The sequence below is a fragment of the Lampetra planeri genome, chromosome 82 (assembly GCF_965212315.1).
Source record: "Lampetra planeri chromosome 82, kcLamPlan1.2.h2, whole genome shotgun sequence".
NCBI classification, from domain to species: Eukaryota; Metazoa; Chordata; class Hyperoartia; order Petromyzontiformes; family Petromyzontidae; genus Lampetra; species Lampetra planeri.
In genome coordinates this window covers 3,205,505-3,336,157 of record NC_136186.1, presented here as the reverse complement: position 1 = coordinate 3,336,157, position 130,653 = coordinate 3,205,505, and the positions used below count along the sequence as shown (strand labels likewise).

The following is a 130,653-nucleotide window of genomic DNA, read 5'->3' as shown; positions in this document are numbered from 1 at the left end:
ACTACTTATGCCCGTGCATTATACAGGATTAGCAGCATCCAAGGGAGGGGGTATGGGAAATGCAGGTATGTGATTAGTACTACTTATGTCCGTGCATTATGCAGGATTAGCAGCATCCAAGGGAGGGGATATGGGAAATGCAGGTACTGTATGTGATTAGTGCTACTTTGCCCGTGCATTATGCAGGATTAGCAGCATCACAGGGAGGGGATAGGGGTAGCATTAATGAAGGGAAGAAGTGTTAATAGTATGTCGCTGCAGTAACTAAAACCACCACGTAAACAACTAAAGTATAAACTACATAGTATCATCATTATACTAGATATACTCTACAATAAGCTGAGTTACTAACAGTAAGTAATACATTACAATTGTACGTCGTAAAAATATAATATGCTTTCATCTAAACTTTATTCTCTTACATCACACGAGTCTACACCGTACTATATACTGCCATAGACAACAAAAAAACGTGTTGCCTCCAGAGAAGCCTCTCTCTCTCCATTTGTACCCACTACAGTAGTATCACTGAGTCTACAGTAGTATGTACTGACTGTAGTTGTATCTACCGACTCTACAGTAGCATCTATCGATTTTACAGTAGCATCTACCGACTCTACAGTAGTATCTACTGACTCTTTAGTAGTATCTACCGACTATAATAGTATCAACTTTATAGTAGTGTAGAGGGGAATTGTGAGTAACCAATGAGGCGGGAACAGAAGGAGGTGCGAGCGGGTTGACAGTCAAGGATGACGTAACGTCACGGGTTGCGTAAGGGTCTTTGGAGAGCACCGTCGGGAACATGGGCGGAGCCGAGCTGGGGGGAGGAGCCGCCCAAGGGGTTCTTAAGGGAGACCCCGTGACGAAGGCGGGGACGTCGTGAGGGGCCAGGGTAAGGATTGGCTGAAGAGGGTCTCTCTCCTCGTCGCGGAGCGGTGTTGGCTGAACCCCTGCTCCGGGTAGCCGAGGGTAGGACCCAAATAGTATTCAGTGTCCAGGGTAAAGGACCGAGAGAGTGCAACTACACTGGTGTGAGTATAGGATGTCGAGTATGACAGTGTTTTAATAAACGGCAAAAGCCCTTATAGTATTTATCATCTCCGCGTGGGTCTAATGCACAACAGTAATATCTACTGACTACATTAGTATATTTTGACGCTATAGTAGTATCTACTGACTCTACAGTAGAATCTACTGACTCTATAATAGGATCTACCGACTCTATAGTAGTATCTATTGACTCTACAGTAGAATCTACAGACTCTATAATAGTAACTGCACACATTGAGGTGGGGGGAGACGAGGACATCAACTCTGTTCAGGATTCACCTCGGTGTAGTGCCTCTGTGTGGGCTTCCTCTTCGCCTTTTTAACGCGAATGAGAACCTCTCTCCCGTTGCCGCTGAGCTCGCGCGCGTGTGTTGCTAGGGGCAACCGCGAGTCGGCGTTACCGCGCATGCGTAAATGCGTGCTTTGGGGCCACAATCAGCGTAATAGTTATAAAGTGAGATTTTAGTAGTTTACATTTGACGGAGGAGAAAAACAAATAGTGCTTTTTCGTCTGGGGGCTTATTGTGTTGTATCTGTGTACTTGGTTGAAACGTAAACACAACAGTTTGCCAGCTCAAAGCAGTGCAAGGCGTGTGCAGACAGACACACAGAGAGAGAGACAGCGAGACAGACACACAGACAGAGAACATTTTATTTTATAGGTAAGATATACATATATATTATATACATACATCGAATGTATTACATGTGTTACGGGTTCCGGAGACACTTGTAGAGGTAACTTCTTTATTACAATCCAACAGCACTCCAACAGTCCTGATACTCTGTTACAGCCTAGGTACACAGCCTAGGTACACAGCCTAGATACGCTACTCTGGCTACGCTCTGGAACTCGCCCTCACAAGGACGTAGAGCCGGGAGTTCCAGAGTCCCACCACTGGCTCTCATAGCATCCCAGGGTCCTCAGATGGCTGGTCTTGGGTCTTGGGTCTTGAGCTACAACTGGCCCCGATCGTCCAGGGAGCTCCCCTTTTATGCCTAGTCCCCAACGAGGGGTGGGGCCGTGTGCACCCCCAGATATCCCACAGAGCACACACAGCCCCCCCCCCCCATTGGTGGCGCCAAGGGGCTTAAGCGTCTGGGCCGCCTGGGAACCCAGCGCCCGGCACCAAGGGGCCCAAGCGCCTGGGCCGCCCAGGGTCCCAGAGCCCCCCAGCAGCCCCTCCCATGTCACTACATTACCCTCCTCTATGTAGCCTCCAGCCATCCCGGCTGTCAATAATTAGAAAGTTTAAATTAACGAAAGGGAGAGAAAAAAAATATGCGAGCCTCAACAGGAAAAGAAAAGAGAACAAGAACGCTACCATTAATACCCTAACCAACCTGTACACTTTACACTATATACAAGCGTCAATCAACAAAAAGGTGAAGCAATGACACGTGAACAAACGACCCGCGGCACACCTAGCCCTCCTCAGGATCCGCATAGTAAACGGGGAATTAACAACAACAAATATACAGATTCCGACGCGTTGGATGCACAACCACTTCATGGATGGCAGGGTTCCACACCATCCTGCCAGCCTCCCATCCGTCAGGTGGAGAGAAGGCGAAGACCAACATGTCTAGCATCCCTCTACACACACTAATCCGGACGTCTGTCTACGTCCCGGGTCGAGAAGTCGTACTTCAGGGCCGACCCATGTACTGGGCAAAGAAGTCGCACTTCAGGGCTGCTCCAGTATCTACATTTTGAAATATATATATAAATTTGACATGACACAAACAAAATAAATCTGCCTGCTCCTGCCCAGAAATGGCGGACGCACGCGCGAACCGCATCTCCAAGGCATCCCATGCTTGGGTCCCAGCAGTCCTCACTGAGGACCACCACCGACATTACATGTCACTCGTTAGTACCCCCCGCCTTTCCGACGTGGCGTCTCCATCCTAAAACCGCGCACGTCGGCCATATCGGGGGAGAATTTCCATGTTACCACCCCACCGCCTTTCCGACGCGGCGTCACAACCAGTAGCACGCGTCGGCCATATCAGGGGGGACTTCAACCCAGTCTCTCTCCAAGACTCGCATCGCAGCATATAGCTGTACCGAACGAGCTGAGACCCAGTCTCTCTCCAAGACTCGCATCGCAGCATATAACTGTACCGACCGAGCTGAGACGACCCATCGTTCACTCACTGCACAACATGCACCCTAACAACTGAGGGATACAGTCCCAACGTAACGGGACAACTACACCCGAACACTACGAATCTCCAGCCCACTGTTTCAACGCGCCTCGGAGTGTTTCAATCTCCGGGCCGTCAGGGCGAGCCTACAGCTCCAGACGCACCACGGAAGGTCTCAACCTCCGGGCCGTCAGGTCAAGCCGTCAGCCATTGCATGACGGGACCACACTCTCCGAGCCATGTGAGCGCACAGCCCACTAGGCTAGACATGCCACGGAGTGTTTCAATCTCTGGGCTGTCAGGTCAAGCCGTCAGCCATAGCATGACGGGACAACACTTTCCGAGCCATGTGAGCAGACAGCCCACTAGGCTAGACATGCCATGGAGTGTCTCTATCTCCGGGCTGTCAGGTCAAGCCGTCAGCCATAGCATGACGGGACCACAACTTTCGTGTTAGACACGCAACACCCACTGGGCCATCCTGGTTAGGATCTGCACCCCAAGATATTTGCGAGCCAGCACGACAATTCCAAATCCTTGGCAGCATGTCACCATCTCAAGATAAATGCCCCATACAGTCTATACATCGTTAATAATGACAGCACAAGCTATACATTAACTATCACAAACAAAGCTCAATACAAACCATACATTGTTAACAATCACAAGCAAAGTTTCGCACACACATTGACAACACTCACGAGCGAAGCTCCACACAGTTTACCCAACAACAATCACGACTCCCCGACGACAATGAAGAAAATGTCAACAAAAATCATTAATCCGGAGCGCGTAAATTGACGAAGTGTCAGGGGCCTGGTCTCCCGACCTCCAACCTTTGGCCAGAGCAAAGGCGACGACCAGCGTGTAAGAATGGCGCCCTCACTGTCCGGTCGCAGCGCTGATGACGCGGTATGCTAGGTTGAAGCCAGCTGTCGTCCGGCGGTGAAGGTCGCAACGCTGATGATGCGGCGTTGTTTGGTTGGACCACGCTGGGCCCGGAAGTGACGTTGCTCCCAGCGGTCATTGCTCCCCCGGCGGAAGTGACGACACACCCGGAAGCATCCCCCACATTTGTGGCGGGAATGCCGGTGGCGAAGCAGCGCCTCCTCTATCCCTGCTCCCGACGCTGGAGAGGGGACGGTCGGCAGAGCAGACAGCTGCTCAGCCGGCGGTGCGGCGTCGTCGTCGGACGGCGGTGCAGCGTCGCAGTCGGCCGGCGGTGCGGCGTCGTTGTCGGCCGGCGTTGGCCGCCCCATCGCTGCTTGCTCCTCGACATCGCCGTCAGGACTGAAGGTACGTGGCTTACAACTTGTCTCCATGGCCACTTCTGACTCCAAATGTAACGGGTTCCGGAGACACTTGTAGAGGTTACTTCTTTATTACAATCCAACAGCACTCCAACAGTCCTGATAATCTGTTACAGCCTAGGTACATAGCCTAGGTGCAGAGCCTAGATACGCTACTCTGGCTACGCTCTGGAACTCACCCTCACAAGGACGTAGAGCCGGGAGTTCCAGAGTCCCACCAATGGCTCTCACAGCATCCCAGGGTCCTGAGATGGCTGGTCTTGGGTTTTGGGTCTTGAGTTACAACTGGCCCCGATCGTCCAGGGAGCTCCCCTTTTATGCCTAGTCCCCAACGAGGGGTGGGGCCGTGTGCACCCCCAGATATCCCACAGAGCACACACAGCCCCCCCCCCGCCCCGTTGGTGGCGCCAAGGGGCTTAAGTGCCTGGGCTGCCTGGGAACCTAGCGCCTGGCGCCAAGGGGCTTAAGCGTCTGGGCCACCTGGGAACCCAGCGCCCGGCGCCAAGGGGCCCAAGCGCCTGGGCTGCCCAGGGTCCCAGAGCCCCCCAGCAGCCCCTCCCCTCCCATATCACTACACATGTACATAGGAACCTTATGGCTGGACCACGGGGTCCCGAATAAACGGAAGTCAAAAATCGTAATTAATTCATGTATTGTTGGCAACTCCATCCGACCACGCACATAAACGCTGCGACTGACCTGGCGCGGATCATTCTGTTGTCATGTCGTGTCCAAGCGCAGCAGCGAGGACGAATGCGCAGAAGAGCTGAACAAGCGAATGCACTCCATGCTTGGGTGTGTGTAATAAAGGACTCGTTCACTGGGTCTGTCTCCGTTGTCCTTTATTTGGGTTCTTTACACTTGTCCCACACGGCCCTCGCTCAGAGCCTTCCCCCCGCTTGGCAGCTCGACCTCTGCCTTCGCTCCCGTAGCCTTTCTCGCTCTGGTGCAGCTCCGCTGCAGGTTCCCCTTGTGCAGTCCTCCGGCTGCTCTCACAGCAGCTCCACCACTGCTCCCCATTCCTCCGTGCTCGGTCACCGCTGGCCGACGGTGCCGAGTCTTACTGTGTGTGGCGATCTCGCCACACTCCAACCTCCGCCCTGCGTGGCCTTTCCTTGTCTCTATCCCCAACTCTCTCCCGTCTCTTCCAGTTCTTGATGAACTCCGACTTGGCGGGGTGGACGGAGGCAGGAGACACTGAGAGCACTGCCCGCCGCCCTTGATGACGATGCCCTGGCGGCGTTTCTTATCATCTCGTCGTCGGAGAGGGCAACACTGACTCAAGCCTTTGACCAAATGGCGGCAATTCACGAGCCGCCGTCGAACGTGCACTGCAAGTTTGCTACGTGAAAGAGAGGGGAAACCGAGATACTCCTCGCCTTCCGTAGCGCACTTTTGGCGCTAGCAAAGGCTGCCTTTCCAAGGATGGACCACGACGGACTCGACTTGTTGGTCCTCGAGAAAATTCTGGCTTTGGCTAAGGACCTTAACATTGTCCTGCCAGCTGTAGACGACGATCTTTCATCCATCAAGGTTGCAAGATGCATTCAAGCTCAACAGCTCTTGCAACGGCACAAGGGGTTGGCGGCGTGTACTGCGCCCCGTGAGGATTTGATTCGGGTCGTTTGACCACAGTGTGTACAGATACGCTTAGGGCGGAGTTGGTTTGTACATCCCTCGCGCCTTAAGCCTTTCATCGCTCCACGCGAGTTTGTTCCATCTCCACACCGCAGGGGCAAAGGGTCAGATGTGTCCGGTGAGCCGGGGTGTGTGCCCGCTGAAGTTGGTCCTCAGCGGAGTCGTGTGATCCCATCCTCACCTCAGGTGCTGCGCGCCTGACGCCCCAGTGCCGCCACCTGCGTCATCTACACTGGATTCGGGAGAGGAGAACCCGTCGACCCGTTCTACTGCATTTTGCGAGGAGCCGGGTTCGACGGGACATTTGCATATTCCCCCCAGGACCTCCAGGGAGAGCAAGTCCACCTCCCCTGGAGGCCCTGCCACGAGGACTCGATCAAAAACTCTTCGGGTTTCGTGATCCCCACGCACACACACTCCAATACACCGTTGGTTGTCGCACTCAGTAAGCCGTATCGGCTATTGGCTGAACCTCGCCCTTATTGTACTTGTGGGTGTTGTTACACGGTGAGGGTGACAGGTGTTGGTAATGAAGGGGATTGAGCGTTCGCGGTTCACTGCATTTTTTTTTCCTGTTTTTGTTCTGTACTCATACCCTTTTCCCCATTGTTAATGTACATTTGTAAGTAGTGTATATATTGTATAGGTGGGCTTGGGTATTTAATTGAAAAATTGTATTGTTACTTGTTGAGGCACACAGTGACATCCGCGATGTCACTACATCACCTCCCCCCCCTTCGTAGCACTCAAGTCATTTACAGTGAGGGAAAAAAGTATTTGATCCCCTACTGATGTTGTACGTTTGCCCACTGACAAAGAAATGATCAGTCTATAATTTTAATGGTAGGTTTATTTGAACAGTGAGAGACAGAATAACAACAACAAAATCCAGAAAAACGCATGCCAAAAATGTTATAAATTGATTTGCATTTTAATGAGGGAAAACACGTTCCTTCGGAGTGGGCAGGTAGGAACTTGGTTGGACAGCACATTCGTGCACGACAGAAAGCTCGCGGTCACGTGATGCACTTCAACCAATCCCGGAACGTACATGTTCGGGAGGGGCGATGCACGACAGACAAATAATCCCTGGTGGGCAGTGTGAAACTGTTGCTCCTACCTGTATAATTCCACTCGTTGAGTTATCCTTCAGCGATGATGACTCCAGACCGATTTTCTTCTCACCCACTCCGTTCGACCACCACTCAGCAGGTCACAACACTTATCTCTCGGCTTCCTCCACGCACTGTTCAAATTTGGAAGTCCATCTTACGGTTTCAATTCTAATTATCTTGCTAATTTCTATAAATATTTTGATTTCACACTTGATGATGCTTGCTTGTGTAATGCAGTCGAAACGTCGTGATCATTTTGTTTGATATTTTTATTATTTTATGATTTCCCTTCTACGTAACTTGACCGAAAAAAACAATAATATGAATGCCATAAACATGTTAATTCTTATGTACTACAACTTTGATTGTCGTGCTGTTCATTGCTTACCGTATGACATGTTGGTCTTCTGGATCTATGCTCAGCAACCATAACGAATGAAAACAAGCAGGCGTTTTGTGCAGGCCACGCATATTTCTTCGAGTAAAATTGTCCACTGGCAAAATATCACCTCGTGGAGATGCCGGGGATTGAACCCGGGGCCTCACACATGCGAAGCGTGCGCTCTACCACCGAGCTACATCCCCATGGTTATTCTACCTGGGCGCACTTCCACCTCGATACGGGGTGAAACGTCGTCATCAGCTTCTTCCTCTCCCTCGTCACCCCACTCACTCTCCTGTTGGCCCTGGGCCCTGTACACATCGAGTCTGCACAGAGTCCAAGCAAAATGTATTTCTTTGAAAGAAATAGAAATAACAAGCATACATGTGGATCGATACTATGATGCTTTCCCAATTTATTTATTATTGGAAATATTTAATTCGGAAATAAAAAAGTGTTTTGGATACTTTTAAGCACTGGGTTTCAGCTCCGAAATTTTAAGTAAACCATTTGATCACTGTGTGCATCGCTAGTTATACAAATAGCAAGTTCCTGAAATCAACACAAATTCACCCTCAGGTATCGTTCATATAGGGTTATACTGGTAGGAAGCACCTGGTTCCACCAGCCCACAGGGGATTATTGTGTTGAGAGGGGAGGGTGGTGAGGGGCTGGGTGGGGGAGGGTGGGGGGGGAAGGGCTGGTCACCCCGTGGTGCCCTTATAAAACTCAATGTTTAACCGACTCACGCCGGCTTGTGCCCAACCTCACTGTTGGCCATATTTGCGAAATACACCACGCCGCCGTTGACCCTGGCCATTGACCGAGCAAACCAACGTTCCTTCCAGCTCCCTCCGCAGGAATCTGTTTACGAGAGTTCATGTGCACCCCGATTACAGGGACATGGACACAGCCAATTGATTTTGAAAATCAACCTTTGTTGGAAACATAAATAAATAAATAAACTTCCAACATGGATTCCAGATCCAACATGGAGATGCCGGGGATTGACCCCAGGGCCTCACACATGCAAAGTGTGCGCTCTCCCACTGCGCTACATCCCCACCACGCTGGCAGCCAGCCAGGTAGCCAGCCCCCTGAACTATCGGCTCCTCCCCTTACCCCCCCTTCCTTAGGCCCCTCCCCTGACCCTCCTCCCTTAGGCACCTCCCCTCTCCGTACCCGGCAGTAGGTCTCCACCAATCAAAGAGCTGTTTATGTTATATATTTATTTATGCACGACAGACAGACAGTCAGACAGACAATAAATCCCTGGTGGGCAGTGTGGAACATTGTTCCTACCTGTATAAGTATTTGACCCCCTCTCAATCAGAAAGATTTCTGGCTCCAAGGTGTATTTTATACAGGTAACGAGCTGAGACTAGAAGCACACTCTTAAAGGGAGTGCTCCTAATCTCAGCTTGTTACCTGTGTAGTGACATAGAACGGTCACTACTGTGTCGGCCCGTACGAGGGCTGGGGGCCCCAAGGGGGTGCCTGGGGGGTCACGTGGTGGAGGGACCCGGACCTTCCCAGAGGTGGGGGAAGGGAGGCGTGGCCTGGGAAGGGAGGTGTGGCCTTGGCAGTGCCAGCCACGCCTGGGCGGAGCCGGCCATGCCGGAGCGGATATAAGCGGGGTGTGAACGCAGAGCGGGGCTGTTAAACTCCGAAGTGAAGACGACATCATCGATCCTCAAGTCCCGGGTCGTCGTCCTGGACCAGGCAGCCCGTTGCCTGCCTGGTCCACTCTGTGTAGTGTTCCAGAGTGTGAGTTGAGGAAGGTGGTCACCACTTCATGTACAGTGTTATATTACTTACCGTTTAATAAATAGTGTTGCCTCCAAGCTGTGTGTGTGTGCACCTAATTCAAACCCACTACACCTGTATAAAAGACACCTGTTCACAGAAACAATCAATCAGATTCTAAACTCTCCACCATGACCAAGACCAAAGAGCTCTCCAAGGATGTCAGGGACAACATTGTAGACCTGCACAAGGCTGGAATGGGCTACAAGACCATCGCCAAGCAGCTTGGTGAGAAGGTGACAACAGTTGGTGCGATTATTCGCAAATGGAAGAAACACAAAAGAACTATCAATCTCCCTCTGCCTGGGGCTCCATGCAAGATCTCACCTCGTGGAGTTGCAATGGTCATGAGAACGGTGAGAAATCAGCCCATACACGGGAGGATCTTGTCAATGATCTGAAGACAGCTGGGACCATAGTCACCAAGAAAACAGTGGGTAACACACTACCCCATGAAGGGCTGAAATCCTGCAGCGCCCGCAAGGTCCCCCTGCTCAAGAAAGCACATATACATGCCCGTCTGAAGTTTGCCAATGAACATCTGAATGATTCAGAGGACAACTGGGTGAAAGTGTTGTGGTCAGATGAGACCAAAATGGAGCTCTTTGGCATCAACTCAACTCGCCGTGTTTGGAGGAATGCTGCCTATGACCCCAAGAACACCATCCCCACCGTCAAACATGGAGGTGGAAACATTATGCTTTGGGGGTGTTTTTCTGCTAAGGGGACAGGACAAATTCACCACATCAAAGGGACGATGGGCGGGGCCATGTACCGTCAAATCTTGGGTGAGAACCTCCTTCCCTCAGCCAGGGCATTAAAAATGGGTCGTGGATGGGTATTCCAGTATGACAATGACCCAAAACACATGGCCAAGGCAACAAAGGAGTGGCTCAAGAAGAAGCACATTAAGGTCCTGGAGTGGCCTAGCCAGTCTCCAGACCTCAATCCCATAGAAAATCTGTGGAGGGAACTGAAGGTTCGAGCTGCCAAAGGTCAGCCTCGAAACCTTAATGACTTGGAGAAAATCTGCAAAGAGGAGTGGGACAAAATCCCTCCTGAGATGTGTGCAAACCTGGTGGCCAACTACAAGAAACGTCTGACCTCTGTGATTGCCAACAAGGGTTTTGCCACTAAGTACTAAGTCATGTTTTGCAGAGGGGTCAAATACTTATTTCCCTCATTAAAATGCAAATCAATTTATAACATTTTTGACATGCGTGTTTCTGGATTTTGTTGTTGTTATTCTGTCTCTCGCTGTTTAAATAAACCTACCATTAAAATTATAGACTGATCATTTCTTTGTCAGTGGGCAAACGTACAACATCAGCAGGGGATCAAATACTTTTTTCCCTCACTGTAAATGACTTGAGTGCTACGAAGGGGGGGTAGGTGATGTAGTGACATCGCGGATGTCACTGTGTGGTGCTGGCCTGAGGCACGGCGTGCGATGCACTTACATCGCAGACATCATGCATGTAGCGACATCGTGGATGTCACTGGGTAATGCCGGCTCTAGCGAGGCACGGCGTGCGATGTATTAACATCATGGACACCCCGTACATGTGGGTGTAGTACCAGCCCTAGAGGGGCTCGGTGAGCGCTGGGTCATAGCGCTAAGTGGCACCACGCGTGGCGTGCAGTGCTGACTCCTACAGGATAGCGTGTGAGAAAGGGCTATTTTAATAAACACAATAGACAGGAAGTTCAAAAGGCTCGCATAATGCACATGCATAATGTACGTTGCCTCAGTAATCTCACCCCCCCCCCCCCCACATTGTGCAAGAGTGCAGAAGAGTGGTCAACACATATATGCCTCTATATAAGGAACTAAACAGGAAGACTTCTCCACAAATCTGGCTGCCGCCTGATGAAGCTAGTTGTAATTACTGGCGAACGTCGTACTCAGTTTGACAAATGTTCTTTGGTTCTTTCGGTGAAGTCACGTATAAAGATAAAATAATAAATTAAATAATAGCATACGACGTTTCGATTAAATTTCGATTTAAAGCTTTCGTGACTGCATTTCCCATATCCCCTCCCTTTGATGCTGCTAATCCTGCATAATGCACGGGCATAATTAGTACTAATCACATACTTGCATTTCCCATATCCCTTCCCTTTGATGCTGCTAATCCTGCATAATGCATGGGCATAAGTAGAACTCATCACATACCTGCATTTCCCATAAATATGCTAAATTCCTCTTGATATGCATATTTTTCTGTCAAGGCGCCCTTTTCCCCCCTTCCAACCCAGCTTATATATATGCTCCAAGCACGTGTGCTGTTTCATTCAGACGCTGTCGCCTCGACAGACCTGGTATTCACCTGAGGATGGCTGCTTGCGTTGTGGCCGAAACGTCGTGAGAATTGTTTTATGTTTTATTTTTATTATTTTATTACTTCCCTTCTACGTGACTTTACCGAAAGAACCAAGAAGACGTTTCGATTGCAACACAAGCAATCATCATCAGGTATAAATGAAATAGAAAAAAAATCTAACCAGAAACATATAGACAGACATATAAGTAGACAGATATCACAGAGATACATAGAGAGAGAACAAACATAGGCACAAAGAGAAAGAACGTCTCTGTGACGAGGCCTTAAATAGAGGGGGCGGGGGCGGAGAGAGAGGGAGGGGTAAGAGAAAATTAGCATGTCAATGAGTAGCAAGACGAGTGGTAAGGTGAAAAAGTACACTAAATCAAATAAAACCTAGCAAAATTTCGAAGCTTAATGCAATGCAACACAGAGGGTCGGTCAACACACAATTAACGCATAGCCTGGTTGATTACGATCTTCCAAAAATTGCTGAATTAGAAGTTAGGTGTGAAATTTGAAAGACACAAACACGAAGATTGATACACAAGCAGAGAGAGAAAACAAAAAAACCCAGAGAGAATAAGACAAACTTAAAACTTCCCTGTAGAAGTGGTTCAATCTTAATTTGGAGCTTTCGTGACTGCAGGAATTACTCTTTGGTTCTTTCGGTAAAGTCACGTATAAAAACCACTTCTACGGGGAAGTTTTAAGTTTGTCTTTTTCTCTCTCTCTGGGTTTTTTGTTTTCTCTCTCTGCTTGTGTATCGATCTTCGTGTTTGTGTCTTTCAAATTTCACACTTAACTTCTAATTCAGCAATTTTTGGAAGATCGTAATCAACCAGGCTATGCGTTAATTGTGTGTTGACCGACCCTCTGTGTTGCATTGCATTAAGCTTCGAAATTTTGCTAGGTTTTATTTGATTTAGTGTACTTTTTCACCTTACCACTCGTCTTGCTACTCATTGACATGCTAATTTTCTCTAACCCCTCCCTCTCTCTCCGCCCCCTCTCTCTCCGCCCCCTCTCTCTATTTACGGCCTCGTCACAGAGACGTTCTCTCTCTATGTATCTCTGTGATATCTGTCTGCTTATATGTCTGTCTATATGTTTCTGATGATTGCTTGTGTTGCAATCGAAACGTCGTATGCTATTATTTAATTTATTATTTTATCTTTATACGTGACTTTACCGAAAGAACCAAAGAGTAATTCCTGCAGTCACGGAAGCTCCAAATTAAGATTGACAAATGTCGCTTGGCTCTCCAACACACCGGTGTGCTGTACTAGGGACGAATTGGCATGTTCTGTTTATGTGTAGGTAGGGGTGATACGCGCTGGCAGTAGGGATCGTGGGGCAGCGCGTGGTGATTGGCTGTGTAGTGGTGACGCGCGCTGACAGTGATGGATCGTGTGGCAGCGCGTGGTGATTGGTTGTGTGCGCTGACACAAGCTGGGAAAAGGGATCGTGTGGCAGCGCGTGGTGATTGATCAACTAGGGTGGGTGCTCACATCGCGGTCCGCATAGGCTCCGTCTCCTCGGGAGCGGAGGACTATAAAAGGCGGTGCGCGCGGGCGCTAGGGGAGTTGGTTACCAGTGAAGACGGAAGACGGAGGAGGAAGAGATAGGGCCCTGAGACCCCTAGTCCCGCTGTCCTTGTAAGGACCAGGACCCTGTGTGGCTCAGAGGCGGGACCTTGGGACCCAGGGCCGGACGTCCGTGTGAGGGCCGGGCCGCGGGACCCAGTGGTCGTGACCCATACCCAAGCTGGGGTGGATCTGTAGGTTCCCCTGGAAGCTACGGGGCTGGAGAGCCCGTGTGTGTGTAGCCGGGTGGAACGTGTAGCGTGAGCTGTAGTGACCACACGTGTTATTGTGGCAAAGACAAGTGTTAATAAAGTGTGCTACCCGTCAAGTGGTCTCCAGCCGTAATTTACAATATTACAACTGGCGTCAGAAGTGAAACAGTCTTCCAGCCATGGATACCAGGAAGACTCATCGGACTCACGAGCGTGACCGGGAGGAAAACCACGACTACTCGGGCCAGCAGGCATCGGGGGAAGAAGAGGAGGAGATGCCGGCGCCACAGGACCCCTCATGGGTGCCCAACGAGCGGCTGGGGTCTGATGCCGGACCCTGCTACGCGCACTCCCGCCTGGCAGAGCTGCTACTCGCCGCGGCGTCCATCCTAGCGGAGATCACCACGTCTGGAGGAGCGAGAACGTCGACGGACATTGAAAGGGGTCGCGTTGCAGATTCCAATCAAAATGACTTTGAAATTCCCGCCATTTCTGACGAGCGGCCATCTATTGGCGGGAATCGCGAGCAACACGTGGCGGGGGTCCTCCAATCTCTGCCGCTCACGTCATCAGCGTGCACTACGGGCCGCCATCAGCCACCCGCCATAGGGGCCGCCATTTCGCATGTCGACGGTGCGGCGTGGGAGAATCACGAGGCGGAGGACGACATTATTTTCCAGCAGCGTCTTCCCGCGTTGACAGCCTTCAAGGCGGAAGGGGGTGACTGGGGCGCATTCCAGCGAAGATTTCTCGCCCATTAAAAGATGTCGGCCTGGTCCGACGCTACGGTGCTGCGGGCACTGCCTGCCATGTTGGACGACAACGCGCTCGCGGCCTTCAGGTCCGCACCGAGATCGGCCCGCTCCACGCTCAAGGCTGCGCTGGGCCTCATGGCCAAGGTGTACGGACCACCTTCGTCCTGCCGCCACCAATTTTACGAGCGACGGAAGGCGGACACGGAGACCGCGCTCGCCTACCGCACGGCGTTGTTGGCTCTCGCGGACGCCGCGTTCCCTCGTATGGACGAGGAGGGGCAGGACGCTATGGTTTTGGAACAACTGCTGAAGTTGGCGCAGGACCTGGGGGTCCCCATCAACACAGCCGACGAAGTGGACATATGTTCGTTGCGTGTTGCGACGAGCATCCAGGCGCACGAGGTCCTGAAGCGGAAACAAGTGGTCGTCTGTGCTTCTGCCGCGGTCCCAGCTCCGGCCCCGGTGGACGCCGAGCCCCAAGTCATTCGCCCACGGGAGGAGGCGTTCGCTGCAGCACGACCAGGGGATTGGAGGTCGGGGGGTCGTTCGCCTCTGCGATCGACCCGCAAGCTGGAGCAACCGAGACCTCCGACATCCCTCGTCACGTGCTACAACTGCGGCCTTCGGGGCCACGTGGCGTCCGGGTGCTGCGCTCCACGTCAGCGCGCCACGGGACCTCGGCTGGACGATGACCAAGGCCCCAAGTCATCCCAACTACCCCCGGCAAGTCGCGGCACTTCACATGCTCGGCCTACATACGCGACACACATGGGCCGCCGCTTTGCGGCGGAGGAGGTGCTATTGGGGGCCGGGGATTCGGTTCGGAAAGGGGGGTTCGTACGGGGCCCGGGGGAAATTAAATGGTCTGAGTTGGGCCACAGAATAGTGGGTGCGTCGGCCGGCTCGTCTGTCATTACGGGATTCATAGACGGCATCGAGGTCAGGGTGTTGGTGGACACGGGTGCGTCGGCGACTATCATTTCAGATCTCATTTATAACATTCTCCCCGTCCAATGTCGACCTCTGCTCCCAGTGGACGTGCCATGTTACGCCGCAAATGGGGGCTCGTTGGGCATTGTTGGTCAGATTCGGGCGAGCATTTGCATAGGGGATATTAAATTGGCGGGACCTGTTTTGGTCTCCTCTTCCCTAGCGGTTCCTTGTCTGTTGGGTACAGACTTTGTGGCTAAGATGCCCATTAAAATTCTGGTTGATCAAGGTTGAATTGAGCTGCCATCGGGTCGCCGTATTTCCTTTTTGTCTAACCCTACTGGAATACGGACGGCTTGTGCAACGATCCAAGCGCTAGCGTCCCATACGGTGCACGTGCCCCCGGGTTCACAGATGTTGGTACCCCTCCGGTTGCGGAAGCCGTTGGGTTGGGAGACTGTGGGACAAGGCGTGCTTTTGAGTCCGTCGAATAGAGCTGTCGGGGGTCTGGATTTGGCGGTGGCTCAAACCTTGGTTCGGGCCTACGGCGACCCGTTCGTTATGGTTTTAAACGCTGGTTCGCGGCCGGCCGTTATTCCGCAGGGCACCGTGCTTGCTCACGCGGCACGGGTCCCTGCGGAAGAGCGGCTTATTGCACATGTTGATCCCGTCCCGGCGCAGAAAATTCAATTGGGTGAGGACCTTGAATGGGTCGATTCGCTGTGTGCGGACTCCAGTGATTTGTCAAGGGTGCAATTGGGTGCGCTGCGCGCTCTGCTGATCGAATTCTCCGATGTGTTCAGCAAGCACAAATATTATATTGGATGCACGGACCTGTTACGCCACCACATTGAAACAGGTGATGCGGCACCAGTCCGAGAAAATCCCTTCCGGCTGAGTCCTGCCGAGAAGGAACACGTTCAATCGGCCGTCAATGACATGCTGACGGCCGACATCATTTCGCCCTCATCCAGTCCGTGGGGAGCACCTATCGTTCTGGTTAAGAAGCAAGACGGGTCCTTGCGTTTTTGTGTAGATTTCTGTCGCCTAAATAAGATCTCCGTGGCTGACGCGTATCCGCTCCCCAGAATGGATGAGTCCCTGGACGCATTATCCGGGGCGCAGTATTTTTCTACACTTGACTTACTGTCGGGATTCTGGCAGCTGCCACTCGACGATGAGTCTAAACCTAAGACAGCATTCTGGACCCCAGGGGGCCTTTTCCAGTTTAATTGCTTGCCCATGGGACTCCATTCCGCTCCCGTGACGTTTCAGCGCCTAATGGAATTGGTTTTGTCGGGTCTGCAATGGGATACTTGCTTAATTTACCTTGACGATGTCATTGTTTTCAGTAGAACTTTCGAGGAACACCTCCAGCGATTAAGGGGGGTGTTCTTGCGGATGCGATCGGCTAAGTTGAAGTTTAAACCGGCTAAATGCCACCTTCTTCAGAAATCCGTAAGGTACTTGGGCCACATTGTCGATTCTTCGGGGATCTCCACCGATCCCGCGAAGACGAACTGTGTCAGTTCATGGCCAACGCCCACTTCGGTTTCTGAGGTCCGCAGTTTCATTGGATTTGCTTCCTACTACCGCCTATTCGTTGAGCATTTCGCCACCATTGCCAAACCCTTGCACGCTCTAACAGCCAAAGGGGTCAGGTTTCGATGGGGGCCAGAGGAGGAGGCCGCGTTCTGCTCCCTCCGGGACGCCTTGGTGGGTGCCCCGCCCTTATGTTACCCTGACTTTACGAGACTCTTCTTGCTGGATACGGATGCTAGTAACACGGGCATTGGGGGGGTGCTCTCACAGGTCGTTGGGGGAGTTGAACGGGTGGTCGCCTATGGTAGCAGGGTTTTATCGCCAGCGGAACAGCGCTACTGCGTGACCCGTCGCGAGTTGCTGGCTATTGTTTTTTTTATACAGCAATTTAGACCTTATCTCTATGGCCGTCATTTTACGGTCCGGACGGACCACGTGGCGCTTCAGTATGCATTAAGGGTCGCCCAACCCTCGGGCCAATTATCACGGTGGTTGGAGGTCCTCCAGGACTATCAATTTACGACCACTTACCGTAAGGGGTTGCGCCACACCAACGCGGATGCCCTGTCGCGGTTGTCGCCTCGTCCCGAATGTGCGTGCTTGATGGGGTCGGCGCGCTGTAAACCGCCAGGTGCTGTACCCGAGAGTGAGTTGGTCGCGGCCGCGAATGCGCCGTTGGTTGACGTTCCCGCTACTCCTGCGGGCGGGGACTCGCTACTCTCACTGTCTCTCGTTGAGTGGGGCCGACTCCAGATGGCTGACAGCTCCATGCTCGCGTTGCGTCGCAGGGCGGGGGGTGCCGAGGAAGGTCAAAAGTGAGCTGGCTCCTGGCTGCTCAAGCAGGGCCTGCTAATGAGATGGGACAATATGTCCCGGCGGCACACACTCGTCGTGCCTTCCGCTATGCGGGGCGAAGTTGTTCTGGCCGCACACGAACGCCTCTTGCATCTGCGAGTAAACAAAACGCTCGCTCTGCTCCAGCGTGACTATTATTGGCCAGGGATGGGGAGCGAAGTGGTCAATATACTGAAGGGGTGTGTGGATTGCGCCAAACGGAAACCACCGCCCATTGCGCCAAATCCACCGCTGCAGTCCAATCAGGTCTCGCGCACTAACGAGCTCATTGCGCTGGATATTTTGGGGCATTTTCCTGTCACGCCTAGGGGTAACAAGTACCTGTTGGTTGGTGTGGAATACTTTACCCAATGGCCTATGGCGTGGCCACTCGCCAACCAGTCGGCGGCGGCCGTGGCGGACGCCTTTGTCTAGGGCTACGTCTTGGACAAGGGGGCTCCCGAACGCTTGCTGACCGACCAGGGAAAGAATTTTTCGAGCAAATTGCTGCAGGAGGTGTGCGACCTTTTGGGTACAAAAAAGGTGCGTACCTCCCCGTACCACCCACAGACTGACGGGATGGTAGAGCGACTCCACAGGACTTTAACTTCCATGTTGTGCCAGCAGGTGTGCGAGGCACAGGTTGACTGGGACTTGCAGGTCCCGGGGGTCCTCGCCGCGTATAGAATGGCCCCCCATGCAGCTACGGGATTTTCCCCATTTTATTTGATGTACGGTCGGGAGGCCGATCCGCCCATGGAGACTCAGCTGGGACTTTCCGTGCCACGGCCTAATTCCAAGTTGGCCGACCATATTAAATTTAACATTGCAAAACTGGCCGAGGCACGGGAGGCCGCACGGCTTAATTCGAGGTCTCGCCAAATCGCCAACGAGCGCTTGCGTGCACGGAAGGTGTCCGTGCACTATTGGAAACCGGGCGATAGGGCCTGGCTGCACTGCCCTCATGCACCTTTGGCTACGTCGCCTAAATTATTGAGGCCATGGCGGGGACCCGTGGAGGTCGTGCGGGTTGCACGCCCCCAGTGTGTTCAGATAAAATGGGGAAAGCGCCGTTGGTACGTTCACCCCTCCCGGCTGAAACCGTTCTCGCCACCATATGGCCTTCCTTTATGTCGTGAGGACCAAGCATGTGATGTGACCGACGACCCGGGGAGGGAAATGTCTCCGCCTGATCCTCACATGTTTTCGCCTGATCCGCTCCCAGGTGTCTCGGAACTGACGGCTGCCGACCACCGGCGACCGGATCCCCGCGGCACGGCCGGTTCTTCCAGGCCCGAACCGTGCCTTCCTGGGCTGCCGGAGCCACCGGACGGTCGACAGCATCCCGTCCCGTACGACGGACCGGCCAGGCGGACTCGCGCTAGGTCGCGCAACTTTTCCTGACCAAATAAATGAGGTGGGGGTGCGGGACGACGCGGCCGGATCGTCTCGTCACAACGTTCCCCGTCCGTTCGACCGCTCTATCGTTCCGTTCAAGGAGTGAGCGGAAGGGCGATCGGTAGTCAAGGAGACACTGGACACGTCGGTTTTTTTCGAAATAACTTTTATTGTGTTGCTCGTCTGTTTGTATATAGGTCATTGTTGTGTTGTGTTGTTGTGTTGCGTTGTGGTTATGTTACGGGGCACACTTGGGGAGTGGGGTTTTTTGTTTTTGTTTTAGCAGCCGGGCCGGCTGCGAGCTATGTGGGAGGGGGTGATGTAGGGGTGATACGCGCTGGCAGTAGGGATCGTGGGGCAGCGCGCGGTGATTGGCTGTGTAGTGGTGACGCGCGCTGACAGTGATGGATCGTGTGGCAGCGCGTGGTGATTGGTTGTGTGCGCTGACACAAGCTGGGAAAAGGGATCGTGTGGCAGCGCATGGTGATTGGTCAACTAGGGTGGGTGCTCACATCGTGGTCCGCATAGGCTCCGTCTCCTCGGGAGCGGAGGACTATAAAAGGCGGTGCGCGCAGGCGCTCGGGGAGTTGGTGACCAGTGAAGACGGAAGACGGAGGAGGAAGAGATAGGGCCCTGAGACCCCTAGTCCCGCTGCCCTTGTAAGTGTAGTGGTGGTGTTGACGTGCGCCGACAGTGATGGATCACGGGGCGGCGCGAGGTGCGGGGTTGGGCACGCCATGTGGGCGTGGTGTGGACGCGCGCGCCGGGAGTGAGGGATGACGGGCGGCGCGGCGTGGGTGTTGAGGCGCGCTGACACGATGTGGGGAAAAGAGGATCGTAGCCAGCGCCCGGTGATTGGTCGAATGAGATAGGTGCTCTCAGCGACGTCCGCAGGAGGGGTATAAAGGGTGACGCGCGAGAGCACTCGTGGTTGTTTAACCAGTTGAAGATTGAAGACGGAGTGGAAGGAGTAGGGCCCGAGACCCCTAGTCCCGCCGTCCTTATCGGGACCGGGGCCCTGTGTGGCTCGAAGGCGAGACTGTGGGACCCGTGGTCCGACGCCCATGTGGGTCGGGACTGTGGGACCCAGGGTCGAGACGGACACCCCGGCTGGGTGTGTTCCGAGAGGCTACGGGGCGTAAGAGCCCGTGTCGGTGTAGCCCGGAGAACTGTGTAGGGTTAGGCTGGTGTTAGCCACCCGAGTAGCTAAGTGGGTGTTGGTCACCCGTGTAGCTAAGTGGGCGTTAGTCGCCCGAGTAGCTAAGTGGGTGTTGGTCACCCGAGTAGCTAAGTGGGCGTTAGTCGCCCGAGTAGCTAAGTGGGTGTTGGTCACCCGAGTAACCCAGTGGGTGTTGGTCACCCGAGTAGCTAAGTGGGTGTTGGTCACCCGTGTAGCTAAGTGGGTGTTGGTCACCCGTGTAAATACAGTTGGTTCAATAAAAGAGTGTGCTACCCGTGAAGTCGTCTCCCGCCGAGTTACTACATTACAACTGGCGTCAGAAGTAAACCTGTCTTCAAGAAGAATGGACACTAGGAAGACTACCCGTACCCACGAGCGAGGTCGGGAAGACGACGGCGTACCGGGGACACCAACCTCGGGAGGAGAGGACGAGGAGTTGCCGCCGATGCAGCACTTCGCAGTGATGGCCGACGCTCCGCTCGCCTCCGACACCAGCCTACAGGACGCACACTCCCGTTTGGCAGAGTTGCTACTCGCCGCCGCTGCAATCTTGGCGGAAATCTCCGTTCCAGCGGGCAAAAAAACGGCTGCGGGGTTGGAGGAGGGAGCGAGGCTGGAGGGATCCCGCCAAAAGGCGCTTCGCGCCAAAAGTTTTGAAGTTGGCGCCGTTTTTGAGGGTCCGCCATCGATTGGCGGGAAGCACGGACACCACGTGGCCGGAAACCTCCACTCAGCGCAGCCCGCGTCATCAGCGCGCGCCGGAGCTCTCCATTTTGCGCCTGCAGACGGAGCCGACATTTTCTACAACCACAGCGGGGCGCGGGAAAATCTCTCCGACATCGACGACGATCGGGTCCTCCAGCAAAGATTGCCCGCGCTGTCGGCGTTCAAGGCGGATGGGGGCGACTGGGGAGCCTTCCAACGAAGGTTCCTCGCACATCAGGAAATGTCGGGGTGGTCCGACACCACTGCCCTGCGTGCGCTGCCGGCGATGCTCGACGACGACGCGCTTGCAGCCTTCACATCTGCTGCAAGGTCGTCCCGCTCAACGCTCCCGGCCGCACTACACCTAATGGCAAAGGTGTTCGGGCCGCCCTCCACCTGTCGCCACCAGTTCTACGATTGGCGAAAGGCGGTTGGAGAAACAACGCTCGCCTATCGTACGGCGCTGCTCGCCCTGGCGGACGCAGCTTTTCCCCGCATGGACAAGGAGGGGAAGGACGCCATGGTGACGGAGCAGCTGCTGGCGTTGGCTCACAATTTGGGAGTCCCCATTAATGTGGCGGACGAGATGGACATTTGTTCCCTGGGGATCGCCACGAGCATTCACGCCTACGAGGTCCTCAAGCGAAAGTCGACGGTCATCTGTGCATCGGCGGGGAACGCGGCACCGGCCGCCACGGTCGCCGAGCCTCAGCCTGCTGCGGCTCGGGAGGAGGCTTTCACCGTATCGAGACCAGGGGAGTGGAGAACGGGAGGTCGTTCGCCCACACGCTCATCCCGCAAGCTGGAGCAACCGAAACCTACGACGTCCCTCGTCGTCTGCTACAACTGCGGCCTTCGGGGTCACGTCGCGTCCGGGTGCCGGGCTCGGCGTCAGCGCGCCGCGGGACCACGTCCGGACGATGACCAGGGCCACAAGCCGTCCCAACTAAACCCGGCAAGTCGCGGCACCTCACACGCTCGGTCCACGTACGGGGCACGTTCGGGTCGCTGCTTGGGGGTGGGGGACCCGCGTATGGGCACCGGGGGTTCGGTCCGGCGAGGGGGGTTCGTACACGGCCCGAATGCAGTTCAATGGTCCGAATTGGCCCATAGGATGGTGGCTGCGTCGGCCGGGTCGTCCGTGGTAACGGGGTTTATTGACGGGGTTGAGGTCCGGGTGCTTGTGGATACGGGTGCGTCGGCCACTATCATTTCGGACCTTATTTATAACATTCTTCCCGTCCAATGTCGACCCCTTCTGCCAGTAGACGTGCCATTTTACGCGGCGAACGGGGGTTCCTTGGGAATCATCGGCCAGATTCGGGCGTCTATTTGTATTGGCGATATCAAATTGGCGGGTCCTATTTTTGTATCATCATCGCTGGCCGTTCCTTGTTTGCTAGGCACGGACTTTCTGTCTAAACTGCCCATCAAAATTCTCATAGATCAGGCCTGCATCGAGCTTCCATCGGGTCGGCGGGTTGCGTTTTTGACGAGTCCTACTAAGATACGCACGATTTGTGCGACGGTGCAGGCGTTGGCGACTCGGACTGTACGGGTGCCCCAGGGATCGCAAATGTTGGTACCTTCGGTTGAGGAAACCCCTCGGGGTGGATGCGGGGGCACAGGGAGTTCTGTTGGGGCCGTCTAATAGGGCACAAGGGGGTCTCGGTTTGGCGGTAGCTCAGACCATGGTGAGGGGGGACAGTGAGCCGTTCGTTATGGTCCTGAATACGGGGTCGCGGCCGGCCGTGATTACACAGGGAACGGTGCTGGCTCACGCCGCGCCGCTACCCGGCGAGGAACAGCTCGTTGCTCACGCGGATTCGGGTACCGATACGCATCCTCAAAGCGAGGAGGGGACTGAGTGGTTGGACTCGTTGTGTGCCGGGTCTGGTAACTTGTCCAGTGTGCAGTTGGGAGCATTGCGGGGCTTGCTACTTGAGTTCGCTGACGTGTTTAGCAGACACAAGTATGATATTGGCTGCACAGACCTTTTGCGCCACCACATAGCTACGGGGGACGTGGCCCCCATTCGACAGAATCCCTTTCGGCTCAGCCCAGCCGAAAAGGAGCATGTGCAATCGGCGGTTAATGACATGTTGGCGGCAGACATCATTTCGCCCTCCTCCAGTCCGTGGGGTGCTCCCATCGTCCTTGTTAAAAAACAGGATGGGTCCTTGCGCTTCTGTGTCGATTTCCGCCGCCTAAACAAAATCTCGATGGCCGATGCGTATCCGCTCCCCAGAATGAATGAGTCGCTGGATGCCTTGGCGGGAGCACAGTTTTTTTCGACGCTCGATTTGCTTTCGGGTTTTTGGCAATTGCCCCTCGATAACGAATCTAAACCAAAAACCGCTTTCCGGACACCGGGTGGCCTATTTGAATTCAATCGATTGCCCATGGGCTTACATTCCGCTCCCGCCACGTTCCAGAGGCTCATGGAATTGGTTTTGTCAGGTCTCCAATGGGACACCTGTTTGATCTATCTCGATGATATCATCGTTTTCAGCCGGACTTTTGAGGAACACCTCCAGCGGTTAAGAGGGGTGTTCCTCAGGATGCGTTCCGTCAAGCTTAAATTTAAACCGGCTAAATGTTTCCTGCTTCGGGAATCGGTCAGGTACTTGGGCCATATAGTTAGTCGGACAGGGATATCGACAGACCCTGCTAAGACGAAATGCGTCAGCTCATGGCCAACGCCAACCTCGGTCACTGAAGTCCGCAGCTTCATAAGATTCGCCTCCTATTACCGACGTTTTGTTAAGCAGTTTGCCACCATAGCCAGGCCTCTGCACGCTTTGACGGCTAAAGGTGTGCGGTTTCACTGGGGGCCCGAGGAGGAGGCTGCGTTCTGCTCCCTTCGTGACGCCTTGGTGCAGGCTCCCCCCCTGTGTTACCCCGATTTTACGCAGCCGTTTTTGCTCGACACGGATGCCAGTGACACGGGTATCGGGGGAGTGCTCTCACAGGTGGTCGGGGGAGTCGAACGGGTGATCGCCTACGGTAGCAGAGTCCTGTCCCCTGCGGAACAACACTACTGCGTGACACGTCGTGAATTGCTGGCGATTGTATTTTTCATACAGCAATTCAGGCCGTATCTTTACGGGCGTCATTTTACGGTTCGTACGGACCATGCGGCTCTCCAATACGCAATGCGGGTGGCGAAGCCGTCCGGCCAATTGTCCCGATGGCTGGAGGTCCTTCAGGACTACCAATTCACGACGATTTACCGCAGGGGATTGCGCCACTCGAATGCGGATGCCTTGTCGCGGTTGCCACCGCGCACGGAATGCGCATGTCTGCTGGGATCGGCGCGGTGTAAACCTCCTGTCGCCGTTCCCGGGGAAGTTGTGCTCGCCGCCACTCACACTACGGGAGTCGACGCTCCCACGGGGAGGGACTCGCTGTTAGCGTTACCTCTCATCGAGTGGGGCCGTCTTCAAATGGCCGACAGCTCCCTACTCACGCTACGTCGGAAGGTTGACGCTTCCGAAGGGGGGGAGACGCGGGTCGGTTCCTGGGTGTGCAGGCAGGGCCTCTTGATGAAGTGGGACAACATGTCCCGGCGTCACGCGCTCGTTGTGCCTTTTGCCATGCGGGGTAGGGTCGTCCTGGCTGCCCATGAACGACTCATGCATCTGGGTTTTCACAAAACGCTCGCCTTAGTCCAGCGAGACTATTATTGGCCGGGGATGGGCAACGACGTGGCGAACATTCTTTAGGGTTGTGTAGGGTGCAACCAGAGAAAACCGCCACCGATAGCGGCTAATCCGCCACTGCAATCCATTCAGGTTTCGCGCATAAACGAATTGGTTGCGTTAGACATCTTGGGGCCTTTTCCCGCTACACCCAGGGGAAATAAGTTCCTGCTGGTTGGCGTTGAGTATTTCACACGCTGGCCCATGGCATGGCCACTCGCCAACCAGTCGGCTGCGGCGGTGGCGGACGCCTTTGTCCAAGGTTATGTCATGGACAAGGGCGCCCCCGAACGCTTGCTGACGGACCAAGGGAAGAATTTTGTTAGCGTTTTGTTGCGCGAGGTGTGCGACCTGTTGGGTACAAAGAAGGTGCGTACCTCCCCGTACCACCCGCAGACTGACGGAATGGTTGAACGTCTGAACAGGACGATTACGTCTATGCTGTGCCAACAGGTCTGCGACGATCAGGTGGATTGGGACTTACAGGTACCGGGGGTACTCGCGGCCTATCGAATGGCCCCTCATGCGGCGACGGGGTTTTCCACATTTTTTCTTATGGACGTCCAGCTGGGGATTTCCCAGCCACGTGCAAAATCAAAATTGGCAGACCACATCAAGTTTAATATCGTCAGATTGGCTGAAGCGCGAGAGGCTGCGAGATTGAATTCGCGGTCTCGGCAGATCGCGAACGAGAGATTGCATGCACGGAGGGTGCATACGCACGATTGGAAACCAGGCGATAAGGCCTGGCTGCATTGTCCACATGCACCGTTGGCTACGTCCCCCAAATTGTTGAGACCATGGAGGGGACCGGTGGAAATTGTGCGGGTTGCACGACCCCAGAGTGTACTGATTAAATGGGAAAAACGCCGTTGGTACGTGCACGCCTCCCGACTGAAACCCTACGCGGCACCGCGTGACCCCGCTTTGTGCCGTAGCGACCGGGCGTGTGACGTGACCGTCGACTCGGGGGGGGATGTGTCGCAGGCTGATCCTCACGTGTCTCCACCTGACCCACCCCCAGGTGTCTCGGGCTTGACGGCTGCTGACCGTCGGGAGCCGGAACCCCGCGGCACGCGCGGATCCCCGATGCCTGGCCCATGCCTTCCTGAACTGCCGGCACCACCGGGCGGTCAACCACGTCTAGTGCCGTACGACGGACCGGCTAGGCGGACTCGGGCTAGGACACGACACTTTTTGTGAAAAAAAAAAAAAAAAAAAATTCTTCTTCAAACCTGAGCTCGCCGCCGTGTTCCCCCTCTCCCGGGGAAATGTCCCGTTCAAGGGACGCTCGGAAGGAAGGGGACGCTGCACGAGTCGAAGAAACACATTTTTTTTTCCGCATACACATTTATTGTTGTCACTCGCCGGATTGTACATATTGTTCTTGTTGTTGTAGTGGCATTTGCCGATCTTTGCGGACTGCGGTGTTCGTGTTGTGTTGTGTGGTTATGGTTGTTGTTGTGTTACGGGGCACACATGGGGGATAAGGGAGTGTTGTTATTTTTATAGCAGCCGGGTCGGCTGCGAGCTATGTGGTAGGGGGTGATGTAGTGGTGGTGTTGACGTGCGCCGACAGTGATGGATCACGGGGCGGCGCGAGGTGCGGGGTTGGGCACGCCATGTGGGCGTGGTGTGGACGCGCGCGCCGGGAGTGAGGGATGACGGGCGGCGCGGCGTGGGTGTTGAGGCGCGCTGACACGAGGTGGGGAAAAGAGGATCGTAGCCAGCGCCCGGTGATTGGTCGAATGGGATAGGTGCTCTCAGCGACGTCCGCAGGAGGGGTATAAAGGGTGACGCGCGAGAGCACTCGTGGTTGTTTAACCAGTTGAAGATTGAAGACGGAGTGGAAGGAGTAGGGCCCGAGACCCCTAGTCCCGCCGTCCTTATCGGGACCGGGGCCCTGTGTGGCTCGAAGGCGAGACTGTGGGACCCGTGGTCCGACGCCCATGTGGGTCGGGACTGTGGGACCCAGGGTCGAGACGGACACCCCGGCTGGGTGTGTTCCGAGAGGCTACGGGGCGTAAGAGCCCGTGTCGGTGTAGCCCGGAGAACTGTGTAGGGTTAGGCTGGTGTTAGCCACCCGAGTAGCTAAGTGGGTGTTGGTCACCCGTGTAGCTAAGTGGGCGTTAGTCGCCCGAGTAGCTAAGTGGGTGTTGGTCACCCGAGTAGCTAAGTGGGCGTTAGTCGCCCGAGTAGCTAAGTGGGTGTTGGTCACCCGAGTAACCCAGTGGGTGTTGGTCACCCGAGTAGCTAAGTGGGTGTTGGTCACCCGTGTAGCTAAGTGGGTGTTGGTCACCCGTGTAAATACAGTTGGTTCAATAAAAGAGTGTGCTACCCGTGAAGTCGTCTCCCGCCGAGTTACTACATTACAACTGGCGTCAGAAGTAAACCTGTCTTCAAGAAGAATGGACACTAGGAAGACTACCCGTACCCACGAGCGAGGTCGGGAAGACGACGGCGTACCGGGGACACCAACCTCGGGAGGAGAGGACGAGGAGTTGCCGCCGATGCAGCACTTCGCAGTGATGGCCGACGCTCCGCTCGCCTCCGACACCAGCCTACAGGACGCACACTCCCGTTTGGCAGAGTTGCTACTCGCCGCCGCTGCAATCTTGGCGGAAATCTCCGTTCCAGCGGGCAAAAAAACGGCTGCGGGGTTGGAGGAGGGAGCGAGGCTGGAGGGATCCCGCCAAAAGGCGCTTCGCGCCAAAAGTTTTGAAGTTGGCGCCGTTTTTGAGGGTCCGCCATCGATTGGCGGGAAGCACGGACACCACGTGGCCGGAGACCTCCACTCAGCGCAGCCCGCGTCATCAGCGCGCGCCGGAGCTCTCCATTTTGCGCCTGCAGACGGAGCCGACATTTTCTACAACCACAGCGGGGCGCGGGAAAATCTCTCCGACATCGACGACGATCGGGTCCTCCAGCAAAGATTGCCCGCGCTGTCGGCGTTCAAGGCGGATGGGGGCGACTGGGGAGCCTTCCAACGAAGGTTCCTCGCACATCAGGAAATGTCGGGGTGGTCCGACACCACTGCCCTGCGTGCGCTGCCGGCGATGCTCGACGACGACGCGCTTGCAGCCTTCACATCTGCTGCAAGGTCGTCCCGCTCAACGCTCCCGGCCGCACTACACCTAATGGCAAAGGTGTTCGGGCCGCCCTCCACCTGTCGCCACCAGTTCTACGATTGGCGAAAGGCGGTTGGAGAAACAACGCTCGCCTATCGTACGGCGCTGCTCGCCCTGGCGGACGCAGCTTTTCCCCGCATGGACAAGGAGGGGAAGGACGCCATGGTGACGGAGCAGCTGCTGGCGTTGGCTCACAATTTGGGAGTCCCCATTAATGTGGCGGACGAGATGGACATTTGTTCCCTGGGGATCGCCACGAGCATTCACGCCTACGAGGTCCTCAAGCGAAAGTCGACGGTCATCTGTGCATCGGCGGGGAACGCGGCACCGGCCGCCACGGTCGCCGAGCCTCAGCCTGCTGCGGCTCGGGAGGAGGCTTTCACCGTATCGAGACCAGGGGAGTGGAGAACGGGAGGTCGTTCGCCCACACGCTCATCCCGCAAGCTGGAGCAACCGAAACCTACGACGTCCCTCGTCGTCTGCTACAACTGCGGCCTTCGGGGTCACGTCGCGTCCGGGTGCCGGGCTCGGCGTCAGCGTGCCGCGGGACCACGTCCGGACGATGACCAGGGCCACAAGCCGTCCCAACTAAACCCGGCAAGTCGCGGCACCTCACACGCTCGGTCCACGTACGGGGCACGTTCGGGTCGCTGCTTGGGGGTGGGGGACCCGCGTATGGGCACCGGGGGTTCGGTCCGGCGAGGGGGGTTCGTACACGGCCCGAATGCAGTTCAATGGTCCGAATTGGCCCATAGGATGGTGGCTGCGTCGGCCGGGTCGTCCGTGGTAACGGGGTTTATTGACGGGGTTGAGGTCCGGGTGCTTGTGGATACGGGTGCGTCGGCCACTATCATTTCGGACCTTATTTATAACATTCTTCCCGTCCAATGTCGACCCCTTCTGCCAGTAGACGTGCCATTTTACGCGGCGAACGGGGGTTCCTTGGGAATCATCGGCCAGATTCGGGCGTCTATTTGTATTGGCGATATCAAATTGGCGGGTCCTATTTTTGTATCATCATCGCTGGCCGTTCCTTGTTTGCTAGGCACGGACTTTCTGTCTAAAATGCCCATCAAAATTCTCATAGATCAGGCCTGCATCGAGCTTCCATCGGGTCGGCGGGTTGCGTTTTTGACGAGTCCTACTAAGATACGCACGATTTGTGCGTATCTTAGTAGCCGCCGTGTTCCCCCTCTCCCGGGGAAATGTCCCGTTCAAGGGACGCTCGGAAGGAAGGGGACGCTGCACGAGTCGAAGAAACACATTTTTTTTTCCGCATACACATTTATTGTTGTCACTCGCCGGATTGTACATATTGTTCTTGTTGTTGTAGTGGCATTTGCCGATCTTTGCGGACTGCGGTGTTCGTGTTGTGTTGTGTGGTTATGGTTGTTGTTGTGTTACGGGGCACACATGGGGGATAAGGGAGTGTTGTTATTTTTATAGCAGCCGGGTCGGCTGCGAGCTATGTGGTAGGGGGTGATGTAGTGGTGGTGTTGACGTGCGCCGACAGTGATGGATCACGGGGCGGCGCGAGGTGCGGGGTTGGGCACGCCATGTGGGCGTGGTGTGGACGCGCGCGCCGGGAGTGAGGGATGACGGGCGGCGCGGCGTGGGTGTTGAGGCGCGCTGACACGAGGTGGGGAAAAGGGGAAAAGAGGATCGTAGCCAGCGCCCGGTGATTGGTCGAATGGGATAGGTGCTCTCAGCGACGTCCGCAGGAGGGGTATAAAGGGTGACGCGCGAGAGCACTCGTGGTTGTTTAACCAGTTGAAGATTGAAGACGGAGTGGAAGGAGTAGGGCCCGAGACCCCTAGTCCCGCCGTCCTTATCGGGACCGGGGCCCTGTGTGGCTCGAAGGCGAGACTGTGGGACCCGTGGTCCGACGCCCATGTGGGTCGGGACTGTGGGACCCAGGGTCGAGACGGACACCCCGGCTGGGTGTGTTCCGAGAGGCTACGGGCGTAAGAGCCCGTGTCGGTGTAGCCCGGAGAACTGTGTAGGGTTAGGCTGGTGTTAGCCACCCGAGTAGCTAAGTGGGTGTTGGTCACCCGTGTAGCTAAGTGGGCGTTAGTCGCCCGAGTAGCTAAGTGGGTGTTGGTCACCCGAGTAGCTAAGTGGGCGTTAGTCGCCCGAGTAGCTAAGTGGGTGTTGGTCACCCGAGTAACCCAGTGGGTGTTGGTCACCCGAGTAGCTGAGTGGGTGTTGGTCACCCGTGTAGCTAAGTGGGTGTTGGTCACCCGTGTAAATACAGTTGGTTCAATAAAAGAGTGTGCTACCCGTGAAGTCGTCTCCCGCCGAGTTACTACATTACATAAGGACCGGGACCCTGTGTGGCTCAGAGGCGGGACCTTGGGACCCAGGGCCGGACGTCCGTGTGAGGGCCGGGCCGCGGGACCCAGTGGTCGTGACCCATACCCAAGCTGGGGTGGGTCTGTAGGTTCCCCTGGAAGCTACGGGGCTGGAGAGCCCGTGTGTGTGTAGCCGGGTGGAACGTGTCGCGTGAGCTGTAGTGACCACACGTGTTATTGTGGCAAAGACAAGTGTTAATAAAGTGTGCTACCCGTCAAATGGTCTCCCGCCGTAATTTACAATATTACATGTGACAACCCTTACTCGTTGGCTGTCGGGTGGGGGCAGGTTTTAACGACATTTATATATTTACGCAATCTAACCCAAAAACCTCTATTATGGATGTTTTATTATCTACTAACTCTATAGTAGTATCTACCAACTCGATAGCAGCATCTACTATCACAACAGCAGTGCATACCGACTTTGTGGTACCTTTCACTGCAGCAGTGCATACTGTGGTAGTACCTGCTACCACTACAGCAGTGCATCCCGACTATGGTGGTACCTTTCACTACAGCAGTGCATATCGATTGTGGTAGTACCTGCTATCACTACAGCAGTACATACCGACTGTGGTGGTATCCTGCTATGACAGCAGTGCATGCTGACTCTATAGCACAATCTACGAACCTGACAGAGTGCTGTCCTGAGACCTAGTCCCGTGCAGAGCCCCCGTCCTCGCCTCGATTGCCCAGCCAGCCGAGGTGGCAGGCAGGGGACTGGGCCGCGACCCCCCCCCCCCACCATCCCCCCGCCCGCTCTACAATAGTATCTAAATGCTATATTAGCATCTACCGACCCTATAGTAGTAAGTGCACATATTGGGGCGGGGGGGGGGCATGACACTTTGAAGAGATTACCTCAGCGTTGTGTTCATTTTTAACGCGAATGAGAATTCCCCCCCCCCTTCCACCAATGGCGTGTGTGCCCCCCAGTTAGCTTTGGCGTTCGCGGAGCAACGAAAGGAAATTCATAAATAATAATGAATAGCCCGAAATTGTTAATTTAACTACGTTAAAGTTGATGGATGGGAAAATGGAATAGCGCTGGCTCACCACGGGGCTCATGCCTATCTAAACCCTATGGTTTGCAAGCCAAATCCTTCGCAAGTTGCATCCACACACAGACAGACTGACAAAAAATTACGTTTATAGGCAAGATGTATATAACGTCAGAATCAACGTCTGGCAGAATCGATGTCAGAATCTTTATTGATACCCAAGAGAGGGAGGGGAAATCTGAAGATCTACAAGGCTCTTGTGCACAGATTGTGGTGAGTCTATGGGTCCCTGCGTGGTGAGTGTAGTTTGTGTGTGTGTATGTGTCGTGAGTCTAGTGAGTGTGATTCTAGTGTGTGCGAGTGTGTGTCTAGTGTGTGTGTGTGTGAGTCTAGTGTGTGTAAGTCTACTGTGTGTGAGTGTGCCGCAGGATCCGCTTCTCCTCCTCCACGAAGCTGGCGTCGCGGTTGGCCTGTCCCCGCTCTCGCTTCTTCCGCTCCCTCTCCTGGAAACTCTCGGCAGGCCGGGACGACGACAGCGATGAAGACGAGGAGGCGAGGAACCCAGGAGGAGGTGGAGCCGGCGTTTGATGCGACGAGGTGGAGGCGGCGGTGGAAGCCTCAACGTGGTCACCATCGGCGTCTCCCTTCACCACGACTTTGGCAGGCGCAGAGATGGGCGGGGAGAGAGTGGGGGAATTGATGTATTAGAGCACAAAAACATTCCCCGTGTGGCCTGTAATGGCCTGTAATGGACTGTTGGGGCCAGCGCTGTTCGCGAGGAGTAGCGCCCTATGAAGGCCGGCACTGTGGCACATGACAGGTGTGGGTGGCCAGCCCCACGCCTACTGCGCCAGTGGCGATGTTTACTAGACACACCAGGTACACTCATTTTGTGGCTGAGTTGACCTATGGGGGAGGCCCAGGACTGGTTCAGATGATTGTCACTGATGTTGGGCGCGAGCGGGAATCGAATTCGGGTCACCGGGTTCATAGTGCAGCGTTAGCGCTAACCGCTGCGCCGCCGCTCCCCACACAGACGCACACACGCACACACCTACTCACACACACTCAGTCTACATCACTATAGTACACCACACAGTGCAGTATACAGTACGCTATGGAGTACATAATACAGTACACTACACTCCTATATACTACACTATACGTACACTACTATACACTACTATATACACTACACTACTATATACACTACACTATACACTACTGTACACTACACTATACACGACACTACTGTACACTCACGTTGTCATCTCGTACCGTCAGGTCGAGTACTACCTCTGGTGACATCCACGACCATCCACACTGCCGGTCTCTCGCTGCCCCTCGTAGCTGGGTGAGCGAGCAGAGCCAGTGGTGATCTTGAGGTCGTCAATCCACCTCCTCCCGGGGTCGACCTCTGCGCCCCCCCATACTACCCTCACCGTTCCCGAGCAGGACCGATGATTCCTCTTGTCCAGGTCCTCGCAACGTTGCCCAAAGTTTGTCCAGGTTCTGCTTCGCCAGTAAGAAGGGGGGGACCCCGATCTCCCTCAGGACGGATGGTGTTTGATATTTTAAGGTCCGTGGTATCGGCAGCATCGCTCGGCGTCCACGGCTCGCATCCATAAAGGGTAACAGGGGAGCTTTGAGAAGCCTCTTCTTGGCATTCATGGTAATGCCCCCTTGTCTCTCCATATCCGTATCCGATTGAGCTGTGGACGTGGCCATTCTACGGAGATCTGGCCGCCTTCCTCATCTCGTGGCTACACTCCCCATCTTTGGCAATCAGCGAGCCCGGGAGTACAAAGTTCTTCACGGCTTCGGTTGATTCATTGCCCAGGCCGGATAAGTCAAGCTGTTCTGTCGCCGTCACCTTCGCCTTTTGGCGTCGACCCTCAAGCCGTCGTCTGGTGGACTCTCTTCACACGTAATCCACGTCACTTCACGGGCCACACAAATAAAAAAAAAGCTTTGCTGTGGTCAATGCAGCAGAGGCACGGCTGCTGCCGGTATATTTTGTCTGACCTTTTGCATTGTCCGTCTGATGCTCGCAATGCGCCCCCCCCCTTGCATCCAGTAGTACTCATGCTCCACAGCCTCTCCATGATATGTTGAATCGTCAGCAAAACCTTTTTGGGTATGGGCTACGGCGGGAGTCATAGTGGGGTTGTTAGAACGTTATCTGGGGGTCGCCTGTCTTAAGTATAGGTGTACTAAATTTCGATTTAAAGCTTTCATGACTGCAGGGATTAATCTTCTTGGTTCTTTCGGTAAAGTCACGTAGAATGGAAATAATAAAATAATAAAAATAAAACATAATAAAATAATTCTCACGACGTTTCGGCCACAACGCAAGCAGCCGTCCTCAGGTGAAGAACAGGTCTGTCAGAAAGACAGGTCTGTCAGAAAGACAGCGTCTGAATGAACACCACCAGGCTTGCCAGCGTATATTTAAGCTGGGTTGGAGGGGGAAGAGCGCCTTGACAAAGGAATTTGCATATCCAGCTGAAATATACGCTGCCAAGCCTGGTGGTGTTCATTCAGACGCTGTCTTTCTGACAGACCTGTTCTTCACCTGATGGCTGCTTGCGTTGTGGCCGAAACGTCGTGAGAATTATCTTTTCATGTTTTATTTTTATTATTTTATTATTTCCATTCTACGTGACTTTACCGAAAGAACCAAGAAGATATAGGTGTACTAGTTCATAAACATCTGTCTGTCTTCGCCAGGCGAAATTTTTCAATGAATATAATAATTAACCTGATCATGATTTTGTTTGCAATGTTTATCAACGATCAGACACTAACATCTACGACATTGACGACTTGATTCGACTTCGTATAATTATTTAAAGTTGTGCCCATCGAAAGCCGCTCGATTTAAAGATTCAGTTCGTTTTGTTATTTGAGAAATAACAAAATGAATGAACGTAAACTACTCTATGAGGGAAAGCTCTCCTATATTTTACCATTATTGAATTATTTGAACATCATAAAATGCTGATTTTTTTCCATAAAAAAACGCTTGAATACGAAATCTCAAATACAATATAAAATATGGAACAATGGTTCTCGCTTTCATTTTAATTGCTGTTTAACGCTCTGTTAAACAAAACAAAACCCGTAATCTTATATTTTGAATGGTTTCTGAATGATACACACAGACGTGTTTATGGGGCACTTCAAATTGAGATTTGGGGACCTTAAATTAAAAAAAAAATCTCGGATTTTCAAAAATATCCTGTTGTTTAATCTTAATTTTGGAGCTTTCGTGACTGCAGGAATTATTCTTTGGTTCTTTCGGAAAGTCACGTATAAAGATAAAATAATAAATTAAATAATAGCATACGACGTTTCGATTGCAACACAAGCAATTATCATCAGGTATAATGAAATAGCAACATAAAATCTAACCAGAAAACTATAGACAGACATATAAGCAGACAGATATCACCAAGATACATAGAGAGAGCAACACAGGTACAGAGAGGGGGGATCGTCTCTGTGGGGTGGCCTTAAATAGACAGAGGGGGGCGGAGGCAGAGAAAGGGAGGGGTTAGAGAAAAAATTTACATGTCAATGAGTACGAAGAGACGCGTAGTAAAGTACACAGGCTTGAACATTAGGAGAGAGGGAGAAAGAACACACTAAATTAAATACCAAATGTCAGCGTTCTACTTTGTTGGGAAAGTATGCTACAGCTTTTTCGAGACTACGTATGGACCGAGGTCTTTATTTTACACATGACGCTAAACACGTCCGGCCTCTGGGCCACTTGCCACTGGACCGAAATCTGTTGGCACTAAACTGTGGGCTGCATCTTAAAATAGCCTCATCTCCTGCCCCCTCCCCTCGATGAGCTCAATGGGGTCTGCCACTGACCCCCCCCCCCCCCCGGGGGCTCTGTTGTTCGTTGGCTGCTCCTTCGGGGCTCAGCCAGCACACTTCATGCTCAGTCGCAGGAGGTTCTCTTTCGTACTTTCCCGCACCACATTGTTTCGTTAATCCTTTTGTCTACCGCATACCGCATCCCTGTCTATTCTCTCTTCTTCATATTCTTCTTCGTCTTCTCCTTCGTCTTCTCCTTCTCCATCTTCTTATTTTCCCTTCTTCATCTTCTCGTTCTTCTCCTTCTGGTTCTATTTCTCCTTCTGGTTCTACTTCTCCTTCTGGTTCTACTTCTCCTTCTGGTTCTACTTCTCCTTCTCGTTCTTCTCCTCCTCATTCTCCTCCTTCTCGTTCTTCGTCTTCTTCTCCTTCGTCTCCTTCTCCATCTTCTTATTTTCCCTTCTTCATCTTCTCGTTCTACTCCTTCTGGTTCTACTTCTCGTTCTACTCCTTCTGGTTCTACTTCTCCTTCTAGTTCTTCTCCTTCTCGTTCTTCTCCTTCTACTTCTCCTTCTCGTTCTTCTCCTCCTCGTTCTCCTCCTTCTCGTTCGTCTTCTTCTCCATCTTATTATTTTCCCTTCTTCTTCGTATTCTCCCTTCTCCTTCATATTTGTCGTGTTCTTCTTCTCCTTAACAATTCTCCCTTCATCTTCATCTTCTTCTTTGTCTTCGTATTCTTCCAGAATATCCTCCCAATGGCATTCTTAAGGCCACCTACTCCTGGGGTAAGACCTTCCAGCGACCTCTCTAAATTTCTTGAAGGAGTCCTCTCATCTCTTCCCGCTCCGCTGTCGTCTTCAGGCGTGAAGGTGGCTCCTCCGACGCGTTCTTCTTCCTCACCTCTCCGTTGCTCGGTCGCCGCAATTCCATGTTCAATTACTCAACTTGATCGAGGGGCTCTGCGCTCGCCCGTGGCCATTGTCTTCCCTGTTCTGTCGGCCATCACCGCTGCGTCTCGCGACAGACTTTTTTTTGCTCTCTTTCTCTCGGCTTTTTTAGCCGATGCATTGCGGAAACTTTGAACACGCCCCGGTTCCCTTCTGTGTCTTACGTTTCCGGGTCGCGAATATTTTGCTGGCGAGTGGAACAGAAGTCGATTTGCCGTTGCCAGCGTCTGCGCGAACCTCCACCTCGTCGTGGGTTGACTCCGCCGGGTGGATGGAGCACACAAGCCCCTCCACTGCCACTACACTACTATACACTACACTATAAACTACACTACTATCCACTACACCACACTACTATACAATACACTACACTATAAACTACACTAATATACACTACACCACTATGCACTACACTATTAAACACTACACTGAACACTACACCACACACTAGACCAATATATACTTACACACTACACCACAAACGACACCACTATACACTTACACACTACACTATACACTTACACACTATGCCACACACTACACCACTATACACTTACACACTACACGGTACACTACGCCAAATGCCATTCCGAGACCAACCGACCCACCGACCGACCACCACCACCACCCCGCCCCGGTGCTCACCACCATCGTATCCATCCGTGCGGGTGCAGGAGGCGGCCTCCTTGGCCTTCTCTTCCTCGTCGTCGCGGTACATCTGGGACCAGCGCACGGCCAGGTCGGGCCCAGTGGGGGCTGCCCGCTTCACCGAGGCCGCGGCAGGGGAAGTCGCCGCCGGAGCACGGGCGGCGGTGGAGAGCCACGGCTTGAACTCTCGGGGGGGCTAGTAGGGGGGAGGGAGGGGTGGGTGAGTGGGTGGGTGAATGAGTGAGTGGGTGGGTGAGTGAATGAGTGAGTGGGTAGGTGGGTGAGTGTGTGGGTGAGTGAATGAGTGAGTGGGTGGGTGAGTGAATGAGTGAGTAGGTGGGTGAGTGTGTGGATGAGTGAGTGGGTGAGTGGGTAGGTGGGTGAGTGTTTGGGTGAGTGTCTACACTACACTATACACTATACTAAGCACTATACTAAAAAACTACTGCACTACACACTACACTATACCCTGGTACCAGGCTAGGTGCACCACCCCACCTCCTCAGGCCCTTTGACGGCCCGCCGCTCCCAGTCGATGTGTCCCCTGTAGGGGTTCTGCAAGAAGCTCGGCTCCAGCACGCGGCTCAACAGCACAGCGGGTGACGGGAGGCGGCCTAGACACACACGGTGACACACACACATACAGTGACACATACAACAACAACCGCCATTCGCCACTAAGTGGCGGTGACATCACCACGATGCTTGTGCCAGGCTATGTGCACCTTGAAGCCACGTGAAGTGTCGAACGCCCGCTGGTAGGAGGTCACGGGGCAGACCCAGATGCCACAGGTCGACTGACTGAGACGACTGGCTGACGCACCACATGTGCCCGCTACTGTGCCAACTTGCTGTGCTTTAGCCACCTGGCACTCCGCTCGTTGTTGTGAGCATTGCTCCTCCGCCCTCCGTTGTTGTTGGAGGGCGACTGCCTCCAACTCCCCAGTAGCGTCCTTCACGAGCCTCCTCCACAGAGGCCGATCTTGACACCGCTGGTACTAGTCATTAGCAAGTCCACTCAGCTCCACATCCTCCTGTACCACATCACTCCATCAGTCACGAAAACTTCAGATCTAGATTATGACTCCATCTCTTCTCCAGCCCGTGCCGCGCCCATTTCGCCCTCTCGATCCGGCTGAACAAAATCTGCTTAGACATGCGGTGGCTGGGCATGCGGGCTACATGGCCCAGCCAACGCAGCCTTGCCTGCTGGAGCTCACCGATGGGATTTTGTCCAGATCTTTCAAGGATTTGTGAGCTCCTCATGAGATCCACCCTGGTTAAACCCAGGATGGATCGTAGGCAGGCCAGCCTAAATATTTCTAACCGGCGGGGTCTAAGTTTCGCAAGAGTAGAGAAGGGAGGGCATGACCGTGGTCGAGAAGACATGAAGCTTCGTGCGGAGCGACAGACCAGGTAGCTTCCACACAGCATTATGCAACCGATGAAAAGATAATGCCGCTCGACTGATTCGGAGTGAGACCTCTGTTGTTAAACCTATGCCGGTCATGAGCACACTGCCCAGGTATGGGAAACTCTCCACTCTCTTCACAACTGCCTTATCACCAATTGGGAGTTGTGGGGGTGGAGTGTCCAATGGTACAAAATACCCAGGCAGGTGCTTAGTTTTGGTCGGGCTGTTGCTAAGGCATCGCCTCTTAGTGACAAGCTCCAGGTTCAGCAGCAGCACCTCCAACTACTCCTCTGAGTGAGCAGCAATTACCAGATCATGGGCATACATAACATGGCTGAGCAATAGAGAGCCATTCCTTGACCGCACCCGGGCATCGATCAGCCTCCCATTGTACTGTACCAGATGGAAATTCCTCCGGTACAGCTATTGAAGGCTTTACGAACTACGCGGTCGAAATAGATGTTAAATAATGTGGGAGCCAGAGGACACCCCTGTCGCACCCCAAGTTGTACAGGGAATGGCTCCGACTCCCAGCCACGTAGTTTTACCTGGGCCCGGAAACCATCATGAAGGTCCTTAATGATCGTGAGCAGAGGGTCAGGGACTCTAAAAGCATGAAGAACAACCCAGAGCCCAGGCCTACTGATGGTATCAAAGGCCTTGACCAGGTCAATAAAGCAGAGATGTAGGTCTTGTTGGAATTCCCTACACCTCTGCTGTAGCAGACGGACAGAAAATATGGCATTTGTGCAGGACCGCCCTTTCCTGAAACCGCATTGGGGCTCCGCAAGCCTCTCCTCAGCGTGCCTAGCAAGGTGATGTTGAATAATCATTGCCAGGACCTTTCCCGGCACACTGAGTGAGATGCCCTTGTAGTTGTTACAGTCTGTGCAGTCCCCCTTCTTGAAGAGGGGGACCACAAGGGCATCCTTCCAGTCCTGCGGAACCCATCCAGTAGTCCAGACTGTTGTTATGTCATGTAGGGCAGTCTGTGCACAAACGCCACGTCATCTCTGCCCGGTGCTTTTCCTGGTCTCAGACTCTGGATCGCCTTCAGTACTTCCTCAACAGATGGCACCTTAGCCAGCCACTCACAGGGGGTGACTTCCTCCAATGTTTGAGGCAACGCAGCCTCGGCAGGGTCATCCCCACTTTTTCCCACATTGTTATCCAGGCTGAGGGATGTCCCCTCCCCCAGGACCTCACATAAATGCTCAGCAAATCTGCAAACCTGTTCCTGGGGGTCAGAGATTGGATCACTGTTCTTTCCCCTAATTATGGTAATAGGTGTGGCGCTGCAGGTAACCTTTTTGATGGAATTAAAGAGCGATTTGTGATCGCGGGCCATTGAGGCAGACTCCATCTCCTCAGCAACCAGTGACCACTACCCATCCTTGCAACGCCTCATGGCTCTCCGAACCTCAGAACGAAGGCTGCGATCCTCATTCTCCGACGTGGGATGCTGTAGCCGATGAGAGTGGGCCTGTCGCTTTTTCTCAGCCAGCTAGTACACCTCATGTCAGCCAGAGTCTCTGGGGAGGTCTGATTCGTGTACCCAAAGCAGCCATTGCAGCTGCATGAGCCACAGTCCTAAACCTCGCCCATTTACCCTCGGCATCAGGAGGAGTGAGGGACGATGCCAATCCCAGCTGCAAGCTATTATGAAATTCCCGCTTGCAACTTTCATCAGCTAGCTGAGACCAGGCCACTAAGGGTTTGAATGGGGCCCTGGGTGTACACCCACAACCGGAGTGGAAGAATGGCAGGTGCATCTTACAGATGACAAGCCGATGATCAGTGGGCAGATCAGCTCCACCGTAGGTCCTGGTGTCAAGGACATGGGCCCGCATCTGCTGTTCCATCAGTACCTAGTCCAATAAATGTTATTTGCTTGGACCCAGCATGCATCCATAATGTTGCGTGGATGCACCGATGCCAGAAAAGCATGTTGGTAATTACAAGCCCATGGGCCGCACCAAAGTCTAGTAGCCTCCTACAGTTGTTATTGAGCTGGTCTGGCCTATGCCTTCCAATCATTCCCGACCAGGTGCCAGCATCATGATCAACTCGGGCATTGAAGTCAAGATGACTCTATCCCGAGGGGCCACTTTAGCTTGCACCTGTGACAGGAGGTCATAGAAGGCATCTGACTCATTGGTCTTGCGTGCATCCGTGTTCATCTTCGGTGGGGGCATAAGCAACCACCACCACCATTCCTAACCTCGTAGACACAGACAGACACAAACAGACAGACACACACAAATAGACACACATACATAGGAGCAATTGCTGTTAGTAGCACATACACAGTGCGCTCACCACTGCACCACCACTCCCCACTCACACACACACACAGTGCGCTAACCACTGCACCACCGCTCCTCACTCACACACACAGTGCGCTAACCACTGCACCACCACTTCCCACTCACACACACACAGTGTGCTAACCACTGCACCACCACTCCCCACACACACACACAGTGCTCTAACCACTGCACCACCACTCCCCACTCATATGCAGTGCGCTAACCACTGCACCACCACTCCCCACACACACACAGTGCGCTAATCACTGCACCACCACTCCCCACTCACACAGTGCGCTAACCACTGCACCACCACTCCCCACTCACACAGTGCGCTAACCACTGCACCACCGCTCCCCACTCACACACACAAAGTGCGCTAACCACTGCACCACCACTCCCCACTCACACAGTGCGCTAACCACTGCGCCACCACTCTCCACTCACACACAAACAGTGCGCTAACCACTGCACCACTACTCCCCACTCACACACAGTGCGCTAACCACTGCACCACTACTCCCCACTCACACACAGTGCGCTAACCACTGCGCCACCACTCTCCACTCACACACACACAGTGCGCTAACCACTGCACCACCACTCCCCACTCACACAGTGCGCTAACCACTGCGCCACCACTCTCCACTCACACACACACAGTGCGCTAACCACTGCACCACTACTCCCCACTCACACACAGTGCGCTAACCACTGCACCACTACTCCCCACTCACACACAGTGCGCTAACCACTGCGCCACCACTCTCCACTCACACACACACAGTGCGCTAACCACTGCACCACCACTCCCCACTCACACAGTGCGCTAACCACTGCACCACCACTCCCCACACACTGCGCTAACCACTGCATCACCACTCCCCACTCACACACACAGTGCGCTAACCACTCCACCCCCACTCCCCACTCCCACACACACAGTGCGCTAACCACTGCACCACCACTCCCCACTCACACACAGTGCGCTAACCACTGCACCACCACTCCCCACTCACACACACAGTGCGCTAACCACTGCACCACCACTCCCCACTCACATACAGTGTGCTTACCACTGTACCACCACTCTCCACTCACACAGTGCGCTAACCACTGCGCCACCACTCTCCACTCACACACACACAGTGCGCTAACCACTGCACCACTACTCCCCACTCACACACAGTGCGCTAACCACTGCACCACTACTCCCCACTCACACACAGTGCGCTAACCACTGCACCACTACTCCCCACTCACACACAGTGCGCTAACCACTGCGCCACCACTCTCCACTCACACACACACAGTGCGCTAACCACTGCACCACCACTCCCCACTCACACAGTGCGCTAACCACTGCGCCACCACTCTCCACTCACACACACACAGTGCGCTAACCACTGCACCACTACTCCCCACTCACACACAGTGCGCTAACCACTGCACCACTACTCCCCACTCACACACAGTGCGCTAACCACTGCGCCACCACTCTCCACTCACACACACACAGTGCGCTAACCACTGCACCACCACTCCCCACTCACACAGTGCGCTAACCACTGCACCACCACTCCCCACACACTGCGCTAACCACTGCATCACCACTCCCCACTCACACACACAGTGCGCTAACCACTCCACCCCCACTCCCCACTCCCACACACACAGTGCGCTAACCACTGCACCACCACTCCCCACTCACACACAGTGCGCTAACCACTGCACCACCACTCCCCACTCACACACACAGTGCGCTAACCACTGCACCACCACTCCCCACTCACATACAGTGTGCTTACCACTGTACCACCACTCTCCACTCACATACACAGTGCACTAACCACTGCACCACCACTCCCCACTCACACAGTGCGCTAACCACTGCACCACCACTCCCCACTCACACACACAGTGCGCTAACCACTGCACCCCCACTCCCACAGTGCGCTAACCACTGCACCACCACTCCCCACTCATACACACACAGTGCACTAACCACTGCACCACCACTCCCCACTCACATACAGTGTGCTAACCACTGCACCACCACTCCCCACTCACACACACAGTGCGCTAACCACTACACCACCACTCCCCACACACACACACACACAGTGCGCTAACCACTACACCACCACTCCCCACTCACATACAGTGTGCTAACCACTGCACCACCACTCCCCACTCACACACACACAGTGCGCTAACCACTGTACCACCACTCCCCACTCACATACAGTGTGCTCACCACTGCACCACCACTCCCCACTCACACAGTGCGCTAACCACTGCACCACCACTCCCCACTCACATACAGTGTGCTAACCACTGGACCACCACTCCCCACTCACACACACAGTGCGCTAACCACTACACCACCACTCCCCACTCACACACACAGTGCGCTAACCACTGCACCACCACTCCCCACTCACATACAGTGTGCTAACCACTGTACCACCACTCTCCACTCACATACACAGTGCACTAACCACTGCACCACCACTCCCCACTCACACAGTGCGCTAACCACTGCACCACCACTCCCCACTCACACACAGAGTGCGCTAACCACTGCACCCACACTCCCACAGTGCGCTAACCACTGCACCACCACTCCCCACACACTGCGCTAACCACTGCATCACCACTCCCCACTCACACACACAGTGCGCTAACCACTCCACCCCCACTCCCCACTCCCACACACACAGTGCGCTAACCACTGCACCACCACTCCCCACTCACACACAGTGCGCTAACCACTGCACCACCACTCCCCACTCACACACACAGTGCGCTAACCACTGCACCACCACTCCCCACTCACATACAGTGTGCTTACCACTGTACCACCACTCTCCACTCACACAGTGCGCTAACCACTGCGCCACCACTCTCCACTCACACACACACAGTGCGCTAACCACTGCACCACTACTCCCCACTCACACACAGTGCGCTAACCACTGCACCACTACTCCCCACTCACACACAGTGCGCTAACCACTGCGCCACCACTCTCCACTCACACACACACAGTGCGCTAACCACTGCACCACCACTCCCCACTCACACAGTGCGCTAACCACTGCGCCACCACTCTCCACTCACACACACACAGTGCGCTAACCACTGCACCACTACTCCCCACTCACACACAGTGCGCTAACCACTGCACCACTACTCCCCACTCACACACAGTGCGCTAACCACTGCGCCACGACTCTCCACTCACACACACACAGTGCGCTAACCACTGCACCACCACTCCCCACTCACACAGTGCGCTAACCACTGCACCACCACTCCCCACACACTGCGCTAACCACTGCATCCCCACTCCCCACTCCCACACACACAGTGCGCTAACCACTGCACCACCACTCCCCACTCACACACAGTGCGCTAACCACTGCACCACCACTCCCCACTCACACACACAGTGCGCTAACCACTGCACCACCACTCCCCACTCACATACAGTGTGCTTACCACTGTACCACCACTCTCCACTCACATACACAGTGCACTAACCACTGCACCACCACTCCCCACTCACACAGTGCGCTAACCACTGCACCACCACTCCCCACTCACACACACAGTGCGCTAACCACTGCACCCCCACTCCCACAGTGCGCTAACCACTGCACCACCACTCCCCACTCATACACACACAGTGCACTAACCACTGCACCACCACTCCCCACTCACATACAGTGTGCTAACCACTGCACCACCACTCCCCACTCACACACACAGTGCGCTAACCACTACACCACCACTCCCCACACACACACACACACAGTGCGCTAACCACTACACCACCACTCCCCACTCACATACAGTGTGCTAACCACTGCACCACCACTCCCCACTCACACACACACAGTGCGCTAACCACTGTACCACCACTCCCCACTCACATACAGTGTGCCCACCACTGCACCACCACTCCCCACTCACACAGTGCGCTAACCACTGCACCACCACTCCCCACTCACATACAGTGTGCTAACCACTGGACCACCACTCCCCACTCACACACACAGTGCGCTAACCACTACACCACCACTCCCCACTCACACACACAGTGCGCTAACCACTGCACCACCACTCCCCACTCACATACAGTGTGCTAACCACTGTACCACCACTCTCCACTCACATACACAGTGCACTAACCACTGCACCACCACTCCCCACTCACACAGTGCGCTAACCACTGCACCACCACTCCCCACTCACACACAGAGTGCGCTAACCACTGCACCCACACTCCCACAGTGCGCTAACCACTGCACCACCACTCCCCACTCACAAACAGTGCTCTAACCACTGCACCACCACTCCCCACTCACACACTGCGCTAACCACTGCACCACCACTCCCCACTCACATACAGTGTGCTAACCACTGCACCACCACTCCCCACTCACAAACACAGTGCGCAAACCACTGCACCCCCACTCCCACAGTGCGCTAACCACTGCACCACCACTCCCCACTCATACACACAGTGCACTAACCACTGCACCACCACTCCCCACTCACATACAGTGTGCTAACCACTGCACCACCACTCCCCCCACACACACACAGTGCGCTAACCACTACACCACCACTCCCCACTCACACACACAGTGCGCTAACCACTACACCACCACTCCCCACTCACACACACACACAGTGCGCTAACCACTACACCACCACTCCCCACTCACATACAGTGTGCTAACCACTGCACCACCACTCCCAACTCACACACACACAGTGCGCTAACCACTGTACCACCACTCCCCACTCACATACAGTGTGCTGACCACTGCACCACCACTCCCCACTCACACAGTGCGCTAACCACTGCACCACCACTCCCCACTCACATACAGTGTGCTAACCACTGGACCACCACTCCCCACTCACACACAGTGCGCTAACCACTACACCACCACTCCCCACTCACACACACAGTGCGCTAACCACTGCACCACCACTCCCCACTCACATACAGTGTGCTAACCACTGTACCACCACTCTCCAATCACATACACAGTGCACTAACCATTGCACCACCACTCCCCACTCACACAGTGCGCTAACCACTGCACCACCACTCCCCACTCACACAGTGCGCTAACCACTGGACCACCACTCCCCACTCACACACAGTGCGCTAACCACTGGACCACCACTCCCCACTCACACACAGTGCTCTAACTACTGCACCACCACTCCCCACTCACACACTGCGCTAACCACTGCACCACCACTCCCCACTCACATACAGTGTGCTAACCACTGCACCACCACTCCCCACTCACACACACACACAGTGCTCTAACCACTGCACCACCACTCCCCACTCACACACACAGTGCGCTAACCACTGCACCCCCACTCCCACAGTGCGCTAACCACTGCACCACCACTCCCCACTCATACACACACAGTGCACTAACGACTGCACCACCACTCCCCACTCACATACAGTGTGCTAACCACTGCACCACCACTCCCCCCAAACACACACAGTGCGCTAACCACTACACCACCACTCCCCACTCACACACATAGTGCGCTAACCACTACACCACCACTCCCCACTCACACACACACACAGTGCGCTAACCACTACACCACCACTCCCCACTCACATACAGTGTGCTAACTACTGCACCACCACTCCCCACTCACACACACACAGTGCGCTAACCACTGTACCACCACTCCCCACTCACATACAGTGTGCTAACCACTGCACCACCACTCCCCACTCACACAGTGCGCTAACCACTGCACCACCACTCCCCACTCACATACAGTGTGCTAACCACTGGACCACCACTCCCCACTCACACACAGTGCGCTAACCACTACACCACCACTCCCCACTCACACACACAGTGCGCTAACCACTGCACCACCACTCCCCACTCACATACAGTGTGCTAACCACTGTACCACCACTCTCCACTCACATACACAGTGCACTAACCATTGCACCACCACTCCCCACTCACACATTGCGCTAACCACTGCACCACCACTCCCCACTCACATACAGTGTGCTAACCACTGGACCACCACTCCCCACTCACACACAGTGCGCTAACCACTACACCACCACTCCCCACTCACACACACAGTGCGCTAACCACTGCACCCACACTCCCACAGTGCGCTAACCACTGCACCACCACTCACCACTCACACACAGTGTGCTGACCACTGCACCACCACTCCCCACTCACACAGTGCGCTAACCACTGCACCACCACTCCCCACTCACATACAGTGTGCTAACCACTGGACCACCACTCCCCACTCACACACAGTGCGCTAACCACTACACCACCACTCCCCACTCACACACACAGTGCGCTAACCACTGCACCACCACTCCCCACTCACATACAGTGTGCTAACCACTGTACCACCACTCTCCAATCACATACACAGTGCACTAACCATTGCACCACCACTCCCCACTCACACAGTGCGCTAACCACTGCACCACCACTCCCCACTCACACAGTGCGCTAACCACTGGACCACCACTCCCCACTCACACACAGTGCGCTAACCACTGGACCACCACTCCCCACTCACACACAGTGCTCTAACTACTGCACCACCACTCCCCACTCACACACTGCGCTAACCACTGCACCACCACTCCCCACTCACATACAGTGTGCTAACCACTGCACCACCACTCCCCACTCACACACACACACAGTGCTCTAACCACTGCACCACCACTCCCCACTCACACACACAGTGCGCTAACCACTGCACCCCCACTCCCACAGTGCGCTAACCACTGCACCACCACTCCCCACTCATACACACACAGTGCACTAACGACTGCACCACCACTCCCCACTCACATACAGTGTGCTAACCACTGCACCCCCACTCCCACAGTGCGCTAACCACTGCACCACCACTCCCCACTCATACACACACAGTGCACTAACCACTGCACCACCACTCCCCACTCACATACAGTGTGCTAACCACTGCACCACCACTCCCCACTCACACACACAGTGCGCTAACCACTACACCACCACTCCCCACACACACACACACACAGTGCGCTAACCACTACACCACCACTCCCCACTCACATACAGTGTGCTAACCACTGCACCACCACTCCCCACTCACACACACACAGTGCGCTAACCACTGTACCACCACTCCCCACTCACATACAGTGTGCCCACCACTGCACCACCACTCCCCACTCACACAGTGCGCTAACCACTGCACCACCACTCCCCACTCACATACAGTGTGCTAACCACTGGACCACCACTCCCCACTCACACACACAGTGCGCTAACCACTACACCACCACTCCCCACTCACACACACAGTGCGCTAACCACTGCACCACCACTCCCCACTCACATACAGTGTGCTAACCACTGTACCACCACTCTCCACTCACATACACAGTGCACTAACCACTGCACCACCACTCCCCACTCACACAGTGCGCTAACCACTGCACCACCACTCCCCACTCACACACAGAGTGCGCTAACCACTGCACCCACACTCCCACAGTGCGCTAACCACTGCACCACCACTCCCCACTCACAAACAGTGCTCTAACCACTGCACCACCACTCCCCACTCACACACTGCGCTAACCACTGCACCACCACTCCCCACTCACATACAGTGTGCTAACCACTGCACCACCACTCCCCACTCACAAACACAGTGCGCAAACCACTGCACCCCCACTCCCACAGTGCGCTAACCACTGCACCACCACTCCCCACTCATACACACACAGTGCACTAACCACTGCACCACCACTCCCCACTCACATACAGTGTGCTAACCACTGCACCACCACTCCCCCCACACACACACAGTGCGCTAACCACTACACCACCACTCCCCACTCACACACACAGTGCGCTAACCACTACACCACCACTCCCCACTCACACACACACACAGTGCGCTAACCACTACACCACCACTCCCCACTCACATACAGTGTGCTAACCACTGCACCACCACTCCCAACTCACACACACACAGTGCGCTAACCACTGTACCACCACTCCCCACTCACATACAGTGTGCTGACCACTGCACCACCACTCCCCACTCACACAGTGCGCTAACCACTGCACCACCACTCCCCACTCACATACAGTGTGCTAACCACTGGACCACCACTCCCCACTCACACACAGTGCGCTAACCACTACACCACCACTCCCCACTCACACACACAGTGCGCTAACCACTGCACCACCACTCCCCACTCACATACAGTGTGCTAACCACTGTACCACCACTCTCCAATCACATACACAGTGCACTAACCATTGCACCACCACTCCCCACTCACACAGTGCGCTAACCACTGCACCACCACTCCCCACTCACACAGTGCGCTAACCACTGGACCACCACTCCCCACTCACACACAGTGCGCTAACCACTGGACCACCACTCCCCACTCACACACAGTGCTCTAACTACTGCACCACCACTCCCCACTCACACACTGCGCTAACCACTGCACCACCACTCCCCACTCACATACAGTGTGCTAACCACTGCACCACCACTCCCCACTCACACACACACACAATGCTCTAACCACTGCACCACCACTCCCCACTCACACACACAATGCTCTAACCACTGCACCACCACTCCCCACTCATACACACACAGTGCACTAACGACTGCACCACCACTCCCCACTCACATACAGTGTGCTAACCACTGCACCACCACTCCCCCCAAACACACACAGTGCGCTAACCACTACACCACCACTCCCCACTCACACACACAGTGCGCTAACCACTACACCACCACTCCCCACTCACACACACACACAGTGCGCTAACCACTACACCACCACTCCCCACTCACATACAGTGTGCTAACTACTGCACCACCACTCCCCACTCACACACACACAGTGCGCTAACCACTGTACCACCACTCCCCACTCACATACAGTGTGCTAACCACTGCACCACCACTCCCCACTCACACAGTGCGCTAACCACTGCACCACCACTCCCCACTCACATACAGTGTGCTAACCACTGGACCACCACTCCCCACTCACACACAGTGCGCTAACCACTACACCACCACTCCCCACTCACACACACAGTGCGCTAACCACTGCACCACCACTCCCCACTCACATACAGTGTGCTAACCACTGTACCACCACTCTCCACTCACATACACAGTGCACTAACCATTGCACCACCACTCCCCACTCACACATTGCGCTAACCACTGCACCACCACTCCCCACTCACATACAGTGTGCTAACCACTGGACCACCACTCCCCACTCACACACAGTGCGCTAACCACTACACCACCACTCCCCACTCACACACACAGTGCGCTAACCACTGCACCCCCACTCCCACAGTGCGCTAACCACTGCACCACCACTCACCACTCACACACAGTGTGCTGACCACTGCACCACCACTCCCCACTCACACAGTGCGCTAACCACTGCACCACCACTCCCCACTCACATACAGTGTGCTAACCACTGGACCACCACTCCCCACTCACACACAGTGCGCTAACCACTACACCACCACTCCCCACTCACACACACAGTGCGCTAACCACTGCACCACCACTCCCCACTCACATACAGTGTGCTAACCACTGTACCACCACTCTCCAATCACATACACAGTGCACTAACCATTGCACCACCACTCCCCACTCACACAGTGCGCTAACCACTGCACCACCACTCCCCACTCACACAGTGCGCTAACCACTGGACCACCACTCCCCACTCACACACAGTGCGCTAACCACTGGACCACCACTCCCCACTCACACACAGTGCTCTAACTACTGCACCACCACTCCCCACTCACACACTGCGCTAACCACTGCACCACCACTCCCCACTCACATACAGTGTGCTAACCACTGCACCACCACTCCCCACTCACACACACACACAGTGCTCTAACCACTGCACCACCACTCCCCACTCACACACACAGTGCGCTAACCACTGCACCCCCACTCCCACAGTGCGCTAACCACTGCACCACCACTCCCCACTCATACACACACAGTGCACTAACGACTGCACCACCACTCCCCACTCACATACAGTGTGCTAACCACTGCACCCCCACTCCCACAGTGCGCTAACCACTGCACCACCACTCCCCACTCATACACACACAGTGCACTAACCACTGCACCACCACTCCCCACTCACATACAGTGTGCTAACCACTGCACCACCACTCCCCACTCACACACACAGTGCGCTAACCACTACACCACCACTCCCCACACACACACACACACAGTGCGCTAACCACTACACCACCACTCCCCACTCACATACAGTGTGCTAACCACTGCACCACCACTCCCCACTCACACACACACAGTGCGCTAACCACTGTACCACCACTCCCCACTCACATACAGTGTGCCCACCACTGCACCACCACTCCCCACTCACACAGTGCGCTAACCACTGCACCACCACTCCCCACTCACATACAGTGTGCTAACCACTGGACCACCACTCCCCACTCACACACACAGTGCGCTAACCACTACACCACCACTCCCCACTCACACACACAGTGCGCTAACCACTGCACCACCACTCCCCACTCACATACAGTGTGCTAACCACTGTACCACCACTCTCCACTCACATACACAGTGCACTAACCACTGCACCACCACTCCCCACTCACACAGTGCGCTAACCACTGCACCACCACTCCCCACTCACACACAGAGTGCGCTAACCACTGCACCCACACTCCCACAGTGCGCTAACCACTGCACCACCACTCCCCACTCACAAACAGTGCTCTAACCACTGCACCACCACTCCCCACTCACACACTGCGCTAACCACTGCACCACCACTCCCCACTCACATACAGTGTGCTAACCACTGCACCACCACTCCCCACTCACAAACACAGTGGGCAAACCACTGCACCCCCACTCCCACAGTGCGCTAACCACTGCACCACCACTCCCCACTCATACACACACAGTGCACTAACCACTGCACCACCACTCCCCACTCACATACAGTGTGCTAACCACTGCACCACCACTCCCCCCACACACACACAGTGCGCTAACCACTACACCACCACTCCCCACTCACACACACAGTGCGCTAACCACTACACCACCACTCCCCACTCACACACACACACAGTGCGCTAACCACTACACCACCACTCCCCACTCACATACAGTGTGCTAACCACTGCACCACCACTCCCAACTCACACACACACAGTGCGCTAACCACTGTACCACCACTCCCCACTCACATACAGTGTGCTGACCACTGCACCACCACTCCCCACTCACACAGTGCGCTAACCACTGCACCACCACTCCCCACTCACATACAGTGTGCTAACCACTGGACCACCACTCCCCACTCACACACAGTGCGCTAACCACTACACCACCACTCCCCACTCACACACACAGTGCGCTAACCACTGCACCACCACTCCCCACTCACATACAGTGTGCTAACCACTGTACCACCACTCTCCAATCACATACACAGTGCACTAACCATTGCACCACCACTCCCCACTCACACAGTGCGCTAACCACTGCACCACCACTCCCCACTCACACAGTGCGCTAACCACTGGACCACCACTCCCCACTCACACACAGTGCGCTAACCACTGGACCACCACTCCCCACTCACACACAGTGCTCTAACTACTGCACCACCACTCCCCACTCACACACTGCGCTAACCACTGCACCACCACTCCCCACTCACATACAGTGTGCTAACCACTGCACCACCACTCCCCACTCACACACACACACAGTGCTCTAACCACTGCACCACCACTCCCCACTCACACACACAGTGCGCTAACCACTGCACCCCCACTCCCACAGTGCGCTAACCACTGCACCACCACTCCCCACTCATACACACACAGTGCACTAACGACTGCACCACCACTCCCCACTCAGATACAGTGTGCTAACCACTGCACCACCACTCCCCCCACACACACACAGTGCGCTAACCACTACACCACCACTCCCCACTCACACACACAGTGCGCTAACCACTACACCACCACTCCCCACTCACACACACACACAGTGCGCTAACCACTACACCACCACTCCCCACTCACATACAGTGTGCTAACCACTGCACCACCACTCCCCACTCACACACACACAGTGCGCTAACCACTGTACCACCACTCCCCACTCACATACAGTGTGCTAACCACTGCACCACCACTCCCCACTCACACAGTGCGCTAACCACTGCACCACCACTCCCCACTCACATACAGTGTGCTAACCACTGGACCACCACTCCCCACTCACACACAGTGCGCTAACCACTACACCACCACTCCCCACTCACACACACAGTGCGCTAACCACTGCACCACCACTCCCCACTCACATACAGTGTGCTAACCACTGTACCACCACTCTCCACTCACATACACAGTGCACTAACCATTGCACTACCACTCCCCACTCACACATTGCGCTAACCACTGCACCACCACTCCCCACTCACATACAGTGTGCTAACCACTGGACCACCACTCCCCACTCACACACAGTGCGCTAACCACTACACCACCACTCCCCACTCACACACACAGTGCGCTAACCACTGCACCCCCACTCCCACAGTGCGCTAACCACTGCACCACCACTCACCACTCACACACAGTGTGCTGACCACTGCACCACCACTCCCCACTCACACAGTGCGCTAACCACTGCACCACCACTCCCCACTCACATACAGTGTGCTAACCACTGGACCACCACTCCCCACTCACACACAGTGCGCTAACCACTACACCACCACTCCCCACTCACACACACAGTGCGCTAACCACTGCACCACCACTCCCCACTCACATACAGTGTGCTAACCACTGTACCACCACTCTCCAATCACATACACAGTGCACTAACCATTGCACCACCACTCCCCACTCACACAGTGCGCTAACCACTGCACCACCACTCCCCACTCACACAGTGCGCTAACCACTGGACCACCACTCCCCACTCACACACAGTGCGCTAACCACTGGACCACCACTCCCCACTCACACACAGTGCTCTAACTACTGCACCACCACTCCCCACTCACACACTGCGCTAACCACTGCACCACCACTCCCCACTCACATACAGTGTGCTAACCACTGCACCACCACTCCCCACTCACACACACACACAGTGCTCTAACCACTGCACCACCACTCCCCACTCACACACACAGTGCGCTAACCACTGCACCCCCACTCCCACAGTGCGCTAACCACTGCACCACCACTCCCCACTCATACACACACAGTGCACTAACGACTGCACCACCACTCCCCACTCACATACAGTGTGCTAACCACTGCACCCACACTCCCACAGTGCGCTAACCACTGCACCACCACTCCCCACTCACAAACAGTGCTCTAACCACTGCACCACCACTCCCCACTCACACACAGAGTGCGCTAACCACTGCACCCACACTCCCACAGTGCGCTAACCACTGCACCACCACTCCCCACTCACAAACAGTGCTCTAACCACTGCACCACCACTCCCCACTCACACACTGCGCTAACCACTGCACCACCACTCCCCACTCACATACAGTGTGCTAACCACTGCACCACCACTCCCCACTCACAAACACAGTGCGCAAACCACTGCACCCCCACTCCCACAGTGCGCTAACCACTGCACCACCACTCCCCACTCATACACACACAGTGCACTAACCACTGCACCACCACTCCCCACTCACATACAGTGTGCTAACCACTGCACCACCACTCCCCCCACACACACACAGTGCGCTAACCACTACACCACCACTCCCCACTCACACACACAGTGCGCTAACCACTACACCACCACTCCCCACTTACACACACACACAGTGCGCTAACCACTACACCACCACTCCCCACTCACATACAGTGTGCTAACCACTGCACCACCACTCCCAACTCACACACACACAGTGCGCTAACCACTGTACCACCACTCCCCACTCACATACAGTGTGCTGACCACTGCACCACCACTCCCCACTCACACAGTGCGCTAACCACTGCACCACCACTCCCCACTCACATACAGTGTGCTAACCACTGGACCACCACTCCCCACTCACACACAGTGCGCTAACCACTACACCACCACTCCCCACTCACACACACAGTGCGCTAACCACTGCACCACCACTCCCCACTCACATACAGTGTGCTAACCACTGTACCACCACTCTCCAATCACATACACAGTGCACTAACCATTGCACCACCACTCCCCACTCACACAGTGCGCTAACCACTGCACCACCACTCCCCACTCACACAGTGCGCTAACCACTGGACCACCACTCCCCACTCACACACAGTGCGCTAACCACTGGACCACCACTCCCCACTCACACACAGTGCTCTAACTACTGCACCACCACTCCCCACTCACACACTGCGCTAACCACTGCACCACCACTCCCCACTCACATACAGTGTGCTAACCACTGCACCACCACTCCCCACTCACACACACACACAGTGCTCTAACCACTGCACCACCACTCCCCACTCACACACACAGTGCGCTAACCACTGCACCCCCACTCCCACAGTGCGCTAACCACTGCACCACCACTCCCCACTCAGATACAGTGTGCTAACCACTGCACCACCACTCCCCCCACACACACACAGTGCGCTAACCACTACACCACCACTCCCCACTCACACACACAGTGCACTAACGACTGCACCACCACTCCCCACTCAGATACAGTGTGCTAACCACTGCACCACCACTCCCCCCACACACACACAGTGCGCTAACCACTACACCACCACTCCCCACTCACACACACAGTGCGCTAACCACTACACCACCACTCCCCACTCACACACACACACAGTGCGCTAACCACTACACCACCACTCCCCACTCACATACAGTGTGCTAACCACTGCACCACCACTCCCCACTCACACACACACACAGTGCGCTAACCACTGTACCACCACTCCCCACTCACATACAGTGTGCTAACCACTGCACCACCACTCCCCACTCACACAGTGCGCTAACCACTGCACCACCACTCCCCACTCACATACAGTGTGCTAACCACTGGACCACCACTCCCCACTCACACACAGTGCGCTAACCACTACACCACCACTCCCCACTCACACACACAGTGCGCTAACCACTGCACCACCACTCCCCACTCACATACAGTGTGCTAACCACTGTACCACCACTCTCCACTCACATACACAGTGCACTAACCATTGCACTACCACTCCCCACTCACACATTGCGCTAACCACTGCACCACCACTCCCCACTCACATACAGTGTGCTAACCACTGGACCACCACTCCCCACTCACACACAGTGCGCTAACCACTACACCACCACTCCCCACTCACACACACAGTGCGCTAACCACTGCACCCCCACTCCCACAGTGCGCTAACCACTGCACCACCACTCACCACTCACACACAGTGTGCTGACCACTGCACCACCACTCCCCACTCACACAGTGCGCTAACCACTGCACCACCACTCCCCACTCACATACAGTGTGCTAACCACTGGACCACCACTCCCCACTCACACACAGTGCGCTAACCACTACACCACCACTCCCCACTCACACACACAGTGCGCTAACCACTGCACCACCACTCCCCACTCACATACAGTGTGCTAACCACTGTACCACCACTCTCCAATCACATACACAGTGCACTAACCATTGCACCACCACTCCCCACTCACACAGTGCGCTAACCACTGCACCACCACTCCCCACTCACAGTGCGCTAACCACTGGACCACCACTCCCCACTCACACACAGTGCGCTAACCACTGGACCACCACTCCCCACTCACACACAGTGCTCTAACTACTGCACCACCACTCCCCACTCACACACTGCGCTAACCACTGCACCACCACTCCCCACTCACATACAGTGTGCTAACCACTGCACCACCACTCCCCACTCACACACACACACAGTGCTCTAACCACTGCACCACCACTCCCCACTCACACACACAGTGCGCTAACCACTGCACCCCCACTCCCACAGTGCGCTAACCACTGCACCACCACTCCCCACTCATACACACACAGTGCACTAACGACTGCACCACCACTCCCCACTCACATACAGTGTGCTAACCACTGCACCACCACTCCCCACTCACACACACACACAGTGCGCTAACCACTACACCACCACTCCCCACTCACACACACAGTGCGCTAACCACTACACCACCACTCCCCACTCACACACACACACAGTGCGCTAACCACTACACCACCACTCCCCACTCACATACAGTGTGCTAACCACTGCACCACCACTCCCCACTCACACACACACAGTGCGCTAACCACTGTACCACCACTCCCCACTCACATACAGTGTGCTAACCACTGCACCACCACTCCCCACTCACACAGTGCGCTAACCACTGCACCACCACTCCCCACTCACATACAGTGTGCTAACCACTGGACCACCACTCCCCACTCACACACAGTGCGCTAACCACTACACCACCACTCCCCACTCACACACACAGTGCGCTAACCACTGCACCACCACTCCCCACTCACATACAGTGTGCTAACCACTGTACCACCACTCTCCACTCACATACACAGTGCACTAACCATTGCACCACCACTCCCCACTCACACATTGCGCTAACCACTGCACCACCACTCCCCACTCACACAGTGCGCTAACCACTGGACCACCACTCCCCACTCACACACAGTGCGCTAACCACTACACCACCACTCCCCACTCACACACACAGTGCGCTAACCACTGCACCACCACTCCCCACTCACATACAGTGTGCTAACCACTGTACCACCACTCTCCACTCACATACACAGTGCACTAACCATTGCACCACCACTCCCCACTCACACAGTGCGCTAACCGCTGCACCACCACTCCCCACTCACATACAGTGTGCTAACCACTGGACCACCACTCCCCACTCACACACAGTGCGCTAACCACTACACCACCACTCCCCACTCACACACACAGTGCGCTAACCACTGCACCACCACTCCCCACTCACATACAGTGTGCTAACCACTGTACCACCACTCTCCACTCACATACAGTGTGCTAACCACTGTACCACCACTCTCCACTCACATACACAGTGCACTAACCATTGCACCACCACTCCCCACTCACACAGTGCGCTAACCACTGCACCACCACTCCCCACTCACATACAGTGTGCTAACCACTGGACCACCACTCCCCACTCACACACAGTGCGCTAACCACTACACCACCACTCCCCACTCACACACACAGTGCGCTAACCACTGCACCCCCACTCCCACAGTGCGCTAACCACTGCACCACCACTCACCACTCACACACAGTGCTCTAACCACTGCACCACCACTCCCCACTCACACACTGCGCTAACCACTGCACCACCACTCCCCACTCACATACAGTGTGCTAACCACTGCACCACCACTCCCCACTCACACACACACACAGTGCGCTAACCACTGCACCACCACTCCCCACTCACACACACAGTGCGCTAACCACCGCACCACCACTCCCCATTCACATACAGTGTGCTTACCACTATACCACCACTCTCCACTCACATACACAGTGCACTAACCACTGCACCACCACTCCCCACTCACACAGTGCGCTAACCACTGCACCACCACTCCCCACTCACACAGTGCGCTAACCACTGCACCACCACTCCCCACTCACACACACAGTGCGCTAACCACTGCACCCCCACAGTGCGCTAACCACTGCACCACCACTCCCCACACACATACAGTGTGCTAACCACTGCACCACCACTCCCCACTCACACAGTGCGCTAACCACTGCACCACCACTCCCCACTCACATACAGTGTGCTAACCACTGCACCACCACTCCCCACTCACACACACAGTGCGCTAACCACTGCACCCCCACAGTGCGCTAACCACTGCACCACCACTCCCCACACACATACAGTGTGCTAACCACTGCACAACCACTCCCCACTCACACACACAGTGCGCTAACCACTGCACCACCACTCCCCACTCACACAGTGCGCTAACCACTGCACCACCACTCCCCACTCACACACACAGTGCACTAACCACTGCACCACCACTCCCCACTCACACACTGCGCTAACCACTGCACCACCACTCCCCACTCTCACACACAGTGCGCTAACCACTGCACCACCACTCCCCACTCACATACAGTGTGCTAACCACTGCACCACCACTCCCCACTGACACACAGTGCGCTAACCACTGCACCACCACTCCCCACTCACACACACAGTGCGCTAACCACTGCACCACCACTCCCCACTCACACAGTGCGCTAACCACTGCACCACCACTCCCCACTCACACACAGTGCGCTAACCACTGCACCACCACTCCCCACTCACACACACAGTGTGCTAACCACTGCACCACCACTCCCCACTCACACACAGTGCGCTAACCACTGCACCACCACTCACATACAGTGTGCTAACCACTGCACCACCACTCCCCACTCACATACAGTGTGCTAACAACTGCACCACCGCTCCCCACTCTCACACACAGTGTGCTAACAACTGCACCACCACTCCCCACTCACACACAGTGCGCTAACAACTGCACCACCACTCCCCACTCACACACAGTGCGCTAACCACTGCACCACCACTCCCCACTCACACACACACAGTGCGCTAACAACTGCACCACCGCTCTGTGTACCTCCACCATCACCACCACCTCCCCTCTGCTCCGTGCAGAGCCGTTTCGCTCCACCGCCACCGCCTCCTCCTGCACCTCCTCCTCGTCCACCTCGTCCACCCTCCTCCTCGTCGCTGCTGCTCCCGTCGCTGTCGTTGGAGGAGGCGGCCAAGACGAAGAATGACAGCGGGTCAGGCAGCTCGCCCGCCATTGCAGGCCGCAAATGGCGATGTCGGTGGTGAGGAAGACGACGACCTCATGAATATTCATGAGGTCGTTACTATTAATGACGTTTGGGAACCGGTTCCCCATCTCTTAACATTGCCCATAGACTTCCTATGAGAACCGGTTCTCTATTTCTTAACATGGCCCAACAACTTCCTATGGCCCCATGTTAATAGATAGGGAACCTGCTCCCTATCTCTTAACATTGCGCATACATATTCTTGGTTCTTTCGGTAAAGTCACGTAGAAGGGAACCAATAAAATAATAATAAAATTTGGCCATAAACTTCTAATGGGAACCGGTTCGCTATCTCTTAACATGGCCAATTGACTTCCTATGGGAACCGGTTCCCCATCTCTTAACATGGCCCCATGTTAACAGATATGGAACTAGTTCCCTATTTATTAACATGGCCCATAGAAGGGAAGTAATAAAATAATAAAAATAAAACATAATAAAATAATTCTCACGACGTTTCGGCCACAACGCAAGCAGCCGTCCTCAGGTGAAAACCAGGTCTGTCGAGGCGACAGCGTCTGAATGAAACAGCACACGAGCTTGGAGCATGTATATATAAGCTGGGCGCCTTGACAAATGAATTTGCATATCAAGAGGAATTTAGAATATTTATGGGACATGCAGGAATGTGATTAGTACTACATATGCATGTGCATTATGCAGGATTAACAGCATCAAAGGGAGAGGATATGGGAAATGCAGGTATGTGAATAGTACTAATTCAGCATCAAAGGGAGGGGATAGGGGTAGCATTAATAAAGGGAAGGAGTGTTAATAGTATGTAGCTGCAGTAACTAAAACCAACACGTAAACAACTAAAGTATAATTATTTGTTTCTTTCGGTTAAGTCACGTCTAAAGATAAAATAATAAATTACATTAAATAATAGAATACGACGTTTCGATTGCAACACAAGCAATCATCATCAGGTATAATGAAATAGCGACATAAAATCTAACCAGAAAACTATAGACAGACATATTAGCAGACAGATATCACCAAGATACATAGCGAGAGCAACACAGGTAACAGAGAGGGGTGATCGTCTCTGTGTGGTGGCCTTAAATAGACAGAGGGGGGGGCGGAGGCAGAGAGAGGGAGGAGGGTTAGAGAAAAAATTAGCATATCAATGAGTGGTCAACAGACGTGGTGCTGCGAATGCGATGGCACGGCAAGCAAGCCTAATTTAATTTATTATTTTATCTTTAGACGTGACTTAACCGAAAGAAACAAATAATAATTCCTGCAGTCACGAAAGTTCTAAAATTAAGATTGAACCACTTCTACGGGGAAGTTTTAAGCTTATCTTTTTTCTCTCTCTCTGGCGACTTGTTTTCTCTGCCTGTGTCCTCTCTTTAGATTGTTCACACTTAAATTCTAACTTAGCAATCTTTGAAACACGTAATCAACCAGGCTATGCGTTAATTGTGTGTTGACCGACCCTCTGTGTTGTATTACATTACATTTCGATATTTTACTAGGTTATTTAATTTTAGTGTGTCCTCCTGATTTTCAGGCTTGCTTGCCGTGCCATCGCATTCGCAGCACCACGTCTGTTGACCACTCATTGATATGCTAATTTTTTCTCTAACCCTCCTCCCTCTCTCTGCCTCCGCCCCCCCCTCTGTCTATTTAAGGCCACCACACAGAGACGATCACCCCTCTCTGTTACCTGTGTTGCTCTCGCTATGTATCTTGGTGATATCTGTCTGCTAATATGTCTGTCTATAGTTTTCTGGTTAGATTTTATGTCGCTATTTCATTATACCTGATGATGATTGCTTGTGTTGCAATCGAAACGTCGTATTCTATTATTTAATTTAATTTATTATTTTATCTTTAGACGTGACTTAACCGAAAGAAACAAATAATAATTCCTGCAGTCACGAAAGTTCTAAAATTAAAACTAAAGTATAAACTACATATTATCAGTATACTTACTATACTCTACAATAAGCTGAGTTACTAACGGTAAGTACTACATTACAATTCTACGTCGTAAAAATTATATAATTTGCTTCCATCTAAACTTTATTCTCTTACATCACACGAGTCTACACCGTACTATATACTGCCATAGACAAACCCAACATTAAATTATATACTGTATTGCTATAAACCACCCTATACCCTATACCAGGGGTCTGCAACCTTTAAGACATAAAGAGCCACTTGGACCCGTTTCCGAAGGAAAAAATAAACTGGGAGCCGCAAAACCATTGCAACATTTAAAACAAATATAACACTGCATATATTGTTTCTTACCTTATTGCTATATACAGGATCGTGCAGTCAGCTGTCAATCTGAATTAAAAAAGGACTTTTTCACTTAACAATGTAAAATATATTTTTGCAAATTAATAGCTAAATTACCTGGTTAATGGGATTTTTGCTCCAGAACCTCAGTGCACAGTGTCTGCACATCAGGGCTGTAAGACGTCACCTTCATTTTCACACAGGCTTGCAAGCTGTCATCTGTGAGGCGTGATCGATGTTTGTTTTTAATATAGTTCATGTTGGAGAAGACCTGCTCACATACATATGTGGAGCCGAAGATCGACAGGACTCCAAATGCATACTTTTTCATGTTTATATAAGTGTTGGGGATGGCATTCCATGTTTCGAATACAAGTTTGTCCTGTTTGGGAAGGTTTTCAATATCACTCCATTTATGATTCTGAGCCAGAATGGCCTTCTGACGGGCAACATCCTCAAGAGTAGCGGTCAAGCATTTGAACTTGGACACCCATATATCTTTGTCGGCTATATCGGCCAGTTCCATCTCAAGATCAGGTTGACTTACACCTGCAAATGCAGTCATATACAATAGGGATGGATCGATCGCCAGGGGAGTGACAGGGAAGGATAATGTCGTTTTTTCCTCTCTGAACTCACAGAATCGTTTCCCAAACGAACTTTGCATTGTGGTGATTGCAGACTTGAAATATTCCAAATTTATCGTATCATGACTTTGTTTGAACTCTCTCAAAGAGGGAAAGTGAGACAGTGTACCTCTCTGTAAATCTTTGACAAACACTGTCAACTTGCTCTCGAATGCCAAAACCTCCTCCAGCATGTGCAGGGCTGTGCCTCCTTTCCCCTGAAGGGTTGTATTTAGCGTGTTTAGATGTGCTGTCATGTCTACCATAAAATGTAATTTTTCCAGCCACTCTGGCTGTTCCAGCTCAGCAAAGGTGAGCTCTTTGCTGCCCAGGAAGGTTTTTACTTCTTCCAAACATGTGACAAAGCAACGGCAACGTTATTGCCTGTCACCGGGCGGGCAGTGTGGAGCGGAGCGGCGACCTGTCAGCAGCGGCAACGCCAGAGCAGGTGTCACAGTGCGCCTCCTCCCCTCGCTAGCATCCGCCCCGGAGCCGCGGTCAAGGTTCAAAAGAGCCGCATGCGGCTCCGGAGCCGCAGGTTGCCGACCCCTGCCCTATACCTTATACATTTTAATATAACACTATGTATTATTCTACCCACCCTAATGTCTATCACACTGCTATATATTTACTATACAATTACGATACTATATATTACTTTGTACATTGTATTAAGCATATAAATGTTATACTATTTGTTATTATACACTGTACCATTGACCGTCGTGTCAATGGGTGAGTCGTGGGAGGAAACTTGCAGCGGAGCAAAGAATCCATTCCCTGCGGAGAATACAATGCCAGTGAGTGGAACGCGGTCTGAAAGTCACCGTAAACGTGAACACAATCACTTAAGATCCGAAATGGTTTATTACGTCCTTCCAATGATTGCTAAGCCAGAATCCATCTTCTCGGTTGAAATTGTCTCTGTGTTTGTATATTTCAACCGAGAATATGGATTCTGGCTTAGCAATCATTGGAAGGACGTAATACACCATTTCGGATCTTAAGTGATTGTGTTCACGTTTACGGTGACTTTCAGACCGCGTTCCACTCACTGGCATTGTATTCTCCGCAGGGAATGGATTCTTTGCTCCGCTGCAAGTTTCCTCCCACGACTCACCCATTGACACGACGGTCAATGGTACAGTGTATAATAACAAATAGTATAACATTTATATGCTTAATACAATGTACAAAGTAATATATAGTATCGTAATTGTATAGTAAATATATAACAGTGTGATACACCAGAGGTGTGGACTCGAGTCATGTGACTTGGACTCGAGTCAGACTCGAGTCATGAATTTGATGACTTGCGACTCGACTTGGACTTGCATAACAATGACTTTGTCCCACCTCTGTGATACACATTAGGGTGGGTAGAATAATACATAGTGTTATATTAAAATGTATAGGGTATAGGGTATAGGGTGGTTTATAGCAATACAGTATATAATTTAATGTTGGGTTTGTCTATGGCAGTATATAGTACGGTGTAGACTCGTGTGATGTAAGAGAATAAAGTTTAGATGGAAGCAAATTATATAATTTTTACGACGTAGAATTGTAATGTAGTACTTACTGTTAGTAACTCAGCTTATTGTAGAGTATAGTAAGTATACTGATAATATGTAGTTTATACTTTAGTTGTTTACGTGTTGGTTTTAGTTACTGCAGCTACATACTGTTAACACTCATTCCCTTTATTAATGCTACCCCTATCCCCTCCCTTTGATGCTGCTAATCCTGCATAATGCACGGGTATAAATAGTACTATTCACATACCTGCATTTTCCATATCACATACCTGCATTTCCCTTATCCCCCTCCCTTTGATGCTGCTAATCCTGCATAATGCACGGCCATATGCAGTACTAATCACATTTTCCATAAATATGCTAAATTCCTCTTGATATGCATATTCTTTTTTCAAGGCTCCCCCTTTCTTCCCCCCTTCCAACCCAGCTTATATACATGCTCCAAGCGCGTGTGCTGTTTCATTCAGACGCTGTCGCCTCGACAGACCTGGTTTTCACCTGAGGACGGCTACTTGCGTTGTGGCCGAAACGTCGTGAGAATAATTTTATTATGTTTTATTTGTATTATTTTATTACTTCCCTTCTACGTGACTTTACCGAAAGATGGGATGAATCAGCCAATTGAACGAACACTCACCTCACAGGCACACTCACGGCGTCGCACGGACACGGTGGGGGTTGGGCAGGACACTGGACAGTGAAAACTCTTCCGGAGCGATGGTTTGCCACTACACCCAGCAGACGTCACTCGGACGCTGAGGGCGGCTGGGATTTCACCACGGTTCCAAGAGAACTCTGCTAAAAAAATTAACTCTCCCTCTCCTCTTATGCTCTCAAAAATCATTAATCCCTGGGTGACATGTCATCCTGCACGTCCAATCTCTTCCCCCCTTTCCATTTTCCCCGTATCTGCGCTCTCTCTCTTAATTCCTCCTTCTATATGCCCGGGAGCTTTTCCCTCCCCACCCCACTGTTTACACTGCCCACAGGGTGTCTGCCCTGAGGCCATCTCCCATGCCGTGTATGCTTCATCGCGGCCAGCCTGTAAAACTCTATGCCCCCCTTTAGGGAGGGCCGCCATGTAATCTGACCTGGGGGGGGGGGGGGGTCGGCCAATCTCCTGGTCCTGGGAAACCGTGGGGCATCCCTGCTAGGGAGGCCCTTGGGTAAAAACCCATCGTACCAGGTAACCCCCCCACGAGAACCTACGTGGGGTCATGTGTGTGTTTAGTGGGAGTGTACGTGCATCCGTGTGGAGGGGTGTGAGGGGATAGCAGCGCCGGCAGAGTTGCTCCGTTGCCGTGGCACCACACTTACTACCCAGGAACACTGTTTTAGTTACAGTGTTATTATATCGATCACGTGATAAATTGTGGAATCCCTGAGAGCGTGGGGGTGATTTTTAACTCATTGGTTACCACTCTGATATTGTTCCCATCATCGTTAAAACCATCATGATAGTGTTGTCATCACCACCCACCACCATCATCACCACCAGCGAATACAAAGATACGCTGTATAGCCTTTGCAGAATTTTGGAGTAAGTGCGGTGAGCGAGCATCTATGAAAGCTGACAATGCACACGAGGGTGTGGGTAGCCAGCACCACGACCTTTGTATCCCCAGTGGCGATGTTTACACACAGCATCAGGTACACATTTGAGGCTGAGTCGACCTAGGGGAAGCCCAAGACCGATTCAGACAATCGTCATTGGTGTTGGCCGTGAGCAGGAATCGAACTCGGGTCGCCGGGTTCGAAACACAGCGCGCTAACCAACAACACCACCACCGCCATCATCACCATCAAAGACAAATATCTCCCCTTATAGCCTTAACAGACTATAGGAGCAAGTACTGTTAGCGAGTAGCACCTATGAAGGCCGGCACGGCATGATCACCATCAACATCACCACGACTGTCGTCAAAACTAACGAAAACAGAAGCGCCATCCTCGTCATCATTCAATATTCGTCATCAGAGACATCATTTTAGGGGTTAGATATAATAGGTAATAGCACTTTTCAGGAAGTCACCCACCACCACCAAGCACATCACCCACCACCTCCCAGCACATCCCAGTACCACATAGGATAGCACTCAGCACCACCCAGCAAAGCACCCAGCACAGCACCACCTAGTACAACACCCAACACAGCACCACCCAGTACAGCACCCAAAACAGCACCACCCAGTACAACACCCAACACAGCACCACCCAGTACAGCACCCAACACAGCACCACCCAGTACAACACCCAACACAGCACCACCCAGTACAGCACCCAACACAGCACCACCCAGTACAACACCTAACACAGCACCACCCAGTACAGCACTTAACACAGCACCACCGAGTACAACACCCAACACAGCACCACCCAGTACAGCACTCAACACAGCACCACCCAGTGCAGCACCCAACACAGCACCACCCAGTACATCACCCAATACAGCACCACCCAGTACATCACCCAACACAGACCCACCCAGTCCAACACCCAACACAGCACCACCCAGTACAACACTTACCACAGCACCACCCAGTGCAGCACCCAACACAGCACCACCCAGTACATCACCCAACACAGCACCACCCAGTACATCACCCAACACAGCACCACCCAGCACAGCACTTAACACAGCACCACCCAGCACAGCACCCAACACAGCACCACCCAGTACAGCAATTAACACAGCACCACCCAGTACAGCACTTAACACAGCACCACCCAGTACAACACCCAGCACAGCACCACCCAGTACATCACCCAACACAGCACCACCCAGCACAGCACTTAACACAGCACCACCCAGTATAACACCCAGCACAACACCACCCAGCACAGCACCGAGCACAGCACCACCCAGTACAGCACACAACACAGCACCACCCAGTACAGCATTCAACACAGCACCACCCAGTACAGCATTCAACACAGCACCACCGAGCACAACACTCAACACAGCACCACCCAGTACAACACACAACACAGCACCACCCAGTACAGCATTCAACACAGCACCACCCAGTACAGCACTCAACACAGCACCACCCAGTACAACACCCAACACAGCACCACCCAGCACAACACCCAACACAGCACCACCCAGTGCAGCACCGAGCACAGCACCACCCAGTACATCACCCAACACAGCACCACCCAGTACAGCACTCAATACAGCACCACCCAGCACAACACCCAACACAGCACCACCCAGCACAGCACTTAACACAGCACCACCCTGCACAGCACCCAACACAGCACCACCCAGTACATCACCCAACACAGCACCACCCTGCACAGCACTTAACACAGCACCACCCTGCACAGCACCCAACACAGCACCACCCAGTACAGCACTTAGCACAGACCCACCCAGTACAACACCCAACACAGCACCACCTAGTACAACACTTACCACAGCACCACCCAGTGCAGCACCCAACACAGAACCACCCAGTACATCACCCAACACAGCACCACCCAGTACAGCACTTAACACAGCACCACCCAGCACAACACCCAACACAGCACCACCTAGTACAGGGGTCGGCAACCTGCGGCTCCGGAGCCGCATGCGGCTCTTTTGAACCTTGACCGCGGCTCCGGGGCGGATGCTAGCGAGGGGAGGAGGCGCACTGTGACACCTGCTCTGGCGTTGCCGCTGCTGACAGGTCGCCGCTCCGCTCCACACTGCCCGCCCGGTGACAGGCAATAACGTTGCCGTTGCTTTGTCACATGTTTGGAAGAAGTAAAAACCTTCCTGGGCAGCAAAGAGCTCACCTTTGCTGAGCTGGAACAGCCAGAGTGGCTGGAAAAATTACATTTTATGGTAAACATGACAGCACATCTAAACACGCTAAATACAACCCTTCAGGGGAAAGGAGGCACAGCCCTGCACATGCTGGAGGAGGTTTTGGCATTCGAGCGCAAGTTGACAGTGTTTGTCAAAGATTTACAGAGAGGTACACTGTCTCACTTTCCCTCTTTGAGAGAGTTCAAACAAAGTCATGATACGATAAATTTGGAATATTTCAAGTCTGCAATCACCACAATGCAAAGTTCGTTTGGGAAACGATTCTGTGAGTTCAGAGAGGAAAAAACGACATTATCCTTCCCTGTCACTCCCCTGGCGATCGATCCATCCCTATTGAATATGACTGCATTTGCAGGTGTAAGTCAACCTGATCTTGAGATGGAACTGGCCGATATAGCCGACAAAGATATATGGGTGTCCAAGTTCAAATGCTTGACCGCTACTCTTGAGGATGTTGCCCGTCAGAAGGCCATTCTGGCTCAGAATCATAAATGGAGTGATATTGAAAACCTTCCCAAACAGGACAAACTTGTATTCGAAACATGGAATGCCATCCCCAACACTTATATAAACATGAAAAAGTATGCATTTGGAGTCCTGTCGATCTTCGGCTCCACATATGTATGTGAGCAGGTCTTCTCCAACATGAACTATATTAAAAACAAACATCGATCACGCCTCACAGATGACAGCTTGCAAGCCTGTGTGAAAATGAAGGTGACGTCTTACAGCCCTGATGTGCAGACACTGTGCACTGAGGTTCAGGAGCAAAAATCCCATTAACCAGGTAATTTAGCTATTAATTTGCAAAAATATATTTTACATTGTTAAGTGAAAAAGTCCTTTTTTTATTCAGATTGACAGCTGACTGCACGATCCTGTATATAGCAATAAGGTAAGAAACAATATATGCAGTGTTATATTTGTTTTAAATGTTGCAATGGTTTTGCGGCTCCCAGTTTATTTTTTCCTTCGGAAACGGGTCCAAGTGGCTCTTTATGTCTTAAAGGTTGCAGACCCCTGACCTAGTACAACACTTACCACAGCACCACCCAGTGCAGCACCCAACACAGAACCACCCAGTACATCACCCAACACAGCACCACCCAGTACATCACCTAACACAGCACCACCCAGCACAGCACTTAACACAGCACCACCCAGCACAGCACCCAACACAGCACCACCCAGTACAGCACTTAACACAGCACCACCCAGTACAACACCCAACACAGCACCACCCAGCACAGCACTTAACACAGCACCACCCAGTACAGCTGTGGGGGCTGATGCTCCCCGCCTCCTCTCCCTCATCGACCTCCTCCTCTTCTTGCTGGGCTGTCACAGATCGAGTCATCGGCCTCCCCGCACCGGTTTCCTCTCTGTGAAGCATAGCTCGAGGCTGGCCCTCCACCGCCTGGAGTTATCCACACACTCCCCGCTCGAATTACGCACACGCCGACCCACTTAACGCGAGCGCTGTGTAAATACGCCCTCGAGCGCAAACATCGGGCACAGACGCGTGGCAGCTTTATCACTGAATATGCGCGTGTTTTCCATGTACGCACGTACCCACACCGCATCCACGCTCTCTCCACACTCACAGAAATCACACGGTGCTGTCGTTCTATGCTAGAGTTTATTACTGGCACGACTGTATGGAAACCCCACGTGGCCCAGAGCCAGAATCACCCAGCGAGCAGCGTCTCACCTATTTCTATTAAATCCCTAGGTAGATCCCTACGCCACCTCTCACCTCTCTCACTTACTCACTGTGTTCCTCGGTCTCCGCCTGGGGTCGGGTTGCAGCAGAACTCGCCAGTATCCCTCGGACACTCCGAGCGGCTGAGCGTCCGACCGCCTCCCTCGCTGACTTGAGAAATCTCTCAAGGTGCTCCTCTGCACGCCTTTTATCCCGTCCTACATCAAAGAGTTCCCCAGCTACACTGGGGTGGGCCTTCTCAGCCAACTTGGACGCTTCCCTGCGTGCTTCACAGTCTACTTTCCATTTTCCTGCTTGCTCCCCGCCCCCTATACCGCGCCCCCACCACCACCGCACCCCCACTACTCGCTGGAAGCTCGGCTCCCTTCCCCTGTGCGGGGTGTATTCTCATGGCGATTGTTTAGTGGGCTTGCCGTGGCCGTACAATTTTAAGTTAATTCACAGAGCCGCAGTGCCATTCGGCCTGGGGAGGGTCCGCCAATTCCCCAGCGCTGGGAAACCATGAGACCTCCCCACGAGGGGGGTTCTCGGGTGAAAACCCAGGCGCCGAGGGACCCTCCCACGAAGTCCTACGTGGGGGTACGTCTGTGCGTTCGTGTGAAGGGTTGCGAGGGGGGAGCAGCGCCGGCAGAGCTGCTTCGTTGCTGTGGCATCACGCAGCACTTAACACAGCACCACCCAGCAGAGCAGCCAGCACTGCCGAGCTGTCATCCCATGAATCCCCGTGTCTCCCCGCACCTCTCCCCGGCCAACTCCAAGCTGCCCCTCTCCCCCGTGCTCCCTCCCCCCATCGCCCCTCCCCTCCATCCTCAAGCCCCGCCCCTCGGCAAGCCACGTTTGGCTCGACACGACCCACTTTCCACGCTCCACGGGCCCCGTGTTTCCGCCAAACCATTAACTACACAATAAGTAATATTGCAAAATACTTTTTTTAAAACACGCTTTAATGAAATGTACCGTACGACTAATGGCAGAACTCCGCGACTCCAGGAAGTGGTCCCGAAGCCATAACGTAAGGGACCGTGGTGATTTACAGCCAACGTGAGTTGAGCGTGGACAAAAGCGTATAACTAGACCCAATCCGAAACATAACCTAGAAAAAAGATCGTTAAAATTTTTATTTTTTATTTTAAATGATACATTATAGTATTGTCATCAGTATGACATTGGTATACCAAGTTTGCAGTCTATACGACATTGGGAAGTGGGTTATAATTGAGTTACAAGATTTGAGGATACGACAAGAGTGAGTTAAGTAAAAGCGTGTAAAATGTTTTACCACCATCTGCTTAAGTGTCCAACATACTATTGCGCCATTCAAAACGAGTAGGTCATTGCATGCTGGCGTCTGGGTCAAAATTTAGCAAATTCTAAACATTACCTACAAACTACACAACTGAGATGCCACATTCACCATCGCCCCCTACTGACAGGCTCTTGTCCACATGCAGGCCGGTGCAGGGCCACCACCTTGTGCCACACAGGGGCAGCTGCTACTTGGGGATGCTCTTCGAGTGTTTGAGACGAGATAAGATACAAAACTCCGAATTGCCAGAGGCGATTAAGAAAGCACCATATAAATGCAATTGATAACATAGTGAATGATTGGGAGCTTTTAGGCTCTCGCTCCTGGTTAGAGATCTACCCAACCCACAGGTCAACAAAGACTGACCGCTCTTACAATGCAGGTTGAACCTAGGAATTGAGTGTTCAACATCACATTCTTTCCATGAAATGCCTGTGGAGCGACATCGTCTCAAGCTTACACATCTACCAGGCCTCCATTTGACTTTGTATTGTCTCGGAGGAAGTCCACCCACACCTCCACTTCCACAAACTGCTGGGAGTTGCCTCGCTCTGCCTCGCAGTCAGAATTCTCCTCCTGCTTCACGTTGCCTCCATCGATGTGCAGGTCCAATTTTGGAGTTGAATCTTCATCTTCACATTTTACCTTCACTTCTTCGCTCTTCACCATCACTTCACATTTCACCTTCACCGCTTCATATTTCACCTTGATACTTTTAAAAGTGTCCAAGCTGGGATTTTCTTCCGGTTCTTGTTTCATGAGGGATGGGCTCATTGTGGCACTTTGACTTTCACAAGCTGATTTCAGACTCCACTCCTTGTGGATCTTCTGATGCTTGTGTGTCCTCTGGTGTCTTTGAAGATTTGGTTTACGTGCAAACGCCTTCCCGCACAGAGTGCACCTGAAGAGTTTCTCTCCCGTGTGTGTTCTCTGGTGTGCTACAAGAGCAGATGACTGTGCAAACGCCTTCCCACACACACTGCGCTTGAAGGGTTTATCTCCCATGTGTGTTCTCTGGTGTGTTACAAGAGTATATGAAAGTGTAAACGCCTTCCTACACACACTGCACTTGAAGGGTTTCTCTCCCGTGTGTGTTCTCTGGTGTATTACAAGAGCAGATGAACGTGCAAACGCCTTCCCACACACACTGCACTTGAAGGGTTTATCTCCCGTGTGTGTTCTCTGATGTTCTACACGAGCAGATGAACGTGCAAACGCCTTCCCACACACATTGCACTTGAAGGGTTTCTCTCCCGTGTGTGTTCTCTGGTGTGCTACAAGAAGAGATGAATGTGCAAACGCCTTCCCACACACACTGCACTTGAAGGGTTTCTCTCCCGTGTGTGTTCTCTGGTGTGTTACAAGAGCAGATAACTGTGCAAACGCCTTCCCACACACACTGCACTTGAAGGGTTTCTCTCCCGTATGTCTTCTCTGGTGTGCTACAAGAGCAGATGACTGTGCAAACGCCTTCCCACACACACTGCACTTGAAGGGTTTCTCTCCCGTGTGTGTTCTCTGGTGTGTTACAAGAGTAGATGAAAGTGTAAACGCCTTCCCACACACACTGCACTTGAAGGGTTTCTCTCCCGTGTGTGTTCTCTGGTGTGTTACAAGAGTAGATGAAAGTGTAAACGCCTTCCCACACACACTGCACTTGAAGGGTTTTTCTCCCGTATGTGTTCTCTGGTGTTCTACAAGAGCAGATGAATGTGCAAACGCCTTCCCACACACACTGCACTTGAAGGGTTTCTCTCCCGTGTGTGTTTTCTGGTGTTTTACAAGAGTAAATGAAAGTGCAAACGCCTTCCCACACACACTGCACTTGAAGGGTTTCTCTCCTGTGTGAGTTCTCTGGTGCCGTGTCAAATTTCCAGTACGATCCGTGCTATATGCACACTGGTCGCATTGTTGCCTTGTCGAACCGAGCGGCGCCGAGTGCCTTTGCTCCATCAGACCAATTCTGCAGAGGAAGCGACAGCTGCAGTCAGAAAAAAAGTATATCCACACCATCTACACGTCAGTATTGATGCACAGAGGAATGCATATACACACAGTAACGTAACTTACACGTCTATACTTGATAATTGGTTTTTTACCCTTCTTTCTGGAAAGAAAACTGACACCTTTTTACAAGGAGTCATGTTTGCATAGACCGCAATACCTGCAGTCATAATACAAACAAAAGAACATAACTCTGATAATGTGCACTGAACAGTGCACATTATGACTGCAGGTATTGCGGTCTATGCAAACATGACTCCTTTTAAAAAGGTGTCAGTTTTCTTTCCAGAAAGGGTAAAAAACCAATTATCATATTTTTACTGGCAAATGAGGTTCCCATAGTGTAGACGTCTATACTTATTCATATACTAGCGGTGAGTACCCGGCGTTGCCCGGGCGAAAAAGGCAGACATGTAGTTACACACGCAAATCCATTGATACACACACATAAAGTTACACGCACAAATGGACTCGCACATTCATACATAGACTGAACAACAACAACCGCCATTCGCCAGTAAGTGACGGTGACGTCACCACATCGCTTGTGCCAGGCTACGTGCACCTTGAGGCCACGTAAAGTGTCGAACGCCCGCTGGGAGGTCACGGGGCAGACCCAGATGGCACAGGTCAACTGACTGAGACGACTGGCTGATGCACCACCTGTGCCCCCTACTGCGGCAACTTGCTGTGCTTTAGCCACCCGGCACTCCGCTCATTGTTGTGAGCATCGCTCCTCCGCCCTTCGTTGTTGTTGGAGGGCGACTGCCTCCAACTGCCCAGTAGCGTCCTTCAGGAGGCTCCTCCACAGAGGCCGATCTTAACACGGCTGGTACCAGTCATCGGCAAGTTGACTCAGCTCCACGTCCCCCTGTACCACATCACTCCATGTCTTCTCTAGCCCGTGCCGGGCAGTTTAGCCCCCTCGATCTGGCCGAACAAAAGATGTTTAGGCATGCGGTGTCTGGCCATGCGGGCTACATGACTCAGGCAACGCAGCCTTACCTGGCGAAGGAGCTCACCGATGGGACTTAGTCCACATTTTTAAAGGATTTGTGAGCTCCTCACACAATACAACCTGGTTAAATCCAGGATGGATCGTAGGCAGGCCATTCTAAATGTTTCTAACTGCCGAAGATGTTCCATTGGGGGGGCGCAAGCGTAGAGAAGGGAGGGAATGACCGTGGCCGAGAAGACCTGGAGTTTCATGCGGAGCGAGAGACCAGGTAGCTTCCACACGGCGTAACGCAGCCGATGAAAAGATAATGGCGCTCGACTGATTTGGAGTGAGACCTCTGCTGTTAAACCGGAGCCGGTCATGAGCACACTGGCCAGATATGAGTATGTCGGCAATCTCTCCATAACTGCCGCATCACCAATTGTGAGTTGTGGGGGTGGATTGTTCGACGGTATAAAATACCCAGACAGGTGCTTCGTTTTGGTGGGGCTGATGGTAAGGCCCCACCTCTTGGTGGCAAGCTCCAGATTCAGCAGCAGCACATCGAACTCCTCCTCCGAGTGAGCAGCAATTAGCAGATCATCGGCATACATAACGTGGTTGAGCAATAGGGAGCCATCCCTTGACCGCACCCGGGCATCGATCAGCCTCCCATTGTATCTGTAGCAGATGGGAATTCTTCCGGTACAGGCATTGAAGGCTTGACGAACTACGTGGTCCAAACATATGTAAAATAATGTGGGAGCCAGAGGACATCCCTGTTGCACCCCAAGGTGTAAAGGGAATGGCTCTGACTCACGGCCACATAGTTAGACGCGGGGCCGCTCACCATCATGAAGGTCCTTAAGGATGGTGATCAGTGGGTCAGGGACTCGGAAAGCACAAAGAGCAACCCAGAGGCTAGGCCTACTGATGGTATCATAGGCCTTGAGCAGGTCAATAAAGCACACGCATGGACTAAGATGCACACATGGACCTACAGACACGCAAAGAAATGGAGTTACACTGACTAACATGGAGGCATGCACACACAGCGACTAACACACACGCACATGGACTGAGACACACACACATGGACTCACACACACAAACACATCGACTTACAGACACACACACACACATATGGACTCACACACACATAGACATGCACTTGAGATACACACACATGGAGTTACACACACATATCGACGTACACACATACAGGGACTTACACACATACATACATAGAGTGACACACACATTGCCATACACACACATACACATGTGGACTATCACACATAGTGATCGACTTGAGATATACACACATGGCGTTACACACACATATATGGATGTACACACACACACCGACTCACACACAGTAATACGTGGACTTACACACACATTGACGTAAACACACATATGTACTTACACACACACATATGGACTAAGACACACACACATGGACTTAAAGACACGCATGGCTCTACATGCACACACATATGGACTCAAAGACACACACATTGACAGGCACAGCAATCCCCGATGATGGCACAGCTATCAGTATGGCAGTACTACGTATGAGGAAATAGCGTGACGTGAGCGATGGAAACAATAGAAATGTATTGAAGAAATAATCAGAAATCACAGACTGGCAGTAGAGCGTGGCAGCGTCATAAAAGCGCAGCAAAAAAAGGGAAAATTGAGCAACCTAAAAATCCAAAAAGAGTTTTGTGCACACAAACATAATTATTGTAACATGTCAACTTGTTTCATAATGGTAAACAATGAACGTGAGTTGTTATTTGCACGCAATATCTGGCAACGTATTTGTTGAATAATAATAAGCAATGAACGTGATAAATTATCTGCACACAAACATGATTATTGTAATGTTTGTCAACTAATGTGCTTAACAATAGAAAACAATGAACTTGAGTTGTTAACGTAAGAAGCAAGGAACTTTGTACTTACCATAGGCATGTTGAGGCCTTGTGCCATGTGTAGCCCCCGTCCTGGCCTACATTGGCGAGGCGGCGGAGTTGGCACATTGCCAGGCTAGGGGCTGGGCCGCTACCCCCCCCGCCCCCAGAATCCCCCGGGCATGCAAGAATAATGCTATGTAAGCACAAAAATATGATCTACGGAGTCTGTACAATAAACTGGACGCATCGTGTTAGGGGGGGGGGGGGAAAGAGGACATGACACTGAAGAAATATCCGCAGCGTGATGTGTGTATGCGTTGCCTGTAAAACGCGTAAAATGAAATGTCTCCCGTGAGCTGGAGGTAACGCGCAGCACTTGGTAAAGTCAGCCCCCCCCCCACGCAATTGGCGTCACTTGGTACGGTCGATGTCGTGCAATAAGTTAATAATGAATAATAGAAACGGCACAAATGTGTTAATTAAGCTACTTTAAAGTTTACGGATGGGAAAACGGAATAGCCTATTCCCACCGCGGGGCTTAGAGCGTGCCGCCCGGCAATTTTTTTTATACGTGAAGGCCACCGTCCGAGAGCCAAATCCCCCGAAAGCGCGAGCGCGCGGAGACTTTTATATATAAGATTCGTGATATAGTGAAAAAGTGTCCCAAATTCATCACATGGGCTGTTATGGCACACAATGCGACGGCAAATGGTCATAAACATGCCTATAAGCCCTCGTATCTTCAAAATGAATGTTAACCAGAAACTACAAGCACACAATTTCGGCTGTCTGGCTTCAAAAGGAATATTTATGAAAGCTAAATCAGCTGACATAGCAAAGGGTGTTGAAAATAGTACTATTTGTGTTATGCAGAAATGCATAAATTAATGTTCAATCGCAACTTAGGTATGAAGCCAGGCACAGATGTTCTTGAATGCTGGGATGAACAGTTCCTACTTCAGCTGCATGTGTGCTGTGATAACTTCCTGACTCTATTCTTACAAAGAGTTCCAGAGGAAAACAAAAATAAACTACTGTTTTCATGTAATCTCCGTGCTCAATAGAGTTGATAGACTTAACTGCAAATACAAACTTGACACTGTCACACACTCAGAGGTGGAGCCAGGATTTTCAGGTAGGGGGAGGCAACCCCTCCAGCAATGAAAAATGATAGGAGTTGTTAGGTGATCGGCATCACGCTCGCTGAAGGTGTTTGCCTTCAGGGAAGTCGTATACTGTATACGCAACTGTGCACAATTCTGTGAGTCGCTTGTAAATGCTTTGCCGTTACTTATTGCCAAATATGGATTCGAACTGGCAGTGGGGGTCGCAAAATGCTGATACGTGTCTACACACTTGAATTTTGACATGTGGGTAGGTTCCATACTGTACACAATGTAAAACGTATAAAAATTGGCTTTGGTATTTTGGGGGGGGGGGGGGGGAGCGGAAATGACCATGAAGTGTGTGGCGTCAACCTGCATCACACCTGAGTTAAGCGCTCTGCAATGCTTACCCCCCTACCATATGGCTCTTTGCGCGCCATACTTCTAGAGCTGTTAACAGCGGACCGGGAGATTTTAGGTGGCGCTTCGCTCCTGGCCGATGAAGCCATTGGCTTTTCGGAGTGCGAAGAATGGGTACAACTGCTATCTTAAATATGAAGCAGAAATTACATGTTTATGTGAAACAGCAAAAACTCTCCAATGCTGAGCTCTGGCGTCATGAAATTTGCACAGTTTATGCTGTCTGGCATTTGTAAGTGAACGCCACTATTTTCAGTTTGCCATGTCATTCCTTCCCGAGTGGCCAAAATCGACCTCACGTAGAAGTAGGTTAAGGTTGAATTGAGTGAAAACATCCGATTTAGGTAAATTGATTTCGATTTAAAGTTTTCGTGACTGCAGGGATTCATCTTCTTGGTTCTTTCGGTAAAGTCACGTAGAAGGGAAGTAATAAAATAATAAAAATAAAACATAATAAAACAATTCTCACGACGTTTCGGCCACAACGCAAGCAGCCATCCTCAGGCGAAGAATGAAACACTCCAAGCTTGGAGCGTATATTTAAGCTGGGTTAGAGGGGGGGGAGGTGGGAAGAAGAGCGCCTAAACAAAATAATTTGCATATCAAGAGGAATTCAGCATATGGAAAATGCGTAGGAGGTGGGCGGGGGGGGGTTCCAAATCAATACTGTGCCCGTGCATTATGCAGGATTAGCAGCATCAAAGGGGGGGGGGGAAGGGGGGGAGCATTAACAAAGGAAAGGAATGTTAATAGTATGTAGCTGTAGTTACTAAACAACCACGTAAAAAACTACAGTATAAACTGCATGACAAACTAAAGCATAAACTACATAGGATCATCAGTAAACTTACTATACTCTACAATAAGCTGAGTTACTAACAGTAAGTAATACATGAAAAATTCTACGTTGTAAAAAATTATATAATATGCTTCCATCTAAACTTTATTATCTTACATCACACGCGTCTATACCGTACTATATACTTCCATAGGCAAAACCAACATTAAATTACATACTGTATTGCTATAAACCACCCTATACCTTATACATTTTTAATATGTATTATTCTACCCACCCTAATGTGTATCAAAATGGTTTATTACGTCCTTCCAGTGATTGCTAAGCCAGAATCCATCTTCTCGGTTAAAATTGTCTCTGTGTTTGTAAATGTGGATCGCCTCATGTACGAATCTCTCATGATAGCCAGATGGCTTGCAGAGAACCTCTGTCTTGGAGAAGTCAATGTCATGTGAGCCCACTGAGTTGTAACAGTGATCTGCCACGGCTGAGGTGTTTGTCCTACAGTGTTTCAGGTCAGCTTTATGTTCACGGATGCGGTCCGAGACATGTCGTTTGGTTTCCCCAATGTAACTGCTACCACAGAGGCAACTTAGTTTGTAGACACCAGGGTACTGTATGTCTGGAACCACATCTTTTACAGACGGTACCAGATCACGGATTTTATGTACTGTGTTGAATCGGACCTGGATCTTGTGTTTAATCAGGATTTTGGAGATCTTTTTTGTGACCCCAGCAATGTAGGGTAAGGTGATGGTCTTGAAAGGCTCCTCAACAGGATCCTTCTTGGTGGTTGGAGTGATGGCTTTGCGGATTGTGTAGTCGGAGTAACCATTAGCCTTAAGAGCTTGGCGTACGTGTTTGAGTTCACTGGAAATGTGTTCATGGTCGGAGATGCATTGGGCTCTATGATATAGAGTCTTGATGAGGGAATTCTTCTGGGATGGATGGTGGTGGGAATCCGGTTTTAGATAAGCATCCGTGTGGGTGGCTTTCCTGTAGACAGAGTGGCTCATTGAACCATCAGGTCTCCTTTTGATTAGGACATCCAAAAAGGGTAGCTTGCCATCATTTTCGACTTCCATGGTGAATCTGATGGCTGGGTGTATGGAATTGATATGGTCGAGAAATTGGTCTAGAGCAGGCCGGCCATGTGGCCAGATGACAAAAGTGTCGTCTACGTACCTCTTCCATAAGGTCGGGCGTAGAGTGGCAGTCTGGATGGCGTCCGTCTCAAATTTCTCCATGAAGATGTTGGCTACAACCGGAGATAAGGGGGAGCCCATTGGGGTGCCCTCAATTTGCTTGTAGAAGGTTCCATTCCAGGTGAAGTATGTATTGGTTAAGCAGTGTCTCACCAGGGGGGGTACCCCAGCATTCAGTCCTTGATGAACCAAGTCTTCAATGATTGCGATGGTGTCAGGCACAGGCACCTTGGTGAACAAGGAAACCACATCAAAACTGACAAGCAGGTCGTCTGGGGACAGGGCAATCCCCTTGATTGTTGATACCAGGTCAGTAGAGTTTAGTACTGCAGAGGTGGTTTTTCCAGTGAAAGGCCGTAGGATTTCGGACAAAAAACGAGCCAGTTTGTAAGTCGGGGAGTTGATAGTAGAGACAATGGGACGAAGAGGTGTATCTTCTTTATGTATCTTTGGCAAGCCGTACAATCTTGGTGGCCTGGCTGCAGAAGGTTTCAACGAGAACTGTTTGGTCTGATCAATTAATGCGGTTGAAGCAGAAATGATGTTGTTGGTTTTGGAGACGAGGCTGTTGGTGGGGTCTCTTTTTATTTTTGTATAGCTGCCATCGGTGAGTAGTTCTTGAATTTTGTTGTTGTATTCTATTTTGTCCATGATGACAGTGGCATTGCCTTTGTCGGCTGAGAGGATGACAATGACATCAGCAAAGATGAGCGTTTTGAATTAGCTCAATTAAAAAAGAGGGATGACATTGTCATCCTCTCAGCCGACAAAGGCAATGCCACTGTCATCATGGACAAAATAGAATACAACAACAAAATTCAAGAACTACTCACCGATGGCAGCTATACAAAAATAAAAAGAGACCCCACCAACAGCCTCGTCTCCAAAACCAACAACATCATTTCTGCTTCAACCGCATTAATTGATCAGACCAAACAGTTCTCGTTGAAACCTTCTGCAGCCAGGCCACCAAGATTGTACGGCTTGCCAAATATACATAAAGAAGATACACCTCTTCGTCCCATTGTCTCTACTATCAACTCCCCGACTTACAAACTGGCTCGTTTTTTGTCCGAAATCCTACGGCCTTTCACTGGAAAAACCACCTCTGCAGTACTAAACTCTACTGACCTGGTATCAACAATCAAGGGGATTGCCCTGTCCCCAGACGACCTGCTTGTCAGTTTTGATGTGGTTTCCTTGTTCACCAAGGTGCCTGTGCCTGACACCATCGCAATCATTGAAGACTTGGTTCATCAAGGACTGAATGCTGGGGTACCCCCCCTGGTGAGACACTGCTTAACCAATACATACTTCACCTGGAATGGAACCTTCTACAAGCAAATTGAGGGCACCCCAATGGGCTCCCCCTTATCTCCGGTTGTAGCCAACATCTTCATGGAGAAATTTGAGACGGACGCCATCCAGACTGCCACTCTACGCCCGACCTTATGGAAGAGGTACGTAGACGACACTTTTGTCATCTGGCCACATGGCCGGCCTGCTCTAGACCAATTTCTCGACCATATCAATTCCATACACCCAGCCATCAGATTCACCATGGAAGTCGAAAATGATGGCAAGCTACCCTTTTTGGATGTCCTAATCAAAAGGAGACCTGATGGTTCAATGAGCCACTCTGTCTACAGGAAAGCCACCCACACGGATGCTTATCTAAAACCGGATTCCCACCACCATCCATCCCAGAAGAATTCCCTCATCAAGACTCTATATCATAGAGCCCAATGCATCTCCGACCATGAACACATTTCCAGTGAACTCAAACACGTACGCCAAGCTCTTAAGGCTAATGGTTACTCCGACTACACAATCCGCAAAGCCATCACTCCAACCACCAAGAAGGATCCTGTTGAGGAGCCTTTCAAGACCATCACCTTACCCTACATTGCTGGGGTCACAAAAAAGATCTCCAAAATCCTGATTAAACACAAGATCCAGGTCCGATTCAACACAGTACATAAAATCCGTGATCTGGTACCGTCTGTAAAAGATGTGGTTCCAGACATACAGTACCCTGGTGTCTACAAACTAAGTTGCCTCTGTGGTAGCAGTTACATTGGGGAAACCAAACGACATGTCTCGGACCGCATCCGTGAACATAAAGCTGACCTGAAACACTGTAGGACAAACACCTCAGCCGTGGCAGATCACTGTTACAACTCAGTGGGCTCACATGACATTGACTTCTCCAAGACAGAGGTTCTCTGCAAGCCATCTGGCTATCATGAGAGATTCGTACATGAGGCGATCCACATTTACAAACACAGAGACAATTTTAACCGAGAAGATGGATTCTGGCTTAGCAATCACTGGAAGGACGTAATAAACCATTTTGATACACATTAGGGTGGGTAGAATAATACATATTAAAAATGTATAAGGTATAGGGTGGTTTATAGCAATACAGTATGTAATTTAATGTTGGTTTTGCCTATGGAAGTATATAGTACGGTATAGACGCGTGTGATGTAAGATAATAAAGTTTAGATGGAAGCATATTATATAATTTTTTACAACGTAGAATTTTTCATGTATTACTTACTGTTAGTAACTCAGCTTATTGTAGAGTATAGTAAGTTTACTGATGATCCTATGTAGTTTATGCTTTAGTTTGTCATGCAGTTTATACTGTAGTTTTTTACGTGGTTGTTTAGTAACTACAGCTACATACTATTAACATTCCTTTCCTTTGTTAATGCTCCCCCCCTTCCCCCCCCCCTTTGATGCTGCTAATCCTGCATAATGCACGGGCACAGTATTGATTTGGAACCCCCCCCCGCCCACCTCCTACGCATTTTCCATATGCTGAATTCCTCTTGATATGCAAATTATTTTGTTTAGGCGCTCTTCTTCCCACCTCCCCCCCCTCTAACCCAGCTTAAATATACGCTCCAAGCTTGGAGTGTTTCATTCTTCGCCTGAGGATGGCTGCTTGCGTTGTGGCCGAAACGTCGTGAGAATTGTTTTATTATGTTTTATTTTTATTATTTTATTACTTCCCTTCTACGTGACTTTACCGAAAGAACCAAGAAGGTAAATTGATTTGTTTTGGATTTTTCTTTCATGCAAGCATCAATTTTTATCAGGGTTTTTCAGTGAAATATAAGGGAATATGAAAGTAATCCAAGACAAGAATCCAAGTCCCGGACGAAGCTGGGTAGTGAAGCTCGTTACTAATAAACCCCAATGATCCTATAAAAATTAAGGATTTCGATCGGACCGTTGGGGGGTACGTGCCACCCCACCCCCACTCGCTCCACCACTGTTACACACTGGCATAGTTCACAGGTGGTGGGTGTGTCCAGACCCACGCCTGGCCACCTTCACCTGCTCAGTATTAATGCTTCCTCACTCCACCAAGTAATTCATTGAGGATCAATCAACACAGCCGAGGCTGCGTGTCTCTCTCTCTCTCCCCGTGGTCGCGTGGATTTCCTTCCCGATCCCCTGGTTTCCCCACCACATGTAGAGTGAACACCGCCACGCTGTTGACAAGCCTCACCTTGTGTTGTGGGGCAGGTCGCTTCTGAAAACAAGAGCGGTATAGCAGCTCAAGCAGACTTGGCCTGGTAAAAAAAAACTGTACGAATATTTAAAGTAAAACAAAGCAACAAAGTGGCGAGCCGTGTGAAGTAAATTTCAACTTAAGCAAGAGAATTGAAGCAAACGCGACCAGGCGAGGGCAGGAGGCAAGGCCCCGCGTTGTAAAGTTCCAACCTGTACATCGCTTCCATGCTCGCTGCTACTCAATTGACACCCCTACGAGAGAGAGAGCGAGACTTTACCTTTGGTAAACCACCACAACCACCACCACCGCGATGAGAATTTCTCACCTCGGATTTCAGTGCACTGGCGGTGCGGCAACTTCCTGTTACCGCGTGACGTCACGCGGCAGCAGGAGGTGACATGACGTCACTTGCGGGGTACGATAACTCTCCCCTCCCACAAGCGGCTCTGTAACTTAAATACATTATGTTAATTAGCTCGGCCCATACGTCGAGGGATGGGTCGTGGCCGCGTGGGTGCCGAACCCTTCGCAATAAACTCGCGACACCTTTCACGAATACATTATGTTAATGAGGCGTCAGTCACCGAGCGTAGCTTTGCCCAAATAAGGATTGGCACTGGAACAGATATCGGCAGTGACCCAGTCAGAGGTGACGTCACGCTCAGGACCGCGGTGGTCCGGAGTGGGTGACATGACGTCACTAGCGAAGCACACCGCCCCCTGGCGTTTGACGCCGATGAGGTCACGCTGAGCGGTGACGTCAGAGAGCGGGGTCAGAGTTCAAGTTTGTTTACAGAAGGGGAGCGGCAGTGTCGTGTTGAGTGCGCTGTGCTGCGCTCCGCACCGACCAGCCGAGTTCCATTCCCGCTCGTGGCCAACACCGCCGACTCAGCCTTAAACGAGTACCCGGTGTGATGTGTAAACATCGCTACTAAGGAGACAAAGGCGGCCGGGAGTGGCGCTGGCCACCCACCCCCTCGAGTGCCGTGACGACCTCCATCTGTGCTGCTCGCTATATACAGCACTTTGTAAATGTTGTGGCTTGGCTCTCCAGCACACCGGTGGCGACATTTCACAATCGCCATACGTCAGTATGGGCCAAATTTTCATATCTTTATTTTTCAACAAAAAGTGAATTCCTCCATTGTATTTAGTCTTAGTATGCTATGTATTAAGTTAAAAGTGGAAATTTTCACGTTGAAATGTTCACGCCCCAAACAGAAAATCGGCATAATAACCTTTGCCGTTTTTGGCCAAAATTGGCCAAACTTTCACAGCTTTACTTATCGACAAAATGTAATTCCATTGTATTTAGCCTTAGTATGCTATGTATTAGATTAAAAGCAGAAAATTTCACGATTAAGTGTTCAAGTCCCAAACAGAAAATCGGCATTTTTGCCAAAAAATTTACACATTTTTACAGATGTATTTTTAAACAAAAAGTGCGTTGTGTTTAGCCTGAAGAGCCTATATATTACATTAAAAGTGGGAAATTTCACCATGAAATTTTGAAGTAAAAAATAAGCAAAGCGGCATACTAACCCATGCCGTTTTTGGCCTACATTTTCAAAATTTTCATAGCTATATTTTCCAAGAAAAAGTGAATTCCTCCATTTTGTTAAGCATTAGTATGCTCTATATTACGTAAAAATGGGAAATTTCACGATGAAATTTTGAGGTCCCAAAATTTACTCGGCACACTAACCTATGCCGTTTTTAGCCTAAATTTGTCAATTTCACAGCTTTATTTTTCAACAAAAGTTAATTTTTCCATTGTATTTAGCTATAGTTAACTATATATTAGATTTAAAGTGGGACATTTCACGATGCAATTTTCAAGTCACAAAAAGAAATAGATACTGACCTATGCCATTTTTGGCCAAAATTAGCCAAATTTTCATAGCTAAATTTTGTAAGAAAAAGTGAATTCCTCCTTTTGATTAGCATTAGTATGCTGTAAATTACTATAAAGGTATATTTCATGCTGACATTTTCACGTCCCAAAAATAAAATTGGCATAACTTTTTTCGGATAAAAAAACAAATCGGCATACTAACCTATCCTGTTTTTGGATAAAATTGGGTTAGGGTTAAGTGTTGGTGTTCGGGGTAGGCTCAGGGGTTAGGGTCAGGAGTTAGGGTCAGGGGTTAGGGTAGGGGGTAAGGGGTAGAGGTTAGGGTTAAAGGTTAGGGTTGACTTAGGGGTTAGGGTTTACGGTTAAGGGTTGGGGTAAGGATTAGGGTTGGGTTAGGGTAGGGTTAGCGGTTAGGGGTTAGGGTAAGGGTTAGTTTAGATTAGGAAGAGGGGTAAGGGTTAGAGTTAGTGGTTAGGGTTGTTGTATCCTAAGCCTTCTTCCAAACTTGATATTTTTATATATTATCTTTTTACTTGATATATAATGAATGAAAACACCCCAAAGCGCAGCAAACTGCAAAACACCAGGTGTTGTTAAGTGATGAACTGGAGGAGGGCTAGGATGGCAGAATTACAACCTTGCTTCGAGGAGAGATAAGGGCAGTGTCGACTCGAAGCAGAGGCGCCTTTGTCTGGATCACGGCCACAGAAGGCCGGGGGGGTCATCACTGATTGTGTGTTAGGAATTTCGAGCTAATTGGAACACGTGCACACAGGGAGGAGAAATACGCCTTGTTCTCTGCAGCTGAAAGAGCCAAGATAAACTCAGCTCAAGGTTGTGTACACAGGAGAGGGGGCTGATTTAAACAACCTGCGCGTCTGAACGTGAGGGGGCCTTGTCCTGAAATTAATCACACTCCCAGAGCAAAAGGTTGGATGACCACAGTGAGACGAGAATAAGGGTGTTGCTCTCTCTCTCAAGGCTGCAGGCTCAGCTGAACAGCGAGGCTGCGGGGGCCACCAGAAGTTCATGTTTGCCTAGTTAAGTCAAAAAGCTAAATTATTCTGTATTGCTATTAAAGTCACGTTAAAGTCGGAATTTAACAACAGGGTAGGCTCGACCCGAAGCATAACGGGATGAATCACCACCAGGTCGAAATAAAATACATAATAAAAGAGCGATGTTAAATCCAGGGTCGGAGAGAAAGGGAGATCCCGGCCGTCTTTGTATCCCCGCAGCGCGGGATATGAGTGTGTATACGCTCGGGGAAACACCTCCACTTGAGTCAAGCACCACGATGGGAAATGACAGACCTTAGGTTAAATATAGAATCATAACTGGGAAATGGTAAGGGACAAATGTTAAAACTTTTAATCATTTCTTCATGCGTCAGCGAGGGTCGGGGGGAGTGTGCCCCTCCCTCCAGGTGGTGCAACACGGACAAAGATGCCTATGAGACGATTTGTAACGTCTGTGTTTTGGTTCATGAAGAAGGCCAAACAAGAGATAATATCGCACCCAGACAGAGAGACGACCTCGAGGCAATTTGTAACACTTGACTGTTTGCTCGTGGATTTTATGGAGGGAATATGACCACGGAATATACCGTGGGTGATGCACACAAGGACACACGGACGTACGGACACACACATGAACACACCTACACACGGACAGATCCTGACACAGTAAATCAAAAGAAACCCCGCCTTGTGGGCAGGACCCAAAGGGATTTTTCGGCATAAAAGAAAGGACCCTGAGCATTGGAAACCAGTTCGACCAGGAGAGTCAACTCATCACGAGCTCGACCAGTGGGTCGGCTCAGGAGTTCGACCAAGAGGGTCGAACTCACCAGCCGAGTTCGACCAGGAGTGTCAACTCACCAGCCGAGCTCGACCAGTGGGTCGGCTCAGGAGTTGACCGAGCGGGTCGACTCAAGGGCGAGCTGCGACCAACGGGTCGGCTCGACTCTTCAGCTTCTGGGACTCAGCCGAGTTCAGCCGGCTCTCGGGGCTCGACTCAAGCGGCTCCCCGTCTCCTCTGCAGGCGGGCAAGACCCGCTTGACAGCCCAACCTCTGCCGAGTCGGAGGTCCCTCTGCTGGCCGCCAGCGTCGCGGTTTGGCGACGAGGTGACGACCCAACACTGCACGCCAGGAGCGAGCTGTGGGCGCCACCTACCGACCGAGCATCCAAACCAAATTCCCCACGGCGACAGAGGAGCGACTAATACGTATGACGCGCACCGCCCCCTCACCACACGATCACCAGGCGTCTGTTTGACATAAAGAACCGACTCCGAACACTGACTATTGAAGACAACTCTTACCACTCAAACCCACTCGAACCCATAAGCCGTCCGTGGCTGTGAAGGCATCCCAACGACCGAGTGATGGCCATCCGTCGTTTATAAGAGTATTCGTAATTTTATCTTTAATATTTAGTGGGCTGTACTCTTAATCGCATAAATTCCCAACAGATCCATCAATACGAATTGATTCTTGGCACCTCCTTCCGCCGAGCCACGCTCACGTGGGGAGTGGTGGCCCACCAGATCCTTATCAGGTGATCTGGCCCCCAATTAGTAAATTTGATATAAGATAACGATCTTCGGAAAAGGAGCATCGTCGCAGGCCCTTACTCCGAGCCATTCTGTTGTCAGATAACCTGCCGATGTATCTGTTGAGATTGGTGCCTTTAAGAATAATAACTCTTTTTGATTGTGTTTTTTTATCGCCGTATAATCTTTCAAGTATCTTTCAGTCATAATCGCCGCACGTACTCGCATTCTATCAATAAGGAGTACGGTACTGCGTGAATAATATTGAGTAATCATTCATTAACGTTAAGGTTTTTCTTAGCATAGTATTTGCATGTTTTAACGACTCTCTCTCTCACTAACAACCATCGCGTTATGCGGGATCTATGTGCCGTGTCAAAGTGAAATCAGACAATCGTTGATGATACTGTATTGATGCCGTGTTGACGTTCCAGGATTGAGAGTTCGCATACTATATCATAGTTGAGGTTGAATTAGTAATAAATTGATTAATACAGAAGTGGTTGTGTGATTCTTTCCTGAAGTCTATGCATACGATCTGCTTCTGCGTTGAGATCTGAACTTGGTGACCTTAATAAACACACTAACACATACTCAATAAATGTTAAAGCGATAACGGGGTGAACCGGGGACCTAAAGATAAGCGAGAATGAGACGAACCTAGACAACGATGCCGAGTTAATCTAAGTTAATCTTGCATACTTACACCACACCTGCATAACTGCATACGATTAATTGCCTTATTCCGATCGATAACCCACCCTCGTCACCGAGGCGGGGTCTGGTTATCATAACGACTTGCATCATCATAATTACACCCACTCGCATAATTACTACAATTACCTCTCGAACTGGCATAATTAAATGTGCATAATTACATAAAATTAACATATTTCCGGATAATTACACATTTGGCCAAATTTCATTTGATTACTATTATTTTCACTGAATATTCATAACCCACATATACAACATAATAATTTCACCCACGCACGCATACAACACATCAAAATTTTCATACCCAACATATACAACAGGGTTCAGAGTTATAGGGTTTGGGTTACAGGTTTAGGGTTAGTTAGGGTTAGATGGTTAGAGGGTTATGGTTAGGAGTTAGCGTTCGGGGTTAGGGTTAGGGGTTAGGGGATAGGGGTTAGGGTTAATGTTTAGGGTTCATGGTTATAGGGTTAGGGTTACAGGTTTAGGGTTAGAGGGATAGATTGTTATGGTTAGGAGTTAGCGTTCGTGGTTAGGGGTTAATGTTAGGGGTTAGGGTTAGCTGTTAGGGTTCGGGGTTAGGATTAGGGGCCAGGCATTAGGGGTTAGGGTTAGGGGTTATGGTAAGGGGTTAGGGTTAGGGGTTAGGGTTCAGGGATAGGATTAGGGCTCGATTTTTCCGACTCAGTACTCTTCGGCACACCTGGCAAAAACATTTTAGCTGCAGCGTTTACAAAATTATTTGGTAGGCGTCATGATGATTACTGCAAAATCCGACCATGTCTGTCCAGTGCTCACCGAACTGCATTGGCTTCCTGTTGCCGAACTCATACATTATAAGGTTGCACTCATTACATACAAAGCGCTTGCCACAAATGAACCACAATACCTTGCTGGTATCATCAAAGATCATACACCATCACGTAAACTCTGGTCATCCTCGCAGCAGCTTTTGGCTAGTCATCGAATAAAAACGGTCGCTGCATTGCACGCTTTCAGATGCACTTCTGCAGCTGTCTGGAATGCTCTTCCTTCTGATATTAGGAAGTCACTGGAGCTATGCATTTGTAAAATCTAAATTGAAAATTTATTTTCTTTGGAACTGCTTTTGTGCTTAGTTTGTTGTCCTTCCTCCGCACCTCCGATCAGCATGGTTGGCTATGTACGGTGTGAAAGAAGTTCAACATACACACCAACATGGACACTGGCTATATAACCTAACCATCATGGACACTCGGTAAATAACTTAACCATCATGGACACTCGCTAAATAACCTAACCATCATGAACACTCGCTGAAACAACTTAACCAACATAGACACTCGCTAAATAACCTAACCAACATGGACACTCGCTAAATAACCTAACCATCATGGACACTCGCTATATAACCTAACCATCATGGACACTCGGTAAATAACTTAACCATCATGGACGTTCGCTAAATAACCTAACCATGATGGACACTCGGTAAATAACTTAACCTCCGATCAGCACGGTTGGCTATGTACGGTGTGAAAGAAGTTCAACATACCAACATGGACACTCGCTAAATAACCTAACCAACATGGACACTCGCTAAATAACGTAACCATCATGGACACGCGCTAAATAACCGAACAGCCAACCACGCTTCAGACACATGCCAGGACGCCACAGCACCAGCGACTCACAACTACGGGGAATGTGCAGGTGACGCCTGACAGCGGCATCTGCCGGTGTACTGTGTTGTCCTATACTGCACATGTCCAAGTAACAAACTACTGCATTGCCATCCCAAGCTGTCCCATATGTTTACACCGTTGAATATTTGGTGAACATCGGTGCTGAAATAGTGAAGCGCACTGCATTCTCAAACAGTGTGCTTCAAATCGGCAACAATCTCGATAGGGGGGGGGGGGTTGCCTGGCACCACGGTTTTCATCCGAAAGGCCCCTAGCGGGGATGTCCCCCGGTTTCCCATTGCCAAGAGATTGGCCAACCCCCCCCCCCCCCGGCCGGATTAAATGGTGCCCCCCCTAAAATCAACTTAAGTTGTAGGGGTGCATAGATCTTTACAGGCTGGCTGCGATGAAGCATACGGGAGGTGGGGCCTCAATGGCAAACACTCTATGGGCAGTGTAAACAGTGGGTTGGGGGAAAAATCCCTGGGCGCCCTAGGAGGAGCGATTTAAAAGTAAGACAGGAAATTAGCGGTGACTCAGAGACGAGGAACGCAGATACGGGGACGATGGAAAGTGGGGGAAGAAGGGGGGTGGATGACGTGATGCCCCCCCCCCCCGCCCCCCGTAACGGCCAGAGTGTTCAAAACTCGGCAGGTAAAGCGCTCGATTGGCCGCGCAGGATGACACCATGTCACCCAAGGATTAACAGGCTCTGAGATGATAAGAGGGGAGGGAGAGAGCGAATTTGAATCAGAGTTCTCCTGCGACCGTCGAGAATCCCAGCCGCCCCCTCATCGTCCGCGTGAAGCCTACCGGGTGTAGCTGTGAACCGTCGGCCAGGCAGTCTTCGCTGTCCAGCGTCCTCCCCAACTCCCACTGTGTGACGCTGTGAGTGTGTCTGCGAGGTGAGTGATCGTTCATTTGGTCGATTCAGCCCAGTTCGCCCGTTAGATCTAGCATGAGATAGTCGCACGTTGCGAAGGGTGGGAAATAAGAGGCGAGGTGCTACCCGTAGCGTGTTCGCTGGGGGCCATAAACTATTCGTGCCGGATATACAACCTTAGTCCAGATTTAAGTTTGACACGTGCGTGTGTGTGTGAAGAGTGGTGGAACAGCGATTGGTGCACTGCAGTGTGTGGGTGATATAAATCGGTGTGTGTATGACGTGCGTGAATATCTAACCTTTAAAAGTCATTTTTTGTCTGTCTGTCCGTCTGTCTGTCTGCGCACACACGCTTGCGAGGGATTTCGTTCTCGAACCGTGGGGTTTTTGTAGAATAAAGAATTTGCCAGGCAGCATGCCCTAAGCCCCGCGGTAGGCAAGCGCTATGCCGCTTTCCCATCCATAACATTTTAAGTAGTTAAAATAGCGTTTTTGTGTGAATTATCTTTATTTATTGTTCTCCCCCCCCCCACCGCTCAAGCTGCACAGGGGTTGCCTCTGGCAACGCACGTGTGTCATCTGTGGAGGGTGGGGGGGATTTCTCATTCGCGTTCAAAATGGGGAAAAAAGATACACGCAACGCTGAGGTAAATTCATCAAAGTTTCATGTCCTCTTCCCCCCCCCCCCACCCCAATGTGTGCACTTACTACTATAGGCTCGGTAGATACTAATATTCTAGCGCTTAGATAGTATTATTGTAGCTCGGGCGGGGGGATGGTGGTGGGGGGGGGTAGCGGCCCAGTCCCCAGCCTGGCAATGTGTCACCTGCTCCGGCTGGGCAATCTAGGCGAGGCCGCGGGCTCTGGACAGGACTAGGCCTCACCACAGCAATGTAAAGTACAATTTTATTGAATCTTTCGCTAAGAACTCACGTTCATTGTTACAGTGATCCCTCGTTTATCGCAGTTAATGGGGACCGGAATCCCTCGCGATAGGTGAAAATCTGCGAAGTAGGATTGGCCCCCCTAGGAATTTCCGTATATGTGTGTGTGGGTACCAGAATGTTTAAAATATGTATATTTATACTTTATATATATATTTTACTTAAATCTATTTAATTATAAAACCTTAATATTATACATTCACTCACTCACATATATTTTACTTAAATCTATTTAATTATAAAACCTTAATATTATACATTCACTCTCTCTCTCATACGATACGTATTATGGTGTTCTACACTCACCAGTTAATTTCGAACACAACACTAAGATACGCGAGACACAGTTGACAGCGTGAACGAGAGTGGCGAGATACAACAAGGGAAGAAGCTGGGAGAGGATGCAATGATGCGCAGCCAATCAGCTCACGGGATACTGTACATCCACTCGTGCTCTCATTCGTCGATCTCGCGCCGGGAACCAATCACGTGCCTTGTCTGAGTGCCCGTGGGTATGTACAAAGCCTCTGAGAGAGTTTCTCTCTTTGTCTGGCATCCTGGGAAACCGTTTCTCTCGCGCATCACGATGAAACAATGCTGCTTTCCGCAATACGGCTGCCGATATGGCGGTATTTTTTAATTTTTATTTTTCGATGTATATTTTTGAAAAATCCGCGATGCACTGAGGCCGCGAAACTTGAACCGCGAAGTGGCGAGGGATTACTGTACTATTATGAAACAAATAAGTTGCCAGATATTTCAATAATAATGTTTGTGTGCAGATAAGAACTCAGGTTCATTGTTTACTATTATGAAACAAATAAGTTGCCAGATATTACAATAATAATGTTTGTTTATTATTTTATTACTTCCCTTCTACGTGACTTTACCGAAAGAACCAAGAAGAATAATGTTTGTGTGCACAAAACTACTTTTTAATTATTGGGTTGCTAAATATTTCCTTTTTTAGTTGTGTTTTTATGACGCTGAGATGGTGTACTGCCAGTCTGTGCTGTTGCCTGCTGCCTGCTCATTAATTAACGTCAGTGCACTGGCACTCTATTATCGAATCTGCTCATTTAGCTTTTGGCCATTATGAGTGTGTAATGCGAACGTAAACGGGGTTTGCTGCTGGGCTCTGGCCCAATCACACGGCCCGGGGTATTGGGGGGCGGAGCCCAGTATGGGGGGCGTGTGGGAGGGGCCGCCGTTCACCTCGGGTCCAATTGGAAGTGAGGTGAATGCGGGTGGAGCCAGCAGGGCAGTATGGGAAGGCCGGATCTGACGTTTCGGAAGGCGAGGAGTCAGGGTCACGTGGTAAAGAGGATATAGGTGGGAGCCCGGAAGGGATCAGGGTCAGTTGCGGGAATAAAGAGGCTGAGCCACGTTGGGTGGCCGGAGGGGATCCGTGCCATCGGCCATGTGGCTGAAAGATCTTCGGCATGTCGTCGGCCAGCGGTGTGCGGAGTGGGGGAGCGGAGGAGCTGTTGTAGGAGCGCGCGTGGGCGCGCGCGAGGAGACGCTGGTCCGCTGTCAGGACCAGCGAGGTGCGAGGAGGAAACTAAATAAAAGACCAACGGAGACCAGCAGTGCCTGACGAAGTCTTTTATTACAAGTGTATGCCAGTTTATAATCTGTTGCCTGTTTCTTTACCTCACTCAGTGTACTGCCACCCTTTCATGTCGACTGTATCCTGCTTTTTCAGCTGCTGACCGTATTGCCAGCTTTTTATGTCGACTGTAGCAATGCGTGTGTCATTGAGTCGGTGTACTGGCAGTCTATAATCTAGACTGTAGCCTGCTTCTCAACTTACGTGTGCGTAATGCTGCTCTTTAATGTACATTTATTTAAGCTTATTTCTTCAATGCATTTCTATTGTTTCGATTGCTCACATCACGCTATTTACTGATACGTAGTACTGCAATGCTGAATAATATGTTATACTGCTAAATACGTTGTACTTTCTTAGCTACAGCCCATTGCATTTCGTCTATAGTTTTGTTACATTCGTGGGAACATCACCCATTTATTTTTTTGCCAATCCGCACCTTTACTTTCCACCAATGCGGGGAGCATGCAGGGAGGTTCAATGCCCCAAGTATTGTTGACCTTGTACATCATTAGACCTCCTTTGCCAGTACCAAAATATAAGAGGTTTTTCCCTTTTTTCTGGCAATAAAACTGAAACCTTTTTACAAGGAATCATGTCTGCATTAGCCACAATACTTGTGGTCAAAATGCAAACAAAAAACACACTTTAATAATATTTGCATTGCCCTTAAAAGTGTACGCCTCTTGGCGTCCTCTGATCTAGCACCAATTGAGGCGAGGCTCATAAGAAAGCTGTCTCTGGTGTGGACCAATCAGTTTCAAGGATAATGCATATGTTGCGCCATAAGGCGCTGTTAGCAGCTGACCTGCCACCACATTCACGGGTCGATAGGGGGCAGCCGAGAGAGAGAGAGTGAGGTGCGTAGGGGTCGACTAAAGGTTAAACCCCTGCCCCCCCCCCCCCGTGACCAAAGGTTAACACCCCTGACCCCCCACCCGTCCCTAAGGCCCCTTAAGATAAGACCTTCCAGAAGGTTCTGGAGGGGGGAGGGTCAGGAGGGGAGGAGTGACCCCGACCTGGGGATAAAAGGCCAGCCCTCGAGACGGGCCAGGCAGTGTTCACCAACTCAAGCCTGAAGACATCCGAAGACCTGAAGACTGGACCAGCAACCGGTAACCCTCCACCGAGGCTCTTGTTAGAGCCGAATTGTAGCGGACCCGAGGTAGCTCGGACACCCTGGGACCCTCCCCGAGCTCTAGGCAGAGCCGAGTTGTAGCGGACCAGAGGTGGGCTTCTGTACCCTGGCAGGGACAGGTCGTCCATTCTTCCCTTAGCCACCAGGCTAGGGACCAGTGTAGCAGAGCCGGAGAGTGTAGGATACGCTAGAAGGGAGGCTGTCACTCCCGTAGGCTATCGGGTGGAAGCGGCTGTACCCCTTCGTGTTAGAGTAGTGTGTAGCAGACCCGGAGGGTGTAGGATACGCTAGAAGGGAGGCTGTCCCTCCCATAGGCTATCGGGTGGAAGGGGCCATATCCCTTCATGTACCATAGTGTGTAGAGCCGAGTTCGGCAGTGTTGTTATAATAAACGCGTTGCCTCCACCCGACGTCTCCATGTGGTTAGTTAAGGACACAACATTTGGTGTCAGAAGTGGCCGAGTTAGTGACCCGAGTTAGTGTCCAAGCTAAACATGGAAATACGAAGCCATACCAACACTTACTGTACCTGGAATGGTACTTTCTACAAACAAAAGGAAGGTACAATCTTAATTTGGAGCTTTCGTGACTGCAGGAATTATTCTTTGGTTCTTTTGGTAAAGTCACGTATAAAGATAAAATAATAAATTAAACAATAGCATACTACGACGTTTCGATTGCAACACAAGCAATCATCATCATGTATAAAAGAATTAGCAACAAAAATCTAACCAGAAAACTATGGACAGACATATAAGCAGACAGATATCACAAAGATACACAGAGAGAGAACACGCATTTGCACAAAGAGAGAGATTGTCTCTGTGACGAGGCCTTAAATAGAGAGAGAGGGGGCAAAGAGAGGGAGGGGGCAGAGAAAAAATTAGCATGTCAATGAGTAGGACGACGAACTAACGTTCCCGTTAGCTCCTACTACACTCCTCTATCTCAGACCATCCTAAAGGAGGCTAACTGACCTGGCCCAGCTTCGGCTCAGGTCCGACCCTCAGCCACTCGAGTCTGGCCCTCACAGGGACCCAGACCTCGCTCTCTGAGGTCGCCCCTGGCTTGCCCTGCTCGGTTCTTATAAGAACTGCGAGACAGGGTAGTCCCAGAGCTAGGCTAGTCGGTCTTCAATCTTCACTAGCTCTTCATTGTCTTCTATCTCCGACGACTGCCTCGAGCTCTCTCTCTCTCTCACCGCCTTATATACCCAACCCCCCCCCCCCCCCGAGGGGCGGGGCTGTGTGGGATCCCAGCCACAGCCTCCACACAGCCCCACAGGGTGGTGACCGTTTGCGGACGTTGATGTAGACACCCCCAACGTAACAGCTCGCCACACCCCGTTACATAATACCTCTACACTTGTATGCTTACTATCAGCTAACACCGGCCACAACCCTGAGCCGATGTGCTTATTTGTTCCCTTTTAGCCCCGCCACCCCCCGCCACTCCCCGCCACTCCCCGGCACCCCCCGCCACCCCCTCTCGCCACTCCCCGCCACTCCCCGGCAACCACATTTAGATTAGCCCCTCCCCCGCCCTCCCCCCCCTTAACTTGTATTTAAGGGCTTGTCTCTTGGATTTTTCCTCACTTGATACAGTAAATTTAGCTGTGACGGTCCCATCTGATGACGGAGACTTGTGTTGCCTCCGAAACCTCGTGATTTATTATTTTATTTCTATTATTATTTCTATTGTTTTATTATTTATTTTTACCTACGTGACTTTACCAAAAAAACCTAAGAGTATGAATCCTTGCAGTCACGAAAGCTTCAAATCTAGTATCAAATGTTTATCTTCTTGGTTCTTTCGGTAAAGTCACGTAGAAGGGAAGTAATAAAATAATAAAAATAAAACATAATAAAATAATTCTCACGACGTTTCGGCCACAACGCAAGCAGCCGTCCTCAGGTGAAAACCAGGTCTGTCGAGGCGACAGCGTCTGAATGAAACAGCACACGTGCTTGGAGCATATATATAAGCTGGGTTGGAAGGGGGGGAAAGGGCGCCTTGACTACTTATGCCCGTGCACGGGCATAAATAGTACTAATCACATACCTGCATTTCCCATATCCCCTCCCTTTGATGCTGCTAATCCTGCATAATGCACGGGCATAAGTAGTACTAATCACATACCTGCATTTCCCATAAATATGCTAAATTCCTCTTGATATGCAAATTCCTTTGTCAAGGCGCCCTTTCCCCCCCTTCCAACCCAGCTTATATATATGCTCCAAGCTCGTGTGCTGTTTTATTCAGACGCTGTCGCCTCGACAGACCTGGTTTTCACCTGAGGACGGCTGCTTGCGTTGTGGCCGAAACGTCGTGAGAATTATTTTATGTTTTATTTTTATTATTTTATTATTTCCCTTCTACGTGACTTTACCGAAAGAACCAAGAAGATGAATCCCTCAATATCACTGTTTTTGGGTTTAGATCGCATTATTTATAAATGTGTCGTAACCCTCCACCACCCGACATGGCCAATCAGTAAAAAAGTGTCACGTTGACAAAAGACAAATAGTTCATTGCTTTAGCTCACCGGTGTGTTGAAGCGTGAAACTACAACAGAATGGCGAATTGCCCGATGATGCTGGATGCAATTACCAGCGAATAGTCGTACTCAAATTGTAAATGTTGTGGTTTCACGCTTCAACACACCGGTGGGCTAAAGCAGTGAACTATTTGTCTTTTGTCAACGTGACACTTTTTTACTGATTGGCCGTGTCGGGTGGTGGAGGGTTACAACACATTTATAAATAACGTGATCTAAACCCAAAAACGGTGATTATGAATAATATTGGTCGCGAAAGCCTACGTGTTAAGATGAATCCCTGCAGTCACGAAAGCTTTAAATCGATATCAAAGGTTTGTTCATGAAGCCATCCAGATATATAAACAGACATAACTTCAACCGAGAAGATGGATACAAATTGAGCAATCATTGGAAGGATGTTATTAACCAGGTAAAACCGTAACTGCTTTATGGTTGTGTCTATCATATCTGCCGGGTACTAGTCTATTTTTAAATCCTTTATTAAATCCTTTATATTAAGTTCGCTTGCTTGCTTGCGTGCTTGCTTGCTTACGACCGTGCAAATCTTTCGGTCGTTTTTTAACCCACTTCCCGTGATCCAATCGAGCTGACATTTTCCACACAGACTCGTTGTGCGAGACAATTAATGTTCGTGAAAAAAAATTCCCAAAATTTTACACTTTTTAGGCAAAAAAATTATTTTACATATATTCAAATAGAACTCATTCATGGCTTTGTCTGAACGCCACAGTGTAAGAGCCCAGAGCGTAACCCCTCCACAGGTCGTGGCGGAGTAGCGCAGTTGGTAGCGCCCTCGCTTCCCATGCCAAAGGCCGCGGGATCGATCCCCGCGTCCTCCACAGGTGAATATATTTTTAAATCCTTTATATTAAGTTCGCTGCCACGCATATAAAGGATTTATAGTGAAAAACTTTGTTTTTACGGGTTATACTTATTCAGAGTTCATTTCCCCCCGCATCTCCAGCTTTCTCGGCCTCCCACTTCCAGCCCCGCCCACTTCCCCCCCCTCCCCAGCCTCACGTGCCGTCTCCTAGCGCTCACGCAGCGCCCCCCTCTCTCTCTCTCCCCTTGCCCCTCCCCCCTTCTTACCTAGAAACCTCTTGCCACGGCAGCTCTCTCCCACTTCAGCAACAAAAAAAATTCTTGCTGTAGTTTTCACACCTGATGATGATTGCTTGTGTTGCAATCAAAATGCCGTGATTTGTTTAATTTTCATGTATTTCTAACTACGTGACTTTACCGAAAGAACCAAAGAGTATTGAGACCCCAGTTTAAGCAATGATGGCTGAAACTCAGATCTAAACCCACGCTCTCTGCCACACTCAAGTTTCATTTATTAGGTATAGCCCTGTGAGCCATTCGGCTCTTGAATCGGGTGCAACCGCAACAAACAAAAAAACAAAAACATGAACAAGATAACATCTTAAAGTGACTATGTGCAAACAGAAAATCCAAGAAAAGACAGCAAAATATTGCAGAAAAAGCACCATACACCAACACTCTGTGCAAAAATCCCAGTGGGATGCAAGTCAAACAAACAATAACCACAAGACAACTTAGATTAAGGCCATCAGTCTAACTCTGTACTACAAAAAACAAACATGGCCAAACCGAAAAACTTTTCAAAAATCACAAAAACAAAGCCATAAAAGCAATGAAACAGTGATCATAGGAACTGTGACCGAATTTTCACAATAAACGACGTAAACAACATGTATTACCACTCTGTAGCCATAGCTGGCTGCATGAGTCACTCCACAACAGCAGGAGCATCAGTCGGAGTGTCAACATGTTTCAATGCACCTTTAAGATCAGCACTACCAATCCATGACTATTAAAAGTAACTGACGAGGGAGCCTCCTCATCTGCATATAAGCCACGTGATGCAGGTATCTGGGACTTACCCTCATACTCCTCCAAGATCTCAGCCCACTTGAATTGTCTGTCCATGTTGTTGGAAAAGAGAAGTTTCTGTTTGATGTCGGAGGGCCTGGAGAGGTTGGAACAATGGTCAGATTTGTCAACCTTTTTAATCACTCATCCTCTCAATTATTACATATTTGACCACTCACTGTACCATCTACTCACTTTCGTGCCTGTTGCTTTACAGGCCCACTCACTCACTTGTTTACCCACTCACATATATGCATCTGATCACTCTTTCATCCACCTACGCGAACATATTTATTCCAACTGCCTATTGCATTAAACATAATCGCCAGACTTAACCATGATATTTGACCACTAATCCAGACATGCATGTTCATGTACAGCCCATTTTTATGCATCGACTGCTTCATAACAGCCCCCCTATGCCTTGTAGGTCCTTAGGGTAATATGACCAAACGTTAATTATTTGTTATAACCAGGGCATGACGTATGTCACTTGATGTCAGAGATGCCACCCATGTGGCTGTGACATGACAGATTGGAGACAACTATGGCAGCAGCTAGGGCCTGAACTGAAAGGCAAACTCCTCCCCAATGTTAAACACAATTCAATTAATATAATCTAGAGCACAATTGTGCCAGCAATCAGAACACAATGATTGTAGACATGTTATTCATATGCTATGACATTTAAACAGGCTTGTTATTAACTTTTAAATGCTGACTCGATTAGAGTCTAAACAATGACAGAAAAAGGAATATATCAAGGAATGCCAATTAATCTATTTAATAGTCCTAATTTGGTTGAAAAAAATCCGATTACCATCTAATCAAAAGAATGGAGCTTTTGTTTGTGGTGAAAATGTATAAATGTATTCTTCAGACGACATATTAATTTAAAGTAACTATTTCCTTCTAGATTTGAAGCTTTCGTGACAGCAAGGATTCATATTCTTAGGTTTTTTCGGTAAAGTCACGTAGGTAAAACATCAAAATTAATGAAAATAAAATAAAACAAAAATCACGACGTTGCTTATAAGGGATTACATCTTGAATCATTGCCTCACTTGATGCAGCTAATTCGGCTGTGACGGTCCCACCTGATGACGGAGACTTGTGTTGCCTCCGAAACGTCGTGATTTTTGTTTTATTTTATTTTATTTTCATGAATTTTGATGTTTTACCTACGTGACTTTACCGAAAAAACCTAAGAATATAACTATTTCCTGTAAAGTGTACCATAATATAGAAATAAAGGTGAGATCCTCTGAAATAAAGTCAAGCACACGATCATACACTACAAAGCAGAAATAAGTAATAGTTAACTGTGACTTCTTTTCATGCCTTTTCTATGCCAACATGTCTTGCATCAATGATCAGCTGAATACAATGACAATATACGGAGTATCTGCATTTTGACAAATTTTGGAGTTAGGAACCCAGACACAATTTCCAAGTCACTAGAGTTTGCTTTTGGGTTACATATGGATTTTTTATCATCTGTTATAACTTCCAACCATAATTGGAAACCAATACCATAAGCCCTCAAACTCATGTACTTAGAGGGACTCCCACATATTTGAAACCCTCAGAAACTGAACCCATGAACACCCATAAAATCCTTAAACCACCCCGCTCAGGCTCACCTGTCCGAGGCGATGATGAGTAGGCTCACTACTGCAAAGATGGATTTCAGTTTCATCAAAAGTTGGGCAAGTTTTAACAACCACGATGCTAATTAATCTCAGGCTGCTTTTACCTGAGAGTAGAAACACAGCCACACATGTAGACAAATTCGGCCAGTATCAATGACACATAGTGCATGTCAGAGGTACCAACCATGTAGCTGTGACATCAGATTGGAGATGTTGGGGCCACTGGTTCCCGAAGTCCCTCCCTGCTCCATGCCTATGGCAGGGGCTCCGCCGTTCGCCGACCCCTCGCTACTCTGCGAGCAGCTGCTGCCGTCGCTGGACTCATCGCCCGACGGCTCCCCTCCCTGATCCGTCCCTCCGCGAGCTCGTGTGAGAGGCATAGCTCGCCGCACGCTCTCGTTCACCTGTAAATGCTGCGTTGTCTCTCCATAAATCACGTGCTCTAAACGGGGGTCAGGGGTCGGAGGGCGAACGACGCTGCTCTCACACCGCGCGAGTTCCTGCGGCGATAGACGGAGCGGGGACCTGCGGACGCACCGACCCCTTCCCCCACACTACGAGCGCACACACCTGCACACACGCGACGCCCACTCATGCGCCGCTCTACGCCGCGCTCCCACGTGGCGAGCCGCTGTGCACACAGCACCACCCGCGTTCCCACCTCTCAGCGAGATCACGCGGAGACACGGTCAGCTATTAATGATTTATTGTCTGCTACCTGCGAATGGATGGTAAATCAGTGAGTCGACGAGGCTGGCCTATGCTACTTCCCCTGGACCTATTCCCTATTTATCGGCTTACGATACCCTGTCACCTTGCTACTCACGGTTCGAAGTATTCGGCGTCCTGTGGCTTTTCCTCTATGCCGTCGGGACACGTCACGCGGACGTCCGGAGGGCAGAGCTGGGAGCCGACTTGCACGCGTGCCTCTTGAAGATAAGTGATCTCTCTCTACCTTGCGACGATCCCTTTTATCCTCTCTCCCGTACGCCCCGAATGCTCTCCGCTCAAGAGCGGCGCATATGCTAATCAATGTGCTGCGCGCGCGGCGTAAATTCTAATTAATCCCTTTCTCACGCATGCCTTTGTTATCGCAGATTATGCGGCGGCGTCCATTACAAAGGCTCGCCGTGGGAATTTGTGCCCGGGCTCCCCGCGTGCGTCCGCCCTCCCGATTATTCATACTTTCCGCTTAGTGCTTTACCTTCCCTAACAATGGTGCCTGCGCACTCAAGCGCAACCATCCAAACCATCCGCGACTACGCAAGAGCCGCCGCATTCCTGCTAATTATACCGTCCCGTCCCTCCCCTGCTTGCCCCGTCGACACGTGGGGGGTGTGTGTGGGGGATGCGCCTCAACCGCGGTGGCCGAATGCCCCTCGCCGCAACCATACCATCTTAAGGTCGGTCGCAGCGCCGCGGTGCAACGTAGCGTCGGGGGAGGTCATCCAATTCCCTGATCGCCGGAAACCGTGAGAGTTAATCCCGATAAGGGTTTCTCGGATAAAAACCGGTCGATCAGGTGTCCTCCCCTTCCAGCTCTATGGGGGGGGGGGGTGGGGGGAATGCGTGCGGGTGTGTTCATGTGAGGTGAGGTGAGGGGGACGTGGGGTCGGCTCCGTCGCTTGGTGGTGGTGAGGTCGCAGATGGGGCGCCTGCTGAACGGCTTCGTGGCGGCGGCATCACAGAATCGAACCCACTGAACTCGCTCCATTGAAAGATTCCTCGATCTTTGCCTATCCCCGGCAGTCGTTCTAGTTTCTATTTATTTCATTGTGTGTGGTGTGTAGTGTAAGCAATGTGGGATATCGATGTACACAGATATGAACAAGATCAGCAGACAAGACGTCTTTCATTTATTAGTCTCTCCGCGAAACAAAGGAATGTTTTACACAAAATATAATAACTACTGCAGCATTCAGTGCAAGTCAACTGTGGACAGGTTTTGGTGTACAATTTATACGTAAATATATAAGCACACGACTTCATTTATCTGTGACGAACGCTGCACTTTCCATCGCTTTCATGCAGGGGGCGCTGTAAACCTACGCGCCCCCTGCATGAACGACGGAGGCGCATGGACAGACGTTCGATCGCGTTGGAATCGATCAGCAGACGGCGGTCTTCTCCCAACCAGGTGAAAGTCTGCATCGAACAGAATCCGCGGCAAGGCAATCTACTTAACGACGAGAGAAAATTCACACGAAATGTCGTTTTCAATTAAGTCTTCCAGATGTAAAATGATATAAGCTTTTAAAGAAGAAATACAATGATCTAATGCAAAACATAATACAATTCAAAGTTGTTTCATTTTAAAACTTCAAAACGGAGCATCGGGTGCTTGCGTGAATGCATCGTTCATGCGCAATTTTTGTGACTTTCCTGGCCCAAGGCCGTAAATGGTTGTGAGGGGGCTGTAGGCAGTCAGGCTTGCTTCAACCCATGGTTGTGAACATCCAGACGTTAATCGGCAAGGACCATTTCTTGTCCTAGTTCGCCAACATATAAGACATCATGCAAAATTCTAATGAGTGTTGTTGTGGAGAATATATCTACTCGATGTGCTCTGCCTTGTAACCAAATACAAATCTGTACCAAAAATGTATTTCAAATAGGCTCTTAGAATTACCTCCTTGCTATGAAGCAGATCAGCAGACACGACATCTTTCATTTATCGATCTCTCCACGAAATAAATGAATGTTTTACACAAACTATAACTAGCACAGCCTTCTGGGAGTGCGTCAATGATTCAGTGCAAGCCACCTGTGGACCCTTATTGGTGCACAGCGTCTCAAGAGCAGCCGGGCTTGCTTCAACCGATAGCTTCAAACATCCAGACGTTAATCAGTAAGGAGCATTTCTAGCCCTAGTTAGACGAAATTTGTGTCAACACGTAATACCAAATTATAATTCAAGTTGTAGAGAATGTATCTACACTACGTGTAACTTTTGAGTGGTTTGCCTTGTAATTGATGAATGATCCGAGTGTGCTCCCTATTTTAAAGACAATGAGTTGCTCCAGAGGGAGATACTTCCTGAAAACACAAAAATACCCTTTGACCTGTATCACAAGAACAATGAGTCTCACCTGAGTTATCTGTACAGGTTACTTGCAAAACACACACTGTGTCCTAACATGACTCGTTCAATGTTTGACCCTTATAGACAAAAGGTTACATGTACGCACACCATCAGACAAGTATTCATTCTAAATTCGTGACAGGCATGTTAACAAAATCGAAATACTGCACTGAAATATACTGCATTAGGTTACATCCTATTAACAAGAAGCTAATTAAAAAAAAAGTATGCACCGTCTGCTTAACAGTGTATGTACAACATACTAATGCACCATTCAAAACGAGTCGGCCATTGCATGCTGGCATCTGGGTAAAAATTGAGCAAATTCTAAACATTACCTACAAACTCCACAACTGAGATGCCACATCAACCATCGCCCCCTACTGACAGGCTCTTGTCCACATGCAGGCCGGTGCAGGGCCACCACCTTGTGCCACACAGGGGCAGCTGCTGCTTGGGGATGCTCTTCGAGTGTTTGAGACGAGAAACGATACAAAACTACGAATTGCCGAGGCAATTAAGCAAGCACAATATAAATGCAATTATGATAACATAGTGAATGCTTGGGAGCTTATTGGCTCTCGCTCCTGGTTAGAGATCTACCCAACACACAGGTCCACAAAGACTGGCCGCTCTAACCCTGCAGGTTGAACCTAGCAATTGAGTGTTCAACTTCACATTCTTGTCATTAAAGGCCTGTGACAAAGGTGCATCTATTGGAGCGACATCGTCACTGGCTTACACATCTACCGGGTCTCCATTTGACTTTGTATTGTCTCGGAGGAAGTCCACCCACACCTCCACTTCCACAAACTGCTGGGAGTTGCCTCGCTCTGCCTCACAGTCAGAATTCTCCTCCTGCTTCACGTTGTCTCCATCGATGTGAAGGTCCCATTTTGGAGTTGAATCTTCATCTTCACATTTTACCTTCACTTCTTGGCTCATCAGCATCACTTCTTCACATTTCACCTTCACCTCTTCATATTTCACCTTGATTTCTTTGAAAGTGTCCAAGCTGGGATTTTCTTCCGGTTCTTGTTTGATGAGGGATGGGCTCATTGAGGCACTTTGACTCTCACAAGCTGATTTCAGACTCCACTCCTGGTGGATCTTCTGATGCGTGTGTGCTCTCTGGTGTCTTTGAAGATTTGGTGAAAGTTTAAACGCCTTCTCACACACACCGCACTTGAAGGGTTTCTCTCCCGTGTGTGTTCTGTTGTGTGTTACAAGAGCAGATGACTGTGCAAACGCCTTCCCACACACACTGCACTTGAAGGGTTTCTCTCCCGTGTGTGTTCTCTTGTGTGTTACAAGAGCAGATGACTGTGCAAATGCCTTCCCACACACACTGCACTTGAAGGGTTTTTCTCCCGTGTGTGTTCTCTGGTGTGCTACAAGATGAGCTGAAAGTGCAAACGCCTTCCCACACACACTGCACTTGAAGGGTTTCTCTCCTGTGTGTGTTCTCTGGTGTGCTACAAGAGTAGATGAATCTGAAAACGCATTCCCACACACAATGCACTTGAAGGGTTTTTCTCCCGTGTGTGTTCTCTGGTGTGCTACAAGATGAGCTGAATGTGCAAACGCCCTCCCACACACACTGCATTTGAAGGGTTTCTCTCCCGTGTGTGTTCTCTTGTGTGTTACAAGAGCAGATGACTGTGCAAACGCCTTCCCACACACACTGCACTTGAAGGGTTTCTCTCCCTTGTGTGTTCTCTTGTGTGTTACAAGAGCAGATGACTGTGCAAACGCCTTCCCACACACACTGCACTTGAAGGGTTTCTCTCCTGTGTGTGTTCTCTGGTGTGCTACAAGAGTAGACGACTCTGCAAACGCCTTCCCACACACACTGCACTTGAAGGGTTTCTCTCCTGTGTGTGTTCTCTGGTGTGCTACAAGAGTAGATGACTCTGCAAACACCTTCTCACACACACTGCACTTGAAGGGTTTCTCTCCCGTGTGTTCTCTGGTGTGCTACAAGAGTAGATGAACATGGAAACGCCTTCCCACACACACTGTACTTGAAGGGTTTCTCTCCTGTGTGAGTTCTCTGGTGCCGTGTCAAATGTGCAGGACGATCCGTGCTGTATGCACACCGGTCGCATTGTTGCCTTTTTGCACCGAGCCGCGCCGAGTGCCTTTGCTCCATGAGACCACTTCTGCAGAGGCAGCGACAGCTGCAGACAGAAACAAAGAATATCCACACCATCTACACATCAGTATCGAGGCACAGAGGAATGCATATATACAGTCACACTTGACTTACACATCTATAGTTATTCATATAGTAAAAATATATAATAAAAAAAGATATAGTAAAAAAAGAAGTGTCCCAAATTAATCACACGGGCTGTTATGGCACACAATGAGAGGGCAAATGGTCATAAACATGCCTGGAAGCCCTCGTATCTTCAAAATGAACGTTAACCCAAAACTCAGCACACAATTTCAACTGTCTGGCTTCTAAATAAATTATTAAAGCTAAATTCAGCTGACATAGCAAAGGGTGTTGAAAATAATACTATTTGTGTTATGCCAAATGCATAAATTAATGTTCAATCACAACTTAGAGGTGTGAAGCCAGGCACAGATGTCCTTGATTGCTGGAATGAGCAGTTCCGACTTCAGCTGCTGCACGTGTGTGCTGTGATCACTTCCTGACTCCATTTTTACAAACAGTTCCAGAGGAAAACTAAAATAAACTACTGTTTTGATATAACCTCTGTACTCAATAGAGTTAATAGACTTTACTGCAAATACGAACTTGACACTGTCACACACTCAGAGGTGGAGCCAGGATTTTCAGGTAGGGGGGGGAAACCCCTCCAGCAATGAAAAATTACAGGAGTTGTTAGTAAGTAAGGAGTTGTTAGTGAGAAAGGAGTTGTTAGTAAGAAAGGACTTGTCCCTTGCTTTTCATTCGACGCGTGTGATCGTCATCGCGCTTGCTGAACGTGTTGATGCCTTCAGGAAAGAAAAATAGACTTTTGTATTTTGGGGGGGGGGGAATGACCATGAAGTATGTGGCATCAACCCGCATCACACCTGAGTTAAGCGCTCTGCAATGCTTACCCCCCTACCACATGGCTCTTCGCGCGCCGTACTTCTACAGCTGTTCACAGCGTGCGGGAGATTTTAGGTGGCGCTTCGCTCCTGGCCGATTAAGTCATTGGCTTCTTGGAGTTTCAATACTAATCCGTGCGAAGAACGGGTACAACTGCCATCTTAAATATAAAACAGAACTTACACCTGTTTGTTTGTGTGAAGCAGCAAAAACTCTCCAACGCTGAGCTCTGGCGTCATGAAATTTTCACAGCTTATGCTGTCTGGAATTTCTAAGCGAATGCCACGTCATTCCCTTCCCGAGTGGCAAAAATCGACCTGACGTAGCAGTGGGTTCAGGTTGAATTTCCTTGAGTGAAAACATCCGATTTAGGTAAATTGAAGTGTTTCGGCTTCTTTCTTGCAAGCATCAATTTTTTCAGGGTTTTTCATTGAATTATGAGGGAATATTAAATTAATCCAAGACAAGAATCCAAGTCCCGGGCAAAGCCGGGTAGTGAAGCGAGTTACTAATAAACCCCAATGATCCTATCGAAATTACGGATTTCTATCGGATCGTTGGGGGGGCACGTGCCACCCCACCCCCACTGGCTCCACCACTGTCACACACTGACATGGTTCACAGGTGGTGGTGTGTCAAGACCCACGCCTGGCCACCTTCACCTGCTCAGTATTAATGCTTCCTCACTCCACCAAGTAATTCATTGAGGATCAACCAACACAGCCGAGGCTGCGTGTCTCTCTGTGGTGAGATGTTAACGACCTGTCCTGGCATACAGGAAGTCGTGGGTTCGATCCCGACCCTGATGCCTGCTGTATATTTGTAGTTTACGTGTCTCTCTCTCTCTCCCTTCCCGATCCCCAGGTTTCCCCTCCACATGTACAGAGCGAACACCGCCACACGTCCAGAGTGAACACCGCCACGCGTCTAGAGTGAACACTGCCACGCGTCTAGAGCGAACACCACCACGTGTCTAGAGCGAACACCGCCACGCGTCTAGAGTGAACACAGCCATGCGTCTAGAGTGAACACCGCCACGCATCTAGAGTGAACACCGCCACGCGTCTAGAGCGAACACCACCACGTGTCTAGAGCGAACACCGCCACGCGTCTAGAGTGAACACCGCCACGCGTCCAGAGTGAACACTGCCACGCGTCCAGAGTGAACACCACCACGCGTCCAGAGTGAACACCGCCACGCATCCAGAGTGAACACCGCCACACGTCCAGAGTGAACACCGCCACGCGTCTAGAGTGAACACCACCACGCGTCTAGAGTGAACACCGCCACGTGTCTAGAGTGAACACCGCCACGTGTCTAGAGTGAACACCGCTACGTGTCTAGAGCGAACACCGCCACATGTCTAGAGCGAACACCGCCCCGTATCTAGAGTGAACACCGCCACACGTCTAGAGTGAACACCGCCACGCGTTTAGAGTGAACACCACCACGCGTCTAGAGTGAACACCACCACGCGTCCAGAGTGAACACCACCACGCGTCTAGAGTGAACACCGCCACGCGTCCAGAGTGAATACCGCCACGCGTCTAGAGTGAACACCACCACGCGTCTAGAGTGAACACCGCCACGTGTCTAGAGTGAACACCGCCACGTGTCTAGAGTGAACACCGCCACGCGTCTAGAGTGAACACCGCCACGTGTCTAGAGTGAACACCGCCACGTGTCTAGAGTGAACACCGCCACGCGTCTAGAGTGAACAACACCACGTGTCTAGAGTGAACACCGCCACGTGTCTAGAGTGAACACCGCCACGCGTCTAGAGTGAACAACACCACGTGTCTAGAGTGAACACCGCCACGTATCTAGAGTGAACACCGCCACGCGTCTAGAGTGAACACCGCCACGCGTCTAGAGTGAACACCACCACGCTGTTGACGAGCCTCACCTTCTTTTTGGTTCTTTCGGTAAAGTCACGTAGAAGGGAAGTCATAAAATAATAAAAATAAAACATAATAAAATAAAATAATTCTCATGACGTTATGGCTACAACGCAAGCAGCCGTCTTCAGGTGTAGCCGAAACGTCGTGAGAATTATTTTATTTTATCATGTTTTATTTGTATTATTTTATTACTTGCCTTCTACGTGACTTTACCGAAAGAACCAAGAAGATGAATTCCTGCAGTCACGAAAGCTTTAAATCGAGCCTCACTTTGTTGTTGTTGTTGTGGGCAGGTCGCTTCTGAAAACAAGAGCGGTATAGCAGCTCAAGCGGGCGTGGCCTGATAAAAAAATGAAAAAAAACTGTTCGTATAGAATATTTAAACAAAGGTACAAAGTGGCGATCCGGTACAAGACAAATTAAACTAAGCGAGAGAATTGAAGCAAACGCGACCAGGCGAGGGCAGGAGGCAAGGCCCCGCGTTGTAAAGTTCCAACGTGGACATCGCTTCCATGCTCGCTGCTACTCAATTGACATCCCTACGAGAGAGAGAGGCTCTACCTCGGTACACAACAACCACCACCACAACAACCACAACCAACACAACAACCACCACCACCACAACTACCACCACCACCACAACTACCACCACCACCACAACTACCACCACCACCACAACCACCACCACAACCACCACCACCACAACCACCACCACCACAACTACCACCACCACAACTACCACCACCACAACCACCACCACCACAACCCCCACCACCACCACAACCACAACCACCACCACCACCACAACCACCACAACCACCACCACCACAACCACCACCACCACCACAACCACCACCACAACCACCACCACCACAACCACCACCACCACCACCACAACCACCACCACCACAACCACCACCACAACCACCACCACCACAACCCCCACCACCACCACAACCACCACCACCACAACCACCACAACCACCACCACCACAACCACCACCACCACAACCACCACAACCACCACCACAACCACCACCACCACCACAACCACCACCACCACAACCACCACCACAACGACCACCACCACAACCACCACCACCACAACCACCACAACCACCACCACCACCACAACCACCACAACCACCACCACCACCACAACCACCACCACCACAACTACCACCACCACAACTACCACCACCACAACTACCACCACCACAACCACAACCACCACCACAACCACCACAACCCCCACCACCACCACCACCACCACAACCACCACCACCACAACCACCACCACCACCACAACCACCACCACCACAACCACCACCACAACCACCACCACCACAACCACCATCACAACCACCACAACCACCACCACAACCACCACCACCACAACCACCACCACCACCACCACAACCACCACCACCACAACCACCACCACCACCACAACCACCACCACCACAACCACCACCACCACAACACCACCACCACAACCACCACAACCACCACCACCACAACCACCACCACCACAACCACCACCACCCCCACAACCACCACCACCACAACCACCACCACCACAACCACCACCACAACCACCACCACCACCACAACCACCACCACAACCACCACCACCACCACCACAACCACCACCACCACCACCACCACCACCACCATCACAACCACCACAACCACCACCACAACCACCACCACCACAACCACCACCACCACCACAACCACCACAACCACCACCACAACCACCACCACCACCACAACCACCACCACCACCACCACAACCACAACCACCACCACCACAACCACCACCACCACAACCACCACCACAACCACCACAACCACCACCACCACAACCACCACCACCACAACCACCACCACCCCCACAACCACCACCACCACAACCACCACCACCACAACCACCACCACCACAAACACCACCACAACCACCACCACCACCACAACCACCACCACAACCACCACCACCACCACAACCACCACAACCACCACCACCACAACCACCACCACCACCACAACCACCACCACCACCACAACCACCATCACCACAACCACCACCACCACAACCACCACCACCACAACCACCACCACCACAACCACCACAACCACCACCACCACAACCACCACAACCACCACCACCACAACCACCACCACCACAACTACCACCACCACAACTACCACAACCACCACCACCACAACCACCACCACCACAACCACCACCACCACCACAACCACCACCACAACCACCACCACCACAACCACCACCACCACCACCACAACCACCACAACCACCACCACCACAACCACCACCACCACCACAACCACCACCACCACAACCACCACCACAACCACCACAACCACCACCACCACAACCACCACAACCACCACCACCACAACCACCACAACCACCACCACCACAACCACCACCACCACAACCACCACCACCACAACTACCACCACCACAACTACCACAACCACCACCACCACAACCACCACCACCACCACAACCACCACCACCACAACCACCACCACCACAACCACCACCACCACCACAACCACCACCACCACAACCACCACCACAACCACCACCACCACAACCACCACCACCACAACCACCACAACCACCACCACCACAACCACCACCACCACAACCACCACCACCACAACCACCACCACCACCACAACCACCACCACCACAACCACCACCACCACAACCACCACCACCACCACAACCACCACCACAACCACCACCACAACCACCACAACCACCACCACCACAACCACCACAACCACCACCACCACAACCACCACAACCACCACCACCACAACCACCACCACCACAACCACCACCACCACAACTACCACCACCACAACCACCACCACCACAACCACCACCACCACCACAACCACCACCACCACAACCACCACCACCACAACCACCACCACAACCACCACCACCACAACCACCACCACCACAACTACCACCACCACAACCACCACCACCACCACAACCACCACCACCACCACAACCACCACCACCACAACCACCACCACCACAACCACCACCACCACCACAACCACCACCACCACAACCACCACCACCATCACCACCACAACCACCACAACCACCACCACAACCACCACCACCACAACCACCACCACCACCACAACCACAACCACCACCACAACCACCACAACCACCACCACCACAACCACCACCACCACAACCACCACAACCACCACCACAACCACCACCACCACCACCACAACCACCACCACCACAACCACCACCACCACAACGACCACCACCACAACCACCACCACCACAACCACCACAACCACCACCACCACCACAACCACCACAACCACCACCACCACCACCACCACAACCACCACAACTACCACCACCACAACTACCACCACCACAACCACCACCACAACCACCACCACCACAACTCCCACCACCACCACAACCACCACCACCACAACCACCACCACCACAACCACCACCACAACCACCACCACCACAACCACCACCACCACAACCACCACCACCACAACTACCACCACCACAACTACCACCACCACAACTACCACCACCACAACCACAACCACCACCACAACCACCACAACCCCCACCACCACCACCACAACCACCACCACCACAACCACCACCACCACAACCACCACCACCACCACAACCACCACCACCACAACCACCACCACAACCACCACCACCACAACCACCATCACAACCACCACAACCACCACCACAACCACCACCACCACAACCACCACCACCACCACAACCACCACCACCACAACCACCACCACCACAACCACCACCACCACCACAACCACCACCACCACAACCACCACCACCACAACACCACCACCACAACCACCACAACCACCACCACCACAACCACCACCACCACAACCACCACCACCCCCACAACCACCACCACCACAACCACCACCACCACAACCACCACCACCACAACCACCACCACCACAACCACCACCACAACCACCACCACCACCACCACAACCACCACCACCACAACCACCACCACAACCACCACCACCACAACCACCACCACCATCACAACCACCACAACCACCACCACAACCACCACCACAACCACCACCACCACAACCACCACAACCACCACCACAACCACCACCACCACAACCACCACCACCACCACCACAACCACCACCACCACAACCACCACCACCACAACCACCACCACAACCACCACAACCACCACCACAACCACCACCACCACAACCACCACCACCCCCACAACCACCACCACCACAACCACCACCACCACAACCACCACCACCACAACCACCACCACCACAACCACCACCACCACAACCACCACCACAACAACCACCACCACCACCACAACCACCACCACCACCACAACCACCACCACCACCACAACCACCACCACCACCACAACCACCACCACCACAACCACCACCACAACCACCACCACCACCACAACCACCACAACCACCACAACCACCACCACCACAACCACCACCACCACAACTACCACCACCACAACTACCACAACCACCACCACCACAACCACCACCACCACAACCACCACCACCACCACAACCACCACCACCACAACCACCACCACCACAACCACCACAACCACCACCACCACAACCACCACAACCACCACCACCACCACAACCACCACAACCACCACCACCACCACAACCACCACCCCAACCACCACCACCACCACAACCACCACCACCACAACCACCACCACCACAACCACCACCACCACCACAACCACCACCACCACAACCACCACCACCACAACCACCACCACCACCACAACCACCACCACAACCACCACCACAACCACCACAACCACCACCACCACAACCACCACAACCACCACCACCACAACCACCACAACCACCACCACCACAACCACCACCACCACAACCACCACCACCACAACTACCACCACCACAACCACCACCACCACAACCACCACCACCACCACAACCACCACCACCACAACCACCACCACCACAACCACCACCACAACCACCACCACCACAACCACCACCACCACAACTACCACCACCACAACCACCACCACCACCACAACCACCACCACCACCACAACCACCACCACCACAACCACCACCACCACAACCACCACCACCACCACAACCACCACCACCACAACCACCACCACCATCACCACCACAACCACCACAACCACCACCACAACCACCACCACCACAACCACCACCACCACCACAACCACAACCACCACCACCACAACCACCACAACCACCACCACCACAACCACCACCACCACAACCACCACAACCACCACCACAACCACCACCACCACCACCACAACCACCACCACCACAACCACCACCACCACAACGACCACCACCACAACCACCACCACCACAACCACCACAACCACCACCACCACCACAACCACCACAACCACCACCACCACCACCACCACAACCACCACAACTACCACCACCACAACTACCACCACCACAACCACCACCACAACCACCACCACCACAACTCCCACCACCACCACAACCACCACCACCACAACCACCACCACCACAACCACCACCACAACCACCACCACCACAACCACCACCACCACAACCACCACCACCACAACTACCACCACCACAACTACCACCACCACAACTACCACCACCACAACCACAACCACCACCACAACCACCACAACCCCCACCACCACCACCACAACCACCACCACCACAACCACCACCACCACAACCACCACCACCACCACAACCACCACCACCACAACCACCACCACAACCACCACCACCACAACCACCATCACAACCACCACAACCACCACCACAACCACCACCACCACAACCACCACCACCACCACAACCACCACCACCACAACCACCACCACCACAACCACCACCACCACCACAACCACCACCACCACAACCACCACCACCACAACACCACCACCACAACCACCACAACCACCACCACCACAACCACCACCACCACAACCACCACCACCCCCACAACCACCACCACCACAACCACCACCACCACAACCACCACCACCACAACCACCACCACCACAACCACCACCACAACCACCACCACCACCACCACAACCACCACCACCACAACCACCACCACAACCACCACCACCACAACCACCACCACCATCACAACCACCACAACCACCACCACAACCACCACCACAACCACCACCACCACAACCACCACAACCACCACCACAACCACCACCACCACAACCACCACCACCACCACCACAACCACCACCACCACAACCACCACCACCACAACCACCACCACAACCACCACAACCACCACCACAACCACCACCACCACAACCACCACCACCCCCACAACCACCACCACCACAACCACCACCACCACAACCACCACCACCACAACCACCACCACCACAACCACCACCACCACAACCACCACCACAACAACCACCACCACCACCACAACCACCACCACCACCACAACCACCACCACCACCACAACCACCACCACCACCACAACCACCACCACCACAACCACCACCACAACCACCACCACCACCACAACCACCACAACCACCACAACCACCACCACCACAACCACCACCACCACAACTACCACCACCACAACTACCACAACCACCACCACCACAACCACCACCACCACCACAACCACCACCACCACAACCACCACCACCACAACCACCACAACCACCACCACCACAACCACCACAACCACCACCACCACCACAACCACCACCACCACAACCACCACCACCACAACCACCACCACCACAACCACCACCACCACCACCACAACCACCACCACCACAACTACCACCACCACAACCACCACAACCACCACCACCACAACCACCACCACCACAACCACCACCACCACAACCACCACCACCACCACAACCACCACCACAACCACCACCACCACAACCACCACCACCACAACCACCACCACCACCACCACAACCACCACCACCACAACCACCACCACAACCACCACAACCACCACCACCACAACCACCACCACCACAACCACCACAACCACCACCACCACAACCACCACCACCACAACCACCACCACCACAACTACCACAACCACCACCACCACAACCACCACCACCACCACAACCACCACCACCACAACCACCACCACCACAACCACCACCACCACCACAACCACCACCACCACAACCACCACCACAACCACCACCACCACAACCACCACCACCACAACTACCACCACCACAACTACCACCACCACAACTACCACAACCACCACCACCACAACCACCACCACCACAACCACCACCACCACAACCACCACCACCACAACCACCACCCCAACCACCACCACCACCACAACCACCACCACAACCACCACCACCACCACAACCACCACCACCACAACCACCACCACCACAACCACCACCACCACCACAACCACCACAACCACCACCACCACAACCACCACAACCACCACCACAACCACCACAACCACCACCACCACAACCACCACAACCACCACCACCACAACCACCACCACCACAACCACCACCACAACTACCACAACCACCACCACCACAACCACCACCACCACCACAACCACCACCACCACCACAACCACCACCACCACAACCACCACCACCACCACAACCACCACCACCACAACCACCACCACCACCACAACCACCACCACCACCACAACCACCACCACCACAACCACCACCACCACAACCACAACCACCACCACCATCACCACCACAACCACCACAACCACCACCACAACTACCACCACCACAACCACCACCACCACAACCACAACCACCACAACCACCACAACCACCACAACCGCGATGATAATTTCTCACCTCGGATTGCAGTTCACGGGCGGAGCGGCAACTTCCTGGTCCCTCGGGACGTCACGCGGCAGCAGGTGACATGACGTCACTTGCGGGGCACACCTCCCCCTGGCGTTTGATGCCGATGAGGTCACGCTGAGCGGTGACGTCAAAGAGCGGGGTCAGAGTTCAAGTTTGTTGACAGAAAGGGAGCGGCGTTGTCGAAACGGCCTCAAACGAGTACCCGGTGCGGCGTGTCAACATCGCTCGCACTGGGGAGACAAAGGCGGCCGGGCGTGGTGCTGGCCACCCACCCCCTCGTGTGTGCCGTGACGACCTCCATCGGTGCTGCTACTCGCTATGAGCAGCACTTTGTAGATGTTGTGGCTTGGCTCTCCAGCACACCGCTGGCGACATTTCACGATGACATTTTCACGTCCATAAAAAGATAATCGCCATACTAACCTAGGCCGTTTTTTGGCAAAATCGATCCAATTTTTTTTAGCTTTATTTTTCTACGAAAAGTGCATTCCTTGGTTGTGTTTAGCCTGAGTAGCCCATATATTACGTTAAAAAGTGGGGAATTTCATGCATGAAATTTTCAAATATAAAAAAGTTAATCGGCATACTGTGCCGTTTTTAGACTCAATAAGCCAAACTTTTGACAGCTTTATTTTTGGACGAAAGTTAATTCCTCTATTGTATTTATCCTTAGTATGCCATGTATTAGATTAAAATGCCGTTTTTGGCCAATAATGGCCAAATTTTTACAGCTTCATTTTTCAACAAACGTGCAATCCTCGGGTGTGCTTAGCCTTAATATTCTATATATTACGTTAAAAAAGTGGTAAATTTCACCATGAAATTTTAAAGTAAAAAAATAAAATCGGCCAAAATTGGCCAAACTTTCACAGCCTTATTTGTCGACAAAGGTTCATTGCTGCATTGTATTTAGCCTTAGTATGCTATGTATTATATTAAAATTGGAAAATTTCACGATGAAATGTTCACGTCCCAAACAGAAAATCGACATACTAAACCTCTGCCGTTTTTGGCTAAAATTGAACGAATTTTTACAGCTGTATTTTTAAATAAAAAGTGCATTCCTCGGTTGTGTTTAGACTGACTAGCCTATATATTACATTAAAAGTGGGAAATTTGACCATAAAATTTTAAGTAAAAGGATCAAATTGGCATACTTTACCAATGCCGTTCTTGGCCAAAATTGGCTCAATTTTCATAGCTATATTTTTCAAGAAAAGTGAATTCTTCCATTTTGTTAAGCATTCGTATGCTCTATATTACTTTAAAAGTGGGAAATTTCACGTTTAAATTTTCACGCCCCAAAATTAAAATCGGGGATACTTACTTATGCCGGTTTTAACCAAAATAAGCCAAATTTTCATAGCTTTCTTTTTCAACAAAAAGTTAATTCATCAATTGTATTTAGTACTATTTACCCTTAGTATGCTATGTATTAGATTAAAAGTGGAACATTTTATGATGAAATGTGCACGTCCCAATATAGAAAATCGGCATACTAACCTATGCCGTTTTTGGCCAATAATGGACAAATATTTGCAACTTCATTTTTCAACAAAAGTGCAATCCTCGGGTGTGCTTAGCCTTAGTATCCTATAGATTACGATAAAAGGTGGGAAATTTCACACCGGGTACTTCCCGCGAGTACTCTTATATAAGTGTAGTGGTGATATGCGCTGGGGGTAAGGATCGTGTGGTAGCGCGTGGTGATTGGCTGTGTGTGTTGGTGACGCGCGCTGGCAGGGAAGGATCATAGGTCAGCGCGGGGTCATGGGTTATGAGGCGGTGATTGGCTGTGTATCGGTGACGCGTGCTGACAGCGAAGGGATCGTGTGGCAGCGCGTGGTGATTGGTCAACTAAGGTGGGTGCTCACGTCGCGGTCCGCATAGGCTCCGTCTCCTGGGAGCGGAGGCTATATAAGGCGGTGCGCGCAGGCGCACGGGGATTTGGTGACCAGTGAAGACAGAAGACGGAGGAGGAAGAGATAGGGCCCCGGGACCCAGAGGTAGTATCCCACGCCCAAGCTGGGGTGGGTCTGTAGGTTCCCCGGATGCTACGGGGCTGGAATGCCCGTGTGTGTGTAGCCGGGTGGAACGTGTAGCGTGAGCTGTAGTGACCACACGTGTCCGGTGGAACGTGTAGCGTGAGCTGTAGTGACCACACGTGTCGGGTGGAACGTGTAGCGTGAGCTGTAGTAACCACACGTGTCGGGTGGAACGTGTAGCGTGAGTAATAGTGACCTGTGGAGGCTGCTCGCCTCTGTCTCCATCGTCCCCTCCGTATCACTACTCCCTTGCTGTCTGGTGGGGTCCGGACTTTCGTCCCCCATCTGCTCCCTATCCTGTACCCCCGTGAGTGCTGCGGATCGTGTGTGCATGCTCCCCCTGCGCTGATGTTGGCCGCGGAGCGCAAGTTGCCGCCGCCGTGCGCGCGAGATAAACAGCACAACAATGCGCAGCCGATTACGCGCTCGAGCCGCGGGGTTGGGGGTCAGGGGCCCACCACCGCGCCGCACTTACGCAAGTAACGAGCACACGCACGATCGCACAAAGCTAACAGCTTCAATGCGCACAGCGGTTTCGCACACGCGAGCGGGGCACACGCCGACACAACGACCACACACCCGCGAATGCAGCGCACGCTAATACCACGTGCAAAAATACCCAACAACACGGTTTTATTACTAGGCTCGAGATTTTATTAGCGCTGGTTAACCAACCGAGCCACCCGTGTGTGTGTGCGGGCCAGCAAGGCGCTTCTAACCCACACTCTGGTGGCGTGCCGCCCTATTCTATGCTGCGCTCTCTTTTAAACTGCTTTCCTCTCGTCCTTACCCCGAACTAACCCTTCTCCTACGGATCCTACTCTCCGCTCTGAGGTGTTGTAAGGCGCGTAATACGATACCGTCTGTAGTCCTTGGTGGCCTTGTGGCGCTCAGATCGTCCTGCAGACAATCTAGCGGCTCGCCCGATGACTCCTTCGTCGCTGACTCCGTGTCAAAACTCCAGAAGAAGACCGACTCCCCTACTCTGCCCTCCGTCTTTTATACTATTCACATCAAAGGCTAGGTGCCCCCGTTCCGACCGCCTTGGTCTCTCGACCAATCCTGAGCCTAGGATTTCCCGCCCTTTTGCGATCCCGCCGGCTTTTGACCTTTCGACCAATCAGTAGCCCCGGGCCCGTCGCTCTCCGCCAACGCTGCTTTTTTTTTGGTCCTGATCCCAGCTATCCGCCTTGCTGACCCATGTTTGTGTTTGTATGCGTTTCTAACTGCGGGGCTCTCTGAGCTCGCCGTGGTCGTGCGATCTCAAATCCGCCCACGGCGCCGCAGTGTTACTTGGCCTGGGAAGGGTCCTGTCAAATTCCCTGGCCCTGAGAAACCGTGGGGTAACCCCCCGAGGGGGCCCTCGGGTGAAAACTCAGGGTAGGTGACCCGACCACGAGGCCCTACGTGGGTGCGGGTGCGTGCTTATGTGGGGGGGGGTGATGGGGGGAAGTGCGGTGGGGGATGCCGGGCGGCTCCCTGGCTCGGCAGAGCGGCCCCGTCGCTGTGGCACCACAGACCACACGTGTTATTGTGGCAAGACAAGTGTTAATAAAGTGTGCTACCCGTCAAGTGGTTTCCCGCCGTCATTCAGAATACTTCAACTGGCGTCAGGAGTGAAACAGTCTTCCAGGCATGGATACCAGGAAGACTCATCGGACTCACGAGATTGACCGCGAGGATAACCACGACGACTCGGGCCAGCAGGCATCAGGGGGAGAAGAGGAGATGCCGGCGCCGCAGGACCCCTCATGGGCGCCCGACGAGCGGCTAGGGGCTGATGCCGGACTCCGCGAGGCGCACTCCCGCCTGGCAGAGCTGCTACTCGCCGCGGCGTCCATCCTGGCGGAGATCACCACGTCGGGAGGAGCGGGGACGTCGGCGGACATTCAAAAGACTCGCCTCGCAGATTCCCGCCAAAATGACTTTGCAGTTCCCGCCATTTCTACCGAGCGGACATCTTTTGGCGGGAATGGCGAGCAACACGTGGCGGGAGTCCTCCAAGCGCGGCCGCTTACATCATCAGCGCGCGCTACGGGCCGCCATCAGCCACCCGCCATAGGGGCCGCCATTTTGCAGACGACGGTGCGGCGGGGGAGAGCCACGTGGCAGAGGACGACGTCATCTTCCAGCAGCGCCTTCCCACGTTGACAGCCTTCAAGGCGGAAGGCGGGGACTGGGGCGCATTCCAACGTAGGTTTCTGGCGCATCAAGAGATGTCGGCCTGGTCCGACGCTACGGCGCTGCGGGCACTGCCTGCCTTGTTGGACGACGACGCGCTCGCGGCCTTCAGGTCCGCACCAAGATCGGACCGCTCCACGCTCAAGGCTGCGCTGGGCCTCATGGCCAAAGTCTATGGACCTCCTTCGGCCTGTCGCCATCTGTTTTACGAGCGACGGAAGGCGGACACGGAGACCGCGCTCGCCTACCGCACGGCGTTGTTGGCTCTCGCCGACGCCGCGTTCCCTCGTATGGACGAGGAGGGGCAGGATGCTATGGTCTTGGAGCAGCTGCTGAAGTTGGCGCAGGACCTGGGGGTCCCCATCAACACGGCCGACGAAGTCGACATATGTTCTTTGCGTGTTGCAACAAGTATCCAGGCGCACGAGGTCCTGAAGCGTAAACAGGGGGTCGTCTGCACTGCTGCCGCGGTCTCTGCTCCGGGCCCGGTGGTCACCGAGCCCCAAGTCGTCCGCCCACGGGAGGAGGCGTTCGCCGCAGCACGACCGGGGGATTGGAGGTCGGGGGGTCGTTCGCCTCTGCGATTGACCCGCAAGCTAGAGCAACCGAGACCTCCGACGTCCCTCATCACGTGCTACAACTGCGGCCTCCGGGGCCACGTGGCGTCCGGGTGCCGCGCTCCACGTCAGCGCGCCACGGGACCTCGGCTGGACGACGACCAAGGCCCCAAGTCGTCCCAACTAGACCCGACAAGTCGCGGCACTTCACATGCTCGGCCTATATACACGACACACATGGGCCGTCGCTTTGCGGCGGAGGATGTGCGATTGGGGGTCGGGGATTCGGTTGGGAGAGGGGGGTTCGTACGGGGCCGGGGGGACATTGAATGGTCCGAGTTGGGCCACAGAATAGTGGCTGCGTCGGCCGGTTCGTCGGTCGTTACGGGATTCATAGACGGGGTCGAGGTCAGGGTGTTGGTGGACACGGGAGCGTCGGCGACTATAATTTCCGACCTCATTTATAACATTCTCCCCGTCCAATGTCGACCTCTGCTTCCGGTGGACATGCCATTTTACGCGACAAATGGGGGCTCGTTGGGTATAATCGGTCAGATTCGGGCGACCATTTGCATAGGGGATATTAAATTGGCTAGAACTGTTTTCATCTCCTCTTCCCTAGCGGTTCCTTGTCTGTTGGGCACAGATTTTTTGGCTAAGATGCCCATTCAAATTCTCGTGGATCAACGTTGTATTGAGCTGCCATCGGGTCGCCGTATTTCATTTTTATCTAACCCTACTGAAATACGGACGGCGTGCGCTACGATCCAAGCGCTAGTGACACAGACGGTGCACGTGCCCCCGGGTTCGCAGATGTCGATGCCCCTCCGGTTGCGGAAGCCATTGGGTGGGGAGACTGCGGGACAAGGCGTGCTTTTGGGTCCATCAAATAGAGCTGTCGGGTTGTCGCCTCGTCCCGAGTGTGCGTGCTTGATGGGGTCGGCGCGCTGTAAACCGCCAGGTGCTGTACCCGAGAGTGAGTTGGTCGCGGCCGCGAATGCGCCGATGGTTGACGTTCCCGCTACCCCTGCGGGAGGGGACTCGCTACTCTCACTGTCTCTCGTTGAGTGGGGCCGACTCCAGATGGCTGACAGCTCCCTGCTCGCGTTGCGTCGCAGGGTGGGGGGTCCCGAGGAGGGTCGAAAGCGAACTGGCTCCTGGCTGCTCAAGCAGGGCCTGCTAATGAGACGGGACAATATGTCCCGGCGGCACGCACTCGTCGTGCCTTCCGCTATGCAGGGCAAAGTTGTCCTGGCCGCACACAAACGCCTCTTGCATCTGGGGGTAAACAAAACGCTTGCTCTGCTCCAGCGTGACTATTATTGGCCGGGGATGGGGAGCGATGTGGTCAATATACTGAAGGGGTGTGTGGATTGCGCCGAACGGAAACCACCGCCCGTTGCGTCAAATCCACCGCTGCAGTCTATTCAGGTCTCGCGCACTAACGAGCTCGTTGCGCTGGATATTTTGGGGCCTTTTCCTGTCACGCCTAGGGGTAACAAGTACCTGTTGGTTGGTGTGGAATGCTTTACCCGTTGGCCTATGGCGTGGCCACTCGCCAACCAGTCGGCGGTGGCCGTGGCGGACGCCCTTGTCCAGGGCTACGTCCTGGACAAGGGGGCTCCCGTACGCTTGCTGACCGACCAGGGAAATAATTTTTCGAGTAACTTGCTGCAGGAGGTGTGCAACATTTTGGGTACTAAAAAGGTGCGTACCTCCCCGTACCACCCACAGACTGACGGGATGGTGGAGCGACTCCACAGGACTTTAACTTCCATGTCGTCCCAGCAGGTGTGCGAGGCACAGGTTGACTGGGACTTGCAGGTCCCGGGGGTCCTCGCCGCGTATAGATTGGCCCCCCATGCAGCTATGGGGTTTTCCCCATTTTATCTGATGTACGGTCGGGAGGCCGATCCGCCCATGGAGACTCAGCTGGGACTTTCCGTGCCACGGCCTAATTCCAAATTGGCCGACCATATTAAATTTAACATTGCAAAACTCGCCGAGGCACGGGAGGCCGCACGGTTTGATTCGAGGTCTCGGCAAATCGCCAACGAGCGCTTGCGTGCACGGAAGGTGTCCGTGCACGATTGGAAACCGGGCGATAGGGCCTGGCTGCACTGCCCTCATGCACCTTTGGCTACGTCGCCTAAATTGTTGAGGCCATGGCGGGGACCCGTGGAGGTCGTGCGGGTTGCATGCCCCCAGTGTGTTCAGATAAAATGGGGAAAGCGGCGTTGGTACGTTCACCCCTCCTGACAGAAACCGTTCTCGCCTCCATATGACCTTCCTTTGTGTCGTGCGGACTGAGCATGTGATGTGACCAACGACCCGGGGAGGGAAATGTCTTCGCCTGATCCTCACATGGTTTCGCCTGATCCGCTCCCAGGTGTCTCGGAACTGACGGCTGCCGACCGCCAGCGACCGGATCCCCGCAACACGGCCGGTCCTTCCAGGCCCGAACCGTGCCTTCCGGGGCTGCCGGAGCCACCATACGGTCGTCAGCGTCCCGTCCCGTACGATGGACCGGCCAGGCGGACTCGCGCTAGGTCGCGCTACTTTTCTTGACCAAATAAATGAGGTGGGGGGTGCGGGACGACGCGGCCGGATCGTCTCGTCACTACGTTCCCCGTCCGTTCGACCGCTCTATCACCCCGGTCAGGGAGCGAGCAGAAGGGGGATCGGTGGTCAAGGAGACACTGGACACGTCTGTTTTTTTTCAGAATAACTTTTATTGTGTTGCGCGTCGGTTTGTACATAGGTTGTTGTTGTGTTGTGTTGTGTCGTTGTGTTGCGTTGTTGTTGTGTTACGGGGCACACTTGGGGAGTGGGGTTTTTTTTGTTGTTGTTGTCACGCGTAAATAATATTGTTGTTAAAATGTAAATACTGGGGCTTGGTTGCCTGCAGATCTGCTTGCTATTGTGCTTAAATGTACGCGTGCGATCGCGATATGCTGACTGCATGTGCTGTTACACTGTTCAGTACGGTTACGGGGTGCAATGCATTGGTTGACTATTGGGTTTGGGATTGTTATTAATTGTGCGTACCTGTTTGGAAATTGGTAAAAATTCGAGGGGGACCCAAAAATTTGGTTGTATGGGTGGTTATGCACACGAGAATGAATGTATATTTATAGGTAATTGCGCTTTTTGAGAGAGAGAGCGCGCGATGAGGGTGCGCGATGACGCCGTAGTGGGTGGCTCAGATGTTAAGGGTGATGGGGCCGTACATTGGCGCCAAGTGGCGTCGCTCATTCGGTTCATTGCAGGCAGCCAGGGGTTGCTTTGCGGGTTGGTGTGTGTAAGCAATGTGTTTTGGTAAAATATCGGTTAAAATTTCCCCCATGACTGCTGTGTGCGGCAAGCTGGGGCTGTGCGTCTATCGTTGGTGGGGTTGTTACAACGTGACGGCGGATGCGTCTTGTGACCCCCAGCAAAGGGCAGCTAGGGTGCATGCACGGGAAAAACTGGCGACGTGTTCGCACGTGGGCCGCCATTTTGCGCGCACGCGGGGTATGGCGACGAGGCGCTTTGCGCAAGGGGACGCCATTTTGAGTGCGCGCGTGATATTGCGAGAACGCGCTTGGCGAAGGGGGCCGCCATTTTGAGCGCACGGGCAAAACCTCGATGGGGCAAATATTCCATCTGTTTATGCCTGCCATTGTTGATTGGGTGATGCACGAGTTGTGGGCACATCGGCCTATGGCTGATGTCTGACCTGACAGCCCGGAGGCGAAACCTCCGTGGTCAAACTAATGGGCCGTGTGCTCATATGGCTCGGGGAGTCATGGTTCAGTTGTGCGGTGGCAGACCGAACCTGGTGTGCCGGGGGCTCACGGGATTTGTAGTAGAGGTTTTGTTACGTGCCAGCGAACGGGGTGATCTGGCTAGCATGGAGCAGGGATTCTCTATGCGGGTCCTCCAGCGGGAAGGGCCACGGACTTGTTCCGCTCTGGGTTAGGGCGAGTTAAACGTTACCGCTGGGGAGCGTGGCTCTCTCCACGCGAGGGTGTGCGACTGGGGGTTTTGTTGAGAGTGACCATGGGTACATGCTGTGTACGTGCGAAGTCTGTGCTGGTCCTCAAGGGAGGACTGCTGGTGTGCAAGAGCAGGATTTTTTTGTTGTTGTTTAGCAGCCGGGCCGGCTGCGAGGGGGTGATGTAGTGGTGATACGCGCTGGGGGTAAGGATCGTGTGGTAGCGCGTGGTGATTGGCTGTGTGTTGGTGACGCGCGCTGACAGGGAAGGATCATAGGTCAGCGCGGGGTCATGGGTTATGAGGCGGTGATTGGCTGTGTATCGGTGACGCGTGCTGACAGCGAAGGGATCGTGTGGCAGCGCGTGGTGATTGGTCAACTAAAGTGGGTGCTCACGTCGCGGTCCGCATAGGCTCCGTCTCCTGGGAGCGGAGGCTATATAAGGCGGTGCGCGCAGGCGCACGGGGATTTGGTGACCAGTGAAGACAGAAGACGGAGGAGGAAGAGATAGGGCCCCGGGACCCAGAGGTAGTGACCCACGCCCAAGCTGGGGTGGGTCTGTAGGTTCCCCGGATGCTACGGGGCTGGAATGCCCGTGTGTGTGTAGCCGGGTGGAACGTGTAGCGTGAGCTGTAGTGACCACACGTGTCGGGTGGAACGTGTAGCGTGAGCTGTAGTGACCACACGTGTCGGGTGGAACGTGTAGCGTGAGCTGTAGTGACCACACGTGTCGGGTGGAACGTGTAGCGTGAGCTGTAGTAACCACACGTGTCGGGTGGAACGTGTAGCGTGAGTAATAGTGACCACACGTGTTATTGTGGCAAGACAAGTGTTAATAAAGTGTGCTACCCGTCAAGTGGTTTCCCGCCGTCATTCAGAATACTTCATAAGCACACCTCATCTATCTGTGATGAACGCTGCACTTTCCTTAGTTTTCATGCAGGGGGCGCTGCAAACATACGCTCCCCCTGCATGAACGATGGAGCAGGGACAGACGTTTGATCGCGTTGGAATCAATCTGCAGACGGCGGTTTTCTGGCACGGCCAGCTCTGTGTCGCCTTATCTCCACCCCGCGATCCCAACCAGGTGAAAGTCCGCATCGAACCGAACCGAACCCCGGTAAGGCCATCTACTTAACGACTAGAGAAAATTCACACGAAATGTCGTTTTCAATGAAGTCTTCCAGATGGAAAATGATATCAGCTTTTAATGAATAAATACAATTATCAAATGCAAAACAATATACAATTCAAAGTTGTTTCATGTTAAAACTTCAAAATGGAGCATCGGGTGCTCGCGTGGATGCGTCGTTCGTGTGCAATTTTCTTCGTGACTTTCCTGGCCCAAGGCCGTAAATGGTTGTGAGGGGCACCGCAGGCGGTCAGGCTTGCTTCAACCCCATGGTTGTCAACATCCAGACGTTAATCTGCGAGGACCATTTCTCGTCCTAATTCGACAAAATCTACGACAACACGTAATACAAAATTGTAATTCGTGTTGTTGAGAATGTATCTCCTCTACGTGTAACTTTTGAGTGGTATGACTTGTAACTGATGAATGATCCGAGTGTGCTCCCTATTTCAAAGACAATGAGTTGCTCCAGAGGGAGATGCTTCCTGAAAACACAAAAATACCCTTTGACCTGTATCACAAGAACAATGAGTCTCACCTGAGTGATCTGTACAGGTTACTTCCAAAACACACACTTTGTCCTAACATGACTTATTCAATGTTTGACTCTTATAGACAAAATGGAACATGAACGCACACAATCAGACAAGTATTCATTCAAAATTAGTGACAGGCATATTAATAAAATTGAATGACTGCACTGAAATATACTGCATTAGTTTACATCGCATTAACAAGAAGCTAATTTTAAAAAAATACGCACCGTCTGCTTAACAGTGTATGTACAACATAGTAATGCACCATTCAAAACGAGTCGGCCATTGCATGCTGGCATCTGGGTAAAAATTTAGCAAATTCTAAACATTACCTACAAACTCCACAACTGAGATGCCACATCAACCATCGCCCCCTACTGACAGGCTCTTGTCCACATGCAGGCCAGTAAAGGGCCACCACCTTGTGCCACACAGGAGCAGCTGCTACTTGGGGATGCTCTTCGAGTGTTTGAGACGAGATACGATGCAAAACTTCTGAATTGCCGAGGCGATTAAGCAAGCACCATATAAATGCAATTATGATAACATAGTGAATGCTTGGGAGCTTATTGGCTCTCGCTCCTGGTTAGAGATCTACCCAACACACAGGTCCACAAAGACTGGCCGCTCTTACCCTGCAGGTTGAACAGAGGAATTGAGTGTTCAACATCACATTCTTGTCATTAAAGGCCTGTGACAAAGCAGCATCTATTGGAGCGACATCGTCTCAAACTTACACATCTCCCGGGTCTCCATTTGACTTTGTATTCTCTCGGAGGAAGTCCACCCACACCTCCACTTCCACAAACTGCTGGGAGTTGCCTCGCTCTGCCTCACAGTCAGAATTCTCCTCCTGCTTCACTTTGCCTCCATCGATGTGAAGGTCCGATTTCGGAGTTAAATCTTCAGCTTCACATTTTACCTTCACTTCTTCGCTCTTCACCATCACTTCTTCACATTTCACCTTCACCTCATATTTCACCTCGACACCTTTAAAAGTGTCCAAGCTGAGATTTTCTTCCGGTTCTTGTTTCATGAGGGATGGGCACATTACGGCACTTTGACCTTCACAAGCTGATTTCAGACTCCAATCCTTGTGGATATTCTGATGCTTGTGTGTTCTCTGGTGTTTTTGAAGATGTGGTGACCGTGCAGACGCCTTCCCACGCACACTGCACTTGAAGGGTTTCTCTCCCGTGTGTGTTCTCTGGTGTTTTACAAGAGTAGTTGAATGTGAAAATGCCTTCCCACACACACTGCACTTGAAGGGTTTCTCTCCCCTGTGTGTTCTCTGGTGTGTTACAAGAGTAGTTGAATGTGAAAACGCCTTCCCACACACACTGCACTTGAAGGGTTTCTCTCCCGTGTGTGTTCTCTGGTGTGCTACAAGAGCAGATGAATGTGAAAACGCTTTCCCACACACACTGCATTTGAAGGGTTTCTCTCCTGTGTGTGTTCTCTGGTGTGCTACAAGAGTAGTTGAATGTGAAAACGCCTTCCCACACACACTGCATTTGAAGGGTTTCTCTCCCGTGTGTGTTCTCTGGTGTTTTACAAGAGTAGATGACTGTGAAAATGCCTTCCCACACACACTGCACTTGAAGGGTTTCTCTCCCCTGTGTGTTCTCTGGTGTGTTACAAGAGTAGTTGAATGTGAAAACGCCTTCCCACACACACTGCACTTGAAGGGTTTCTCTCCCGTGTGTGTTCTCTGGTGTGATAAAAGATAAGATGAAAGTAAAAACGCCTTGCCACACACACTGCACTTGAAGGGTTTCTCTCCCGTGTGTGTTCTCTGGTGTTTTACAAGAGTAGATGAATCTGAAAACGCCTTCCCACACACACTGCACTTGAAGGGTTTCTCTCCCGTGTGTGTTTTCTGGTGTTCTACAAGAGTAGATGACCGTGCAAATGTTTTCCCACACACACTGCACTTTAAGGGTTTCTCTCCCGTGTGTGTTCTCTGGTGTGATAAAAGATAAGATGAAAGTGTAAACGCCTTCCCACACACACTGCACTTGAAGGGTTTCTCTCCCGTGTGTGTTTTCTGGTGTTCTACAAGAGTAGATGACTGTGCAAATGCCTTCCCACACACACTGCACTTGAAGGGTTTCTCTCCCGTGTGTGTTCTCTGGTGATTTTTAAGAGTAGATGAATCTGAAAACGCCTTCCCACACACACTGCACTTGAAGGGTTTCTCTCCCGTGTGTGTTCTCTGGTGTGATAAAAAATGAGATGAACGTAAAAACGCCTTCCCACACACACTGCACTTGAAGGGTTTCTCTCCCGTGTGTGTTCTCTGGTGATTTTTAAGATAAGATAACTGTGCAAATGTTTTCTCACACACACTGCACTTGAAGGGTTTCTCTCCTGTGTGAGTTCTCTGGTGCCATGTAAAATGTCCAGGACGATCCGTGCTGTATGCACACCGGTCGCATTGATGCCTTTTTGCACCGAGTCGCGCCGACTGCCTTTGCTCCATCAGACCAATTCTGCAGAGGCAGCGACAGCTGCAGACAGAAAAAAAGTTATATCCACACCATCTACACATCAGTATCAATGCATATACACAGTAACGTGCCTTACACATCTGTACTTATTCATATATTTATGATATAGTGAAAAAGCGTCCCAAATTCATCACACGGGCTGTTATGGCACACAATGAGAAGACAAATAGTTAGAAACATGCCTGGAAGCCCTAGTATCTTCAAAATGAATGTTAACCCAAAATTCCGAGCACACAATTTCAGCTGTCTGGCTTCAAAATAAATGTTTCTGAAAGCTAAATTTAGCTTACAAAGCAAAGGCTGTTGAAAATAATACTATTTGTGTTATCCACAAATGCATAAATTAATGTTCAATCACGACTTAGAGGTGTGAAGAAAGGCACAGATGTCCTTGATTGCTGTGATGAACAGTTCCGACTTCAGCTGCACGTGTGCTGTGATAACTTCCTGACTCCAATCTTACAAAGAGTTCCAGAGGAAAACAAAAATAAACTACTGTTTTGATATAATCTCCGTGCTCAATAGCGTTAATAGACTTTACTGCGAAAACAAACTTCATACTGTTGCACAGAGGCACGTAATAATATGCCACACAGTGGCGGTGGGGGTCACAAAATGCTGATTTATCCTATATTAAAAAAAAGAGAAAATTGTGAATGTCTGTTCGAAATGTTTAGCATACTTCCCAACATGCAACAAACTTGAAATTTGGTATGTGGGTAGCTTCCAGACTGTACACAATGCGAAAAGCATAAAATAGACTTTTGTATTTTGGAGAGGGGGCGGGGGCGCAATAATGCATTTATTTTGCACGCAAGTGAGTGGTGACATCACATCTGTGATCACATCTGTGATGTCACAGCCGTATGCGCAGCGTTACGCAGTGTGCTTGCTGACGTCACCCCCCCACCCCAAACATTCGATTCCCGGGTTTCCCCTCCACATGTAGAGAGTGAACACCACCACGCTGTTGACAAGCCCCACCTTGTTGTTATTGTTGTTGTGGGCAGGTCGCTTCTGAAAACAAGAGCGGTTTCGCAGCTCAAGCGGGCGTGGCCTGGTAAAAAATAAAAAATAAACTGTGAATATTTAAAATAAAAACAAAGTTACAAAGTAGCGAGCCAGGTGAAGAGAAATTAAAACTTAAGCAAGAAACTCTTTGGTTCTTTCGGTAAAGTCACGTAGAATAAATAAATAAATTAAATAATAGCATACGACATTTCGATTGCAACACAAGCAATCATCATCAGGTACAAATGAAAGAGAAAAAAAACCTAGTAAACTTAGAAATGTAATGCAATACAACACAGAGAGTCGGCTAACATAACAGTCAACAGCCCACCTGGTTGATAACGTTCTTCCAAAGATTGCTCAATTTGAGAGAGAGACACGGAGACACATAGACAGACACATAAGCAGAGAGAGAGAGATGACACAAAGACACACAGAGAGAGACACACACACACATAGATACACAGAGAGAGATGACAGAGAGACACACAGAGACACACAGAGAGAGATGACAGAGAGACACACAGAGACACACACAGAAACAACGCCTCTGTGTCGAGGCCT

At 51.7% G+C, this 130,653-nt stretch overlaps 1 protein-coding gene, 3 long non-coding RNA genes and 1 other non-coding gene across 7 annotated transcripts in view; all 5 read right to left on the bottom strand.

Moving 5' to 3' along the window:
- Positions 1–7,780: 7,780 nt before the first annotated feature.
- Positions 7,781–7,852, bottom strand: TRNAA-CGC (transfer RNA alanine (anticodon CGC)). Its single transcript has one exon. It is a non-coding gene; the product is annotated as a tRNA-Ala (tRNA).
- Positions 7,853–31,298: 23,446 nt separating this feature from the next.
- On the bottom strand, positions 31,299–59,435 carry C82H1orf52 (chromosome 82 C1orf52 homolog). Of its 2 annotated transcripts, none has more exons than XM_078621410.1 (4): positions 59,186–59,435; positions 37,027–37,142; positions 36,526–36,724; positions 31,299–31,760 (listed from the first exon to the last, which is right to left on the bottom strand). In XM_078621410.1, exons 1-4 carry the CDS (start codon positions 59,373–59,375, stop codon positions 31,510–31,512), a joined length of 756 nt encoding a protein of 251 aa, XP_078477536.1. In that variant the 5' UTR covers positions 59,376–59,435; the 3' UTR covers positions 31,299–31,509. The 2 variants fall into 2 exon arrangements, with proteins under 2 accessions (XP_078477536.1, XP_078477537.1); XM_078621411.1 differs by lacking the exon at positions 59,186–59,435 and adding an exon at positions 37,254–37,427.
- An 11,033-nt stretch (positions 59,436–70,468) lies between these two features.
- Positions 70,469–83,189, bottom strand: LOC144738367 (uncharacterized). Its single transcript, XR_013589239.1, has 2 exons — positions 82,591–83,189; positions 70,469–72,637 (listed from the first exon to the last, which is right to left on the bottom strand). It is a non-coding gene; the product is annotated as an uncharacterized LOC144738367 (long non-coding RNA).
- Positions 83,190–101,899: 18,710 nt separating this feature from the next.
- Positions 101,900–116,214, bottom strand: LOC144738366 (uncharacterized). The gene is made up of 2 exons (XR_013589238.1): positions 116,130–116,214; positions 101,900–105,328 (listed from the first exon to the last, which is right to left on the bottom strand). It is a non-coding gene; the product is annotated as an uncharacterized LOC144738366 (long non-coding RNA).
- Positions 116,215–126,067: 9,853 nt separating this feature from the next.
- Positions 126,068–130,653, bottom strand: part of LOC144738365 (uncharacterized) — a 9,390-nt gene continuing 4,804 nt past the window's right edge. For both annotated transcript variants that reach the window (XR_013589237.1, XR_013589236.1), the window contains 2 exons: positions 130,063–130,135; positions 126,068–129,078 (listed from right to left, as the gene is read on the bottom strand). This is a non-coding gene — a long non-coding RNA (uncharacterized LOC144738365). The remainder of the gene's footprint in view (positions 129,079–130,062; positions 130,136–130,653) is intronic.

Bases quoted from the DNA above. Each gene is read 5' to 3' on its own strand.
- C82H1orf52 (XM_078621410.1), bottom strand. From the start codon at position 59,375: ATGGCGGGCGAGCTGCCTGACCCGCTGTCATTCTTCGTCTTGGCCGCC. The intron at 37,143-59,185 runs GTACACAGAGCG...GTGTGTGTCTAG, and splicing joins AGGTGGTGGTGATGGTGGAG to GCCGCCTCCCGTCACCCGCT. The intron at 36,725-37,026 runs GTGGGGTGGTGC...CCCCCCTACTAG, and splicing joins CCGTCAAAGGGCCTGAGGAG to CCCCCCCGAGAGTTCAAGCC.